The 125,344-nt window shown below is 45.5% G+C and overlaps 2 protein-coding genes, 2 long non-coding RNA genes and 1 pseudogene across 6 annotated transcripts; 4 read left to right on the forward strand and 1 right to left on the reverse strand.

The window, feature by feature from the left end:
• The first annotated feature begins 2,946 nt into the window (after nucleotides 1–2,946).
• On the forward strand, nucleotides 2,947–52,548 carry FA2H (fatty acid 2-hydroxylase). The gene is made up of 7 exons (XM_036088101.2): nucleotides 2,947–3,288; nucleotides 30,761–30,853; nucleotides 40,612–40,754; nucleotides 41,354–41,460; nucleotides 47,573–47,745; nucleotides 49,182–49,434; nucleotides 51,094–52,548. Exons 1-7 carry the CDS (start codon nucleotides 3,019–3,021, stop codon nucleotides 51,171–51,173), a joined length of 1,119 nt encoding a protein of 372 aa, XP_035943994.1. The 5' UTR covers nucleotides 2,947–3,018; the 3' UTR covers nucleotides 51,174–52,548.
• Nucleotides 52,549–53,243: 695 nt separating this feature from the next.
• Nucleotides 53,244–56,316, forward strand: LOC144380198 (uncharacterized). The gene is made up of 3 exons (XR_013444101.1): nucleotides 53,244–53,420; nucleotides 54,784–54,904; nucleotides 56,194–56,316. It is a non-coding gene; the product is annotated as an uncharacterized LOC144380198 (long non-coding RNA).
• Nucleotides 56,317–59,982: 3,666 nt separating this feature from the next.
• Nucleotides 59,983–65,178, reverse strand: LOC118533074 (uncharacterized). 3 transcript variants are annotated; one of them, XR_013444100.1, is made up of 3 exons: nucleotides 64,865–65,173; nucleotides 60,894–61,247; nucleotides 59,983–60,256 (listed from the first exon to the last, which is right to left on the reverse strand). It is a non-coding gene; the product is annotated as an uncharacterized LOC118533074 (long non-coding RNA). The 3 variants fall into 3 exon arrangements; XR_004916044.2 differs by lacking the exon at nucleotides 59,983–60,256 and having other exon boundaries at nucleotides 60,873–61,247; nucleotides 64,865–65,178; XR_004916043.2 differs by lacking the exon at nucleotides 59,983–60,256 and having other exon boundaries at nucleotides 60,873–61,549; nucleotides 64,865–65,178.
• Nucleotides 65,179–72,761: 7,583 nt separating this feature from the next.
• Nucleotides 72,762–119,592, forward strand: RFWD3 (ring finger and WD repeat domain 3). The gene is made up of 13 exons (XM_036088100.2): nucleotides 72,762–72,911; nucleotides 78,492–79,119; nucleotides 90,651–90,853; nucleotides 96,307–96,377; nucleotides 97,875–98,066; nucleotides 98,166–98,257; nucleotides 107,295–107,409; nucleotides 107,920–108,148; nucleotides 111,006–111,156; nucleotides 112,489–112,665; nucleotides 114,324–114,538; nucleotides 115,194–115,405; nucleotides 117,148–119,592. The coding sequence occupies exons 2-13, from the start codon at nucleotides 78,494–78,496 to the stop codon at nucleotides 117,289–117,291; spliced, it is 2,427 nt and encodes an 808-aa protein (XP_035943993.1). The 5' UTR covers nucleotides 72,762–72,911; nucleotides 78,492–78,493; the 3' UTR covers nucleotides 117,292–119,592.
• On the forward strand, nucleotides 87,276–89,292 carry LOC118533073 (small ribosomal subunit protein uS17 pseudogene; annotated as a pseudogene).
• Nucleotides 119,593–125,344: the final 5,752 nt, after the last annotated feature.

Here is a 125,344-nt window from a genome sequence, read left to right on the forward strand (position 1 = left end):
TTTTCTTTTTTTTCTTTTTTTTTTGCCTATATCACTATCTAGGACCCCTAACACAATGTTGAATATAAGTGATGAGAGTGGGCGTCCTTGCCTGGTTCCCAGACTAAGGACTGGGGATTTTCATACATCTTTCATGGGGATGTAAAATAGTATAGTATATAATTAGAAGTTAATTTATATTATCTCGTAAATTTGAACACTTGTGTGCCCTGTGACCCAGCAACTGCATCCGTAGGTACAGAGGCTATAGAAACTCTTACTCTATGTATAAGAATGCTCATAATAGAAAAGAAGAAAGAAAAAAAAACTCAAGTAAAGAAAATGGGTAAATAAATTAATATAGCAGAATATGACCCTGGACTGAAAAATTGGTGAACTACAGTGACCCTCAGCAACGTGGATAAATCTTAAAATGATATTGAGTCAAACATGCAAGGCCACATAAAGCAAAATACAGCATCAGGTGATTTTCATAAAACTCAAACAAAGCTAATCTAAATAACATATACGCCTATATACATAGACGTGATAAAAATATTAAAAATAAAAAGCAGGGGCACCTGGGTGGCTCAGTCGTTAAGCGTCTGCCTTCAGCTCAGGTCGTGATCCCAGGGTCCTGGGATCGAGCCCCACGTCTGGCTCCCTGCTCTGCGGGAAGCCTGCTTCTCCCTCTCCCACTCCCCCTGCTTGTGTTCCCTCTCTCGCTGTGTCTCTCTGTCAAATAAATAAATAAAATCTTTAAAAAAAATAAAAAATAAAAAAATAAAAAGCAAAGGAAGGATAAGCACAAAAGTCAGGACAGTGATATCTCTTGGGAGGAGGTAGAGAGATGGAGGTTTTGGAGTACAGAGGCAGGTGCAAGTTTTTGCAATGTCCCAGCCCTTGGGTTGCGAGGCAAATTCACTGAATTGGTTATACTGTTTTTGCTTTGAAACTTACAAAGGCTCTTTTGTTTGCATTCAAAGTATTTTAAAAGATTAAAGAATTGAAAATAGCAAAATAATTGTTAGCATACCTTACAGAGTTGTTGTTTTCCACTTATACTGTCCTGGAGATTATTTCCTGTCAGTACACCCAGATCTACCTCATTCTCCCTAATGGCTACATAACATTTCACTGTGAATGCACCATCACTTAGTTATTTAGTCAGTTCTCCCTTATGATGAACATTTGGGTTGTTTCTAGTCTATAAACAGTGTTGCAATTATTATTACACATGCATCCTTATACGACATATCTGTAAGGTCACATTTCTAGAATTGGAATTACTATGGCAAGCAATGTGTTATGATTCTGAATAGATGCCTTAAACCACTTGTTCAACTTCAGATAATAGTTTAAGGCAATGGTGAGAAATGCAAACAGGGGTTTCCCAGAAGTTATTGTCAGCAAGGAGTACCAGAGGACACCTGGAAGTGTGTGCCTGACTGCTTTTGCACGCGCAAGGTATTTGGAACAGAGAAGGTGTGGAAATGGGGTGAGGGTGACTGTGCATTCACCACTTGTGAAAAGCAACATTTGTGACCTAATGCCTCCAGGCCTGTTGGACAGGAGTTCCATCCAGATCCATAGACTCAGCCCAACTCTTGCCCACTCCCTGAAGGTGCGTCAGGAGAGGCCTAGAAGGGGGAGAAGGAAAGGACAACTATCCTGACCTTGGGCACATCTATTGTTGGGGTGGCCTCTGAGGCATCTGCACCAGGCTTTCTCACAGTGCTGGCTGGGCAGAGGTGCCCAGTCCCAGAACATAAACAAGAGTGACCCTGAAAGTAACTTTTCCTGAGAGAGACAGAGCCCAGCTGGATTCTCTGTTCTCCCCTCAGGGTCCTCCCCCCAGGGCAAGATTAGAGTTTTGCAAGCGAGGCAGGCACTCAGGGTGTGAAATTTATGCCCATGCCAAAAAACTTTATAATCAAGATAAAGAATATTTTAATGCAGTATTTTTTAATTCAAAATTAATGCAAAAAATAATCCATGATGAACACAATACCAAAATTTTAAATATTAAGGACAAGATCCAAATTTGCACTTTACGACCTTGCTTCTCCTGCCTCACTAGCCCTGGTTCCAATAACCTTTATTTACAAAAACATGATTTTAAAAAATTCTTTTTTATAGGGGCACCTGGGTGGCTTAGTTGGTTGAGCCTTCGATGGGCTCAGGTCATGATCTCAGGGTCCTGGAATTGAGCCCCAGTCAGGCCCGTGCTGGGCATGGAGTCTGCTCAGGATTTTCTCTCTCCTTCTCCCTTTGCCCCTCCCCGCTCTCTCTCTCTCTCAAAACAAACAAACAAAAACTTTATTAAATATTGTGATAACTATTATATTGTTATTGTGATAAAATATACATAATGTAAAATTTGCCATTTTAACCGTTTTTAAGTGTACGGTGGCCTTAAGTACATTCACGATTGTTGTGTAACGATAGGATTTTAAAATATTACATTAAAATATTATGTATTGTGATTATGGAGTTTGGGGGCGCCCGAGCCCAGAGCCTCACTCGTCTTACTCTAGTCCTCGCCCTGCCTCCCCCACTTCTCGCCCCCTCCTGGAGCCTGAGAATCGAAAAGTGCAAGTTTCTCCCAACAGGCAGCTGCAAGAGTTATTCCAATAGCGATCAGGCCACCGAGGATGTCCGTCCATGCAGCCACTCGCGACAGGAAGAGTTGCGCAGTGCTCCGCCTGTATCTGAGCGTCCCCTTCGCTCTCCTCTTGCGACGGGACACACCTGGCGGGCGCGCCCTCTACCTGCCTGGGGCCACCTGGCTGGCGGCCCGCTGCGGGTGGCCCGCCCAGCTCGGGTCGCCCGGGCTTCCCCTCGGCCAATGAGGAAGAGGGAGCCTCCGGGCTCGGGCAGCGTCCGGCCGAGCGGCCAATGGGAGCGCGGCATGCAAATGAGCAGGTGCGGTGGCGGACGGCCCGTCAAGGCGGCCGGGGCTCCGGGGATGTTAGAGGAGAGCTGGGCTGCCGCCGAGCAGAAGTCCGGGCTTCCAGCTGCGAGCTCCGGTCTCCCGCCATGGTCCCCGCTCCGCCCCCCGCCGTCTCCTTCTCGCCCGCCGAGGTCCAGCGGCGCCTGGCGGCCGGCGCCTGCTGGGTCCGCTGCGGGGCCCGCCTCTACGACCTCACTGGCTTCGTGCGGCACCACCCGGGGGGCGAGCAGCTGCTGCGGGCGCGGGCTGGCGAGGATGTGAGCGCCGACCTGGACGGGCCGCCGCACCGGCACTCGGCCAACGCGCGCCGCTGGCTGGAGCAGTACTACGTGGGCGAGCTGCAAGGAGACCCTCAGGTACATCCCGGCCCCGGAGTCACACGCCCCCTGACTCCCCTTCTTCCCTCCCCCACTCTCCACGCACCGGCAAGCCCAGTCCACCTGCCCTCTAGGAGGTCCCAAGGTGACAGCCTCCGCCCTCACCTTCGCTTCCCCCTTCTCTCCAGGTAACAGGTCACTACCCGCCCCCCTCACCAGGACTGGTCCTTCCTCTCCAGCATTGCTCCTGACCTGAGCCTCTTCTACCTGCTACTTCTACCACCACTTTCCAAGTTACTCCCTCCTTCCTACTTGTTCCTTCCGCAGCCTCAGCCATCTGACAATTTGGATCCCCTTTTACCAGTCCCTCACACTCCCAATCTTTCCTTCCCGTTCCCTTATCAGCCCCTCCCTCTTTGCATCTGTTCTTCATTTCTGTTGAATAAAAGCTTCCAACCTCAGCTGTCCTCCCCTCCCCATCTCACCCTACTGCTGCTTCCGAAAGTCGCAGATCAGTTACCGTTCTCAGCCAGTTTGGATTTCCTGGTACTGCCCAAGTCTGCACTAGGGCTTCCCTGGGTAGGTGGAGAGGTTGGGGCAGTGTCTTGGGTGGACTGTGTCCTCCCATCCCTCATACCTCCCTTTATTTCTTGTCTTGCATGCTGGCATGGGTGTCCAAAAGAGCGAAATGACAGGGTAAGCCACTGTTGGGGGCGGGGGGGGGCGGCGGGGATTAGCACTGTGAACCGCATGCTGTGCAGGACAGCCTCGTGTTGCTATTGAAGCCTCCAACTGATCCTGGTGTAGGTTTTGTTATCCCCATTTTAGGATGTGGAAACTGAGGCTCAGGGAGGCTCTGTAATTTGTCCAAGGTTAAAGAGCTAGTTAGTGGAAAAGCCAAATATATCTGACTCCAAAATCGATGCTATCTCCATCCCAAGGATCTTGGGATATGGGGGATTGCCCCAATCCACAGGGCTCCAGGTAGGCTGAGCCAGAGGCAAACTGACTCCTTGGGCTTCCCCGGGTTCGGCTGCCGGACTGGTGACAGTGGGACCATCATGCTTGGGTATTAAGCCAACAGTTCTTTCTTGCTTCTACCTCTTGTTCTCAGGGTGGCTCCAGGAAGTGCTTTTAGATCTTTGGATAAAAGGACTTGCCTCTCACTGCTCCTGGTGGCTCCGCACGGGGCCGTCTAGTCTAATAGGTCAGTCATTTCTTCACTCACTCACTTGGTCCTTTGATGATTGTTAGCACTGAGATAGGCACGGGGGAGGTGCCAATGGACAGAACCAATACAGTCTTCACGGAGCTAACAGGCTAATGAGGGAACATACTAATGGCACAATAATTATTTCATTATCTGGTACCATCAGAATGTGGATTTGGAGGTGAGGAGTTCAAGGAGAGCTTTCTTGAGAAAGTGACATTTGTACTGAGAGCTAACTGATGGATAGGGTGTTAGCGTGGTGAAGTGTGGTGAGACAAACGTTCCAGACAGAGGGAACAGCGTGTGTGAAGAAGGCTCTGAAGGGTAAGGACTCAGCACAGTCAAGGGACAAATAAAACCAATGTGGCCAGAGGCTGGTGGGCAAAGAGAGAGGAGGGAGGAGGCCAGAGATCAGCTACATCATGCAGGGCCTCCTAGGCTGTGGGCAGGATTTGGGACTTAATTCTAAGAACAACAGGAAACCAGGGAAGGGATTCAATCAAGCAGGGGTGTGGTGTGGTCAGATTTGCATCTTTGGAAGAACACCCTGGCTGCGGTGCCAAGAAAGAATAGAGGGAGCCCAAGTGGGTTTGAGGAGACCAGGCAGGAGGCTACCGCAGAGCCTGGGCAAGAGGTGAAGGTGGCTTGCACGATGGTGGCGGTGACCAAGGGGAGAAGGGGGTTGAATTTGGGAGATTCCATAGGTAAAATGCCAGGGCTCAGCATTCTGCTGTGGCAGCCCAGCTGACTCCTGGAAGTTGGTGTTTGGTGTCAGGTCATGCTGAAGGGGCAGAGAGGTTTAGCTGTAGATATAACTCAGGGTGAGTGCAGGAAACGAGAGGTTGGGACCAGAACACTAGAGATTTCCAGGCTTGTGAGGGCTAATGGAAGCCATCCTACAATGTAACTGTGTCCTATAAACAGGAGCCTTAGGGTCTGGCTTCTCTTCCCAGATAGCAAGGATCACCCCAGGTCAGTTGCCCTAGTTGGTTCCACTCCCCAACTCTGCTAACCACCCAACACTATGGGTTGCTTGTGCTTTGCTTCGCTTTGCTTTGCCTTACTTGACCCTCAGGGAGGACTCAGAGAATAGGGAAACCAAATTTGCTTCCTACCCCTGCACTCACCTGTTACCCCAAGAGTCCCAATGTAGCCATGTTGCAGGCATCCTTATATCTGGGCCCCAATCTGAGGATATGGGGGAAAAAAGACTAAAAACTAACAACATACTTACAAACCCATGGCTCAAACCTGACCAGTAGCCACACTTACCCAATACTCCAGTTGCCTGTCAGCTTCTGTCTACAGATTTCTCTTCTGGAAACTAGTATAGTGTTGTCTTTAAATTGAGGGAGAAAGGTAGTTGGAGGGGAAATCTGGAATGGGGTATCCTGTACAGAGAGAAGCCCTCTTCTTACAGCCTGAATGGAGACATTTCTGTCCTTCTTTCTGGCTAAGCCCTTCAAGCAACCTTCATATTACTTTCTTTACGTCCCTTCTCTCCTCCTGCTAGACCAGAGATGCTGACATCTGCAGAGCTTAGAGCCCAGCTCCTGGAATGTGAGGACCAGGAGGGGTGATGGGAAAGGGGAATGTCATGAACCAGCTCTGTTTGTTTGGAGTTCATTTCTTTTTCGTTTTTTTAAGATTTAATTCTTTATTTGAGAGAGAGAGAGACAGAGCACTAGCAGGAGACAGAGCATGAGCAGGGCAGGGAGGTGAAGAGGGAGAAGCAGGCTCCCTGCTGAGCAGGGAGCCCAATGCAGGGCTCGATCCCAGGACCCTGGGATCATGACCTGAGCAGAAGGCAGACGCTTAACTGACGGAGCCACCAGGTGCCCCTAAAGTTCATTTCTGAATGGTACTCCTCCTAGGGGTCCTTCTTCCCCAGTGTAGTCCTTGGAGGGGAGCGTCCTGGAGCTCAGCTATGAAATTTCCAGGGAGAAGGCATGGTCCCTTTGGTTTCCCCTGTTCTCCAATTTGCCACACCCCTTCACACACCCCTAGGTACTCTTACACACATTCACACTCACACAAAGGCACACACACACACTCACACACTCACACACAAAACAAGTCAAACTTGTTTGAGCCAACATACTGTCGGGATGAAACAAGGTCTGCTCTGGCCGTGGTCTTGCACTTGAGGAAGCCGAGCTGCCCACCTAGAGCGAGTGAGAGGGCTATGGCTGAGCAGAGAAGTCAAGCCTTCTTCTCATCCTGACCCTTGGGTGGGGGAGGGGGAGTCAAGCTCCTCACTCCAAGCTCAGGTAAGAGCAGTGTTCTTCCAACTGTAGCTCAAGTCGTTAGTGGGGGCGTGAGGTCCATTTATTGAGCTGCAACCAGCATTTATTAATTTATTTTAAGATTTTATTTATTTATCTGTTTTAGAGAGAGAGAAAGAGAAAGAAAGAGAGCATATTAGCAGGGGGAGAGGCAGAGGGAGAGAATCCCAAGCGGACTCCCCACTGAGCACAGAGCCCGATGTGGGGCGCCATCTCACAACCCCAAGATCACGACCCGAGCTGAAACCAAGAAGTGGACGCATAGCCAGCTGAGCCACCCAGGCGCCCCTGAGCTGCAAGCTGCATTTAAAAGGAATAAGTAGGAAAGGAAAGAACTTTGGGTTCAAATCTCCTCCCAAGGTCATAGATACTGTGTTTCCCAGACTTGGGTCATCCATGAATCACTGTCAGGTTTTTTTTTTTTTTTTTTCTGAATTGGTATACCACTTGAACTATTATACTTAATATTTATTTTTAAGTAGATTCCCTTTCTATTTTCCCACTTACTCACCCTAGGGAATAATACCAGTGACATCATAAGTTTTACATGCACTTGAAAGTAGATAGAGAGCTATTCAGATAAGAAATGCTCATCCCCTGTATCTCCTAAAATCATCTTGGGTACCATCGGTGGAGTAAATATCATACTTTGGAAAACATACAAAGCAGAGCTTCTTAAACCTGGTGTTCTATGGATCATTTTCTGGGATTGGTGAATGAGATGAAATGTGTGCATTTTTCTAGTGAGAGAGCAACTGCTATTATCATAGTCCAACCAGAATCCTCCCCTCACTCCAAACCAAGAGGCTAATAACTGTGAAAGGGTGGCTTGTACTCCCCCCACCCCCCACACCCGCGGACCTCAGGAGGTCTTCCTGTGGGCAAACATCCGACCGTGCTCTGGCTAGAAGCCCTCTGAGAAGACCCCAGAGGAAGGCAAACCTCAACTCCCCAGCCACTGCTGTTGGCATAACTCTGATGTCCAAATGACTCTGGGTGCTGGGTCCTAATCCTACAGGGTGCATCCCTCTCTGAGTGGCTGAGAAGTCCGCGGCTTCTGCCACGTGTGTTTCTGCCAGCCTTTGGGGGTCTGGCCACACAGAGCCTCAGGGCTTGAGTAATTCAATGGGGCAGGACATCTTAAGTGCAGGAAGACTCAGAGTGCCCACCCCACCCCTCTTGCCAGGGTCATCAGGACCTTTGCCTCACTGAACCCGGCCACCAGTTCACACCTTACCTCACCTGGTCTGGCAGCAACTCGACGCAGTCACCACTCCTCTTCCTTGATACACTTTCTTCACTTGGCTTCCGGAGACCGAATCCTTTAGTTTTCCACCTGCAGGAGTTTTCTATGGCTGCTGTAAGAGATCACCGTAAACTCAGATTTGACGCAAATGTATTCTGTTCTAGTTCTAGAGTTCAGAAGTCAGAAATGAGTTAGCGGGGCAGCCTTTCTTCTGAAGATTCTAGGGAAGAATCCATTTTCTTGCCTTTTCCAGCTTTTATTTGTTTGTTTGTTTATTGAAAACGATGGTTTTTCTTTCTTTCTTTTTTTTTTTAATTTTTTTTTTTAAAGATTTTATTTATTTATTTGAGAGAGAGAGAACGAGAGACAGAGAGCATGAGAAGGAGGAGGGTCAGAGGGAGAAGCAGACTCCCTGCCGAGCAGGGAGCCCGATGCGGGACCCGATCCCGGGACTCCAGGATCATGACCTGAGCCGAAGGCAGTCGCTTAACCAACTGAGCCACCCAGGCGCCCCTCTTTCTTTCTTTCTTAAGTAGACGCCACACCCAGCCTAGAGCCCAATGAGGCACTTGAACTCACAACGCTGAGATCAAGAGTCGGATGCCTAACTGACCGAGCCACCCAGGCACCCCCTTTTCCAGCTTTTAGAAGCTGCTGGTGTATTTGGCTCCCCCAGCCAGCAGTTGCATCTCTCCAACTTTTGCTCTCACGTCTCTTCTTCTGTGACCCTCCTACCTTCATAGTTCACTTCTTTTTTTTTTTTTTTTTAAGATTTTATTTATTTATTTGACAGAGACACGGCGAGAGAGGGAATACAAGCAGGGAGAGTGGGAGAGGGAGAAGCAGGCTTCCCACAGAGCCGGGAGTCCGATGCGGGGCTCGATCCCAGGACCCCGGGACCATGACCTGAGCCGAAGGCAGATGCTTAATGACTGAGCCCCCAGGCGCCCCTTCAGAGTTCACTTCTGAGGTCCCTTGTGATACACTAAGCCCACCGGGATCATTTAGGATCATTTCCCCATTTCAAGGTCCTAAACTTAATTACATCTGCAAAGTCCCTTTTGCCATGCAAAGGTAACATATTCACGGGTTCCAGGTATGGGGACATAGACTGGGGGGCAGGTGGGTGCATTACTCCACCTACCTCACCACCTGTAGCCCTGGTGATTAGTTCTCAGTCTCTTTTTTGCAAGTTTCTCTTGCTCCTCATTTCACAGAAAAGTTTGCAAAGTTTAAATGGAACCATACAACATGTACTGTGCGAGATGGTTTCTTCTACTCAATACTACGTCTAGGAGATTATCTGTGTTTTCCTTACTCTTTTTTTTTTTTTTTAATAAAGACTTTATTTATTTATTTATTTATTTGAGAGAGAGAGCAGGCGTGGGAGGGGGAGGGGCAAGAAGTAGACTCCCCACTGAGCAGGGAGCCCAACGCGGGGCTGGATCCCAGGACCCCAAGATCATGACCTGAGTCAAAGGCAGACGCCTAACTGGCTGAGCCACCCAGGCGCCCCTTCCTTACTCTTTTTTTTTTTTTTTTAATATTTTATTTATTTGTCAGAGAAAGAGAAAGAGGGAGAGCACAAGCAGGGGGAGCGGCAGGCAGAGAGAGAAGCAGGCCCCCCACTGAACAAGGAGCCTGATGCAGAACCCGATCCCAGAATCCCGGGATCATGACCCGAGCCGAAGGCAGGCATCCAACTGACTGAGCCACCCAGGCCTCCCCTTCCTTACTCTTGATAGCAACTGTCTCCACTGTCTGCTCTGTCCTAGAGAAGTCACAGACTCTAGAAAGGAAAAAACGGAGACTAACTGGAAGACAGAGTGGATGGCTTGCACAGACCACGTGCTAATTCTCATGAGCGTCCTTAGTCTTCCTTCCAGGATATCTCCCCACTACAGCCCTACTTTGGCCAGTACCCCACTAAGCTCATTCTTGCAGCAGTCTCCCGGGCAGATCTCTCCCTGCCCATACTTCCCGCACCCAAGTGCCTGAGACCTTTTCTAAAGAGAATTTTGTTATGTCACAGCAGTATTCCTAAGCCATTAGGGCCTCCCCACTGCCACACCCTTTCAGTCCTCCTCCAATGCCTACTTCTTTCATAGACATTCCCACCCTTTCCCAGCACCTGCGTTACAGAGTTCATAATGTTCTTCCTTATTTACACTGTTTTCACTGTGTCTTATCTTCTCAACTAAACTGTAAACTCTCTGAAGACTGGAATCGTCTGATTCATCTAGATTCCTCTAGGACACACTAGCACACTGGTGTATGCCAACAGGAACTAATCAATGTTTGAATCAATGAATGAATGAGCTGCTTGAAAAACTGAGACCTGAACATAATTGAAAAGGAAAGTGGTAATCTTAGCACACACAAGATACTTCAAGAATTACAAAGTTAAAAAAAAAATCTTGTTCCAGTTCCTCTTTGTTGGCTAAAAGAGCTGGGAGTTTGATGGAAAGGATGGAGGGCTATCCAGTGAGTCACTCATTTCTGCCTTTGTCCCCAGTTATTCTCAGCCAGAGAGTTGGCCAGTGTCTTCCATACCAGGCTACTCCCGTTCACGCATGCCCATGAGTCCCCTACGGACGTAGGCATGAAGTTAACCATGAAAAATGCCAGTTGAGAGCCCTCATTGCTCTCCAGGCTGTGACCAGCCCCATGTGGCTGTAAGTACCAGAAATCCAGGCAAGACGCATGATGCCTGGATTTCCAGTTCTGTTTACTCTTTCCTGTGTCTTTTCATGCAAATTTCTCTAAAGCATATGGTCTCAGAACTGCAGTTCTCAGTCTTCTCTAATCACTGCTCATCTAGGACGATATGATATATAAACTTCATACTTAAGATTTTTTGTTGTGAAGCATAATTCTCCAAATATTTTCTTTTCCTGCTTTGATAGTATATTGCAAGGTATTTAAATAGCGGTACCAGATAAGCAAATTTGGGGACCTGTGATGCATATAAATATGTAAAGTCCTGTCATAGGAAAACTAACAGCCAGAAATTCTATTGATACAAGAACAGGTGACTACACAGATAAACCATGCAATCTACAACAAACTTGGTTGATAATTACCTACGTGAAGTAGTCTTAATTTCTCCTTTAAAGGGAATAGAATTTAAAAGTAGAGTTCTAGTTCTTTACTTTCTTCTGTGCCCCATAGAACCTTCCCAACAGTGCTTAAGCTCAGATGTCCCAGTGGAAAGTGGATCTCCAGTAACAGTTTTAGTTTTATAAGTTCCAAATGTTGATGGTCCATGATAAACCACTTAGTTGCTAGCTCTAGTCTTTAAAAAAAAAAAAAATTATTTATTTATTTGATAGAGAGCTCGTGTGCACAAGCAGGCAGAGCACCCGACATGCGGCTCGATCCTAGGACCCTGGGATCATGACCTGAGCCGAAGGCAGACGCTTAACCAGCTGAGCCACCCAGGGGCCCCTAGTCCTTAGTCTTCTATAAAAACAAAACTCTCTGAAACAGGCATCATTTATCCACAAAGATGAAAAACCTCAAAGTTTTTTAAGTCAATTCAAGGCCCACACTTTGAGACTGGCTGCTATTGAGGAATAAAGAACACCTACACTGGACTGACTAAAGACAGCTTCTGTGATCCTATACACCACTCCCTGCAAGCCAGGGACAAGGGCAAACCAACCTGATTTAGTGGTTGCTTTCTCTTATCCCAGGCAAGACCCATTGGCATGCCAAGTGTAATGGCTTTTGCAGGTTGGAAATAGGGTGCCATTAAAAATTCAGTTGTTCAGGGACTCCTGGGTGGCTCAGTCAGTTAAGGGTCTGCCTTCAGCTCAGGTCATGATCCCAGGGTCCTGGGGTCGAGTCCCGCGTTGGGCTCCCTGCTCCGTGGGGAGCCTGCTTCTCCTTCTGCCTCTGCCTCTCTCTCTCTCTGTCTCTCATGAATAAATAAATAAAATCTTTAAAAAAAAAAATTCAGTTGTTCCTTGGACCTAAGTAGGAAGGTCCTTGACTCCTAGGAAAAAAGTCACTTGAAGGGAATCTACTTTAAATGAAGACTAAATTTCATAGAAAATGGGGTAGGGGTTGGGAGACGGGAACTGATTATCTTTAAAAATGAAAATGAAGGGGCGCCTGGCTGGCTCAGTTGGTAGAGTGTGAGACTTGATCTCAGGGTCATGACTTTGAGCCCCATGTTGGGCACAGAGATTACTTAAAAAAAAAAATTAAAACAAAAATGAAACCAAACATTTTTTTAGTTTATTTTAACCTGACAACCAAATTAAGATTGCAATTGTGTGCAGGTTCTTAAATTAAGCAAATAACAAATCAAGTTGTGTGGGTTTTGTGCACATGGGTGGTTTTTCTGGCAAAACTGTATGAAAGCACAATGTGGCATTCCAAACTTCACGTTGGCTTTTCACAGTATGATCATAAAGAATCTTTTTGCAAGAGTATTTAAGAGCTAGGGATCTCTCTTGATCCTTTGATAAACAGGTCATTCATTCTCTTGAAGAGCCTCATCCTTTCCTGGTCGCCTGTATTTCAGTGTTAAACAGCCCAACTTTGCCAGATCCTTATTTTGCAATGGAATTGTGAGTAAACGGTTTTCTATCAGTTTCATTGACTTCATGAAATTTTTTGTATTTTGACATTAATATTCAATTTCACTTTGTTGTGGGTTTGCATTTTGTTACATTGTATGTTGTCAGATGACAGCAACCCCAACCATCACTTTGCCCAGGTAGACCGTGGGGACTTGGGGGAGCCAGGGGTCAGTGTTTAAGCAGGAACGAAACTCGTAAATGGTCAGTTGGCTTGTGAATAGTGGCATGTTAAGGTGATTTTTGCTGTTCTTTGCAACTTGAATCTTCAGGGACTCAGATAAAGAATATTTGGATAGGGGCGCATGGGTGGCTCAGTTGTTAAGCGTCTGCCTTTGGCTCAGGTCATGGTCCCAGGGTCCTGGGATTGAGCCCCGTGTCAGGCTCCCTGCTTGGCGGGAGGTCTGCTTCTCCCTCTCCCACTCCCCCTGCTTGCGTTCCCTCTCTCACTGTGTCTCTGTCAGATAAATAAAATCTTTAAGAAAAAAAAAAAAAGAATACTTGGATAATAATGATCCCTCTAGAACTAATAGTTTGTATGGCGATTTACATTTTTCTAGGTATTTCTCATAGATTTCTATTTGAACCCTTAATGTAGGTGGGGCAGGTGCCAATTCTCCCATTTCATGGATGAGAAACGTGTAATTCTAAGAGATCCTGGAATGTGGTGGGTCTCCAGGTGCCCAGTATTTCCACTGCACACACATGGGGCAAATCTTAAGCATGTACTTAAACCAAGGGGGATCTTTTTCTTATTGATTTGTAATCACTCCTTATATATAAATGATATTAGCCCATTTTCTATCATACATTTTACTATGTGTCCTTCAGTTTTCATTTGTCTTTTGACTTGTTTTTTCTCCATTTAAACCTTTAAAATTTCCATGTTGTAAAACATATTGTTTTATCATTCTTAGAAAGACCACCTCTACTTTAAGATTTTATACATAAAAAACATTTTAGGGGCGCCTGGGTGGCTCAGTCAGCTAAGAGTCTGCCTTTGGCTCAGGTCATGATCCCAGGGTGCTCTCTGCTCAGTGGGAAGCCTGCTTCTCCCTCTCCCTCTGCCTGCCGCTCCCCTCTGCTTGTGCTCTCTCTGTCAAATACATAAATAAAATCTTTAAAAAATATATTTTAGTATCAGGGTGCCTGGGTGGCTCAGTCGGTTTAGTGTCCGACTCAGGTCATGATCTCAGGGTCGTAGGATTGAGCCTCGTGTAGGGCTCTACGCTCAGCAGGGAATCTGCTTGAGATTCTCTCCCTCCTCCTCTCCTCCTCCCCCTGCTCACAGGTGTTTGCACGTGTGTTTTCTCTCTCTCTAAAATAAATAAATAAAATCTTAAAAAATATTTTAGTATCTTGCTAATAATATTATGCTTAATGTTTTTATTATTGTTTTTTTTCTTAAATTTATTATCTACCGGAATTTTTTTTAGTATAAGGAACAAAATAGAGATTATTTCAGGTTTACATTTTTCCGAATGACCAACTGGTTATCCCAGTAGATTTATGGAATAATCACTTTTCCCACTGGTTTAAAAAACACCTTTATCACACATCAACTATTCAGAGATATATTTTGGTCCATTTTGGGGCTGTATTCTGTGCCAGTGAAATCACTCATTTTTTGTTAGGTTTCAGCCTTTAGTTAGTTGTGTTTTTGTTTGTTTGTTTTGTTTGTTTTTCTTCTTTTTCTTCTCCTTCTCCTTCTCCTTTTTCTTCTTCTTCTTCTTCCTTCTGTTCCATTCCAGCCATGATTCTGCCCCCACCTGCTCCACTAGAGAAAGCAAAGGGCAGGACAGGGGCTGAGCATCATTTATGGGCCATGTTGCTGGCCTTGAGGAAACAGTCTGACTTTCAGGAGCTGGGGCTGTTTAGCATGCCCTGGACCCTGAGGTCATGTGGCCAGAGCAGGGAGGAAGCAGCTCAAGGAAGCCCACACAAGGTGACATGCCCCAGTCACCAAGACTGGAAGGGAGGGGGGGCGTTCAAAGTGGGTGTCCATGGAATGGTAATGATTTCAGCGGGGAATGCAGGGGTGGGGAGGGGTGTGGAGAGAGTGCCTGGTAGCTGCCTTGCAGCTAGAAGTCTGGACACGGGTGGTTCTGTGTGCCTTCCCTGCATTGTGTCCACAGCCTGTAGTTAGAAGCTAGAAGAATAGTGAAGCAGCCGTGTTTGCTAACAGGGAACCTAGTGTCCTTATTGCAAAGTGCTGTAAATCTCACGCTTCTTGTCCCTCTGGCCAAGGGAACTGCATACTTATCCCTCCACCTTCCTTCATCAAAATCAAACGAGGAGCTTCTTAAAAATAGATTCGTGGGTCTTCCTGGGATGATGGAAATGTTCTACATCTTGATTTAGACATTGGCTACACGGAGGCATATAATTGTCAAAACTTATCAAACTATACACTTAAGATTGGCGATCTTTGGGGCGCCTGGGTGGCTCAGTCGGTTAGGCATCTGCCTTTGAATCGGGTCATGATCCCGGGCCCTGGGATCATGCCCCATGTCGGGCTCCCTGCTCAGTGAGGAATCTGCTTGTTCCTCTCCCTCTGCCCCTACCCCCCAGCTCGTGCTCTCGCTTGCTCTCTCTCTCAAATAAATAAAATCTTTAAAAAAAAATTGGTCATCTTTTATTGTATGAAAATTAGACCAAATTTTTTTAAAGGGAGGCAAATAAATTTAACACTTATTTAGTAATCATGTCTTTGGATATGACCTCGTGTTTACAAGAGTTAGGTGTTGATATATACAAACCTTTAAAGAGTGCTTTTAAAAAGAACCTGTAGGATGTAAATAAATGGTAGGACTTAGGTAGTGGGAATACATGTGTTCACGGTGAGTTTCTTTCAGATTGACTGCAGTTTAAAATTCTTCAATAATAAAACATTGGAGGGGCGCCTGGGTGGCTCAGACAGTTAAGTGTCTGCCTTCAGCTCAGGTCATGATCCCAGGGTCCTGGGATCGAGTCCTACATGGGGATCCCTGCTCAGTGGGGAGCCTGCTTCTCCCTCTGCTTGCCGCTCCCTCTGCTTGTGCTCTCTCTCTCTCTCAAATAAATAAATACATAAAATCTTTAGAAAAAAAAATAAAATAAAATAAAACATTGGAAAAAAACTAAGTAGTCACATTATAGACATCACAGAGAGATATATGTTCTTAAACGATGAGTGGAAAAATAAAGCAACAGCACTTGAACGGTTAAGTGCAACAAAGCATCACATTTCTAGTAATATTGGACTACTTTCCTAGAGCAGCTGTAACAAAGTACCACAAACCAGGTGGCTTAAAATGAGAGGAATTTATCATCTCAGTTCTAGAGACTGGCAGTCTGAAATCAAGGTATGGGCGGAGTTGGTTCCTTCTGGAGGTTCTGAAGGAAAATCTGTTTGCCTCTTTCCTGGTTTCTTAGCTTATAGGTACATCATTTCAATCTCTGCCTCCATCCTCACAAATGCATTTTTTCCTGTACCTCTTCATTTGCATGTCCAAATTTCCCCTCTTCCTTTAAGGACACCAGTCGTATTGGATTTACAGCCCACCTTAATCCAGTATGACCTTAAATTAACTGGATTACATGTGCAAATACCCTATTTCCAAATAAAGTCGCATTCACAGGTTCTGGGTGAACATGAATTTGGTCTGGATGGTGGTTGGGGGAGACACCATTCCACCCAGTACAGATATCATTAAACAACTCTGCCACTCAGACAACCTAGATGGAAGTGAATAGGATGCGCACCAAGAACTGTGTTAGATTTCAGGAAAATGACTCCATTGGCAACAGAAATTCGAATAGTGAAGACTTGTGTGAAAAGTTTGATGTTTCATTTGAGTGAAAAAACATACCTGTAAACTAAATCAAAGAATTAAATTAACATAATATACTATATATATTTATGTGAGTATGTATATATTATATGTATTTTTTCCTCCGGGGGCATGCCCCAAATCCATAAAATTAGTATCTCTGGAGGTGGGGCGCCTGGGTGGCTCAGTTGGTTAAGTGTCCAACTTAATTTTGGCTCAGGTCACGATCTCAGAGTGGTGGGATCGAGCCCCGTGTCGGGCTCTGTGCTCAGCAGGGAGTCTGCTTGAGATTTTCTCTCTCCCTCTCTGCCCCTCCCACCCAAATAAATAAATCTTAAAAAAAAAAAAAAGGACTCTCCAGAGGCACGACCCCGGAAATCTATATTTTGAATGAGCACGCTGTGTGGCTCAGAAGCATTGTCAACTTTGCAGCCCACTGTCCTAGAAGGGTAAGGGCAGAGGGAAAATGGGATGGAAAACCGAAGGCATGAAAGTTGCTCAGCGGACAGATCTCTCGGGATTACTAAAGAATCGGCATCCCCAAGCTCCGACTGGGGGGCTTGGCACAGAGCAGCTGTGCAGACGGGCCACCCCCTCACCCACCCATCCAGAAAGAGCAGGGTCCTGGGGTCTGCAGCCCAAGATCTGTGTCCTGGTCCAGCTGTGTGTCCCATTGGCTGTGTGACATTGTGTGAGTCGTTTAAACTCTCCCAGCCTTGGTTCCTTTATTCCCTGCACCCCGACAGGATTTGTATGGCTACAGTGAGATCACGTGAGATCCATAAGATAGAACATGTAGCTTAAACAGAATCAGGATGATTATAAGCCCCCTCAGCCCCAGCTTCTGCTAGGAAAAGGTAGATTCCTGTTGAGTGGTGAGAGATGGATGTTTTCAGAGCCTGAGATGCTATGTGCTCAGACCCTCTTGGGCAAAGCCACCCACCCCCACAGGAGTTGGAGAGTGGTGACATTCCAGTCTCTCGCTGTTGTCCCTTCCCCCAGCTAGGGCCTTGGGGGTCTGTTCCAACCTGCTGCCCTCATTCCGTCTTCACCTGGACAAGGGCAGGGCTGGACTGGGGCACTCACCCCCGTCAGGGATGGGCAGTCTCCAAAGATGAGGCTGGCAAAGCCCCAAGTGGTCCCAGGGGTGTGCAGGGCCACTGTCTTCCCCTCACATCTTCTTCCTCTATTCAAGTGCAAACGTTAGCAGATGTCTCCTCACGCTCAGACTGAGCTCGGTGCTCAGGATAAAAAGACAACTTGTAACTGCCCTCATGGAGTGTACCTGCCAGTGGAGAGAGGGAGACAAATAGGACAATTATAGGTGATTGATAAGAGCTACAACAGAATATTTTATATATATATATGTTTTTATACATGTGTATATATAATAGTCTATGTGTGTGTGTATGTATTATACAACCGAATAGATAATATATTTTAGAATGGGTTCTGTGACCCAGTGACGGTTGCAGCTCCTGATGGGAGTAGTCTAGGGTGTCTCCTCTGAAGAGCTGATATCTGTGGGTGACAAGGAGTCATCATAAAGGAGAACTGGGCAAAAAAAAAAAAAAAAAAATTCTAAGCAGAGGGAATAGCAAGTGCAAAGGTCCTGGAGTATGACAGGACTTAGTGACATTAAGAATCCAAAAGAAGGCGGGTGCCTGGGTGGCTCAGTTGGTTGGGCGACTGCCTTCGGCTCAGGTCATGATCCTGGAGTCCCGGGATCGAGTCCCGCATCGGGCTCCCTGCTCAGCAGGGAGTCTGCTTCTCCCTCTGACCCTCCCCCCTCTCATGTGCTCTCTCTCTCTCCTCTCATCCTCTCTCAAATAAATAAAATCTTTAAAAAAAAAAAGAAGACAAAGAATCCAAAAGAAGGCTCTTTAAAAAAAAAAAAGAAAAAATTTATTTATTTATTTTAGAAGGAGAGAGAGAGAATCTCAAGCAGACTCCCTGCTGAGCATGGACCCTGACATGGGGCTCCATCTCACGACCCTGAGATTGTGACCTGAGCCGAAATCAAGAGTTGGATGCTTAACCGACTGAGCCACCCGGGTGCCCCCCCAAAAGGAGGCTCTTACGCTGCTAGAGCATTGCAGGTGAGGGGGAATGTGGTGTGGGTGAAAGGCGGGGGAGCAGGAGGCTTGTCTCTGCAGAGATCAGGGACATCGTTAGGGGGTTTAGATTTTGTCCTGAGAACAATGGGCTGGAAGATTTTAAGTGGGAGACTGACAAAGTTGGTCTGTATTTTACTAGGTTGTTCTGGCTGCCATGTGGAGGGTAGGTTGAAGGGGGTCAAGGGTGGAAGCAGGAAGAGAGCTAACATTGCTACTGTTGACAGAGCTGCTGTTGAGACAAAAGGAAGTGGATAGGCATTGGAAATGTCTTGGAGGTGGAACCATTATAAGTTGCTGATGGATTAAATGCTGGGAGTAAGGGAAAGAACTGAGGATGACGCCAAGGTGACTTGAGCAACTGGGTGGTTCAATATATGGAAATGGTGATTACTGGGGTGGAGACCCAGGTTTGGGATGAGGTAATCAGAGTCCACTGGGGCCACATTAGGTTTGCAATGCCAAGGAAATACTCAGGTTGAGATTTCAAATAGTAGTTGAATATATGAGTCCAGAGCTATGCTCTCCAATATGGCAGCCGCTTACCACATGTGGCTATTTAATTTAAAATTAATTGAAATTAAATAAAATTAAAATTCAGTACTTCAGTTACATGAGCCACATTTCAAGTGCTCCATAGACATATGGGCCTAGTGGCTCCTGTATTGGACAGCACAGATCTAGAACATTTCCATCATTGCAGAAAATTCTATGGGGCAGCATTGGTCTAGAGCTGTGGCCTAGAGTTGAAAGGTATTTCTCTCTAGGATAATGACGTCCTAATCTCGTGACTCTGGTCCAGGAAGCTGGTATCCCTGTGTTGTTCACAAATAGCTCCTTCTTGCCCTTGACCACACCAGATTGTGTATTTAAGTGATGTCCCTGAGTGGTAGCTATATCAGAGAGGCACTGACCACCCAGAAGGACAACTTGCCCTGGGGTTGTTCAAGGACATCATCCCCTGGGCTAAAGCACCTTATAGTGACAAGTATAAACATAGTGTTTAATGAGCATAAAACAGGGAGTATAGGCCATCGATCACCAGGAGACACCTGTTCTAGGGCTGTAACTGGCGATTCTGCTAGTTTAAGAGATGTGCATTGGGTTTGGAATTAGGTTAAATGAGAGTGGAAAAGAAGACACAGGCTCAGAGTCCAACAGTCTTGTGTTCTAGAATTAATCCTCCCACTGGAGACAAGACAGTCAACCTCTCTGAACATAAACATCCTCAAGAAGATTCCAGGTCCAGGCGCGGGGAGAGGGAATTGTTTGAATCAGTAGGTTGGAATCCGTAAAAAGTAGCAGGTGTGAGGCAGGTCAGTTTTTGGGGTGGTTCTGTTTTGCTTACAAAACAGTTCAGTGCCTTCTCGTGTTTTTGGCAATATAATCATCTGCCATTTTGGAACCAATGATGAGAACAAGTGAGTTATCTCTCTTAAACTAATAGATTATAAAAGGAAAATTTAGGAATATTGTTTCTGGGATAGTGATATATGGAGTCATTTGTAAACAGTGGTTTTGTTTCTCCTTTTAAAAACAGCAAAATAGGGGCAACTGGGTGGCTCAGTCGGTTAAGCATCTGCCTTCGGCTTAGGTCGTGACCTCAGGGTCCTGGGATTGAGCCCCGTGTTGGGCTCCCTGCTCAGCAGGGAGTCTGCTTCTCCCTCTCCTTCTCTCTCTGCTCCTCCCACCTGCTCCTGCTCACTCTGTTTCTGTCTCTTTCAAATAAATAAATAAAATCTTTTTAAAAAATAAAATAAAAACAGCAAAATATAGTATTTTGAGGATAATCCTTACGGATTGGAGTGTTATATGATAAACCAAAATATATTTTAACATAGAAGTTGGGCCAGTGAGGGGATAATACATTTTAAATGTATTTCCCTTGTGCATAGCACATTCTATAAGCCTGCCCTGAGGTGCCTTGAGGTCTAAGTTTTGAGAGACAACAGTCTAGAAACGTCCTATCAAATCCACAAAAGGGATTCTGAGGAACTCATTTCCTGCAGGCTGCTGATGCTGCTCATCAGAGTCGAAACCCAGGTGCTGCGGCGCCGGGCAGGATTTTGTAAGGCAGGACTGAGGAGGGGAGCCTCAGAGAGCTCCTCTTGTCCACCCTGGCCAAGCCCACGTCACCCCCACCCAACCCCGGGCTCCCAGCTGCTCCAAATCCCAGAGTCAGGCTTTCATTGAAAAAAAAAAAAACCACGTGTCCACTTGACTCTTGGTGCCTTCCTAGAAATGGTGCCATAATCCGAGGTCAGAGGCTAGAGAGGAAAGGCGCCCCGTGGATGCAGATGGTCCACGGCAGGGGCTAGTAGAGAATCAACTTAACAGCCTGAAAACGTGTGTGTGTGTGTGTGTACTCTGGAGGGGTTTGAGGAGTGATTTAGTATTTTTAATCCACTGGCCTCCTTTCCTGATGTCCTGGATTGCCCACCTAGACTGGCTTCTGCTTCCCGTGACGAGGTCGCTGGTGACGTCCTCCAAGGGGGGATCAGGCCATGAGGAGAAGCGACACCAGGAGAACCGATGGCAAGGACCCAGGAGGCTGGGACTGTCCTGTCCGTACCCCGCACATCTCCTGAGCAGGAGAAGTTGGCCCCATGTCAGGCACACACTTGCTGCTCGCTTTCTCTCCTCCCGTATTCCTATCATGAACACAGGGTAGCTGCCGGCACAGCTATTCTCCTTGCAGGCATCCTGGGTGGGCGAGAAGGGGGGTGCTTCTGGAAGGCCTTGTCACTTGCCACGTATTATTCTTGTTTTTGTTTGTTTGTTTGTCTTGTACAGAAAGGCTGCGTTTGAAACATTGTAAGGACAGGCCTGGCTTCTGATTTGGACCTAGTTTGGCAGAGGGCAGCTTATTAGAAATGAAAGCGAGTAGATCCTGCTGCCTTCGTTTTTAGTCCCAAAGCTCTAGCTACTGAAAGCAGCCAGTGGTCCCCAGAGGCTCGGGGGTGGGCTTGTTAAGTAGCACAGAAGGAGGACTCTCGACGCCGCTGAGGCTCTGGCCCCGTCCTCCTGGGCCAGGCCTGCGCCTTCCTACCTGCCCAGGACCGTGTGCTGCCCAGGCACGTGGGGCGCCCGGAGCCCCTGCCCGCCTTTGGGCCTCTAGACGCTGGGGGCAGCTGGACACAGGGCCTGGGCACCGTCTCATTTCAGAGAAAGGGTTTTCAGGCCAAACCCAGGCTGCGGGATAAAAGGCCATCTGTCCATCCCTGGGTGCCCAGCCCCGGCTTTCCTGAACAACATTCCTTTATGCCAGCAGCCCCCCCCCCCCGGCCCCGCCTCCTGCGCCCCCGCCCTCCGCACACTGCGGCCTTTCACCGCCTCTGGGCCGGCTTGTTTGTTTGTCATGCAGAGTGCAGGCTTTCTGTTGTCCTTCTCTTTTCTCTCCCCCTCAGGCACTCTGCACTCAAACCCTCCCTGGGCACCGCAGGGTCTGGGGCCCTGGAGGAGGGCTGGGGGCTAAGGCAGAGTCCGGGCCAGGGGCTTGGGCCCCCCACCCCCACTCCGGGAGCCCTCCCAGGGGAGGCAGAGGAGGGGCATGAAGAACCTTTGCGGGACAGCCCTAGAAGTGGTTTCCTGTCTAGCTGTCCCAGCCATCACGTGAGACTTCTTGAAGCAGTGATTTGAGCCCTCGGTGTCCCCCCCCCCCCATCTGTGGATACCTCCTGCCTGCCTCTCAGGGAGAGTCGCGTGGATGCCAATGAGACACCAGCCACACGTGTGGGCTGCTGTTGGTGCCACCATGGGCGTGGCATGGCTGTCCCAGGGGCCGCATGCCCCAGTGGAGGGGGGAAGGGCGACGTAGGCCAAGGTTTCCAATAAGAGGGCAGCGGGTTGCTTGACCCCCTCCCTCCCGGCCCCGCTCCCAGTTCAGCCTGCCTCTGAAAACAGAATAGGGAAAACCGAGGAGTGACTTTCCAGGCCCTGGGGAAGGCGAGGAAGGGGGGTGCGACAGCAAACAGAGGGCTAGGAAGGGGGCGGTGCCTCGACTCGTGTCTCCCCCACCGAGGGCTCTCTCTGTGTGGGCTGCCCCGGCAGATCTGGTAGGAAGGCTGGGAGGATGAGGAGCCCCCTCAGCAGAGGATGAGAGGCCGACTCTTTCTCCACAGGGCCCCGGATGCCTCTCCCAGTTGTTTTCTTTCCTGGTTGAACTCCTTCTCCTCCTGCGGCCGGTCTTGATCCCGGAGGAAACTGGCTCAGGCCTGGTGTTAGCTTGTTAGGCTTGCAGAGTCCCACAGACTGGGTGGCTTAGGCAACAGTGATTGACGTTCGCAGGGTTCCAGAGGCTAGAAGTCCTAGATCATGGTGTTGGTTAGTTCCTTCTAGGGCTGAGAGGGAGAGTGGGTTCCAGGCCTCTCCCTAGCTTCTGGGGGGTTTGCGGGCAATCTCTGGTGTTTCTTGGCTTATAGATGCCTCATCTCTATCTCTGCCTTCATCTTCACTCGGTGTTCTCCCTGAGAAGGTGTCTGTCCCCAAATTTCACCCTTTTCTAGGGACACAAATCATATAGGATTAAGGCCCCCCCTAAGGACCTCATTTTAACTAATCCCATCTACAATGGCCCTACCTCAAAATAAGGTCACATTTTGAGACACTGGAGGGCCAGCAATTCAACATACGAATTTGGGTGGGGTGGGGAGGGGCAAAGTTCAACCCAGAACAGGCCTCTGTACTGGAAAGCAAGGCCCTGGAGGTAACATCCTTGGCACGTGGCCTGTGTCTCCACCGAGATTCCTTCCCCATCACAGATTTTGTCTCCTTTTCAGTCACACAAGGGGAAAGAGAACCAGAAGAAATCAGCATCTACCACCCACTTCTGCTTCCTCTTGAAGCCAATCCTCTCTGCTAGGCTGGAGGGAGGAGGAGGCTGAGGGTCACCCCTCAGTGAACCTTGCTGGGGCTCTGGCAGCCAACCCACCCAGGGCCTCGTTACGGCTGACCCTGTAGGCCTGCCCCATGTGGGGCAGCCCAGGCTCCCACCTAGACTCCCTGTTCTGGGCAGTGCACGAGAGGACAAAACCCTGGCTCCTGCCTGCCGGGGCGCGTCCTTCTCTGTGGCTGTACCATGAGGCAGGAGGGCTGCGGCCCCCCCAGACATTTCAAACGTGCAGACCAAGGGCTGCGTTTGTATTCAGACAGGTTGGTTTGGCCCACATCTTTTGTTTGTTTGCTTGTTTTAAATGCAAAGCAAATTTTAAAATCTGGAGATTTCCCATAAAAATCTGGTTTCCCAGCTTTTCTTAGAAATTGGAAGGTCGGGGCACCTGGGTGGCTCAGTCGTTAAGCATCTGCCTTCAGCTCAGGTCATGATTCCAGGGTCCTGGGATCGAGCCCCGCATCGGGCTCCCTGCTCTGCGGGGAGCCTGCTTCTCCCTCTCCCACTCCCCCCCGCTCGTGTTCCCTCTCTCGCTGTGTCTCTCTCTGTCAAATAAATAAATAAAATCTTAAAAAAAAAAAAAAGAAAGAAAGAAATTGGAAGGTCTACAACCCTGAGTTCCTACCTTACCTGACCTGGACCTAAGTCAGGGCTGCCCCCTTTAATGGGGCACGACCCCTCTGGTTCACTGCAGTCCACTCCATTCAAGATCAAGGGACAGTGACCTTTGAATACTGTTCTCAGTGCGTTTCCTTTCTTTCTTTCATCTCTAGCAAAAGGGTGCCTCATGGTTTTGTTTATTTTGTTTCGTGGTACCTCATGTTTCCAAAATGAGAGTGAGCATCTTTCCTTGTGGAGGTGAAGGATACCCTCCATGTTTATTATGCAAACAAAATGAGTCTGCATTATGAACCACATCCTGCCTGCTTCACTCACTGGTGTCACCTGCCCGACCTCTGGGGACAGAGCAGGAACTCGGGGCGCCCTGTCAGGGATAAGCAATTTCTTGTTCCGAGGGTCACATAGCAAGTTGATAATGGAGCCTGGTCTGGAACCAGGTCCCTCAGTCTAGAGGGGAACCTGCAGCATCTAGAACTAGAGGCTGGCCCCGGATTCCTCCCCCCCGCCCCAGGCTGCCCCTGAGGGCTGCCTCCTTGAGGGACACGTGTGTTGAGGGCACTGGAGGAAACTTAGGGAGCTGGCAGGAATAACTCCTGGGTCCTCTGTGAGTTTGGGGCTGAGGGTGCTAAACTCAGGGTGAGAGAGGGCAGAGGCTGGAGCCCAGGGGAAGGGGCAGTGGTGTCCACGAGAGGAGATCTGTGGCTTGGGCCGACCCGAGAGGAGATAATGCCTCACCACCGGCGAGGAACTGGCATTGCCCTGCTGCCCCACTGGCTTCTCTCCCTGCAGCTTTGCACTGGGGCTGGAGGCCCCAAGGAGAAGAGAATGCCCTCCTTGCTGCCCCCACCATGTTGCCCAGCACGTTCGGTGGTTCTCACCTCAGAATGGGCAGTGCCTGCCCACCCAGTCTCCTTGGTTGAGCACATTGGCCATTCTTGAACACGTTGACCTTCTCTCTCCAAGTACACACAGGCCTTGGAAGGTTTTGGGCAGCTCTCTGTCTCCCTGCCCTGCCCACACTTCTGTGGCCTCTCCAGGCCTGGGCCCCTAGAGCCTCAACAGGCCACCATCGACTCATTATCGTATCATTCAGTAAGCCTTGAATGCTGATCCCATGCCAGTTACTAGAGACCTAGGGGTGAGCAAGACAGCGGGATCTCTACCCACATGGAGCTACCCCATGTTCCGGCTTGGGAGACAGTCACGGGGAAATGTATGAGGAGAGCAAGATGCTTTCAGCCCCAGCGCCACCCTGCTCCACTCATCAGGCTTCTCCCCAACAGCCTTGGGCCTGATCACAAAAGTGCTTACCAAACTTTGCTTACCAGACTACTGAAAACGCGTTCGACCGAAAGGCATAACCACTTCCAGACACTGGAAAAGAACGCACGCGTTCTTCGCTTTCTGACACTTTCTTGGTTTTTAAAGATCTCTTGGGCTTGCTTCCAGGATCAGGAGAGTCTTTTAAATAATGCATTGTGGAAGTTTCCAAGAAACTTTAAAAAAAAAAAAATCTTTTAAAGCCTGAGTTATAGCCTAGTTCCCAGGAGTGACCTTTACACACTTCTGATTCATGGATGGTGTTTGCCTGTGGAATTCAAGGGTGAGCCCGGCTCAACTATAAAATAAACACTGGGGCATGGAAGGCTGGAAAATGTGGCCCAGATCGGTGTGCGCGGTGCAGTGACTCCCAGGAGGACTCATTCCTGGATCCCCCGCGCCCCGGGTCACATGGGAGCAGCCTCCAGAGTGGGAAGGGGAGCCTATCTTCAGGAGGGGCTTCGTCCTGTTTGTGTGTGGAGAAGCCTTTTAGAGCTTTTGAAATCCCACAGGAGACTCGAGAAAAAGGGTTAATGAAAGACCCGCTAGAGGACACATCCTGGTGCCTGAGTGTGTCTGCCCCTGGCCATACCAAAGTGCTGCTCGCCCTCACTCTCCTTGAAGTCTCCTCCCAGACCAGAGGTGTGGACGGCCTTGTGATTAATAACCTGGGCTTCTGCCAGGGAGGGGTGTGGTCCCGATGAGGCCACCCGGAGAGCACCTTGCTTATATATAAGGTCAGTCTGGGATGTATTTGCCAAGAGCATATCACCCACGACATTGCTACCTGGTGGCTCCCTCACTCTCAGGTTGAGATTAAGCTGGGGTGGCAGAAGGAGGGAAGAGAAGGACAGGAGGAAGCGGAGCCTGCTCCCTTCCCCACCTCCCTCTTTTCCTCCCCCTCCGCGAGCACGGGCAGTGCACCCCCGTGCCAGCCTTCGTTCGCGCGGGTCTGGCCCAGGGTTCAAGGGTCCCGTCCTGAGGGAATGTCCAGCTGCTCGGGGCTGGGGATGCAAGCCCCGTGAGCCCTGCCGTGTGGACATGGCTCTTTCCCACGTCTCTCCTTTCACCTGGAATATTTCCAGATGAGCGGAAAGAACTGTTCCAGAGTTCCATTGTTTCCATTGGAAGCCAACACCTGTCTGTGAACCTGGGTTTTTAGCAATTTTTAAGAAAACCTTAAGGGCGGGGTGCCTGGGCGGCTCAGTGGGTTGAGTGTCCCAGTCTTGGTTTCAGCCCAGGCCGTGATCTCAGGGTCGTGGGATCGAGCCCCGCATGGGGCTCCACACTCAGCATGGAGTCTGCTTGGAGATTCTCTCCATTTGCCCCTCCCCCAGCACTCTCTTTCTCCCAAATAAATAAATAAATCTAAGATAAAGAAAGAAAACCTTAGAACTGGAACAAGTGAACATTTGCTGTACTTCCTGTTCCTCGTAGTCTATAGAGCCCCACACCAGCTACTTTGAACCAAGAAAATAATTAAAAACAAAATTTTAGGTTGTAATTTTTCTGCATTAAAAAATGTTTACAAATTGGACCCTTTTTAAAAAAAAAATGTCAGTGTAAAGTTGCCAAATGTCCTTCCTTAGGAAGAACTGCCTTTTATTTTGGAAGTATGCATTTCCTACCTATTTGGTCTGGAAATTTCCTTTCATTTATGAAATGCTGCTGATGATAATTTTTAAAAATATGTTTATTTGGTAAAATAAAAGGCCAGCACTCCTGTATCAGTCTGAGCCAATTTTAGTTCTGCTTATCCCATTGTACTTGGCCAAAGGGCACCAAGGATATATGGCCCAGATTATTGCAACTTTGACCCTTGTACCTGGACACTGTCGTATCCAAAGTGGCATTTTAAGATGGTATGTTCAGTGTCCTGGGCCACCTCTCTCCTAGAAGCAGATTTGTTTTCCATTTCCAGGAAGCAGGAGCCCTGCAGAACCCCAGGGTTTTATCCTCAGCAGCCAAGGCCACCGTCCTGCAGAAGCCTCAGGGAACCCTGGCCATTTGGCAAAGGACATTGACACATGGCCCACTCAAGAAATAATGAGTAGTGGGGCACCTGGGTGGCTCAGTCGGTTAAGCGTCTGCCTTCGGCTCAGGTCGTGATCCCAGGGTCCTGGGATTGAGCCCAGCATCGAGCCCCACATCAGGCTCCCTGCTCTGCGGGGAGTCTGCTTCTCCCTCTGCCTCTGCCCCTCCCCCAATTCATGCTTGCACTCTCTCTCTCTCAAATAAATAAATAAAATCTTAAAAAAAAAAAAAGAAAGAAAGAAAGAATGAGTAGAGTATTTAGGATTTTCAGGAGCCCATCCTAGGCACGCTAAGAAAGAGGAAACGTAACCTGCCCTATTGGAATCTATAACACCATTGGACAAACAAGGTAATCACCCAAACATACAAAAAACAGCAAGGGACAGGAAATTATAAATAACCAATGGGGGCAGTGGGACACGTGGAAAGTATGATTTTTTAAACACTGGAAAATGAAGAGGTCATACAGTTGTTCATACAGTTGCTAGGATGATGACAAGCTGGGTACATAGTAAGCATTTGTGAATATTAATCTTCTTTTTCTTAAGATTTTATTTATTTATTTGACAGAGAGAGAGCGAGAGCAGGAACACAAGCAGGGGGAGTGGGAGAGGGAGAAGCAGGCTTCCCGCTGAGCAGGGAGCTGGATGCTGGGCTTGATCCCAGGACCCTGGGATCATGACCTGAGCCGAAGGCAGATGCTTAACGACTGAGCCACCCAGGCGCCCCGTGAATATTAATCTTTGTCATCATCCTGGGAAGATGACATTTGAGAAGGAAAATACTGGCTAGAGGGAAAAATTAGGGTTCATCCAAGGGTATAACAGCAGAGCAGTTTGGGAATACAGAGGAAAGATTTTAAATATAGGGAGGTCACTCATAAGCTGACTTATAGGGGATGATGCTATGTTCACTTTTAGGAAGTGGCGTCAGAGGGGACAGCGGGGCTTTGGGGTCAGACTATGACGTGGGCAGTTGGGAACATTCTCCAGAGGCCAGGAGTGGGGCCAGGGTCAGAGAGAGCGTCTTCTGGGCTGATGCTCTGGCACATCCTGGGTGCTCAAACGTGTGTCGATGGGCGAATGGAGGAAAGCCGTGTGGGAGGGAAGATCTGGGAGAAGAGGCAGGAGGCCACAGTGGTATTGCACGGAGACCATCAGCCCCAAAGAGGAAGCTGGTATGGGGCCAAGGCTTCCTGTCCCTGCAGACTTCCCGTGGCAGATCTCATTTCCAGGCTTTCTCTGTTTTCCGTTGCCTGCTACCCCCTCCCCCCCCCCCCCCCCCCCCCGCCCCATCACTGTTCTGGGCGTCCAGTCATCACACATCTTTCAGGGCTGTCCAGTGAACAGGCGTGCAGGTCCAAATCACCTCCTGGACCACATTAGCTGTGCACACGATGCCAGCAGCAGCAGCCCATACAAAAGGCTCCAGGTGGCCATAAGCTAAGCGAATGAGTGCACAGGAGGGCCGCGCAAAGGGCCGGTGGGAGCTCAGCTCCCATGACATTCCATGCCAGGGAGGCATGAGCCCTGCTGGGCTCTGTGCTGGTCCCATCACATCTGCCATGGAAGAGGAACAGCGGGCCAATCCTTATGCTTAGAGACCCTGTTGTGTCCTCAGAGGGTCTTGGGGAAAAGCCGGTGGCAGGGGATGGGCTGTGGGCTGTCCTCAAATATGTGTCAGGCTGGCAGGTGAAAAAGAAAAAGTGTGCACAGTTCTAGAGGGAAGGAACCAGGAGTGATCCCTGGAAAACCAGAGGCAGTCAGGTGGGCAGAAGGAGGACTTTTTCCAGGGACTGGAACTCTCAGAGAACAGTCCAGACTTGAGTGAGCAGAAACATGGGTTGGATAGATGGGTGCTCCGTGCCCCATGCTGTGAGGGGACGGCCCTTTCCTCTGCTTCGTCGTTGTTCAGCTGGCTGGGCCCCAAACAGATCTGTGTCTGCTATTCAGGGATGTCTGAAAAGCCTAGGATGTCTGAAAAACATTAAATGCTAATCCGTGGGATGACCACTCCCCTGCCCTGTTTGGGATGTGTGGGGATGGGGGTGGGGATGGTGCAGAGAAGGATCAGATTACCCTACTTAAGAAAGGATTTGGGGTGCCCAGGAGAAAACGACTATCCAGGAGGGAGGGAGAATCTATACCTCAGTGATTGGGGGCACTCTGGGATATTTTGAGGCTAGAACGGAACTAGAAGGGACAGGTGTATTATAGGACATTTATATTGGATACTTAGGGAGTTTCATTGTAGGATATGCTATAAAACCCACTCTTCTTCGTCCTTAAGAGGTCATCCAAGATGCCTTTTTAAAGAATTCAAGTATCAGCATGGTGGCCCAGACTAAGATACTGAGCTATCAACCCCAAGACAGAAAGCCTACTTTTACTTGGGTTAATACTGGTTTCCCCCAGAAAAATGCCAGCATCACTGTCACCACCAGGTTCTCTTGGTTCATTTGGAAGCAAAACTGTAAGGATTGTGCCAATAGAAACCCCAAAGGGCTTTCCAAACAGCCTCCCCAGTTCTTGCCATACCCTGCTTCCAAGGGCCCTGCCATGGCCACCAGCACCACGGTTCCCTTTAGTCCCAGGCAGGTCTCCCCTCGGCAAGGGCTCTCCCTGCCCCCCTTTCCTGCAGAAAGACGTGAGTTTCACCTATGCACCGGCCTGCCCTCCCCGGCCTCACCCTGTGTGACGTCAGGGCCAGCTGCAGCTATGTGACCTTCCCAGTACATTCCATTTCCTTCTGACTTGGCTTCTTTGTGACTTCAGTTTCACCTTGAGCCCATCTGGGCACCTCTCTGCCGGTTCCGCCCCACGTACGCTGCTGACCCAGGCATGGGAGTTCCTGGAGGGACCGTGTCCCTCTCTCTGCTGCCTTTCTGATGGGCAGGTGGTCCTAGATGCCCCAGCACGGGCTCTGGCATGATCTTACCAGGAAGGGAGGGAGCTGGTATAGTCATCGGCATGACACGGTGAGGCTGCCAGGTACCCAGAGTGCCACCCTGTGATTCCCTCTGCCTGACACCTGCCAGGGACCTAGAGAGAGAGACTGGCAGGAGTCCCCTTGCCCACAGCGAACCTACTGATGGCTCTCACCTCCCTACCGCCTCTCTGCCAAGCTTCTTTTCTCTCCCGTATCTTTCTCCCTCTTGTTGTGGCAGAAATTATTTTTTTAACAGGAGAAGAAAAGTACAGAGAATAACACAATCAGCGTCTACCTATTTTCAAATGCACTCAGTGTCCTTGATTTCCACCCTACCCGCCCACCCCCGCCCTGCCCCAGTGTGGGGCTCTCGCCAGGCGCCGTGGGGCGGCTCCCTGCTCTCTTCTCCCCCTGCCCCCCACCCCCACCCAGAACCGTAGGTAATCACCTGTATCTTCTCTCCCCAGGGCTCCATGGAGAATGGGACTGTGACCTCTGCAAACACTCAGAAGACAGACCCTTGGATGGAGCCAAAGCTCAAAGTGGTGGACTGGGATAAGGTAGCCGGTGCAGGGCAGGGCGGGGTGATGATCCAGGGCTCCTGGGGCCAGGACGAGAGTGTGTGGAGCCAAAGGGTGTGGTTATTCATAAAGTTTTCCCAAGAGAGATGAGGATGGGGAAGCAGGTGCTCATAGCTCGCAGGCATGATCTGGGGCAGCAAACCCCAGCTGATGGGAGTGGGTGTGGGTGTGGGGAAGCTGTGCACAGGAGGTCTGTGCAGACCCCGGCCCCGAACACCCCAAAGGGCGGTCTCCCACAAGGACCTGGAGCTAAGAAGAGCACGATGACAAGTTCAGAAGGTCCAGACATACCCGCCTTGACCAGCATGCGGGGCAGAGCTGCCCCCAGGTACACAATCACTCTCAGGAGTCACCAGCCCGTACGGGCTCGGGAGCCTGCTGAGGCCAGGGGAGGCAGGGCTGGAGCCATTTACAACATTTGTCTGCCTGGGCGTCGGGGAGGGGGGGATGCCTGGGAGATGCCTGGGAGATCAGGGGGAACCCGACTTGAGTGCCATTTCCCTCCAACCTGGGTTGTGGGACTGTCCCAATCCTGGAGTAGATCTTACTAGGCACATCCATAAACGTACCCTACCTGTGTTAGACACGGAGGACAAGAGACGAACAGGACAGGCCCCAGCCCCCAGGGAGTTCACATCCTGCTGGGAAGGACAGACCACCCTCACCCACAGTTATTACAACATGGGGACACGTGAGAAGCACACCCAGAGAACACAGGTGGCCAGAGGTGGGGAGGACTCCACAAAGCGGACTGTTTCCTGGGCCCCTTTGGCCAGGACCCCAGGAGCTCGGAGACTGTGTCTGTCCCATGGGAATTGGCACTGCTTCTGGGGGAGCCCGTCAGCCCATGGCAAAGACACTTGGGTGCTCTACTAGAGAGGTCCAGACAAGTTGTTCTGGGGCCCGTCCCCCTTGGGGAGGCATGACAACCAAAAGGGAAATGGGCCAGTAAGAGGGAAGCCTTGCCCCACAGCTTGCCCCCAGAGGGCTTACCAGAAGTGGGTGTCCTGACCTCAAGCCCTGGGTTTGGCCACAGGTGCTTGTTGCCCAGGCCAGGGTCTGAGGTTGGGAGGGTCTTGGTACAAGTAGCTGACTTCTCTGGAAGTTTTGGGGGCTTGAGCTTGTTCTGCACATGGGTAGGATGGAGAGGGAGACGGCCAGCTTGAATGGGACAAGGACCCCGGAAGCTGTGGAGTCAGCTGCGGAGGGAGATGAGGAGGAGTTGGAGAGAGGGCAGGACCAGAGAGTGAGCTGCAGGGTGTCCAGCTTAGGGCTCAGGGGCCAGTGGATGGGACCGAAAGGAGCGGTGAAGAAGGATCGTTAGGGCCAGCATCTGTGTGCCTGGCTTGGGGGTTGAGTGTTGGAAAGAAAATACTCTGAGGAGAGAGCCGACCAGGGCTGGGTGCATATGGGCAGCCCTGTGGTGCAGTGGCAAGAAAGAATCATCCTGGAAGGGACGGGGCTGTCGTTAAGAGGCTGCCTGGGGACAAGCAGATCCTGCATTGCTGGCCCTGCCTCCCCCCGCCCCCCCCCCCGCCCCGGGAAGGGTCCTCCGAGTCTCCCCAGGCTACAGGTTCTAGGCTGACCCGAGCCATGTCACTGCATGAGGCAGGGAGAGGAGAAATCAAGTCCTGTTCCGCCATTACCCCAGGCCCCCCGTCCCCACCAGAGGGGAAGAGGGGCCTCCCGCCTGCCTCCCCTCCCAGGCCCTGCTCCTGGCTTCTTGCCCGCACAACCTGACTCACCTTCCCTGCTCCTGTGTCATTCTCTTTCACACGATTTTCTCTCTTCCTCCTCCCCCTCCTCCTGTGTCTCCGCGCTGAGACACACCATGGAGACCTGCTCTGGCAAGGGCCCCCCACCCCCCAGCCCCACTGCGGGCAGTGGGGGTCAGCACAGAGAGTTGGGCTTCCCAGGGAAAGGGAACAGTGCTTTGCTAGCTTTTTCTTATTTTTGAATTCATCTACCACATGGTCAATCCCAGCCCCTTTTGGGGAGGGGAGATGCTGGGAGAGCCCCCAAGTCCCTGGTCTGATTTAAACCCTACATCTGTTTCTGCCGCAGGCCAGGGGCTTGGGTGGGTCCGTTGGGTCTGGACCTTGAGGAGCCGTGGAGAGAGGCCAAGAAGGCAGTAGCTTTGCCTCGGCCGGGCTTCCCCGGGCCGGGGGTGGACTTGCACACCATTCCTGGGGCAGAAGGACTTGCCAGAGTTAACCCTTAGTGTTTTGCATTCAACGGGAGCCCCTCTGGGTGCTGCCGAGGAAGGGAGTCTTAGCTTCCAGAACCCAGCCTCCCTAGCCCTAGAAGCTGGAGGAGGAGTAGGCTGAGCTGGAAAGAGTGAGGGGAAACACAGAAGGGGTACCAGGGCAAAGGGTGGAAAGTTCTAAAAAGGCAGCAGAAAAGGCCCGGAAGTGGTCCAGAGTGCCCCGCCCTGTTTAGAGGTGCGGTGTGGTCGGATTTTCAGGTTCCACGTGGGATTTTACTGGAACAATTTCTAAATCATTCCTTCAATCACTCAGCGGGGCAGGATCCAAGCTTCCTTGTGGGATGAGAAACTACACTGTGGCTTCTCACCCTACATTATGCCCTACTTGTCTCTCCCTCTGTTCTGGAACCCAGCCAGACTGGAGCTTGCCCGGGTACGGGTGGCCCTGGCTTCTAGGCACACCTGTCCTATTTGTCCCACTGCATCTTTTCACCACTGACCGCCCCGCCCCCACCCACGGCAGCCTCCTCCACCCTTCCCACTTTGGGGGCCAGCCTCCCAGGAACCAGATAGAACTGGTGCGGTTTGAGGGGTTTGCAGAACCCCCTGGGCAGCGGGGTTAGCACTGAATTAACGCTTCTTTTATTGAGCTCTAACCACATGCCAGACACTGGGCAGGGCAGTTTAAATATATTATCTATTATCTGATTTAATCCTTTCAGCAACAGGACAGGATAAGGATTAGAATGATCCTGATTTAACTAATGAGGAAAAGCCGAAGTCTCTGGCCCAAAGTGACTCTGCTAGTTGGCTTAGCGGCCCAGCCCGTGGTTACTGAGGAGCCCCCTCCCTTGCTGCGTATCCTGGATCCCTTCCACCCTGACAGCCGGCCCAGAAGAAGAGCCTGTGGCCTGTCCTGGGAGGGGGGCTGGCAGAAGGGAGGGAGGAGGCTGAGGTTCAGGCTTTATCCCCATCCTGCCTTCGGCGAAGCCCGAACTGTTCCAACAGACCGCTCCGGCTCCCCCCGGCTACCAGTGGGTGAGGCCCATTCTCTTCCCCTCGGAAGCAGGTAGAATCATCCAGCCAGGGGTCTTACAAAGCCATATGCAACAGTAGGCTCTCCAGCCCCAGGTCCCCTACACGCACACACAGCCCCACCCACATAATCCTTGGCATCGGGGGCCGCTCCAGGGGTCCCCAGGGCCTACGCAGATGTTGATGTGGGCTACGTGGGTTTAACCTTTCGGGACCCTCAGATAAGTCCCTGAGAACTGGGGAGAAGAGCCCCTGGATCAGAACAAGGGCCCTCTTGGCCAGCCCACATCTGGGGAAGGGTCAACCTCAACACTGCGGGTGCAGGCCTGACTCACCTCCCCACACCCTGTCCCCCGGTCACCTTGGGCCTCCTTTCTCACCTTGACCCTCCCCAGGGTAGGCGTTGAGAGAGTCCAGCTGCCCAGAGAGACCCCCAGAGACCTCCTCAAGGCTGTCCTTGTGGGGCCCAGGTCTCCCGAGTCTCTTGCCTGCTCACCGCCTTGCCCGGAGCTCCTGGCCCCTCTTCTGCAGTGCTCAGCGGTGCTTAAAAATACCTGCCCCCAGAAGGGAAACAGGCAGGTGCGCTGGGTGGTCTCTGCCCTCTGTACCCCTGCGAGGGCAGTGGATGGGGCAGGCGGGGGGTGGGGGGGTCGGGGGGACAGGACATATGCCTGGGTGGCCACACACAGCTCCAGGTCTGTTTATCTGCGAGATGGAGGAAATTATTCCCACCCCGTACGTGGGTTTATTAGGAGGATCTGGAAATGTAGGAAGGGGTATAGAAAGTGTGCTGCTGGTGAAAGACCAGCCGACCTTGCTTTGGGATGGGGGGCAGGGCAGGTGCCTCTGCTGTTCTTCAGCCCCAAGCATTGAGGTCCCACTGACTTTCTGTATGACGTGGCCATACCTTCTCTCTCTCTCTCTGGGGTCTGGCCCTTCACCCCTGCTTCCCGGCCACACTCATCTCTGAACCCTCATGGGGGGAAGCCTGAGGCTACCACTTCCCCTGGGTACAAGGAGGACGTGGGTGGACCGGAACTGCCTCTGTGGACTTGAGCTTGTCCAGCTGGGGGCCCCCGTTAGACTGTAGAGGACGGGCCTGCGGCCACCCCTTAAGGCCACTGTGGGGCCCTCAGAGCCTCTGTGCTGGGGAATTCACAGGCATGGGGGGCCTGAGCCAGCTGATAGGAGGCCTCCCGGCCCTGTGGTTGAGACCTCGGGCTCTGGAGCTGGGCTGGCTTGGGTGCAGGTCCTGTCTGCAGCATAGACCATTGAGCATCTGACCTCAGTCTCCTCATCTGTAGAATGGGGTCGTCTCAGGCTCTAGCTCTCAAAATCACAGCTCGTGTAGGATAATGGACATGAAGGCTAAGCCCAGGGGGCCTATGACAAGGACAAAGAAACAGTAGCTGGGATTCTGGTAGAGCTTCTTGTCCTCACTCTTCTCCTTAGGTCATGGCTGTGGAGGTGGGAGGAACACTGGGCCAGCGGCCCCCTTTCCTCACATGTGCCCTGTCTGGGGCAAAGCAGAGTCCCCACTCACCACTCCTGAGCTGGGGCGGCCCCTGGGAAGAGTTCTGTGCCACCTTGTCCCTGTGCTGCCTGGGAGGAGGGGGACCTGGGGGACAGAGGAGGCCCCCTTCCAACCCTGGTAGCATGCAAGCCCTCCCGTGCTCCCTCTGGGCAGCAGGCTGCCCTTTCCCCCTGCAGGCCTTGCTGCATTCCAAACATAGCCCAGGAGAGCCCTCCCCCTCCCTTGGGTCAGGGGCAGAGCTGGGTGGGGGAGGGGAGTAGGACTTGGGCCAAACTTACCCCCATTTGCATGTGTTTCCTGGGGCCCAGCCTGTTGCACAGGATTTTTGAGTTCATTAAAGGACCCCCACCCCCACCCTCAACAAGCAGTTTCTGGGTATATCTTCACCTTCATCCACACAGCTTTAACTGGGTACCCCTGAGTGAATCACTTGCTGTCTCTGAGCATCAGGCTCCACGTCTGTAAAAGGAGGATTTGCTATTGGGAAGGTAGCTATGGAAGCCCCCACTGCCTGGGAACCGGAAGTGTGGTCAGGGGTCTGTTCTCGCCTCCTTTTCCCCACTCAGCCTCATGCAGAAGCTACAGACCGTTGCCCATGTGTTCCTTGTGTCCCAGAGCCTGAGGAAGTAGGGGTAGGAAGGGTTCAGGACCAGGTGCTGGGAGGGGGAAGAAGAGAGCCATTTGTCTGGGAGGACTAAGGAGCCAAGGGATCATTAGCCAGGGTGAAGGGGAAGTGGAATTTATTTGGATTCCCATCTTCCTATCCCATCAGATTCTGAGCTGTCCTCTTTTACCATCCTCCCTTCTCAAGAGCAGTTCCCAGACAGGTGCCATGTTGGAAATGACCCAGTAAGTGAGTGAGCGGTGCTGGACGTATTAGGACCCAGCTGAGACTTTCTCTGTCAGTGATCAGGACTGGAAGAGAATTGAGAAAAGACACCTCGTCAGTGCATGTACTGTCTAAATCAAGGTTGAGCATATGGTGAATGTCCCATCCCCCAGGAGACTGTGTGGAGCGAAGACTGGCCTGGGGAGTAGGTCAGAGGCAGCCTTGCAACCAACTCTAGACAGCAAGTCTGCCATTTGTACAGTGGCCAGTGACCACTGGTCTACCCAGGAAGGAACCAAAGTCATCTCCAAAGACCAGATGGGCCACAGGACATCGAACAGGAGACCCCTGTGTTCAAGGGGGTGGGGGGCTTAGGGGGCTGGCCCTGACTACCACACCTGAAAACAACCAGCCCTCCTATCTTCTGTCCTATTGTTCTGTTCTCTGCAATAGGGTGTATGATTCAGGCTAGAATTCCGGTTTGCTGCTCACCTAGACATTCTTCCTGTGTCGCAACTGAATTAAGCTTATAAGTCCTATGCTGTTTTCTACTCACTTTATGAAATAAGGGCAAAATGGATCAATAGGTAAAAATTTGCCCAAACCACTGCTAGGCTGAGAGAGGGGCCTGCCTGGTCATACCACTGTGTTATAGCTAGAAACATTCACTGTCTAAGTTAGCTAAGTTTGAATTACATGTACAAATGAAAAAAGGCATTGAATGTTGTGTGTAACATGTGAAAATGGAACATAGAAAATCCAGGGGTTTCATTCAAGATAGATGGTGATAAGTTAAGGATGCATATTATCCTTAGAGCAGCAACTGTGGGAAAAATACAAAAGGGCATAGCTAAAAAGCCAATAGAGATTATAATATAGACTATTTCAGGGCACCTGGGTGGCTCAGTCGGTTAAGCATCTCTCATCGACTCAGGTCATGATCTCCGGGTCCTGGGATTGAACCCCACATCAGGCTTCCTGCTCAGCAGGGAGTCTGCTTCTCACTCTTTCTCTCTCCCCTCCCTATTACTCGTTTTCTCTCTCTCTCTCTCAAATAAATAAAATCTTTTTAAAAAATATTTCTAAATACTTGATTAATGCAAACAAGACAAGAAAGGAAGGCAGAGGAGACAGTAGAAAAGAAACAGCAAGATGGTAGACCTACCCCAGCATTAAATGTAAATGGACAAAACACTCCAATTAAAAGGTGGAGATTGTCTGACTAGATTAAAAAAGCAAGACCCAACTATATGCTGTCTTCAAGAGATGCACTTTAAATGTAAAGACATACGCAAGAGGAAAGTAAAAGGGTGGGAAAAGATAGACCATGCAAACACCAAGCATTAAAAAAGCCCAGTAGTGGTTCCATTAAAATCAGACAAAGTGGGCTTTGGGACAAGGAATATTACCAGGGACCAAGATGGCTATTACCCCATGATAAAGGAGCCAATTCATCAAGAAGACATAACTGGGCAACCTTGGGCAAATTATCCAGCTTCATTTCCCATCTGCAAAATAGCAATAATAACAGTACCTGCCTAGTTAGGGGTATGGTGAGGATCAAATTATTTAATCCCTTCTTTTTCTTTTTTTTTTTCCTCAAATTATTTAATTCATATAACATGTTTAGAACCTTGCTTGGCACATGACAAATGCTCTGCGAACGTTAGTTCTCAAGGTAATTGCAGTTGGAACAAAGCCTCAAGCTCTCACCATGACCCTGGCTTTGCTTCCTCTGAGGTGGGGCTCTGTGGGTTGCTGCAAGATAAGGTGTAAATACAGGCCACTAGCTGGTTCCTCCAGTCCTTTTTCTGGGTAGTGGTGGTGCTATGTGCGTGCATGTGTAGAGACATGAGGCAGAGGAATGGAGAGAATGAGACAGCCTGCACCCAGTGAATCTGTTTGCTATGAGACCCAAGGAAGAAAGTCAAGGAGGCATGGGGACTGGGGCCAGGAAGGGAGCAGGCACCAGGTGGAGTTTGGGTGATTGCCTGGTATGACTGGTGCTGAATGGGATGGCTCCAGGCTGACCTGAGTCATCTCCTAGCCTGAGAAGCAGGAAGGCAGCCACTACGTGGGAATTACCGAGTTCACATGGCAGGAACCACAAAGAACTTTGGGCCTTTCCCCCGGTCACAGGCAAGAAGAATGCCCAGTGAATCCCCTGCTTGCCCCAAGGCCCCTATGCCCCTGCTCCAAGGCAGTGACAGTGGGTCTGGTTTCACCTGTGGCAGGGCTGGGAGATCTGCTAAAGCTACGCGAGCTTTGGCAGGGAGGTCTGGGCAAGGATGACATTCCAGCCAGGGATGCGGGAAAACAGGTCTCTGAATCACTGTTGACTCCTTCTCCCAGGCTCGAGAGCTCTCCCTCCATGTACACCTCCTTTTCCTCTCCTTTACTCTCCTGACACTATCTCTCTTCTCACCCTCAGTGGCCACCTACCTCCCTTATATTGGAGATTTACTGGCACCCACCACTCACTGGGCACATCTCACCCTCTCTCCTATTGTGGGTGGTAGGTCAGAGCACACCGGCTTTATAGAGGTGAGAGCCTAGGAGCTCCAAGAGGTAAAGGCACTTGCCCACTTCTGATAAATGGCAGAGTCTGTCTTTGAAGGTGGTCCCTCACTACAAATTAATTGTTCTTTACCAGTTTTAGTTTACTGATTTTGGTCCAGATTAATCTTCTTCAATACACGGACTTTCAGAAATCTTTAAGAGCTTCCCATTGCCTAGAGCTGCAGCTTCTAAGTTTTTTTGATCTTGCATCCCTATGAGTAAAACATTTAGAGCACATTCTCCATTCTATGTCCATTTTAATTTTCTATAAATTATTTGCATGTGCTAACGTACTCTTGTATCATGTACATTAGAAAATATTCATATGTGGTTTAAAGATGAGATAAATATATCACAAATAGAAGGGGTCTCTAATATTCTCTCCCTGCATCTGTGGATCAGCCTGTGAGTACCCCTAGGATATGTATACATCCCTACCTTGGAAACAGTTGGCCTGGAGGAAAAAGTGCCAAGTCGTGGGCCTGGTACGGGGTGTTCTGCCATCTAACGCTGTCAGGAGATTTCTTTCTACTGCCCTGCGGATCAGTGTCAAGGTACCAGGTGGGCCACAGTCATTCTCAACTCCGTGTCTCCCTCTACACCCTTCCCCTCTCCTCCTTTCCGAGTCCTCCATGTTGTGTGAGCTCTAGCCCAACGCCTGGGTTTTCACAAAGTCTTTCTCTTCGACCCTGGACCCAGGCATTTGTACCAGTCATTCTGCCTCCTGATCTCAGCCTACCTGCATCACCACTAAACAATCTCGCCTGGCATGTTTCGTGTTGCCGAGCACTTTAGGCAGGTACTATTATTATTACTTCCATCTCATAGCTGGGGAAGCTGAAGCTCAGAGAGGTCAAGTAATTTGCCCAAGATCACACAGTAAGTGATGGAGCCAGGATCTGTACCTGGACCTGACTCTAGAGTCTACTCTGATTAAGCACTAAGCTAGATAAAGCAAAGATGATCATTTATATTCCTGCTTATTTTTCTCAGCAGCTTGCATAAAAATACATACACACATGAAATATCAAGCAAATTTTTGAATGAATGAATGAATGAATGAATGAATCACTCAACATCAAGAAGAAAGCCCATGGTAAAAGGGAAAAGGCCTCTCTTATTACCAGTACAGAATGTATTGGTTCCTGTACCTAAAGAGTCTTGGGAAGGACTTCAGGCTTCAGGCGTGGCTGAATCTGGGTGTGCAGGTGTCATCACCCAGATTCAGTGTCTCCAGCTCCTGGTTTGGCTATCCTCTGTGTTAACCAAGTCCTCAGGTAGGCTCTGCTAGCAACTCCAGGGTCATGCCCTGCCCATTTAGCATCTCCAGCAGGAGGAAAGAAAGGGTGACGGCTCATTGCACCAGCTCAGGTCATGGGCCTGTCTTAGATCATATTTCCATGACCAGGGGGGCTGAGATGAGGGGCTTGGTCAGTTCTGGGATCATCAAAGTGGAAGGGTGGGTCGTGCCATACAGATCCCGCGAGCTGAGGTGGAGGATGGGGATTGGGATATTGGAAGAACGAGTGTGCACAGGTGTGAATATCAAGTCCACTTGACTTTGTCTCTTGCAGGATTTGGTAGACTGGCGGAAGCCCCTACTGTGGCAGGTAGGCCACTTGGGAGAGAAGTATGATGAGTGGGTCCACCAGCCAGTGATCAGGCCCATCCGTCTCTTCCACTCTGACCTCATCGAGGCCCTCTCCAAGAGTGTCTGGTGAGCCCTGCTCTGGGCCCATGGTGGGCTGTCCCTCTCTCCTGACGCTGCCAGTCAGATACAGAAGGGGAAGGGGCAACTGGGGCCCTCCCCAGAGCCCAGAGCTGTACTATAGCTCTTGGGGGATAGTGGAACATGCCATAGACATAATCTATTCCTCTGCATGGCTTGTCCATTGAGTGAGTGGCAACCTAACATGTAGCCAAGAACCACTTTCAATGTCACCCCTGTTCTAGTCCAAACTCTTTGAGGATTTTCCAGCTTCTAAAGCCCACGGGAATTATTTTGCCTGCAATTGGCTCCTTTGCCACAAGAGGTCAGCATCTATCCAGCTGCACAAAGTCTAGCCACAGGCATGCAGTTCTTTTCTGCCAATAACTTCTCTCCGAGAGAGAAGCAGATAGACTTACAGTCTCTCTCTTCTTTTCTCCTCCCCGCCCCAAAGCAGTGTCCCTTTGGCCCTATGTCTCCATATGCTTTCTGTATAGGCTTTGGTCTCATTTATCCCTTCCTCTAGTTGAGAGATGCATCTCTGGGGAAGCTGGACGCTGTCGAGCCCCAGTGCATGTATCTCTCTTACCCTGATGGCTCTCCTGCAGGTACAGTGTCCCTATCATCTGGATGCCCCTGATGCTGTACCTCAGTTGGTCCCACTACCGAACCCTCGCTCAGGGCAACGTTCGACTCTTCGAGTCCTTCAGCACAGGTAATGTTGGTTCCTTCCCAGAGGCAGGAGATTGCAGTGCCGTCTCCAGTCCTGAGTTTCGAAGAATATAGAACCCCAAGCCACATCCCAAACATTTGTAGATGAGACCTATCTGTAGCAATAGACTTCCAAAGAACAATGTCGGACTCCCCCCACCCCAACCCCAAGTGGATAAAGGAAACAAAACAAAACAAAACCAGCAACATGTTAGCAGAAACTAAATGAAATCATTTCATAGCAGTAAAGGAGAGGGCTTCTTGCTGAGTCTAGTGCTGGAAAATGTGTGACTTGGGATGGTCAAGAAACTGAATGAAATCATTTCACTAGGTGCACAGCCGGGAGCTGGACTCACAATGCTCCGCGAACACAGCACAGATTAGAACCTGGGCGAGAAAGATGTGGGAGTATTCTACCGTGTTCCCTGGGCAAAGGCCCATGCAGCAGAACCCCTGACCACTGCTGAGCACTTACCACAGGCCAGGCCGACTGCTTTCCAGGGACCATCTCCCTTAACCCTCCCAGCCTTCCCTCGAGAGAGGTACTGTCATCATGCCCTTTTAGAGATGAGATGGTGCACCTCAGACAGGTCAAGTGAGGGATTCAGGTCACATGGCTAGGACGGGCTTGGGTGTGGCCACTTCTGCCAGCCTGCCTCCCAAGCTTACTGCCCTCCTTGTGCGCCTAGGAACAAGCCACCTGCCCAGATGGTCTCCTGCCCTAGCACAGCTGGCCTCGGGGAGGTGCCTAGCCCCCAGGGGGTGGCTCAGACCGAGGCGACGTTGGGGGACAGGCAGGAGAGGGCTGCTGGGAGTCGTTGAGGTGGGCTTTCCTCTCCTGATGGCACGTCACATTCCTGACTGTGGGCCGTCAGAGCCCCCCCCCCCCCCCCGCCTGCCAGACACGGGCTCCTTCTCCCCACACTCCAAGGCTTCATTCCTGCCCATCTCTGCTGGGAGTGGCAAGCTGAGGGCCTGAATGGCTTAGGCAAGAGGGGCCAGGAGGCCGCAGTGGTGAGAGCCTCCGTTGTCCCAGCTGGCCCAGGCTGGGGTGCGAGATGGACAAGCTGCAGGAAGCCCCCCAGTGCCCGGAACTGCTCCCGCGCACCGCGGGTTAACGCGCCCGCCCTGCAAGCCAAGGTTACCCTTTTCTGCCCACGCTGAATAGCTCAGGCACAGCACGGGGCTTGTTGCTCAGAAGGGCTGCTCACTGAATCGCCCACTGTCCACCCGGCGCTGCTCTAACAATCACCAACAGTGGCCGGGCCGCCAAGGCCGGCAGCCGGAGGGGGTGGGGGACGCCAGAGCTTTGGCCCAGGTCCCTCTGCACGATTCCTCCAGAGATGCCACTCGGTACCAGCTCCGGCCGGATGGGCCGACAGGGCTGATGCTGGGGTGAGGGGGTGGGCAGAGACTTGACCTATAGGAGGGGACTCTTCTGCGTGCAGGGAGAGTGATTTGAGGGCTGGGTCCGAAGGCAGGCCTCTGCAGAGAGCTGAACTGTGCTATCTGATAGAGGTCCAGGGTAGAGTCTGTGACTGCAAGGCCAGCAATGATTGCATGAGAGAGAGGTGTCCACAGCCCTCCCTCATCCCCTAACTCATCAAGCGAGGCACAGACCCCATGCAGAGAGGACAAGAACCACAGAAGGAGGGGAGGGGATGCTCAGCAGGATCCCAGTGCAGCTGCTGGACAGAGGGTACACGGGAATACAGGCAGACAAGTCAGGGTGCCAAGGAGCCGGAGAAGCTGAATGGAGGTACCAGTTCAATGCTGAAATTCCTAGACGCGTGTGTGAAAATGCTTGGAAAGGCAGAGGGGTTCTGCAAATTTAGGATGGCCCCCAGAGTGGTTCCTGGGAGCAGGTTAGAGTGAGGACCACGCCAGAACCATGGCCAGGCAGCACCCTTGGGTTGCAGGCCACCCCCTGGGGATGCAGGCCGCCACCGGGACTCTGTGGTGGGAGCCCGAGCAAAGGTCAAGACCAAAGTCTGTGGCCAGGGAATGTTCCTGCATGTCCAGTCCCTTCCCTGCTGCCAAGAGAGCTAAGCAGCAAGGTAGGGCTCCTGCACTGTGGGAGGGGGGAGGCAGGGGGCTGGGCTGGGAACCTCCTTCTTCAACCAGGGACCCTCCAGAACTCTACAAGGAGCATTAAGACAAGGTGGGCACAAGTTAGAACTTAGATGTATTTTGCCTCACACTTAAATTTAAATGGTCCCATTTGAAAATCACAGAGGCTACTTATTATATATGAGGAGCATATTATTATCAGTATTAACATATAATTATATATTAGTCTTACTATATAATATATATCCTCATCATATAATCAGGTATTCTGTTTCCTCCATCCTAACAACAGCCTTTCATGGTAGGTAGGATATTTTACTGTTGAGAAAACACCGAGGTGGTGCAGAGCCAGGATTTGAACCCAGGTCTGCAAATCCAAAGCCTGTGTTCAGTGTACTTCACCAGAGTGTTCTGAAGGACCCCCAGAGGTGTCAGAGCTTCCCCGGAAGGAGGGCTTTCTTTCCTACCTGAGCAGCCCCACCAAGGTCGGACGGCCTCTCACACAAAGCTGTTAGGCAAGCATCTTGTACCAAATGTGGACACAGCTTAGGTTGACATCCTGATGAACTTCCACCCGCTGAGCTCACCTCTGTGGGACAGTCATCTGCAGAGCTGCAGTTTAGGAAAAAGTGGACTGAGGAGCAAGCCAGACTTCCGGTGCCAATTGCTAGGGATTTGGCTGGAAGGCCCTGGGTGGGGGAGGGGTTGCAGAAGGCCACTGCTCCCTCCCCCAACCCCACTGAGTCAGCAGTCAGCAGTATGGTCCCATTTGAGAAGCCTTCAGGGCTCTCTTATGGTTACTGCTCACCCTTTCCCCCACCCCGCAGCTCGGCCTGGGACAAAAGGTCAGGTTCACATTGGTCCTTCATTGTTTTGTCGAATGGGGCTGGGCCTAGATTCTGTTTCAAAGAGCCAGAAGGTCACCTCCTCCCCCTGCCTTCCTGGGCTTTCTTCCTTCCCCAGCAGCCACCTGTGGTCATCCACGAGGGGCCCACTCTGCCCGTAAAATGGGGACGAAGGGTAAAACAGCCACAGTGCAGCGTGAAAAGCATGATGTGAAGGGCGGGGCAGGAGCTCCGAAACCAGCCCAGGTGGGGATCAAGGGCATCTTCGGAGGCTTCTCGAGGCAGACACCTGGGCTGAATCTCCAAGGATAAGGGGGCAGGGAGGGAAGTAAAGAAAATATGAGCAAAATTAGGCATATGGTGAGAGTGGGGAGGAAGGAGGATGAGGTACATCTAAGGAGCCACAAGGGCTCTGATTTGGCCCCAGGACAGGTGGACAGGGAAACGAGGCAGGGATGTGGCCGGCAGCACGGGTCTCGAGGGACTTTGAGTGCCCTGCTGGGGGTTTGCACTTTACCTTAAAGGTAATGAGGCACCATTGAAGAGTTTGAACAGTGCACGGACACAGGGGATTGGGATGGGAGGCAGATGCCTCACTGGGCAAGAGGTGATAAGGTGGTAGGAGATTTAAGAGCAGTGAATCGACCGGAGAGATTTTTTAAAATTGAGATGAGAATCCCATAACATAAAGTTAACCATTTTAAAGTGATCAATTCAGTGGCATTTAGTACATTTGTGACGGGGTACAGCCACCGCCTCGGCCTAGTTCCAGAACATTTTCACCACCCCAAAAGGAAACCCCGTGCCCACTGAGTAGTCGCTCCCCATCTCCCCTTCCCTCAGCCCCTGGTAACCACCAAATATACCTTCTGCCTCCATACATTTGCCAATTCTGGACATTCCATACAGGTGGAATCGTACAACATGTGGACTTTCATATCTGGCTTCTTTTACTTTGCCAAGAGATGTTAAAGAGGGAGAACCCACAGGGTCTGGTGCCTGGGTGGATGCAGGAGGGAGGGATAAGTTAAGCCAACATGTGGATGTTGGAACCTCTGGCTGAGGAAGAAACCCAAGAGGAGCAACCTAGGGTGACAGGATGGGCAGGAAGAAGTGGAGGAGGATTGGCCTCACTTCACAGCTGTTGACTTTGGGGGCCTGTGGACAGCCATCTGGAGGTGCCCAGGAGCCAGTGGCTGCCCAGGACCGGGGTGAAGGTGGAGCTCTGGGTGGGGATGGAGGCGGGGGGGGGGGGGGAAGGGTGGCCTGTGGGTGTGGCCGACTTCTAGGATCCAGTAGAGAGTGTGCGAGAGTAGAGGATCAAGGCTCTGATGCTGGGGACAGAGGCAGCATTTCCATGATGGCACCTGACAAGGGGCATCTAGAGAAGAGGAGAAAAGCCAAGCGACCCAGCAGGCGGGGAGAGGAGCTGTGTATTCTAACTATATCGGTCGTAGATCCTTCAAGAATCTGAGAAGCTGTGGACGGTCTCCCCTGAAACAGCGCACAAAAATCAGAAGATTAAATTTAGTTACGATATGACCCAGGAACTTCACTCCTAGGTTTATCCCCAGGACAACGGAAACCACGCCCACACAAAAACTTGTACTTGAATGCTCATAGCAGCATTTACCGTAATAGCCCCAAAGTAGAAACAGCCCAGATGTCCATCAACTGAGGAACGGATAAACAGAGGTGGTACATCCATACAAATGGAAAAATATTCAGCCTTGAAAAGGAATGAAGTCCAGATCCATGCTACAACATGGATGAGCCTTGAAAATAGTATATGTTAAAAAAGCCAGTCATAAAAGACCACACATGGTAGGATTCCGCTTATATGGAGTGTCCAGCATAGGCAAATCTGTAGACCTAAGGCAGGTTTGTGGTTTCCAGGGGCTGGGAAACAGCAGGAGTGCGGAGGAATGAGGAGTGACTGCTAACAGAGACAGGGTTTCTTTTTGGGGTGATAGAAATGTTCTAGAATTGACCACTGATTGGTTGCACAATACTGAATATATGAAAGAAACCACTGAATTGTACACTTTAAGGGGGTGAATTGTAGGATATGTGAATTATATTTCAAGAAGGCTGTTACTTTTCAAAAGGGAGAGGAAGCCTGGCCAAAGCAATGGCTTATGGAGGAAAGTATAACTCGGAATGAGAATAGGCGTGGAGAAAACGGTGACCGGAGCTGGTGTCCCTGTGAAGCCAAGAGTGAATGGGGACAAGAAATGAGAGCTTCCAAGACTGTCATCAGAGGGTTGGGGGTGGGGAACCTCACACTTGATGACAAGTCCATCTCTCCGGTCTTCTGGTCTCCAGGCGAATCATCTTCAGGTTTTCCACGTCTCCCTCGTATGCTATGATTTCAAGTCTTGTCTGTTGAGATTTCTGTACTTGGGTTTTTCTGTCCCTCCTGCCCCTCCCTCCCCCATCCCTTTTTGTTAAAACATCTTTCATCAATAGTCCCCTGGTCTTAGTTGGGGACCCTCCCTCTCCCCAATGCCACTAAAGCAAGGTCACCCTTCCCAGGCATGTCAGCCATTTGGACTGCTTTAACAAAACATCGCAGACTGGGTGGCTTATAAAAAACAGAAATTGATTGCTCAGAGTTCCAAAGACTGAAAGTCCAAGATCAGGATGCCAGCCTGGTCAGGTGAGGGGCCCCCTTGCAGGTCCCAAACTTCTTGTTATATCCTCACATGGCCGAAACAGGGAGGAGCTCAGTGGGGTCTCTTTTATGAGGGCACTAGTCCTGTTCGTGATGGCTCCACCCTCATGACCTAAGAGCCCCCCAAAGGCCCCACCTCCCAATACCTTCCCATTGGCAGTGAGGTTTCGGTTCACATAAGAATTTGGCGGGGAGGACACTCGGACCACAGCACCAGGGAAATTTCCAGCACTGGCAACAGCTGCTCCTCCTAGTCCCCCCAAGGAAGATCTCAGACCTCTGGCCGGCAGCACCATTGTTCCCTGAGAGGACCCCTCCCAGCCCAGGACAGATCCTCACGGCCTCCTTCCCATTTTGACCCAAGAGCCCCATCCAGTGTGGCCCGGCCCCACAGCTGCTGGACGGAGAGCAGCTACTCCCAAGGTGATGGGGCAGAGAGACAGGACGCCTGGAGCCACCAGCCATCACTGCCCCCCGGGGCCGTCTGCCCTGACTCCGGCCTCTCTCTCTCTCCTGCCGTTCTGCAGAGTACTCGGTAGCCATGCCTGAGTCTGTGTTCCCGGGCCTCTTCGTGCTGGGGATGCTCCTCTGGAGCCTGCTAGAGTACCTCATCCACCGCTTCCTGTTCCACATGAAGCCCCCCAGCGACAGCCGTTACCTCATCATGCTGCACTTCATCTTGCACGGCCAGCACCACAAGGTGAGCGGGCAGCCTCCTGCCTGGGGCCTGGCAGCTGTCCCCAGTGCAGGGGGGCCGCAGGTCTTTGTGGGGGTCAGCTGGGGAGCAAGAGGCAATCAGGGCACTCCATGTTGCTCGGAGGGGTGACTGGGTCCCCATCTGACCTGGGCGTGGGCTTCGAGAGCGTGCATGCCTGCCCACTGTCCTTACTAATGCCAGGCACGCTGCAGGTACATTTCAGAGATCATCCTCACAGCAACGAGTTCATTCATTCATTTGACAAATGTTTACCCAGTGCTCACCATGTGCGGGCACTGTTCTAGACACCGTTGGGCAAAGCAGTAAAAAGTCGTGGCCCTTGGGGAGTTTCCTTCTGAAGATGGTGCCACAGTTCTCCCCATTCCACAGAGCAGCAAACTGAGGCTTGGAGAAATTAAGAAACTGAGGAACTTGCCCAGAGTCACACCTGGCACAGCCAGGAGGTTGTGCCCCGTTCTGTGAACTCCAGAGTCCGTGTGCTCAACCCTCCACCACCCTGGGGCTCTTCGGGGACAGACAGTATGTCATCCAGAGGCTGGGAGCAGAAGCCAGGGCTGACCGAGGAGGCTGCATCCCCCTGGCTGCCTCTCAGTTCCTGCATCTCAGTTCCTGCACGGTGCTGTTCTCTGCCTCTCCCGGGGCATCCCTTCCTTCTTTTCTCCTTCCCCCCTTCCCTCCCTTCCTGCCTCCTTCTTCGAGGAGCTGGTCCTGGGGTGAGGGAGGCCCACATCAGCACATTGCTCTGTGGCTATCACCTGCTTTCTCTTACTCTTCCCCCCCCCAGCCCAGAGAGGGTCTGTCTCTTCTCAGAATACTCACCAAGGCGTCTCTGAAATCTTACCCCTATGCCTGGCCCTTGGCTTCTGAAGCTCCAGAGCCTGATGCTTGGCTCTTTTGTCTGGTTCACTGTGACTACACCCCCTTGGAACCAAGAAGGGCTCCCATTAGGATGTAGGGATGGGGAGAACGTATCCATGAACACTTCCAGTACCATTCCTCCCTGTGGGCCTGCATTAACCTCAGCTTGCTGGAGTGCTGCCCTCCCGGACAACGTCAGGCCTCAGTCTGGTGGTGGGGCTCCTCTCTAGCACTTTGCAAATTCCAGAGCCAAAGTGGCCTCATGAGCATAAAGCAGGACTCTGAGCCGTGAACATCCCGTCCACCACCATATACTTGGACAGGCTTCCAGGTCCCATCCTGGCTTGGAAATTGGGAGCAGGACAGTCTCTCGAGGGCTCTCAAGCATGGTGGCCTGCCCTCCCCAAGGCCACCAAAGGTGCCAGGCCCCCCCCATGCGTGACAGGCTGCTGCCACCTCGCTGGAATGGGCGGGCTGCTCTGCCTCTATCCTCTGCCTTTCTGAGACTACAGGCAGGCCGGCCCGGCTGTCTTCTGACATGTGAGCCTCTCCATCCACAGGCACCCTTCGATGAATCCCGCCTGGTCTTCCCCCCCGTGCCGGCTTCTCTGGGCATTGCCTTCTTCTATGTAATCCTACGGCTCCTCCTGCCCGAGGCGGTGGGGGGCACTATGTTTGCCGGGGGCCTCCTAGGCTACGTCATCTATGACATGATCCATTACTACCTGCACTTCGGCTCGCCGCACAAGGGCTCCTACCTGTACAACATGAAGGCCCACCACGCCAAGCATCACTTTGCACATCAGAAGTCAGGTGAGGCCCGCACATCCCTGCCTCCTCCATTTGCTTACTTATTTATTTGACAGCCACCACTGAGCCCCTAGCAAGGGCCAGGCACTGTTCTGGGTACCGGAGATCCACGGTAAGGCTAGTCTGGGGCTCCCACCCTGCTCACTGGGAGACAAACAGGAAATCAATAAATTAGCAAAGATAATTTTAGGCAGTGTTAAGGGCCACAGAGAAAAGAAACCAACAGGATGTGGGGGAGGGTCCAGCTCTGTCTAACAAAATATAATGCGAGTCACAGATGTGATTTTAAATTTTCTAGTAGCTACACTGACAAGTAAAATTAAACAGATAGAATTAGTTTTTTCTAATTTTTTAAAAGATTTTTATTTATTTATTTGAGAGAGAGAGAGAAGAAGCACGAGCAGGGGGAGGGGCAGAGGGAGAAGTAGGCTCCCCGCTGAGCAGAGAGCCCAATGCAGGACTTGATCCCAGGACCCCTGGGATCATGACCCGAGCCAAAGGCAGACGCCCAACCAACTGAGCCATCCAGGCACCCCAGATATAATTAGTTTTAATAATATATTAAGCCAAATACAACCAAAATATCATCATTTCAACCTGTAACCAATATAAAAAATAGCTAATGAGATATATTACATTCTTTGTCGTATATCAAGTCTTCGACATCTGGTGTGTACTTTGCACTTAGAGCACATCTCGATTCAAGTGCTAAGTTTTCATTAGAAATACTTGATCTATATTTAGAGTTTATAAAAATTGACTATAAAAAAAGCCAAAAAAGTAGATTCATATATGTGAGTTGTCATAAACGTGCTTAAAAGTTTTCCAGTAACTCAATCAGCACTGCGTTTTCAAATTGAAATTTAAGTCAATTAAAATATTTTGTTTTATTTTTTTATTTTTTTTTATTTATTTACGAGAGAGAGAATGAGAGAGAGCACGAGAGGGAGGAGGGTCAGAGGGAGAAGCAGACTCCCTGCTGAGCAGGGAGCCCGATGTGGGACTCGATCCCGGGACTCCAGGATCATGACCTGAGCGGAAGGCAGTCGCTTAACCAACTGAGCCACCCAGGCGCCCCTAAGTCAATTAAAATAAAATGAAATTAGGAATCTAGTGCCTCCATAGCTCTAGCCACGTGGTAGGTGCTCAGCAGCTACATGGGCCAGGGGCTCCCACCTCGGACAGCACAGCACTGGGTCGAGTGGTCCAGGAAGGTGTCTGTGCAGAGCTGTCTTTACTGCTGAGGCGTCACTAGGAGGAGCCAGCATCCAGTGTCTGGGGAAAGAGTATCCCAGGAGCAACAGGTGCAAAGCCTCTGTTCCAGCCTCTGAAGCAGGAATGAACTTGGCATCTCCAAAGAGAAGGAAGAGGCTGAAGTGTGAGAGAGAGAGAGGGCAAGCATCAGACGGGGGCCAGGCTCTCCCCAGAACTCAGGACGGATAAGGAACTTGGGTTTATTCTAATGGCATCCTCGGGAGACTAGAAACACAAGTACCGGGCTCTGGACTTCTGCCAGGATGGCCCTGAGAGTTGGGAAGGCCAGCGGGGACAGATGTTCAAATGTTGCCTACGCGCTGGCCCTCCCTAGGCTCCCTTCCCGAGGAAATCCCTCGCACTTCTTCACCACTGCCTCATATTCTCCCCATTTGTCTCCCTCTCTAGGATATGGCATCAGCTCTAAATTGTGGGATCACTTCTTCCACACCCTTATACCGGAAGAACCCCACCTGAAGATGCAATGACAACTCCCAGCCCCACCGTCCTGCCCTCAGCCCGGCCGTGGCCCCTGCCCCACCCCCAACCCCCATCCAGACCCTGCAAAGAAGGTTTGCTTGGCCAGGCAGGACAGGCTTTGTCAGGCCTTTGTGCCTGGTGGGGGTGCTGGGGAGACCAGGAAGACTGGGACTGACCCTGAGACGGCTGTCCTGACCCACCAAGTAGCTCTCAGGGACTAGCGCTTTCCTGGAGCATTCCAGCCTCTCCACAAGCATCCCTGCCCTGAGCCTTAGCCCACGGGACTGCTTCAGGACCTGGTCAACGGGGAGTTTTCCAAGGGGAATGAAGGAAACTGACCTCTGGGGCCAAGCCTGTGTCCCACCTGTGTCTTACATCTTGGACTCGTAGGACACCCCTCCCCCCGCATGGTGGAGCTGCAAAGAGCGGGTCTGCAGGGCCCGTGTCCTCGTCTTCCTCACCTTCCCTTCCTAGGGAGGGTTTGGTGGCTCTTGCTGTTCTCCTGATGAGTGGACAGCACTGAGGTGGATGAAGGGCTCTCACAAGAAGAGACAACATGATGCCTCCCACAGGCCACCTCCAGTTCCTTTGCCCCAGCCAATCACCAGTTGTAGCACCATATGCTTCGGGCTGCAGCTCATCCAACACCCACACGCGTGGCCCTCACCTGCCCGTGCAGATGGGCCCGGGGTCGCCGGCATGGCCTCGAAGCTGACGGGAGCCCAGGCCCCTTTCTTTAGGAACCACCAGCTTCTCTAGCCCTCCTCCCGCCTGCCTTCAGAATCACAAAGCTTTTCCCCAGGGGAGGCTAAAGAGGCCTCTCTGTGGGTGGGAGCCCCACCCCATGTCTGGCCATTCTTGACCTCCCCCTGGAATAGGTGGGCCTCTACCCCCCTCACTCAGGACCCTTCCAGCTAGTGCCTCCTTACACCAAGAAGGAGCCTTCCTGCGTGCCTTATCTCCCTCTCCTTTTGCTTCTCTGCACCACCCCCAGCAGATGAGGTTCCCGCCCCTTCTTCCTCATAACCAAAACCCTCACTGCTCATAAGAGAGTCTTATTTATAAACCATATAAATGCCCTTAGTCTGGCCCCAGACCAAGTAGCTGCTCAGACTGCCTTATCTAATCCTGTATGTCAGGCTTATGTAAAAAAATTTTGTCCTGTTCTTGTGTCCTTCTTACCCACAAACCGTTACTACTTGAAATTTTCTGAAAACTCGCCGAGTGTAAAGGCTAAAGAGCAGTGTGAGGGATCCTGTGATTTGTACTGTTTACTGTGGAGTTATTTAAAATTTTCAGAATAAATATGCAAACTACACTTGTGAAATAAAGGTGTAAATAAATTGTATATTTTGAAAAATAAAAACGCTGAAAATCAACAAAGTTTGTTGCTCTTGTTGATGGTGCCTCACCAGATGTCATGGGCTCGGGGAGGGGCGGCCGGCTGGGGGACGGCGGTGGCTGGTCCAGCGGGGAGGGAACATTTATTTTATCACTGACCAGGCTGTGTAGACTTGCGGGAGCATCGTGATGGTCAAAAGCTCACCAACTCTTACCCTCTTACTCGGTCTTATTACTGTTTTAAAATTCTCTGCAGACCACACCGCCCCTCTCTGCTGGCGCCTGGGGTGGAGGTCGGAGGGTTGTCACTCCCACCAACTGCCTGGATACACCACCGCCGAGGCGCTCCTTCTGGGGTTCATCAGACCCCAACTGACATGCCAACGGGCTTTCCTAAAGCAAAGGGGGAAGGCTGTGACAACAAATGCCCGCACTGGGAACGAGAAATTCAGGCTAGCTCAGGGCAGGTAAAAGAGTTTCTCAAGAGGTCTTCTCACCCACGTCAGTTCCCACCTGGGGAACCTGTCCTCCACACTCAGTGTCTGACTCAACCGGTCTGGCGGCGGCGGACTGGGTTTGCCCGCCCAAAGAGGCAGAACCGGAAGTGGAACGGCACCGGAAGAGGCCGGAAGCTAATGTTGGTGAGGCTCTGGCAACCCGGAAGGAGCCCCGGGGCCGGCTGCCTGGCCCTGCTCCGGACGCCACGCGGAGGCTTCATGCGTGTGGCTCGCAGCCTGGAGGTACGTGCGACCTGTCTGAGCCTCCCGTCCCGCAGACTCCTGAGTCGGGCCCGTGCAAGCGGCAGAAATCACAGCCTCCACTTCCTCGGTGGTGCTGGAGGTCTGACCACGGAGCATCACGCCCCAGGGATAGGAGGAAACAAAAAGGAGGAGCGAAGGAAGAGATTCACTAGGGTACGTGGGCAAGTCCACCGGAGAACAGTCTAAGATGAGCAAGTTTGAGCAAAAAAATTAATGGGGGGGGGGGGGGACTTATGTAAAAAGACTGAAACAACGAGTAAGAAACGCCAAAATCCAAGCGAGTTTATAGCGTGGTAATAAGATTTAGGGGGGGAAAAGTAGTGCAGCCAAGCCAATCTATTAATGAAAAGTTCTACTCAGTGAACATTGGACAGATTTCCCCAGAGCTTCTTGTTGTGCCCACTAGAACTTTCCAGGGGGTTAGGAATTTCCACAGAGCCTTCCTTTGGAAGACAGTCAGCCTCACTGTACAGAGAAGAATATAAGTGCCATGAGGCCATTAACCTCAAGCGAGTTGGCATTCATAGTGCATTCCCTACTCGGGACCATCAGGTAGAGTCCAGGGATTTTATTATCAAGTGCAAGAGACGTAAGGAAGAGTCAAAGACATGATCAAAATGCCAACACAGCTAGCATGATGGGAAAGCCTGGAACTCATGGCATGTGATTATGTTTCTTTTTTGTTCGTTTGTTTTTGTGTGTATGGCTTTTTGTTAACATTTATTTACTTTATAGAGAGAGGGAGCCCGTGGGCCCCTGGGGTGGGGGTGGGGGGTGTCAGAGGGACCGGGAAAGGAAGAGAAGCAGACTCCCCACTGAGCAGGGAGCCTGATGCAGCTCCATCTCCTGATCTCACAACTCTGAGGCCATGACCTGAGCCAAAATCAAGAGTTGGACGCTCAACTGACTGAGCCACCCAGGCGCCCCTGATTATGTTTATTTCTATAGTGAGAGAAGACTCACAAATGATCAAGAAAGTTTAATGTTTGCTCGGGCAAAGGGCCATTTAAATTCTGACTGGTGTAAACATTAGGGCTGACTGACTCTCAGGGATCCTGGAAATTTACCGTATCTTACCTCTGCCCTGGCAGAGGACAGGCCCATAGCCATTACGTTTATTTCTGGCCCTGGGCTTGTACTTACAGATATGCTGTCTCTGGGTGTTTCTTGGCTGACCTGAAGACCTGCCCCCTTAACTCCGCTCTGTTCTATTTCTCCGTTGGCTCTGGCTTCTGATCTCTGCCTTTGAACTTTGTATCATTTCTTACTGTGCCCAGCACAATGCCCAACTTGTAACAGGCCTCAATAAATGTTAGTCTTGTCTCTGTCAGATCTCTGGCAGGTTACATTGTTTGGTAGATGCTCCTCCACCTGTTCCCTGGCCTCTGCTGCCCTCTGGTGACAGCATGAGGCTCTGCCCCTTATGACTACCCTCACAGGGACTGTTTTGGAATCAGGTGTCTGTGGTTGTAAAATTCCAGCACTTTTCCACTTTACCTGTTCTCTTGACTTACAGTTTTGTCTCGTCGACTGTTTTTGAGGGAAGTCTGGAACTATGTGTATGAATTTCCCGTTCTAATTTTCCGGGAAGATAATGATGGCTGCAGAAATTCGACTGGAGCTTTCATTACAGTGAGGTAATAGCACAGTGAATAAATTTTATCTACTAAAGATGCTACAAGTTGAATGTGAAATTTGGAAAATGCCAGAACTCTCATATTCACTCCATCCCAAATACCTTATAAGCTTGTAGCAGGGAGAAAGAAGAAATGATTTAAAAAGAAGGAGGAGGAAGAGGAGGGGGAGGAGAAGGAGGGGAGAAGAAGAAAAAGAAGAAGGGGAGGAGGAGAAGGAAGGAGGAGAAAAAAGAGAAGAAGAAGAAATCTCGTTTTGGCAAAAGCATAAAGGCAGGATCCTGTTTTCATTTAGGTTGACCCTAACTACTACATGGATGTAGTTAATTTGGAAGGCGATTGCAGAAATAGTGAGAAATTGGGAAGGATTAGAAAGGGAAAGTGGGGGGCCATATAAGGATGATTATATGAGGTTCTCATGCACATCCTGCAGGGGCATCTTGAGAAACAGACAGAATACCTGCCAGGATTGTCCACCTAAAGGACAAGAGGCTGGAACATTTATCCACCAGCTTCCTCTCCTGATGGTTCAGGATTGTATTCAGGGGTGTCAACTCCCTCCTCAAATATGAGCTGTCCTGGCATGCAAGCCGACCAAATTCTCTGGCTTTGACAAAGGTCCTGTAGCAAAAGTAGAAATATGGATATGTACACTTGAAGTGGGATGCAGTTGGTATAAGTTGAGTGAGAGCTTGCTAGGAAATATCCACCAGAACTGTGGCTGAAATCAAAGATGAGACCGTGTTCAGACAGAACCTTCCACCACAAGTGAAGTGAAGACCAGAGGTAGACAGAAGGGGTATGACAGGGATCAGCATGTGTATCTGACACAGAACCCAAAGGGCTGCATTGTCAACATAAGAGTGAACCAGCATTAAGCCTACCTTCCCAGGGCATTGCCTGCATGGAGAGGAGAAAGGAGAATGTAGAACCACAGGCATAGCCCTTATGGAGGTCTGAAGCCTGAATTTATGCAAACCGTGTGGTCCCAAACACCTCAAGTCAAAAATTTAGTGTAAAGTATGCCTGGCTGGTAAAACCTCAAGGCTCTCAGAAGAAGGATTTACAAATTTCTGTGGAGAAATGCAATGTCAATCAGGCCTCAAAAAACTCCCACAGATAAAATTCCAAGTAAAACTCACAGTAAACTCACAGTAAAAACAAAACAAAACACACAAGGAAAAAAGGCAGCATGAGTAAACGCTGATAGAAACAAAATGCAACAGAAACACACAAAGACATCAAACATTGGAATTATGAGATGTGCTAGTTATTTTCCATTTGTTCTCCAGATTCACTCTGCATCTTTCCCCATCCCACTCCGTATCCTTTGTGAACTGCATTGGTGTGTTCTCTTGCTTATTGGCTGCAAATAGAGGTACCTCAAGAGATTGGCAGGATGGAGAGGAGTAGAGTCCAGGAATGAACACCTCCACCCTGTACTTTCATTTTTTTCAGCAGTGTTTTGTACTTTTCAGCGTACAAGTTTTTTCACCCACTTGGTCGTGTTTATTCCTAAATTTTTATTCTTTTGACTGCTACTGTAAGTGGAATTGTTTTCTTAATTTCCATTTTTTATTTTTCATGACTGATTTATAGAAACACAACTGATTTTTGTATTAGTCTTGTATCTTGCAACTCTGCTGAATTCATGTATTAGCTCTAGTAAAATAGATTTTATGGATTCTTTGAGTTTTCTATGTGCAAGATTATGTCATCTGTGAACAGAGATAGTTTTACATCTCCTTATCCAGTTAGGATGTCTTTATTTTTTTCGTGACTAATTGCTCTGGGTAAAACTAGTAAAATATTGAATAATGGTGGTAAGAATGAGCATCCTTATCTTGTCCCTGATCTTAGGGGGAAAGCATCCAGTCTTTCACCATTAGGTATGATGTGAGCTATGAGTTTTTCATAAATGCCCTTTATCATATTGAGGAATTTCCCTTCTATTCCTGGTCTGCTGAGTGTTTCCATCATGGCTGCTAGAGCCATGTTGAGTTTTGTCAGATGTTTTTCTTTTCTTTTTTTTTTTGAGATGATCCTGTGAATTTTTTTTCCCTTTGTTCGATTAATGTAGTGTATTCCATTGATTTTATATGTTAAACCAGCCTTGCATTTCTGGAATAAATCCCATTTGATCACAGTATATAATCCTTCAATATGTTCTGGAATTCAGTTTTCTAAATTTTGTTGAAGAGTTTTGCATCTGTATTCATCAATGATATTCGTTTGTAGTTTTCTTTCTTGTGGTGTCTTTGTCTAGCTTTGGTATCAGGGTAAGTCTGGCCTCCTAAAATGTTTTAGAAAGTATGCTCTCCCTTTCTAATTTTGGAAGAGTTTGAGAAGGATTGCTGTTAATTCATTTTTTAAAGATTTCTTTTATTTATTTGAGGGAGAGAGAGAGAAAGATAATGCAAATGGGGGAGGGGCAAAGGGAGTAGGAGAGAGAATCACAAGCAGACTCCCCGCTGAGCACAGAGCCTGATGCGGAGTTTGACCCCACGACCCTGAGATCATGACCTGAGCTGAAACCAAGAGTCAGAGGCTCAACCCACTGAGCCACCCAGGCACCCCCTGTTAATTCATTTTTGGTAGAATTCACCAGTGAAATCATCTGACATGGACTTCTCTTTGTTGAATGGGTTTTGATTACTGATTCAATCACTTAGCTTTTTGTAGGTTCAGATTTTCTTTTTTTTTTTAAGATTTTATTTATTTATTTGACAGAGAGATAGAGAGAACAAGTAGGCAGAGAGGCAGGCAGAGGGAGAGGGAGAAGCAGGCTCCCCGCTGAGCAGGGAGCCCGATGTGGGGCTTGATCCCAGAACCCTGGGATCACGACCTGAGCCGAAGGCAGCCGCTTAACTGACTGAGCCACCCAGGCGCCCCTGTTCAGATTTTCTATTTCTTCTTCAGTCCTTTAGGTAATTTGTGTGTGTCTCTCTCATCTAGGTCATCTAATTGGCTGGCATATACTTGTTTATAGTATTACAGTACTTTCATTTCTTTTTTTTTTTTTATTATTGTGGAAAGAATATTTAACATGAGATCTACCCTTTTGACAAGTTTTTTTTTTTTTTTTTTAAAGATTTTATTTATTTATTTGACAGAGAGAGAGAGACAGCGAGAGAGGGAACACAAGCAGGGCGAGTGGGAGAGGGAGAAGCAGGCTTCCCGCTGAGCGGGGAGCCCGATGCGGGGCTCGATCCCAGGATCCTGGGATCATGACCTGAGCCGAAGGCAGACGCTTAACGACTGAGCCACCCAGGCGCCCCCCCTTTTGACAAGTTTTTAAGTGTACAATGTGTTACTGTTGACTGTAGGTACACTGTTGTACAGCAATCTCTAGGGCTTATTCATCTTACTTGACTGAAAGTTTATGTCCCTTAATTAGTAACTTCCCATTTCCTCCTTACCCCAGCCCCTGGCAGCCACCATTCCACTCTCTGAGTCTGTGAATTTGACTGTTTTACATACCTCATAGAAATGTGGTCATACAGTATTTGTCTTTCTATGTTTGGCTTATTTCACTTAGCTCAAGGTTCATCCGAGTTGTTGCATATTGCAGAATTTTCATCTTTTTAAGGCCAAGTAGCATTCCATTATAAGTATATACCATATTTTCTTTATCCATTCATCTGTCAACAGACATTTAAGGTCTGTTTCTTGGCTATCATGAATAGTACTGAGATCCTGATTTCAGTTCTTTTGGACAAATACCCAGAAGTGGAGTTGCTGCATCATACGGTAGTTACACTTTTAATTTTTTGAGAAACTTCCATACTGTTTTCTGTAGTGACTGGACCATTTTACATTCCCAGCAGTATACAAAGGTTCCAATTTCTCCACATCTTTGCCAACACTTGTTGTCTTTTTTTTTTTATAACAGCCATCCTACAGGTGTGAGATAATATCTCATTGTGGTTTTGTCTTGCATTTCCCTGTGATTAGTAATGTTGAGCAGTTTTTTCCTACACCTCTTAGCCTTTTGTATGTCTTTTTTGGGGAAATGTCTATTCAAGTCCTTTTTAAAAAATCAGATTATTGGGGGGCGCCTGGGTGGCTCAGTCGTTAAAGCGTCTGCCTTCGGCTCAGGTCATGATCTCAGGGTCCTGGGATCGAGCCCCGCATCGGGCTCCCTGCTCAGCGGGAAGCCTGCTTCTCCCTCTCCCACTCCCCCTGCTTGTGTTCCCTCTCTCGCTGTGTCTCTCTCTGTCAAATAAATAAATAAAATCTTTAAAAAAAAAAAATCAGATTATTGGGGCGCCTGGGTCGCTCAGTCGTTAAGCGTCTGCCTTCAGCTCGGGTCATGATGCCAGGGTCCTGGGATTGAGCCCCGCATCGGGCTCCCTGCTCAGCCGGAAGCCTGCTTCTCCCTCTCCCGCTCCCCCTGCTTGTGTTCCCTCTCTCGCTGTCTCTCTCTCTGTTAAATAAATAAATAAAATCTTTAAAAAAAAAAAAGATTCTCTCTCTCCCTCTTCCTCTGCTCACCCACCTCCCCCCGCCTCAACGCCGCTCATGTATGCCCATGCACTCTCTTTCTCTTAAAAAAAAAAAAGAAAAAGAAAAGGATGGATTAAAGGATAGAAAGAGGCATGGATATATGGGTAAGTATGTGCTAAATATAGTACATTGCTAGTTGTAGAGTTTAGGTGATGGGCATATGGGTGTTTAGAGTATAACTGTACTAACTTTTCAGTGTATTTGAAATTTTTCATAAATAATGTTGGAGAAAAAATTAGGTACAGGGTCTTAGAAGATATTCTGTGCAAGAGAAGGACCCTGAATATTAAGTTGTATTAGTTTCACAGTGAATCCACCTCTGCCTGTGGGTCTGCCAGAGTATAAATAATAAATCTACAAGAAAGACTTTTGTTGCACTTCTACAGCAAAGACAACAAAGGCTCTTAAAGATGAAAACAGTAGTACCTGATAAGCTCTAGAAAAGAATAATTTTTTTTTTTTTTTTTAAGTAGACTCCACGCCCAGCCCAGAGCCCAACACAGGGCTTGAACTCACGACCTTGAGATCAAGACCTGAACTGAGATCAAGAGTTGGACACTTAACTGACTGAGCCACCCAGGCATCCCAAAAAGAATAATTCTGAATGTTCAACATGTCATATTTATTTTTCCCCGTTTTTATTTATAGAAAAAAATATGTTCTAGGTTTTTAAAAAATCAAGAATAAGTAAAAGGTAAAAAAAAAAAAAAAAAGAAATCAGCCATAATTTTATTCCCCAGAGATGATTACTAGAATAGAATATAAGCTCTAAATGTGTTTTGTCTGTTGTTTCTTCAGTGATTGGAACAATGCCCAGCACATTTGCTGTTGAATGAGTTGGGATGAGTCCTGGGGAAAAAAAGCAACATGTAGAGGTAAGTGTTAGTGTACCCTAGGTAAAGCATACACTATGAGCAAAAGTGTAAGAATTTCAGAACAAATGGGCCCCATGCAGGAAACATGCATCTGAGTCTGGCAGGGTTTAAAATTTGAGAGCTCCTAGGCTAACATATTGTGTTTGTCCTCTACAGCATTAAAATAATTTTTAGATGCCAACCTTTAAAAAGATGAACAATTTACAGAAAAATATGAATTTTCAGCCTTTTTTTTTTTTTTTTGGCAAAATAGAAAGCTCTGGAAACACTGGAATCTCATTCCTGTGTGATAAAAATAGGCTGGAGCAGAGTGGAGGCTGTCTCTTCACAAAGTTCATCTGTTCACTGAAGTCCCTTCCAGGCTTAACTTACTCATTTAGATCCCCCCTTAGACCCTTTAGGCAACCAGAGTTTGCAATCTCTGGTAAGAGAGCTCTGGGACTTAATAGTGGAAATCAGATTTGAGTCCGAGATATAAGGCCAACTGTATCCAAAGGAAGACTTTGTACCCATTTCTATGGGCTAGAGGAAGGATTGAACAGTGTTTGCTCAGTTACTACCCTTGCATAGCAATTCACCCCAAAACTTAGTGGTTTAAGACAACAATTTACTTAGCTCATGTTTTTGTATGTGGGCAATTTGGGCTGGTTCAGCTGTGCGGTTCTTCTGGTCTTGCCTGGACTTGCTCATGTGACTGCTGCTGGTCTGGCCGGTCCCGTATGATCTCAGCTGGGGCAGGCTATCTCTGTTCCATGTGGTCTCTCATCTTCTAGCACACTAGCCCAGCTCATTCATGGCTGAGCAGGGCTCCAAGCAAGGGACTGGAAGCTTGTAAGGCCTCTTGAAGGCTAGGCTTGGAACTGGAATACCATCATTTCTTCTACATTCTTTTGGCCAGAGGGAGTCACCATGCCAGCCCAGATTCTAGTGATGGGGAGGTTGACCCCACTTCCTCATAGGAGAAGCTGCAAAGTCACAATGCCAAGTGCGGTGGATACGTTTTGTAAAACATTTATCACAGTTACTATCAGAGGTGTAATTTTGACCATATCCTTTGGAGTGGGAGGGACTCTGTATGACCAGAATTGTTTTCTGTTCGTAACAGGGAGGTCCTGCCTCCCTGCACCCACAAATAACTCCATGCCAAAGGATATGAGACAGAAAGATGCCCAGCTTATGCCTCTTCCCAGTTTCTTGTCCAGGGACACTCCTTAGTTTCCCTTTCAAATCACAGCTTAGTAAGAGGTAGACAATTTCTTTAAGATTTCTGTGAATGAATGAACAGAAAGTTAGGCAACAGCAGAGAGCCGAGAGCCCAGGTAAAAACACAAAGACATTTCTACAATGCACAATAATGTAGAAACTGCATTCCTCTTGGTCTGCCTGGAGCCTAAACCACCATCTGCATTCATGTCTTTGTGATATGAAGTTCCTTCTTACTTGCTCAACTTTTAAAATACAACCAGCTTGTGTGAGGGGTAAACTCACATCTTGGTGTGAATTAGTCTCCAGTATTGGATTCTCTAATACCAGGAGGACCCCGGATTGTAAGGGAGCCTGGAAGAGGGAAGAAGAAGACAAAGGAGAGTCTGAAGGAAAGGAAGCAACATAGAAAACATTGTCAGCTTCTCGTCCACCCTGAAGGCTGATTCTTTGGGAAGCACCATGGAGTCAGCTCTTCCACCCTGCGGTGGCAAAGAGAAGTTCCTGATAGACGCCAGGCCATGATTTTGATTTTTCACTCCAAAAGGTGGGGATGGGGGTGAAGGGCGGGGAGGGATGAGGGATGAGCTACCTTCTGTTAGAATGGTTCCCAACGCACCACCTATCAGAAGGCCTTGAAGGACAGTCGTCGTGCCAGAGACTTCTGTAGATAGTGCCGATGTCCTTGGAGAACTGCCTCAAAAGGCTAGATACTGTCTCTTCCTTTACTTCCTCCCTCAAGGCATTCCATCCGCAATAATCAGTGTTCTCCACCTCCAGGTCTCTAAGTGCAGATACTCTCACATGTGTGCCCCAGAATGTCTGCACAAGAATGTTTAAAGGGGTATGGTTTCTAAGATCAAAGTACTGGAAGAACTAAAATGTCCATCAGTCGTGAGGTAGGTAAGTAAGGCACATGGTTATCCAATGGTCTACTCTACAGCAGTGAAAATGAATGAATTGAAACCACCACATTAGCATGGATGGATGTAGAATCATAATGCTGAGCAAATGTAGCAAGTTACAGATTATGGTATCATTTATCAAAAGTCCTCATACCTGAGAAACCAAATGATGTAGTATATCTAGGTTGTAAACCTATAAACAAATTTTTACCACCAAAGTTAGGACAGCAATTACCTTTGGAGGAAGGGAGAGGGATGTGAAAAGGAAGGGATGTGTAGGTGGTTTCTGAGTTAATGGCAATTTTCTTTCTATTCCCTAACCAAGGGGTGGATGAGTGGTGTTCTTTTACTTGGCTTTTTTAATTTTTAATTTTCATTTTTTTAAAGATTTTATTTATTTATTTGAGAGAGCGAGAGAGAGCACAAGCAGGAGGGGGGCAGAAGAGGGAGAAGCAGACTCCCCGCTGATCAGGGAGCCTGACATGGGGCTCGATCCCAAGACCCCAGGATTGTGACCTGAGCCAAAGGCAGGTGTTTAACCGACTGAGCCACCTAGGCGCCCCTGGATTTTTTTAAAAGAAATTTTACATATACATTTCATACAGTGCTGTAGTAGAATACAGATCATAATAAAGATAAGAAAAAAAATATTCTGTGACTCTATAGTAACTTCAGTGGAAACACTTCCCCAATCCAGGAATGCTCTTTTGTGTCTGGAACTCTGTGGAATGCCTGAGAGATGTGGAGCTAGGGTGGGAGAAGGAGACTTTTCCAGGGAGGGAGATGATGTAAGGGAACTACGAGTAATAACATGGTGAGATAAAAGTCTGAGTAGGGGAAATTATCCCAAGGATATTAAAAAAAGGAAGGAAAGGGCGCCTGGGTGGCTCAGATGGTTAAGCGTCTGCCTTCGGCTCAGGTCATGATCCCAGGGTCCTGGGATCAAGTCCCGCATCGGGCTCCTTGCTCAGCAGGGAGCCTGCTTCTCCCTCTCCCTCTGCCTCTCCCTCTGCTTGTTCTCTCTCCGTCTCTCTCGCAAATGAATAAATAAAAATCTTTAAAAAAAAAAAATAAATAAAAAATAAAAAAAGGAAGGAAAGAAGGAAGGAAGGGGAGGGAGGAAGAAAGAAAGAGAGAATATAGACTGGAGTAAACTAACCTGCCTTTCCAACCTACTTCAGACTAAGCAATGACCTTAGGGCAGGGTTTCTGAACTGCTATTCTAATGATATTTGGGCTGGATAATTCTTTGTCATAGGGGGCTCTCCCGTGCCTTGTGGGATGTTGAGTAGCATCTGTCTGCTAGATGCCAGTAACATGCCCGACCCTACCCTACCTCCCCTGAGTTGTGAAAACCAAAAATGTCTTTAGACATTGCCAAATGTCCCCTGAGAAGCAAAACCACCCCGGTTGCAAACTACAAAGGAAATCTTTCACAAATGTGAAATAACATGTGTGGTTCCTGCTCTTTAGACCAGAAAATTACCCCCACCATTAACAGAAGGCCGCCTGGAGGGCTCACATGCCCAACAATCATCAATGATCTCCTGCAAGTGTGAAGGGCAATCATCACCCATTGGCTCCTGGTGCTGGGCCATGGATACCAGGTGGCAAATCTTAGGATCACAGCCGGGCGTGAAAACAACAGCATGGGAGGCTTAGAAAGTTGCTCTGGTACTCAAACATCTCTCTGGGTGCTGATGGTGGGCATCAGAACTAAGGACTCTAAGTATTTAAGAAATAAGAGCTTCCAGTGATCCCACTGACCAGCTCAGGCAGTGCCCACATTGAAGAACAAAGCTCCCAGGACAGCACTAGGCACCCCTAGTTATTAGTTTTTAATGTATTTTAATATTTTATAACGTAATTTAATATTTAATATTTTAATATAAGTCACCTTTTTTTTTTTTTTAATTATTTGAGTGAGAAAGAGAGAGAACACGAGGGGGGAGTGGGGCCCCAGAAGGACGCCTGGGTGGCTCAATCCGTTAAGTGTCTGACCCATGACCTCAAAGTCATGAGTTCAAGGCCCCGTTGGGCTCCAGGCTGGGCGTGGAGCCTACTTTAAATAAATAAATAAATAAAAAGGGTCCCCGAAAAGGAAGATGGCACTCATCGTTAGGAAGTGGAACGTCTATCTTGGTAATTTCCCACTGACAACCTGGAGTTTGTCTGGGGCTGCTTCTGCCTGGACAATCCCCGCCCTCCCCCCCACCCCCAGCCGGTTCCCCAGGCTCCTCCTCCGCCGTCCCCACTCCCCGTCCCCCGTTCTGCGCCTTCCTTGGCGGGAGCTCCTCCTGCATCAGAGCGGAGGAAAGGAAACCAAGTCGGTCCCGAGTTCCAAGAAATGGGGCTGTGGGTCACCCCCACTTCCCACCCCGCGTCCTTCCCTCGCTGCGCAGGATCCGGCTGCAGCCTCCCTGCCCTGCCGCCTCCGGGGACCGCGGGCGCTCCGGGCCGACGCCGAGACTCACCCTCGTCCCTCCCGAGGGCGTCCAATCTGTCCCGTGCACAGTTCCGCTGCTCCGACCGCGGCCTCCCGGGGGGCCACTTGCGAAGATCAAGTCCCTGCACCTCCTTCCCTCGGTGCCCTGCGTTCTGCGTTCCCGCTGGTCCAGTTTCCTTGCGAAGTGAACCTGGGGGCAACACCCTGCGCCTGAACCCCACCCCTACACGCGTGGCTCCGCGCCCCGGCCAGCCTATTGGACTGTGTCCTTAGCTGGGACGTGGGCAGGGCTGTCTGACTTGCCTCCTCCGAGCTTTCCATGTTGTTCTTGCTGCCAACCACCGGGCTCACAGTGCCCTGACTGCCTAGAACCCCTTTTTGGCAGTTCTCAGCGAAGGCTCCTTCCTTCCTCCTGCCTTGTCCACACTTTCCCAAAATCACTCAGTAACTATGTATAGAGTACTCAGCAGTATCAGGCCCTCTACTGAGGGCTGGGGATTCAGAAAAGAGTAAGGTCCAGAGAACTATTATAGCCAGAATACAGTATGGGAAGGATTGGATGAGCAAAAAAAACTGTGGGAGCTGGAGAAAAATTTCTTGTGTCTGCTTTTGTGTGCTTGAAAATATGGGGGTGGGGGTGTGAGGGAAGAGACACACCTAAGAGGGGGAAATCACCTCCCCCTATTAGGTCAGTGCTCAGCTTTCTTTTACAGTGTGAGACATGTTTTATTAAAGTTAGCTGTGTTCCCAGCTAGAAAGTCTAAGTGATGTCACTCATTTACTCATTGGACGATTTTCCTCTGAAAGGACAGGATTGGATTGCAGTTTGGATTGGGAAGGCAGAGGTGGAGGATGTCTGGGGTGTTCGTTTATTCGTGTATTGTTCTTCATCTATCGTCACGTTTTCTTCTTACCTGAGGTTCCCTAGAAGCAGAATCTGAGAAAGAAGTTCAGGTACATGTGATCTATGGAAGGAAGGCTCTCAGGACAGAAGTTAAGATTGGGCAGAAGGAAAAAAGAAAGCTAAGCAAGGATGTGGTCTCAGGGGAGACTAGCTTCAGTCAGATTCCACGGGGGGTCCGGAGCAAGAGGCAGTGTCTGTTCTGCCTATGATAAATCACATGTTAGTTCAGATAAAGTCTTCACAAATTTAAGAACACTGAAATCATACCAAGTATCTCTTCTCACCACAGTGGAATGAAACTAGAAATCAATAGCAGAAGGGAAACCGGAAAATTCACAAATATGTGGAAATTAAACAACTCTAGAACAACCATTGTGTCCAAGAGAAAGCAAATCAAAAGAAAACTACAAAATACCTTGAGACAAATGAAAATGAAACACAACATACCAAAACTTATGAGACACAGCAAAAGCAGTACTAAGAGGGAAGTTCAGAGACGCCTGGGTGGCTCAGTGGGTTAAACATCTGCCTTCGGCTCAGGTCATGATTGCAGGGTCCTGGGATTGAGTCCTGCATTGGGCTCTCTGCTCAGAAGGGAGCCTGCCCTGCTTTGTGCTCTCTCTCTCTCTGTCTCTCTGACATATAAACAAATAAAATCTTTAGGGGTGTTTGGGTGGCTCAGTCGTTAAGCGTCTGCCTTCAGCTCAGGTCATGATCCCGGGGTCCTGGGATCGAGCCCCGCATCAGGCTCCCCGCTCAGCGGGAGGCCTGCTTTTCCCTCTCCCCCTGCTTGTGTTCTCTCTCTCACTGTGTCTCTCTCTGTCAAATAAATAAATAAAAATCTAAAAAAAATAAACAAATAAAATAAAACCTTTAAAAAAATAAAAGGGAAGTTCATAGTAATAAATACCTACATTAAAGAAAAAGCTCAAATAAGTAACCCAGTTTTACACCTCAAGGAACTAGAAAAAGAAGAACAAACTAAGCCCAAAGTTAGTAGACGAAAGGAAATAAATATTAGAGTAGAAAGAAATGAAATAAAAAATAAAAAAAAATAATAGAAAAAGGGGCACCTAGGTGGCTCAGTCAGTTAAGTGTCTGATTCTTGACCTCAGCTCAGGTCTTGATCTCAGGGTCATGAGTTCAAGCCCTGTGTTGGGCTCCATGCTGGGTGTGGAGCCTACATGAAAGATGAAAGAGAGAGAGAGAGAGAGAGAGAAAGGAAGGAAGGAAGAAGGAAAGAGAGAAAGAGAAGGAGAGAAAGAAAGGGAGAAAATAGAAAAAAAATCAGTGAAACCAAAAGTTGTTTTTTTAAAAAAAAGAAACAAAATTGACAAACCCTTAGACTAAGAAAAAAAGAGAAGATTCAAATAAATATAATCACAAATGAAAGACCTTATAATTGATATTACGGAAATAGAAAGGATCATAAGAAACTATGATAAACAACTACATGCCAACAACCTAGATAACCTACAAAAAATGAAAAAATTCCTAGAAACATACAACTCACCCAGACTAAATCATGAAGAAATACAAAGTCTGAACAGATCTATAACAAATATGGAGATTGACTCAGTAATCAAAAACCTCCCAACAAAGAAAAGTTCAGGGCCAGATGGCCTCAATGATGAATTCTACCAAACATTTAAAGAATTAACACCAATCCTTCTCAAACTGTTGTGAAAAATTGAATGAGAACACTTATAAACTCATTTTTTGAGGCTGCATTACCCTGAAACCAAAGCCAAAGGTACCACAAGAAAACTAGAGGCAATATCCTTGATGAATATAGATGAAAGATTCCTCAATAAAATATTAGCAAATCAAATCCAACAGCATATTAAAAGGATCATACACCATGACCAAGTGGGATTAATTCCTGGGATGCAAGAATGGTTCAACATTTGAAAATCAAATAATGTGATACACCACATTAACAGAATAAAAGATAAAAACACATGATCATCTCAATAGATGCAGAAAAAACATTTCACAAAATTCAATATTCTTTCATGATAAAAACTCTCAACAAACTAGAAATAGAAGAAATGATCTCAACTTAATAAAGACCATACATGACAAGCCCACAGCTAACATCATACTCAATGGTGAAAAACTGAAAGCTGTTCCTCCAGATCAGGAATAAAGCAAGGATGCTCATTCTCACCACTTCTGTTCAACATAATAATGGAAATTCTAGCTGGAGCAATTAGGCAAGAAAAAGAAATAAAAGGCATCCAAATGGGAAAGGAAGAAGTAAAGATGTCCCTGTTTGCAGAAGACATGATCTTATAAATAGAAAATCCTAAAGACTCCATTAAGAAAAACACTGTTAGAATAAATGAATTTAGTCAAGTCACAGGATACAAAATCAATATAGAAAAATCAATTGTGTTTCTATACACTAACAACAAAGTATCTGAAAAAGAAATTAAGAAAACAATCTAATTTACAATCACACCAAAAAGCATAAAATACTTAGGGGCGCCTGGGTGGCTCAGTCATCATTAAGCGTCTGACTTCGGCTCAGGTCATGATCCCAGAGTCCTGGGATTGAGCCCCACATCAGGCTCCCTGCTCAGCGGGAAGCCTGCTTCTCCCTCTCCCACTCCCCCTGTTTGTGTTCCCTCTCTCACTGTGTCTCTCTCTGTCAAATAAATAAAATCTTAAAAAAAAAAAAGAAAAGAATAAAATACTTAGGAATAAATTAACTAAGGAGATGAAAGACTTGTACACCAAAAACTACAAAGCACGGATGAAGGAAATATAACAAGACACAAGCAAATAGAAAAACATCCTATGTTCATGGATTGGAAAATTTAATATTGTTAAAATGTCCATACTACCCAAAGTGATCTACAGATTCAGTGCAATCCCTATCAAAACCCTAATGTCTTTTTTTTACAGAAATAGAAAAACAAGTCTAAAATTAATATGGAACCCTAAAAGACATGAATAGCCAAATTATTCTTGAAAAAGAAGAAGAACAAAACTGGAGGTATCATACTTTCTGATTTCAAAATATATTACAAATCTACAGCAATCAAAACATTATGATACTGGATAAAGGCCAACATACAGACAAATGGCACAGAACAGAGAGCCCAGAAATAAATCCACTCATATACAGTCATCTGATCTTTGACAAGGTGCCGAGAATACACAATAGGGCAAGGATAGTCTCTTCAACAAATAGTGTTGGGAAAACTGGATATCCACAGGCAAAAGGATTAAATTGGACCCTTACCTTATATCATACACAAAAATCAACTCAAAATGGATTAGACTTAAACATGAGACTTGAAACTGTAAAACTTCTGGAAGAAGAAACAGGAGAAAATCTTTGTAACATTGATCCTGGTAATGATTTCATCGATATGGCTCCAAGAACACAGGTAACAAAAACAAATAAGTAGGATTATATTAAACTAAAAAGCTTCTACATAACAAAAGAAACAACCAATAGAGTGAAAAGGCAACCAATGGAATGGGAGAAAATATTTCCAAACCATATATTTTGATAAGGGGTCTATCTGCAAAATATATAAGGAATTCCTACAACTACAATAATCTGATTTTTCCCTTTTCATTTTCTTAACAATGTCTTTTTGAACAGCAGAGTTTTAAATTTTGATGTAATATAATTTATCAATTTTGGCTTTTATGAATCATGCTTTTGGGGGTCAAATCTAAAAAATCTTTGCCTAACCCAAGGTCATGAAGATTTTCTCCTGCTCTCTTCCAGAAGTTTTATAGTTCTTGAATTTACATTTAAGCCTATGATCTCTTTATTTATTTATTTATTTTTTAAAGATTTTTATTTATTTATTCGACAGAGAGGGAGATATAGCGAGAGAGGGAACACAAGCAGGGGGAGTGGGAGAGGGAGATGCAGGCTTCCCGCCGAGCAGGGAGCCCGACGTGGGGCTCGATTCCAGGACCCTGGGATCATGACCTGAGCCGAAGGCAGACGCTTAACGACTGAGCCACCCAGGTGCCCCAAGCCTATGATCTCTTTAATACGGGAATTAGCAAAAGGATTTAAGGACCGAACACTCTTCTGGTTGTCAGCATTTGGTGGAGGAGATCATTCTTTTTCCCCAACCTGCTTTGAAGCTCTGCATCATTTTGTAGTTTCATAGATTTGCTGCACTTTAAACAAAGAGAGGTTTTCATCTGCGTCCAGGTACCTAATTTTGCCACGCAAAAAAATGAGATCCAGGGGCGCCTGTGTGGCTCAGTCGGTTAGGTGTCAGACTCTTGGTTTCATCTCAGGTCATGAACTCACGGTTGTGGGATAGAGCCCCCGACCAGCTCCAGACTCTGGTTGGAGTCTCTTGAGATTTTCCTCCTCTCCCCCTCCTCCCCTCTAAAGTGAATAAATAAAATCTTTTTTTAAAATAAAAAAAAAAAATGAGATCCAAAAATGGGCAGCACCTTGTAGATATTAGTGGTGGCTGGGGGAGGAGAGGCAGAACCCCCAGTGTCCTGAAGTCCTATCCAGTTGCATTATCTGGGCCACTACCATGCCTATCACAGCACTAACTTACTCTATTTTTTATTATGGTCATTTATGGACTATACACCATTTCTCAAACTTTTCTTTAAGGTAGTTAGGTGTCAGCTCTAATATCAGCACCTCAGAGAGTCCTTGCTTGAATCCCTCAATTGAAACTAGCTTTCCTGAGCACTTCCCACTCATATCCCTCTGTTTTACTGTTTTTATGATACTTACTACTAGAAATTACCTTATTTATTCTTGATTATTGGTTTAGGATCTGCCTCTCCTTAGGAGGATAGAAGGGTTTTTTGTTTTGTTTTTATGGCTTGTGTCTTTATTCTGTTTTTAGGGGTGAAATTCCCACCTTTTTGTTTTGTTTCTACCTCCCTATCTCCAAACATCATTTATGATGCTAATTCTTTTTCTTTTTCTTTTTCTTTTTTTTTGAGAGAGAGCACACATGGAGGGGGTGGAGCAGAGGGAGAGGGTGAGAGAGAATCTTAAGCAGGCTCCATGCCCAGCACAGAGCCTGATGCAGGGGTTCGATCTCACAACCCAGAGATCATGACCTGAGCCGAAATCAAGAGTCAGAAGCCCAACCAACTGAGCCACTTAGGTGCCCCATGGAGGATAGAAGTTCTATTAGGTCAAGGTCTTCTCTCTTTTTTTTTTTAAGATTTTATTTATTTATTTGTCAGAGAGAGAGAGCATAAGCAGGGGAATGGCAGGCAGAGGGAAAGGGAGAAGCAGGCTCCCCGCTGAGCAAGGAACCCCATGTGGGACTCCATCCAAGACCCTGGGATCATGACCTGAGCTGAAGGCAGGCGCTTAACTGACTGAGCCACCCAGGCATCCCAAGGTCTTCTCTATCTTATATACTATATCCATACCATACAGACCAGAGCCAGGATTGCAGTAGTTGTTGAATACTTGTAGACTGAATGAATGAGTGAATGCATGAATGGTACTCCTAATGGTAGAGGAAAATTAATGACTTCCCCAGAGTCTGAGGATAAGGTTTCCACAAGTATAAAACTTCCTTTGGCATCTTTTGTTTAACCTTGACCATTCTTTCAAATTTTGCATTTTGAATTATACATGCAGGTTTTAATTACTATTATGCAGTATAGAAGAACTCATTAGTCATGTCTTTTGGTGGATAAAAAGAAAAAGACATCCATCCAAACAACTTTCTATGAAGTGAGTCTTAGTGCATTTATTTTTCAGTCTTTTTACAAATGAACCAATAGACACATTGGTATTCAACTAATCACCCATAAAGGTGGGAATGTCACCCCTAAAATGGAACACAGCCAACACCTTTTCCCTCTAGCTATATATAACTTTTGGTAGTTGGAGACAAGACTATAAATTGCTGGCATGTGTCTGTATTCTGTTTCTCTCCTAGCTAGTAAACATGGCCATTAGGTGGATCATGAATGAGTATCAGAATCATTTAGAAACATTCTGTATACTTCTCACCAAGTAGCCTTAACTGTTGTCCAGTTTTTTTTACCATGTGACATTTTACCTATTTCTATTTAAATTCTTTTCAAAGAGTCACTCAGTATTTGATGATGTGCCTATGCATTCATTAACATGGAAAGGAATTCAAGATACATTTTAAAATTAAAACAAGCTATTTAGGTAGATGAAGATTTTAAGCAACGTTAATAATGACTTCTCTGGATAGACACAATTTTTCTTTTTCGCTTCTCTGCATCCTCTAATACTTCTGTACTGAACTTGCAGGATTTATATGAGTACAGACGTTTTTCATTCTATTCCTTAACATACCTGTTTGTTTACAAAAGAAAGTTTCGCTTCTCCCATTAGCCATGCTATAGCTCAGTAGCAGATCCCTTAGATGGCAGGAAAAGAAGAAAAAGTAAAAATGCTAATGCTGACTTTGGTAACAGGTTCAGAGGAGAAAATATTTGATTATCCAAGACTTTCAATTATTTATGCCATCAATTCCCCTGAGAATTGACAGCTGCGTAAATAAAATGTTGGCAATGTGCCGTCTCTGCCTGAGGTTTAGATTTTCTAGGTCTTACTCCTAGAAGTGAGATTTCGACTTTCAGTGAGATTCTTAAAAAATGTTTGCTGTCAAGTAATGTGACGATAGAGTAGCAGGCAATTTATTGCAATGGCTTGGGATTAAAGAGACGGTGTAGGCAAGTTGTTTTGCATGAGCTCTTCCACCTCAGCAGAGGATATACAGGAACGCGACTGTCCCACGCCTCAGGCTCCGGAAAGATCCGAGAGATCTTTTTCTTACAACTTTCTCCCGCCAAGAAGTTCAAATAAAGAGCGGTGAAACGCTGGTTCTGTTTTTCTCCTTGTGGGCTGGGCACGAGGTGACTGGCGAAGGTTTCCACCAATTGAACGAGGGCCCCTCGCACGTGGTCCCGCCTAGTCAGTTTACGAAATATCAGCCAATGAGAGAGCCGCTTTTTCAGTCAGCGGCGACCTAAAGAAGAAGAAGACAGGGTACTGGCCGCCGTCTAGGACTGCTGCCCAATAGGAGCAGGCCGCGCCCGCACCTCAGGCGGGCCGCTTGAGCTGCTCAGGAAGTGGCTGTTGGCCCGGGTCTGTGCGAGTTTTTCCAAAAAACGGCCGCGACCGCGGTGATTTTGCAAGCCCACGGCGTCCTCCCGGCTCTAGGTAAGGCGGGCGCTTGCGTCTGCGCAGGCCTTGGGCCTCTGGCTCCAGGATAACTTCCCGGGTTTGATCCCTGGCTGCGGGGCCTGGGGACGCCCCACGAGGGGAGTTGCGAGCGGGCACCGAACCCGGCGGCCTGGGGAGGTTCGGCCGCTCCGGGTTGCCCCAATCGTCGGGCCCGAGGCGCCCGAACCCAAGCTCTTTCGGGCTTGCTCGGGGCAGGCGCCCAAGGTGGGGGCGGGGGAGGGGGGCGCGAAGGCAGGAGCGGAGTTCGCCGCGGGCCGCTCTCCTGTTGAGCCAATCTTCCAGCTCTTCATGTGCAAATATAAGTGCTCTCCCGCTGAGCGCCCGTTTCTTGCGTTACTTTCCGGTTCACCGAGGAACCTGATGTTTGTTCTTATCCACTCTGTGACGTAAATACTCCTTTATCCCAGTTTTAGTAGTGAACAAGCTGAACAGAGAGGCTAGGAAACCCGCCGAAGGTGCCGCAGGTAGTACGCGGCAGAGTGGGGATTTGAACCGAGGTTCGCTCGCCTCGGTGCTGCAGCCCCTTATCCGGGTGATTGGCGGCCGTCGTCCCGCCCGGTGCGGACGTTGATCTGATACCAAAGTTGGAAAGATGACAAGTGGGAGGCTAGCGTTTGTTTGGCACGCCGAGGTCAAGGACAAGGCTGCTCCAGGCTTGGGGTGCCCAGCCGACAGTCTTTTTGGCTCTGATCACTCCTGGCTAGCCCAGGGCTGGAGGATATTTATTTCCCCGCACTGATCGGGAAGCTCAGCTCTAGGCCGCCGCTGTTTCATAGAACTTTCTGCCAGGATGAAAATGTTCTCTCTCTCTCTCCTAGATCTGTCTTTATCCGATGCTGTTCTTAGATGTTGGGGGGTGGTTGGTTGGTTGGTTGTTTTGGTTTCTTTTTTTAGGGGTATGGTGGATAATTCTGTAGGTATTTAAGCATCTGCTGTGTGCTTGTTGCTCTGGAGGATACCGAGATGAATCGGTTGGATTCGGCCGTCTGCCTTATTCTAATCAGAACAGACCTATGACGGGGAGAAATTTCCTTTCTAATATTTAACCATAATGAAAAGTACAGAGAATGATAAAAAAAAAAAAAGACCTGTGCACTCACCATCTAGATCTAACAATTCTTGAGCTTGACCTTTTGCTATAATTATAATTGCATCCTTTTTTTTTTTTTTTGAGAAATAAAAGTATATATATAGTTGAAGCCCCACGTGTATCTGAACTCTCCTTCTCCAGAATTCGGTATTTTTCATGCCCACGCTTGTTTCATACTGCTGTTGTATATTTGTAAGTCCAGATAGCATGGTTTTTCATGTTTTAAAGCGTCCTAAAAATGGGATTATAGCGGATTCCTTTATAACCTGCTTTTTTCTGTTTGATGTAATTTTGAAGAAAATTTACTGTGTTGGGGCTCTTAATGGGAAGAGAGCTTATGGTTCTGTCTTGAGCAGAGGTTTTGTTTTACTTTCTTCTCCACTTTCTTGAGTTCTCTTTCTGGTAGTTCAGTTAATCAAATATCCTGGCTTGACATTTTAATTTTATTATTGTCCTTTTTGACTGTCTTTTAGTCTGTTTTCTAGACGAGTTCCTCAACGTTATCTCCCAATCTTTTTTTTTTTTTTTTTAAGATTTTATTTATTTGACAGCGAGTGAGCACAAGCACGCTCCCATGCACACACACAAGCAGGGGGAGCGGCAGGCAGAGGGAGAAGCAGGCTCCCCACAGAGCAGGGAGCCCGATGTAGGGCTCAGTCCCAGGACCCTGGGATCATGACTGGAGCTGAAGGCAGACGCTTAACGGACTGCCACCCAGGCGCCTCTCTTCCAATCCTTCTATTAAATATTTTATTTTGGCTGTCATTTTTCATTTCCAAGAGCTCTTTCTTGTTTTCTGATTTGTCCTTTTCCCTCCTGGCATTCTTTTCCTATAAGTTTGAGGGAGTTTTTTGGTTTTGTTTTTTACAGTTTTTCTTGCATTGTTTTCCCTTCTTCCTTCCAAGTTTCTTCTGTTTGTCTGCTTTGGTCTCTGTCTCATGTTGGCAGCTTTGCTCAAATGTCAATTGAACCTTGGCTCTTTGTTTTAAGGAGGGCCCCCTTCTTCCCCCAGAAAGCAGATTGGAAGCTCTGTATGAGTGGCTGAACCTTATCAACCAGTAGGCTTTTACTGTTAAATAGATGGACAGAGACTCAGCCATTTTTGGGGGGGATTCACAATAGTCAGTATTTATAGATCTTTTTTCTTGAGGTGGTTTTCTGTAGTGAACAGTCCTCTAATCTCCTGCCTTGGGTAGAGAATGTGTATAAACCAGAATGTTGTGCCCTGGATTTGTGCAGGGAAAAAAGCTGGGGAAGAAGAGTTGGAAGGGTCTCACACTGTTCAGTGTGTATACTTGCACTTAACTCCTTATCTTCACTGCTGTGCTGTACCCGTTCTGGTGTTAAGCCTGTGTGGCACAAACTGCCAGTTTTCTACAGCATACGCGGAGGAGGTGTTTGTTTGCCTGGCTTTTTGTTCACTTGAGACAGGCTTTCAACCAGTCCTCTCTTTCAGCTCCGTCTTTCAACACTGTCCTCTGTGGTCCCCGGTTTCTGCAGTCCCCTCAGTGGGAGTCAGCTTGCTTCTCAGGAGCACACAATCCCCCCTCATTGCAGGCACTTGTGGGTTTGATCTTTTCAGCTCTACTAAGAAGTTACCGGTTCCAGTAAAAATTGCTTATCTCATACCCTGTTTGAATTTGTCTTGTAATTTATCTTTTCTTAAATGCCTTTGGGCGTTTGTCTCAGGTTCATTGGTTTTCAGGAATGACTAGAAAAAGAAAGATAAGTGTGCTTCATTCATCCACCATGTTTATTGAAATTCCCTTTATTTACTCAGCCCCTTCCAGTCTGGCCTCTGGGCCCATCACTTCAGGGAAACTGCTCTTTTCTAGGCTGTGTGTCATCTCCATGTTGTTAAATGTAGTGGTGATCACTCTTCTGTACTAGACTCACTTGACCATTCCATTCTTGAAACAGGCTTCCAAGAGCCCGTGCTCTCCCAGGTTTCCTCCTCCTTCATAGTCTGCTCTGGGTTCTCTTCCTGTTAGCTGTTGGCCTTTTATAATGTGTGTCTCAGGTTTGAGTTCTTGGCCCGATATTCTTCTATCTCTGTTCCATAGGTAGTTTGATCTATCTTGTGATTTTAAGTAACATGTCTATGCTTAGGGTTCTTAAAGCTGTCTACTACTTTACATCTCCTGCTACCACTCGCCCAAGCCTCTGACCACTGGTTTACACCCCCACAGGGAGGCTGTGAACTGGTTGGCTTGCTTGCAGTCTTGCTTCCCCTGCAGTCCGTTCCTAACACAGAAGAAACTCCTTACTGAAGCCTTTCGTGTTAGTGTTCTGCCTCCTCAGCCTCATCCCATACTTCCACTCTTCCTTCCTGTGCTCATTGCATCTGCCCTGTTTCTCAGTTGCACCAAACCCATGCTTATCAGGGACCTCTGTACTGCTTTCCTTCTGAAACTCTTCCTTGGCTCTTCATATGGCCACCTTCTTTTAATCCTTCACACCTGGGCTCAACTTTCACTCTTTTTGAAAGACTTTATAAAATGGTGCTCCTTGGGGCACCTGGGTGGTTCATTCGGTTAAGCGTCTGCTTTCAGCTCAGGTCATGGTCCCAGCATCCTGGGATCGAGTCCTGCAGTGGGCTCCCTGCTCAGTGGGGAGTCTGCTTCTCGCTCTTTGTGCTCTCTCTCTCTCTCAAATAAATAAATATTAAAAATAAAATAAAATATGAGCCATGTATACAAGACTAATTTCCCCAGTGAAGCTGAGTAAACTTTCCCCAAATAGCTGAGGGAAAGATTCTCACATGAATCTTCCAAATATGGGATGTGATAATATTTCTTCATATAATTGATACTGTCAATTAAAGACCATTTCTGTCACGTTAAGCCGTTAACTCAAGCAGCAGATCTCAACAATCTATCAACTATCTTTCAGGACAAAAATTGCATAATATTTAATATCCATGATAAGATGTCAGGATTTTTTTTGTTTACCAAGACCAACAAGGCTGCAAATGGCTTTATCCCCCAAGAACCTGACTTTTCCCATTTGATTATTTTTTTTATTCATTGGAGAAATAAATTTATGATAAATTTTGGACCAAATTTTAAAAACCATATCCAAATGACAACATAGGATGTAATGAAACACATTGCAGAGTTGCAACCAAAACTGAGAGAAGGGGTCCACCCACTGGGTTTCTACAGAGAAAGATTTGCCATGGGAGCATCCGAGAGAATTTTGAAAGTTTTCAGTAAGAACTTGCTTTATCATTCCTGTGTCCACGTTTGATCCAAATATTCATAACCATCTGCTGTAACTACCAAACACTTGCTACCATTTCAGTGCTCTTCTTTCCTTTAAGCTTTCTTGATTTAGCAGAAATAAAAAGTTAATAAATAAACTAAAAAAAAATAAAATGGCTCTCCTTGACTCCTACTCCCAAGACCAAGTATTACAATGTATAATTTCCACATTCATTTATTTTCCCATTTGCTAGAATGTAAAATCTGTTACACAGTTTTATCCTGTCATTACCTCTGTGGGGTATCTGACTACTTAACAGGTGCTTAATAAATATTTCTTGAATGGATAACATCATGGAATTAGAGACAAGAAACAATGAAGGGGACATGCCAGGTCCCTGGTAAATATCTGTGAAATGGGCTAACCAATAGCGTTAGAGATGGGAAACAAAAATACTGGAAAGCACAGAGCAAATAAAATTTGGTCAGCCTTTTTGGAGAAATTAGGTAAATTTCTATTTTGAGTTAGTATTGAGTTAATTTTGCAACTATAAAAACCTTTCTTTGTTTATCCTTAGTAACTTGGTGCTGTGAAAGATGAATATTGCCTATGCCAACTAAAATCAAATATAGCATATATTTTGGTAAATATCTGTATTTGGGTCACAAAGAACTGCTAGAGGTCTGGGAAATTACTTTCAGTCACAAAAGTTCAGTCCCCTTGGAGATGAACCATGAGAGACAATGGACTCTGAAAAACAAACAGGGTTCTAGAGGGGAGGGGGGTGGGAGGATGGGTTAGCCTGGTGATGGGTATTAAAGAGGGCACGTTCTGCATGGAGCACTGGGTGTTATACGCAAACAATGAATCATGGAACACTACATCAAAAACTAATGATGTAATGTATGGTGATTAACATAACATAATAAATAAATTAAAAAGGGGGAAAAAAGTTCAATCCCCTTATTTCATAGATCGTTCTGTTATAGAAGATAGTACTATGATCACCTGCCTTCATGTTTTCAAAAGGGAAACTGGAAAACTAGTTATAAGTACTTGTTATGGAGAAAAAAGTTACTGATTACCAAACACTTCTGACTTAAAGAGGAGATTTTAGTTGCTTATTTAAAAAAAAAAAAAAAGATTCTCAGTTTTGCCAAGAATGACCTTAAACAGAAGTTCTAGAAAACTTAGATATGATTATATCAGCTATACGGCATGTTTTATCTATTTTACTGATATTTTTTACAAATCTTCTCCAGAGATGGCTCAGGAAGCAATGGAATATACTCTTGACGGGCAATTAGAGCATCATGTTGCAGAACAGCCTGTTCCTGCTGAAGTGGTCAGCAGCCAAGGGGGACCACCCCTGCTCCAGCCTCTACCTACTGAAGTGGTCAGTGGCCAAGGGGGACCACCCCTGTTCCAGCCTCTACCTACTGAAGTGGTCAGCGGCCAAGGGGGACTACCCCTGCTCCAGCCTCTACCTACTGAAGTGGTCAGCGGCCAAGGGGGACCACCCCTGCCCCAGCCCGCTCCAGCTGAAGGGACCAGCAGCCAAGTGGGACTGCATGTGCTCCAGCCTGCTTCACAGGTGTCTGTTGACCTGACAGAAGAAGTGGAGCTGTTGGGAGAAGACCGTGTGGAGAACATTAATCCAGGGGCTTCAGAGGAACATAGGCAGCGATCTCGTGTTAACCGCCCCATCCCAGTGTCTTCATTGGATTCAATGAACACCTTCATCAGTGGACTGCAGAGACTTCATGGCATGCTGGAATTCCTGAGACCCCCTTCAGACCACAGTGTGGGACCAGTGAGATCGAGGAGGAGGAGGGCGTCTGCTTCACGCAGGTCAAGAACCGCAGGGTCTCAGAGGACAGATGGTACCAGGTAAAAATTTGTTAAAATCTTGGGATTAGTGCCAGGTTGGGAATTATGAACGCTGGTTACGCCCCCAGTGCTGCCGAGGCTTGACGCAATGACTTTTGGCAAGTCAGATAGTCTTTCTGAACCCCCAGTTCCTCACAAGTCAGATGAAAATAAAAGTGCTTGCCTTATTTACTTCACAGAGTCATTAGGGAATAAGTTACACTGATGTGCTTTGAAAACTAGGTGGTAGTTTGTTGGTAATGGATTCTATGGGGGCTGGCTCTTCTTTAGATCATTTGCATATCAAAAAAGTATTTCTTTTAACTTAAAACTCACAATCCAATTACCCAGTATCCATCGTTCATTGGCACCCCATGTAATGGTGCAGTAGACTTTGGAAGACAGGCAGGCTGGATTTAGAGAAGCCTTGTGAAAAGTAAACTGTGAATTAATTTAGAGCTTAATCTGACTAAGTGGGGAAACATTCCAGCCCTCCTCACCTGAGAATGTGTTGCAGAGTTGAAAATAATTTTCTTTCATAGTTTTTCATTTGAGCTTGCCTTTTGAAGAGCTTAGCTGTCAAGTCTTGACAGGGTTACTATGAAAAATAACCAATGGCTATGCCTTGCCTGTTTTTTAACTTCCTCCTGCTTTTGAAATACTTGATTTCACATTTGGCCTTCTAAATGTTTTCATAATGTTTAAAGAGATTGAATTCAACATCGTCATTTTATATATGAAGGAAACTTGGACCCTGAGAAAGTGTTTTGTTCGGGGTCTCATAGCTACAACAGGGGACAAGGTTGAGTTGGTATTGGAACCTGGATCTGACTCATTTTCTATCCAAGCAGATAGAGGAAGCTTCGGTCATATCCATTTGTTTTCTTAACATTATGAAAATAATGAGATGATACTAAAAAGTAGCTAGGCCATCTGTTGACTGTGTTTTACAAATGAGGAAGCTGATGGAATAATTTGTGTTCTAACTAGGGTAACTCTGGAATTGGGATTGTGCCTTCTGATCCTGGACTCAGCATCCTTTTCCGTGGATTCCGCTGATTACTGTGGGGTGAAGGGGAGGGTCCTGCTGTTCCTGTGGATCTAGTCTCTAGCCTAGTCATTCCTGGATGTGACCCGTCAGGGATGATGTGCTTAGTTTTGTGTTGACAAGAGTTTCAGATGCATGTTACTATTATTTTAAGGTGTCATTCCCTCTGATTATGAAGGCAGAATAAGATTTCATATGTTTGCGTCGTAGGTGAAGGCAGCTTGTAGTGCAGTTTGGGACCCTTTCAGAGTCTGTGGGCTGAGAGTTGCAAGTGAAGTCCCCAGGAACTGGCTGACTGCCAAGAGATGTCACAGTATTCCGCAGCCTTGGTTGTTCATATATTCATTCGGGGGAGGGGAGCAGGGGCAGATTTGATTGCTTTTTGGTGGGAGACTCTTGTGTTAACCCAACTCACAGGAGAGTGACACTTAAAAACCAGATGCCAGTTTACAGAGAGAAATAGAAATGCCAGAGAGACCAGAGTCTCTTGCTGGCACAGTCAGCACGATTCTCCCAAAAGAAATTTACACACAGAAGCTAAGCTCTAATCAGAAAATTGCTTGACATATATAAGAACTGTGCTCAGGGACTGTGAAAGGATATCAGTTAAGCTCTTTGACGATTGTGTTTGTTTCTACAAAAGGAATAAACCTAAAGGGCCAGGGATTGTGCAGCTTAGTGGAGAAAACATGGATTCTGGAGCCAAATAAATGTGGTATTAAAACTTTTTTTCCCTAAATACTGTGTTGGAAGCAAATGCCACACTAAATTCACATAAAAATAGGAGCTTTTCTAGGATTGATTGCTTATTATACCATCTGAATTTCTTAACATGAATTTCTTATTATGGTGTTTGGCATTTACTCACCTGACAGACTATCTCTGGGTCAGGTGTTAAGAGCCTGGGCGAGGGTGAGCAGCTTTTGCCTCAGACTCCACTGAGAAGCCAAAGTTGGGGGAAGCTGAGTAATGAGGTATTTTTCCCAACAGGCTTCTCAGCCAAGGTCACAAACTCCTTTCCTGTTTCTTTGTTTGAGGCTGCTTGATTCTGGCTGTCAGCGTCATCACTCATTCATCAAATATTTCTAATACTCCACTATGTGAGAGACTGAACTTTGCCTTGGAGTTACATTCAGGGGAGGGGAGTTACATTCAGGGGAGGACAGATCAGGGTACCTGTTCTCATGGAGCTCATGGAATCTAGGACTACAGAGGGTAAGCAAGGGGCAAGAACTTATACTGTTATTTAATTCAGAGATGGTAAGCGCAGGGAAAGAGGAGGATTTCTTGGGTTTCAAGATTGTACTCCCAGAGAAACCCTAGCACTGCTTCCTGATGACGTAGCTCCCCTTTCCTTTGTCCTCAATCAGACCTTGGAAATGCCTTTTGCTATATTAAAGCAATGTTAATGAGTGGGGTTTTTTTTTTTTTTTTGATCGCTTAATTTCTTACCAGTTTCTATGCAGAATTCTCAGTATGCATGTCAGTAGCCTATTAGCCTAACTTTAGTGTGGATTTCATTTGATTAAAATGATCTTAGGAGATACCATTCTCATGGTGGCTGTAGCTCCTGTTAGCACACAATTGCCAAAATTAGTTGATAAACTTGCTTATTAGCATTTTTAAAAAAGAAAACCTGAGTAACATCAAAAATGGCGGAGTAAGGACCTCCAAAACACTGGCAAAATTTATCAGAATCAATTTTCAGGACTGTGGAAATTAAGCAGATGCTTAAAGCAATTCAGGGAGTGAGTATTAAAAAAAAAAAAAAAAAAACAGCTGAATATCAGAACAGTAAGCTTCATGGCATTCCCTGTTCCATATCCCTCTTCAGCTCGATGGTAGTGGTGCAAACCAAGTGCCTGCAAGGACAGTGAAAACCAGCAGCCTGACAGCCACTAGAGGGAATAGATTGGGATTGGAGCTCCTTCAAAGCTTCATTCCCGGAGAATTCTCTTTTTTTTGTCCTGTTTGCTGGTTTCCTGGAAGATCCCACTTGCAGGGCTATTTCTGACTTACCACTATGCCCAGTCTAAAAAGCTGAAAGCCTTTTCCCCAGAGGCTGCCTGAGGAGGTGCATACAATGGGGGCAAACTAAACTAAAAAGCTTAAAAGGAAAAGCTGAGGAATGAGATCTTCATAGGGGTTTTGAAAAGCTCTGACATATTCTTGGAAATCTAGAAGGCCACAGACATGACATGCCTAGGGCTGTGTACGGTTGTGCTCATGCCCAGGAAAGACCTAAGAAGGCACTAATTTTTCAATTCTGGCTGACCCTGAGGCTCTGCACAATCAAGAAGAAGCATTGTCACCTGCCTGGCTGATTCCTGAACGTGTGTCCCAACATAAACACACAGTCACATACTCGGCAAAGACTAGGAGACTTACTCGTCCTGGGTGTTTGAGCATATCTCTGTCCAGGCATGAACTAACACCTAAGCTAACCACATAGATTTAATGGCCACATGCAACAAAGAATGCAAATCTTACAGAATCACTTCAGAAAAGTCACTAAACAAAAAGTAACAAGTATAAGAAATAGCAATAACAACAAAGCCTGAAAAGGGGAAGAATCTGATTTCCAGAGTTACTACATTATAGTATTTGAAATGTCCAGTTTTCAAGAAGAAATTACAAGACACGGAAAGAAAGTATGGCCCACACATAGGAAAAAAATAAAAAATAAAAAATACGTAAAGAAGCCAAGATGTTGGACTTACCAGACAGACTTTATTTTTTTTTTTTAAGATTTTATTTATTTATTTGAGAGAGAGAATGAGAGAGAGAGAGCATGAGAGGGGGGGAGGGTCAGAGCTCAGAGAAGCAGACTCCCTGCCGAGCAGGGAGCCTGATGTGGGACTCGATCCCGGGACTCCAGGATCATGACCTGAGCCGAAGGCAGTCGCTTAACCAACTGAGCCTCCCAGGCGCCCCAGACAGACTTTAAATCTGCTTTTTAAATATATTCAGAGAACTAAAGCAAAGTATAAAATAGTGTGTCACCATATAGACAATTTCAATAAAGAGATTGAAGTTATAAAAATATACAAAATAGAAATGGTGGAGTTGACAAGTACAATAAATTTAAAAAATCACTAGAGGGCTCAGCAAGTTTGAATAGATAAAAGAAAGAATTGACTTTGAAGAGTCAAGAAACAAAATTGAAGATAGGTGAATTGAGGTTATCTGGCCTAGATAACAGGGGGGAAAATGAAGAATAATGAACCGAGCCTCAGAGACCTGTAGAACATCATCAAGTATATGCCAACATATGCATAATGGAAGTCCTTGTAGGGGAGGAGAGAGAGAAAGGGACAGAAAGAATATTTGAAGAAATGACAAAAACTTGCCAAATTTGATGAAAAACATTAATCTACTAGAAGCTTAACAGACTCTAAACAGAATAAATTTCAAAGAGATCCACACCTACATAGATCACAATCAAACTCTTAGCGCCAAAGAAAAAGAGAATCTTGAAATCAGCAATGAAGAAGTGACTGACTCATCATGTACAAAGGATATTCAATAAAGTTGACAGCTGATATATCATCACAAACAATGGAGGTCAGAATGCAGTTGAATGACCTGTTCAGAGGTTTGGTTGGGTATTTTTTAGAGAGAGTGCACGTGCAAACAGGGATGGGGAGGGGCAGAGGGAGAGAGAGAATCTTAAGTAGGCTCCACGCCTAGCATGGAGCCAGATGCAGGGCTTGAGATCATGACCTTAGCCAAAATCAAGAGTCAGATGCTTAACTGACTGAGCCACTGAGGCACTCCTGACCTGTTCAGAGTATTAAAAGAAAAAAAACTCAACTAAGAATTCCATGTCAAGCAGAACTATCCCTCAGAAATGAGGGAACAATGAGGCATTCTAGGATTTAAAAAAACAAAACAAAACAAACAGAAAGCCTGTCCTACAAGAATTACTAAAGAGAGTCCTTCAGGCTGAAATTAAAGAATCCCCCCACCCCCCCAAAAAAACCCACCAGACATAAATAAATTGAATCCACAAGGAGGAATAAAGAGCACTAGCAAAGATAACTACATAAGTAAATACAATAGATAATACACATGTATTTCTTATTTATAATTCTTTTTTCTTTCGATTTAGAACAAACAGCATAAAGAAATGACTATAAATCTGTGTTGATGGACATAAAATCATCAAAAGTGGGGAGTGAATAGAATTATAACTCTAAATGTGGTAAAAGAAATGAGAGAATTAAAATGGTGCACTTGAAAATAATTCAAAAGAAGGCAATAATGGAGAAATAAACATTTTTTTAAAGATTTTTTTTTTAAGATTTTATTCATTTGAGACACAGAGATAGAGGATGAGCAAGGGGGGAGGCAGAGGGAGAGGGGGAAGCAGGCCCCCTGCTGAGCCAGGAGCCCGACACAGGGCTCGATCCCAGGACCCCAGAATCATGACCTGAGCCGAAGGCAGACGCTTAACCATCTGAGCCACCCAGGTGTCCTAAAGATTTTTTTTTTTTAAGTAATCTCTACACCCAATCTGAGGCTCCAGTGCATAACCCCAAGATCCATAGTCACATGCTCCACTGACTGAGCCAGACTGAGCCCTAAACATTTCTTTTATGAGCATTTGGAATAGATATTCCTATATGAACAAAAAAAGACACAGGATTATAGAAAATAGAAAAATGGTAGATATAAATCCTGCTTTAAATTAAATGCAAATGGTTTAAACACTCTAGTCAAAAGGCATAGATCAGCAGCACAGATTTTTTTTTTAAAATCCAACTATATACTCTCTGCAAGATACACAGTTTAGATTCAAAGGCATTAATAGGGGGGCGCCTGGGTGGCTCAGTTGGTTAAGCGACTGCCTTCGGCTCAGGTCATGATCCTGGAGTCCCGGGATCGAGTCCCGCATCGGGCTCCCTGCTCGGCAGGGAGTCTGCTTCTCCCTCTGACCCTCCTCCCTCTCATGCTCTCTGTCTCTCATTCTCTCTCTCAAATAAATAAATAAAATCTTTAAAAAAAAAAAAAAAAAAACAAAGGCATTAATAGGTTGAAAGTACAAGGATGGAATAAAATATGCCATGCAAACAGTAACCACAAGAGAGCAGGAGTTGCTATACTAATATCAGACAAAATAGACTTTGAGACAAAGATTGTTAAAAGAGTCAAAGAAGGACATTTTATAATGATAAAGAAAGAACATGGATTAACCCTTTTATCATTATATCCAGAAGATATAATAATTATAAACCTGTGTATATCTGCAACAGTGCCCCCAAATACATGAAGCAAAAACTGTCATAATTGATGGGAGAAATAGACAATTCACCAGTAATAGTGAGAGGTAGCAGTACCCCATTTTCAACAATGAGGATAACTAGACAGAAGGTCAACCAGGAACCAGAAAGCTTGAAAAACACTTTAAATCTACTGGACCTAATAAACATCTGTAGGACATTCCACTCGACAGCAGAACATACCTATTTCTCAAGTGCACATGGAATATTTTCCAGGACAGATCATTGTTAGGGCTAACATATGGGTATAAAACAAGACTCAATAAATTTAAAGTATTGAAATCATACAAAGTATGTCTGGACATAAGTAACAGAAAGAATTTGGAGAAATTCACAAGTATGTAGAAATTACATAACTCCTAAATAACCAATAGATCGAAGAAGAAATCCCAAGAAAAATTAAAAAATACTTTGAGATTAATGAAAAGGAACACATACCAGAACTTATAGGATGCAGCTAAAGCAGTGCTTAGAGGGAAATTTATAGTTGTTAGACGCCCACACTAAAAAAGAAAGTAGGGGCACCTGGCTGTCTCAGTCGGTAGAGCATCTGATTCTTGATCTCGGAGTCATGAGGTCAAGGCCCACACTGGGTGTAGAGATCGCATAAATAAATAAAACTTTTAGGGTAAATACCCAGTAGTGCAATTGCTGGGTCATAGGGTAGCTCTATTTTTAACTTTTTGAGGAACCTCCACACTGTTTTCCAAAATGTCTGTACCAACTTGCATTCCCACCAACAGTGTAAGATGGTTCCCCTTTCTCCACAACGTCTCCAACATTTGTTGTTTCTTGTCTTGTCAATTTTTGCCATTCTAACTGGGGTAAGGTGGTATATCAATGTGGTTTTGATTTGAATTTCCCCGATGGCTAATGATGTTGAACATTTTTTCATATGTCTGTTAGCCATTTGTAGGTCTTCTACCTAAAAGACACAGATGTAGTGAAAAGAAGGGCCATATGCACCCCAATGTTCATAGCAGCAATGTCGACAACAGCCAAACTGTGGGAGGAGCTGAGATGCCCTTCAACAGATGAATGGATAAAGAAGATGTGGTCCATATATACAATGGAATATTATTCAGCCATCAGAAAGGATGAATACCCAACATTTGCATCAACATGGATGGAACTGGAGGAGATTATGCTGAGTGAAATAAGTCAAACAGAGAAAGACAGTTGTCATATGGTTTCACTTATTTGTGGAACATAGGCAGTAGCATGGCGGACATTAGGAGAAGGAAGGAGAAAATGAAGGGGGGGAGTCAGAGGGGGGAGACAAACCATGACAGACTGTGGACTCTGGGAATCAAACTAAGGGTTTTAGAGGGGGGCAGGGGATGGATGAGCACAGTGATGGGTATTAAGGAGGGCACGAATTGCATGGAGCACTGGGTGTTAACATGCAAACAATGAATCATGGAACACTACATCAAAAACTAATGATGTACTGTATGGTGACTAACAACATAATAAAAAAATTATAATAATTAAAAAATAAATCTTTTAAAAAGAAGAAGGTACTCAAATCAATAACCTAACGTAAGGAACTAGAAAAAGAAAGGAAAAAAATCCAAAATTCAAAGCAAGTGGAAGGAAAGAAAGAATGACCATTAGAGCAGAAATAAATGAAATAGAACCTAGAAAAGCAAGAGAGAAAACCAACTAATCCAGAAGTTGGTTTTTCTGAAAAATCAACAAAATTGATGAATTGCTAAGTAGACTGACCAAGATACAGAGAGAAGACTCGAAGTAATAAAATCCGGAATGAAAGAACATTACTGTCAGTCTTACAGAAGAAAGCAATATTATAAGGAAATACTGTGAACAGCTTTATACAAGAAATTAGATAGCCTAGGTGAAATTGACAAATTTCTTTTTTTTTTTTTTTAAGATTTATTTATTTGAGAGAGAGAGAGAGCACGAGCTGGGGGAGAAGCAGGCTCTCTGCTAAGTGGGGACCCCAGTGCGGGTCTTGATCATGACTTGAGCTGAAGGCAGACACTCACCTGATTGAGCCACCCAGGCGCCCCTAAATTGACAAATTTCTAAGAAGACATTAGTTATCAGTATTCTTTCAAGAAGAGAACGAAAATCCAGATAGATGATTAACAAATACAGAGATTGAATTAGTAAAAGAACAAAAAACGAACTTCTCACACAGAAGAGCCCAGAACTAGATGGCTTCCCTGGTGAATTCTACCAAATGTTTAAAGATGAAATAAATAGGGGACGCCTGGGTGGCTCAATCGGTTAAGTGTCTGCCTTTGGCTCAATTCATGATCCCAGGGTTCTAGGATTGAGGGTCCTGGGATTGAGTCCCACATCAGGCTCCTTGCACAGTGGGGGAGCCTGCTTCTCCCTCTACCGCTGCTCTCCCTGCTTGTGCTCTCTTTCTCTCTCTGACAAATAAATAAAATCTTAAAAAAAAAAAAAAAGATGAAATAGGCAGTGGATAAGGAAACCCAGATGGCTTCGGTACTTTCCTTTTTTCAGGCAGCCAGAAAGATGGTGGACATTCAGACTGAGCATGCCTGCCAAAAGCAGCCAACCATCTTTCAAAATAAGAAGAGGGTTCTCCTTCAGGAAACTGGCAAGGGGAAGCTCCCGCAATACTACAAAAACATTGGTCTGGGCTTTAAGAAACCCAAGGAAGCATTGAGGGCACCTATATTGATAAATGCCCCTTTACTGGTAATGTCTCCATCCAAGGGTGGATTCTGTCTGGTGTGGTGACCAAGATGAAGACTCAGAGGACCATTGTCATCTGCCACAACTACCTCCACTACATCCGAAAGTACACCACTTTGAGAACTCCTCAAGAACACGTCCATGCACCTGTCCCCCTGCTTCAGGGATATCCAGATCAGTGACATTGTCACAGTGGGTGAGTGCCGGCCATCGAACAAGACTGTGTGCTTCAACATGCCCGAAGTCACAAAGGCCACTGGTACCAAAAAGCAATTCCAGAAGTTCTGAGACTAGACATCTCCCCACATGCCTGAAGAAAATAAAGTTATTTTCCCAGTCAAAAAAAAAAAGATAAGTAACACTAGTACTTCATAAACTTTTACAAAAAATGGAAGCAGGGGGAATACTTCCTGATTCTGTAAGGCCAGTATTACTCTGATACCAAAACCATATAAAGACATCACAAGAAAACTATAGGCCAGTATCATCTATGAATATAGATAAAAGAATTCTCAACAAAGTACTAGCAAACTGAATCCAACAACATATGAGAAGGATTATACACTATAACCAAATAGGATTTGTTCTAGGAAAGCAAGGCCGATTTCAATATATAAAAAACGGTCAATGAGATATACCATATTAATACAATAAAGGGGAAAAAACATGAACATCTCAGTAGATGGAGAAGGAGCGTTTGAGGGGCACCTGGGTGGCTCAGTCGGTTAAGCGTCTGCTTTCGACTCAGGTCTTGATGTCCGGGTCCTGGGATCGAGCCCCGAATCGGGCTCCCTGCTCAGTGGGGAGTCTCCTTCTCTTTCCCTCCGCCCCTCCCCACTACTCATTCTCTCTCTCTCTCAAATAAATAAATAAAAATCTTTAAAAAAAAAAAAAAGGCAGCATTTGACAAAACCCTTTCATGATAAAAAACACTCAACAAACTAGGAATGGAAGGGAACTTCCTCAACCTGATAAAGACCATCAATGAAAAACCCTCGACTAACATACTAAATGAGCAAAGACTGAAAGCTTTACCCCTAAGATCAAGAACAAGACAAAGATGTCTGTTTTTGCCAGTTTTGTTCACCACTGTACTAAGGTTCTAGCCAGAGCAATTAGGCCCCTCCAAAAAAGGAGGGTAATTCCAGTTAGGATGAAATAAAACTATAGCTATTCAGAGATGACATGGTCCTTGTATATATCATGAAGTTCTGAAAGGGGTCAGACCCAAAAGACTATGCTATATGATTGCATTCATATGAAATGTCCAGAATAGTCCATAGAGACTGAAAGTAAAATAGTGGTTGCTAGAGGTTGGGGAAAGGGGAAAAGAAGGAAAGACTGCCTATATGGGTATGGGGTTCCTTTTACGTGTGGTAAAAATGTTTTGGAATAATACAGTGGTGATGGTTGCATAACCGTGGTTATGCTAAAAAACACTAAATTGTACACTTAAATTGTGAATCAAAATGGATTCACAATTGCTACTTCTCATTTCAATTTATTCACATTTCTCTCTCTCTCTTTTTTTTTTTTACAAAGGTGAATCTTCTGTTGAATTGGATACCAAATAACATTTATTTTGTTCTGTCATCATTTTTTGTTGTTGTTGTTCTGTCATCATTTTTTAATAGAAAGCCCTGGTTTGCCGTAAATTGCAGCCAAACTACGAGAAATCAAATTTTTTTCTGTATGAGCAGTCTCCAACGATGTTTCTGGGGAATAATATATCTTAATGTTATAAAGACAGTTATTAAAACTTAAAAGTAGGTCACCTTTCAGTAATACTTCGTAATTAGTAGCTAGGTAGTATGCTCTAAAGTACAGAACACCTTTTTGGTTTTTAATATTGAAGGTCATTCTGTGCAGGAAGTAGGGTGTGGTTTGTTAGCTTGGATGTGAGGGTAACTGCAAACTGTAGTGGGTGTGGTTAAAACTCCGCCAGCCTGAAGAGATGGAAGTGTTACTAAATCTGCTACTGGCTCTTCTCATCCTGAGTTATTTTTTGATATCATGCTATGTTTTTAACCTTAACGTGACATTATTTAAACTTAAAAAGAAAAATAATGTTTTAAAGCAAGAGGTAAAGCAATGGTGACTGAAGCCAGACTTCATTTTTACCCTGAAAGACTGTGGTGTGCGTTGTTGCAGCAGCAGAATCCTGTGAGGCTGTATTTGGTCAACAGAGCCGTTTTTCTTCTTGTCCACTCTCTTTCAGCCCTCTAATATTAATAGACAGATTGCCGCATTGTGTCCTTTAGAAGATACTGACACATGGCCAAAAGCCAATAAAGTAGAATTTGCTTTTAGCTAGAGTCAACCTCCAGTGTGGCGAATGTAATAATTGAGTGGAAAAGAGAATATCCAGGCCAGCCAACATCTGCCTAAAACTGCTGTTTCTGCTTCAGTGTTCAAAGGTAGCATTTAACGGCCTGGAGATGGGTTGAAATGACTAGGATTTACCTTCCGATCACTGTGCATTTTTCTTGTGATGATGGTCCATTGTACTGTAATGTTCTATATATACATAGGTCGAGAGCACCATTGGATGCTTACTTTCAAGTGAGCCGGACCCAGCCTCATTTGCCAAGCACCTCTCACAATTCAGAGACCAGGAATCCTGTCTCTGAAGACTTGCAGGTCTCAAGTAGTTCCGATTCTGACAGTGATAGCTCTACAGAGCCCGAAGAAGTTGTTGTCCAGGCGGAGGAAACCAGAGCTGTTGTTTTAGAAGGTGAGTATTTTATTCAGTTTTGGATTCGCAAGGCTAACACCCAGGAAGCTTAGCCTCCAGGACTTGTGTTTTGATACTTTACCTTTTCCCCAGATGTCATCAATTCCTCCTTCATATAGTGCAGAGCTTTCACTGGCCATAAGCCTATGTAGAGGATTTGATCTAACTTGAAGTGTAATGTGATTTGTGACCCAGTAAGTTGGTCACTTTGTCGTGGCATTTTATATCCTCTTTCATTTTCTTTGACATCCGAGAGGGAAGTAGCTTCTTTATTTAAAAGAAAAGCTTTGTAAATTCGGTACCCTGTCTAGTCTGCCACTCTTGAAGTCCTAGTATAATGTTACGCATTGTGCAAGTAGGACTTTGTTTAGCAGTAGTGGGCAGAGACCCCTTGAGCATATGTCCTGCTTACTCTCTGATACCCCAGATTGTGGTGTTTTCCCACTTAAAGGAACCAGGGCTTCTTGGAGAAATGATTTTCCAAGTCTGGGATAGAAGATACACAAGGTGAGCCTAGGGCATTTAATTGTGCTAGGAAGCAAGGAAGCCATCTCTCATGGAGTTATCGTGTCCATAGACATGGGAGCAACCTTAAAAGGGCTCCTCGTGGCTTAAGATGGGACATTTTAAACATCAAAATGAATAATGAATGTATTCTTGGATTATGGATTGAAATGTAGGTTAAAATACATCAAATCTGTTAAAAATATAAATTCCTAATTATGTACTTTTTAAAACCTCATTTATCAGCATCCTAAGTTATTAGAGCCCTGACTCATTACTCTGAAAACTGGTAAATTAAAGGATTAAGCATTTATCCTGTTTTTTCTCTGTCAACTTTATTCAGGAAAACCAAATAGTTGATGAAGGAGGTTTGCTTTTGTTAAGACTTTTTTTTTTCTTTAGAGTAGTTTAAGGTTCACAACAAAATTGAGAAGGCTCAGAGATTTCCCATGTGCATGTCTCCACACATGCATTGCCTCCTCATTATCAGCAACTCACCAGAATGGTGATTTGTTACACAGCATAATCACTCGAAGTCCATAGTTTACCTTAGGGTTCACCTTTGGGTTATACATGTTACAGATTTGGACAAATGTATAATGACATATCCATCATTATATAGAAATTTTCAGTGCCCTAAAAATTCTCTTTGCTTTGGCTATTCATTCCTTCCACCTATTACTAGGGAAGTTTTTCTAAATGAAAAATTCCAGCTAATATTCGAGCAGGAATGATAGGAAAAAGTCATAATTTCCTGACTCCTAATAAAATTATGTATCTAGGCAAAGATCAGCAGTTGATCCTAAAACCATTAGGTTGAAAGGCTAATGGGATTCCTTTTAATAGAGGGACCAGGCTGGCACCACCAGACCTTAAGGCCTTTTGATGTGTTGCAATCAGAAATATCCAGGGGGGCACCTGACTGGCTCAGTCAGTGGAGCATGCAACTCCTGATCTTGGTGTTGTAAGTTCGAGCCCCACGTTGGATGTAGAGATTACTTCAAAATAAAATTAAAAAAAAAAGAAAAATATCCATAGCACTTAGGAAGTACTGTTGCTGCCCCCCAAAAACCCTGAATCTACTTAAGACTCTAGATAAAATAACCAGGTTGCACAGTGTATGGGAAGTAGAGGAACAAGGTAAATAATACTTGAAAGATGCAACCATTCAAATCTAAAATGTGGGACATTCTACAAATGGAACATCTAGAAAAAGATCTAAATGTATATGAAAATGTAGTATAGGGATGCCTAGGTGGGTCAGTCAGTTAAGCATCTGCTTTTTTTTATTTTATTTTATTTTTTTAATTTTATTATGTTAGTCACCATATAATACATCATTGGTTTTTTTTTTTTTTTTAAGATTTTATTCATTTATTCATGAGAGAGAGAGAAGCAGAGGGAGAAGCAGGCTCCCAAGGAGCAGGGAGCCCGATGTGGGACTAGATCCCAGGACCCTGGGACCATGACCTGAGCCAAAGGCAGACGCTTAACCATCTGAGCCACCGAGGCACCCACATCATTGGTTTTTGATGTGGTGATCCACGATCCATTGTTAAGCATCTACTTTTGGCTCAGGTCATGATCCCAGGGTTCCAGGGATCGAGCCCCACGTCTGGCTCCCTGCTTATCGGGAAGTCTGCTTCTCCCTTTGCCCCTCACCCCACTCATGCATTCACTCTCTCTCTCTCAAATAAATAAAATCTTAGGGAAAAAAAAAAAGAGGGGTGCCTGGGTGGCTCAGTCGTTAAGCGTCTGCCTTCGGCTCAGGTCATGATCCCAGTGTCCTGGGATCGAGCCCCGCATCGGGCTCCCTGCTCCGCGGGAAGCCTGCTTCTCCCTCTCCCACTCCCCCTGCTTGTGTTCCCTCTCTCACTGTGTCTCTCTCTGTCAAATAAATAAATAAAATCTTAAAAAAAAAAAAAAAAAAAAGAAAATTTACTATATTCTAAAGGGACCATCTCAAATCAGTGGGGAAAAGATAGACTTTTAAATTAGTCCTATTGTAAAAACTGGATTGCTAACTGGAAAACAGTAAAACTAGATTCATGGCTCATACTAGAAAATAAGATATAGTGGATCAGGGACCTAGTGTAAAACAAGAAACCATCCTAGTATTAGGAGGAATATATACGTGATAAAACCCAGAAGTAAGGAGTACTTTGAAATTTAGAGGCAGTACAAGAAAATTGCATTAAAAAATTCTTTTTTAGTTTATGACAGTGAACCAGCATAGATACTTTATGATACCACTTACATAAAATGTCTAGGAAAGGCAAGTCTATAGAGAAAAAGTAGATTAGTGATTACCTGTGGCTGCTGGTGCAGATGGGAAATGATTCTAAGTTGGCATGAGAAATCTTCAGGGGATGATAGAAATGTTTTAAAATTGGATTGTGGTGATGCTTGTACAGCTCTTTAAATTTACTATAAATAAAAGTTAATATCATGAGGAAGCAATCGGTCAAATCCAGGATATAGACATTTTTCAGGACAAATGATCAGATTTCTCAAACAAATCAAGGACAAATGAGGTGAATTTTAATTTAGAACTTAGGTTCATCAACAGACATCATTAGGAGAGTGAAATGGGAACCCATTGACTGGAGAAGACATTCATAATACATATATCAGAAAAAGGGCTTATATCTAGGGTGTATAACTTTTGCAGCCTAACAGAAAAATGGGCAAAAGATTTTAAAAGGTACTTCCAAAGGAGGGTAGCCAAATGGCCACTATATATATAAAAAGACTTCATTAGTCATCAGGGAAATACAAATTAAAACCACAGTGCAGTAACTAATATGCATCCACCACTACAGCTAAAATTTAAGACTGACAATATCAAGTATTGGAAAGAATATAAATCGTCCAGACCTCTCATACACTGCTGGTGGGAGTGTAAATTGGTACAGACATTCAGGTAGTATCTTTACAAACTCATCTGTACATATAAAACCTGTGGCTAAGCAATTCTGCTTCTAGGTATGTAACCAAAGAAAGGAGTACATGTGTTCAATAGAAACGTACAAGAATGTAACAGTGTTGTTTGTAATGGGAAAAAACTGAAAACTACCCAAATACCCATCAGCAATAGAACAGATAAATGTGATATACTTAACACAATAAAACACGATACAGTGGTGAAAATAAATGAACCACAACTCCACATGTTAGTATGGAAGAATCTTACGAACAGTGTAGAGTAAAATTAGCAGACAAAAAAGTTGGATAACTCTGAAATGCTGTTTATATACAAAAGCAGGCAAAAGTCAATAGACGTTCCTAGAATTTAGTAAGGTGGTAACCTTTGGTGGGGGCAAATCATCTCCCCTCTACCCCCAAGAAATAAGGAGGACATAAGGTATAAAAGGCACTCTTGTGGTTTTTGGTGATGTTCTGGTATATAGTTCAGTTTGTGAGAATTCACTGAATGGAATACTGAGGATACACTTTTCTGTATATATATTCCACTTCAATAAAAGTTTGTGGGGTTTTTTGGTGTTGGGGTTTTTGTTTTTTGGTTCTAGGAGCCAGTTTAAAGGGGCTCCCACAGGTCTATGATGAGATCATTTGAGCCTCAAAAGCAAAAGGACTAAAAATTTAAAATCACCTCCTTGACCATTAATGGAGGTTTTGAAAGGTTGACGAGGAACCTGATAACCTAGGGATCAGACTGGTACCACCCAAACCCAGTATGCGCCTCCTTATGTGCTACAATCAGAAGCAAACAGTAAAAGATGTATTCTTGCTGCCCCTTTTCTTGCCAAAGAAGAAAATTGAATCTACCGAAAGCTCTAGATTTAACTGCCAGTTTTTAGGAAATATAGGTGATAGAGCAAATAAGTAAGCAGTACCTCAAGGAAGCAGTCAGTCAAATGTGGGCGGTAGGGTATTTCATAAGACAAATGACCAGATATCCTCCAACAAATCAGTGACAGGAAAGGGGTAAAAATGAGTAAAGGAGGGACGCCTGGGTGTCTCAGTCGGTTAAGCGTCCGCCTTCGGCTCAGGTCATGATGATCCCAGGGTCCTGGAATCGAGTCCTGCATCGGGCTCCTTGCTCAGCGGGGAGCCTGCTGCTCCCTCTGCCTGCCGCTCCCCCTGCTTGTGCGCGCACTCTCTCTCTCTCTGACAAATAAATAAAATCTTTTTAAAAAAATGAATGAAGGAGAATTGTTAGAGTGAAAAAAAACAGATAAAACAATCAAGCTCGTGGAGGCCTTGCTTAGATTCTGATTGCAATAAATGTGCTGTAAAGAGCAACTTGAAAACAACTGGGAAATTCTGAGTATGAACTGCGTGGATATTAGACAGTATTAAGGGATTATTGTTACTTTCCTTAGGTATGATAATAATAGTATGTGTAAAATCCTTATCAGTATTACAAAAAAAATTTTTTTTTTTTTAAGATTTAATTTTTTGACAGAGAGAGACACAGTGAGAGAGGGAACACAAGCAGGGGGAGTGGGAGAGGGAGAAGCAGGCTTCCCGCTGAGCAGGAGCCCGATGCGGGGCTCGATCCCAGGACCCTGGGATCATGACCTGAGCCGAAGGCAGACGCTTAATGACTGAGCCACCCAGGCGCCCCTACAAAATTTTTATAAGTGAAGTAACATTTTAGAGTTTGTTACTAAGCATTACAAAAGAAAATAATGGGAATGGGGGCTTAGAACGAGATTGGCAAAATACTGATTTGTTTTGAAATTGGGTGATGAGTACTTGTGTGTTACTTACACTATTCTGTCTACTTTTTATGTATATTTGAAAGTATCCAAAATAAGTTAAAAAATAAATTCACTATTACTACTTGGGGAAATTTACAGCATTATTACCAATGAGAAATGAAAAGCTGTGGTGAGCTAGGCTCTCCTGCTAGCCTCTCATACCTGACTTCTGTCTTCTTTTATGCATTACCTACCTTACTGTTCCTGGAAATGACTTGGCAGAACAAGTAGGAGGTACCTCAGCAGAGCAAGAAGTTACATGTATTGGTGGAGGAGAGACCCACCCCAAACAGGTAATATGAACATCCTTTTAAATGAAATGTTTGGATTTGCATTTAAAGAAGAGGCTGAGGGCTAAAGTGGAAAGCTTGCAGACTCTGTAGGCAGGAGGTCAGGGTGTGAGTCCAGTCTATCTTACTCAGTTATGTGACTGCTTCCTCATAGGTTTAGAAAAGCAGGGATAGAGGTAAGGATAACTTGTCTTGCCTACCTAACAAAGTTAAGTTTTGATTAAAATAGTGGATATGAATACAGTTTATGAAATATCTGGTAGAATATGATTGCTATGTGTTAAACAATTTTTGTTTACAAAGATAACACATAGTCCTTAATATGAGTTATTTACATCAGCCGTGGACTCTGCCAATCTCAAAACATCCTTGACCTACTTTTTGCATGTTTCTATATGGCCTCCATGTTTTTATTTTTTTCTTCTAGAAAAATTTTGTGTGCATGTAAATTTATTTGTGTACGTAGATGTTCTATTTTTTTAATTTACACAAAAGGGAATCTCATTCTTACTAATCACTGCATAGTGTTCAATCATAAAGAAATTTTTAGTTAACTCTTATTTTGTCGTGTACACTATAGTTCCCGTTTCTTCCTCCCTCTCTCCCTCTTTCCTCCTCCTCCCTCCCTCTTCCTTCCTTCCTTCCTTCCTTCCTTCCTTCTTTCCTTCCTTCCTTCCTTCCTTCCTTCCTTCCTCTGGTACAAATCATGCTGGACTAAGCATTTTTGTACAGTTGTCTTGCAGGTATTTGTGACTATTCATGGATGTATTTCTAGCAGAGAGATTGTCTGTGAAAGGAGAGATAGATGTGTTCAGGTTTGATAGATGAAATGCCCGATGGCCCTCTGGAAAGTCTGTGTCACTTTCTACCTGCAGCAACAGTATGGAAGTGCACCTGTCTCTTCCTTAGCCCTCAGCATTGCTTGGTGTCATCACACATCAGTTTATACCACCTAATAAATGAAAAAATGGTTTCTTACCTTAATTTGCATTTTTTAGTTATAAATGAACACTTATGAACCATTTGTATTCTTTTTGTAAGCTGTTTCTATCCTTTCTTTGTTTTTCTGGGTTTCTTTTACGTATTTTCTATTCAAGTATTTTATAACTATTTGAGTTGATTATGAACCTAATTTTGAATGTTTAACAGCCTACTCTTCTGTGTTGTTGGTTATTCAGGTAACTGCTAGATTTGTTTTGTTTTTTTAATGTCTTTGTAAAGATAGCTCCTTTTCTTCATTTGAATGGAAAAAAAAAAAACCCCAAGAATTTCATAAGATCAAAGGGAAGTAATATTTTCATGGCTTCTATGAAACATTTGACCAGATTGCACTTTACAAAGAATGACAAGTGATTCAGAGGTGTTGCAGTTTTTCAGCAGCGTTTTCAGTTGGGTTTGTATTGTCTTTGTGTGGTTTTGTTGATTTGATAGAGTTGCACATCCTCTTCAAGACTGATTTTGTATTTTCTCTAATTTGAATATATTCTGGTTTCCATCTAGTCTCCCCAGAAGACCAACCCTCTTCTACCTTCTGTTTCTGTGGATGATGAAGAAGGGGACACTTGCACAATATGTTTTGAACATTGGACCAATGCTGGGGATCACCGACTCTCAGCATTACGCTGTGGACACCTCTTTGGGTATAAGTGCATTTCTAAGTGGCTCAAGGGCCAGGCAAGAAAATGTCCCCAGGTAAGAACCATAGATAAGGACTGAGCCTGTGCACAGTCAACATGTTAAGTCAGGAGGATTCCTAGAACCACACTAATTTTATCTTGTTGGGCTCTTTAGTGCAACAAGAAAGCCAAGCACAGTGACATCGTTGTTCTTTATGCCCGAACCCTGAGAGCTCTGGACACTAGTGAACATGAGCGCATGAAAAGGTAGGTGGCAAGAATCTACCTACTTGGCAAATCTGAAAAAGGAGGAATGAGTCACTCTTAATGTGGTTGTAAGGCTTTACTTGCATTGTGACGGGGGAGTCTCTGGGGGATCACTGGCAGTCTGTCTCACATTGTGATTTATAATACATGTCTGATATCTTCTGAAGGAGGTCTGCATGGTTTGCTGTCCATACAGCATTAAAAATGAGGTTTTGGAGTAACAACTAATTGTGACTTCAGCTAGCTCAATGAATGTGGGCCCCAGGCTTATTGAATGTGTACCTTCTCAGCCATAGAATGGGGAAGCCTACCTAACAATGAAGTTGATGCACAGAAAGCAGAGCTGGGAAGTGGAGAAAGACAGATTCATGGCCCTTGATTCAGCCATGCCTAAAGTTAGACTCCAATGGATTTCTCAGTTATCTAAGTCAATACGTTGGTTTTCAGTTTTAGTTTGCCAGCTTAAATAAAGTTTCCATCATATAATCTAGGGAGTATTGACCAATGTTTCATCACATAACATTTTCATTCTGGGAAAACTGACACCTGGGTCATGAAAAACTCATTCCTTGAAAGAAGGGGAAGAGTGCTCGCTTTGGCAGCACATATACGGAAGAAGGATAACAGGTGGTAACTGTGCCACTTAACTTCTGTACCTCGTGTAAGCCTCCGCTTTCAGAGCCTGAGTGCTGTGTGCTGATTGGAACAGGTAGATTCAGAAGGAATAGAGCAGCTGTTCCTTCTGCAGGAGCACTTAGCTATCCCCAAAAACTTAGAATCAGCTCTAATGCTTAAGCTGGCAGTAACGTGACCCGGGAAAGCCAAGACCGGGGTGTCTTAAGCCCTCCCCCAGTCAAAAGTCATAGAGAAACCTGCAGCCCTCCAGTAATACCTCACACCTGGTGTGGGCAGCAGACCCAAGCAGAAAGGTTCCGTGGAATTTTTGTAGCTTATTCAGATTCTTCTCTAGGGTTTACATTTCCTGCCTGCCTGTCCTTCTAAATACCATGAACATTTAATCAGGGATTCCTTGTCTTACTCTTTGTAGACAATTTATAACCACTTGGAATATTTTCCAAGTCTTAGTTTCCTCTTCCCTACAGTAGGCTTAATGATACCTTAAACAAAACAACAACAAAAAAGAGAATCTGGCGCATTATTTAAGTGTTGCCATATTTTGCTGCTCATGTCCCTAAGCCCTCCTACAACAGCACTCTATACAGAAAATACATGAGTGAGGCTTTGCACATATAGTGCAATGTAAGAAATTATCAGGATTTTGGAAGCCCAAGAACAGTTGCTAATAACACTGCTTAAAATAAACTTTAAGAACATTAAAAAAATAAAAATACCCACCGAGAGAGTGCAGGGACAGGGGTTTTCTCACAGTGCTGCTGTTAAGAATGTACACCGACACAACTATTTAGAGAGACCCTTGACCCTGTGCTTCAAAAGCATTTAAAACTAATTCTACTTTAGACATTTATTCTAAAGGAACGATTTGTGAAGAAGTGTGTGCAAAGATTTACTAATGGGGGGCACCTGGCTAGCTCAATTGGTGGAGTGCAACTCTTGATCTCAGGATTATAAGTTCAAGCCCCATATTGGGTGTAGTGATTATTTAAAAGTAAAATCCTTAGGGGCACATGGATGGTGGCTCAGTCAGTTAGACGACTGACTCTTTGTTTCAGCTCAGGTCGTGATCCCGTGGGTCGAGAGATCAAGCCCCACGTCACTCTGCACTCAGTGGGGAGTCTGCTTGAGATTCTCTCCCTCTGCCCCTTCGCCCACTCTTGTGAGCTCGCTCTCTCTCTCTCTCTCTCTCAAATGAATAAATCTTTTTAAAAATAAATAGGGGTGGTGCCTGGGTGGCTCAGTTGGTTAAGCATCTGCCTTTGGCTCAGGTCATGATCCCAGAGTCCTGGGATAGAGCCTCGAGTCGGGCTCCCTGCTCAGCAGGGTGTCTGCTTCTCCCTCTGCCCCTCCCCCTGCTCATGCTCTCTTTCGTCTCAAATTAATAAATAAAAAAATAAAATCTTTAGAAGTAAATAAATAAATCATTTTTTAACAAAACAAAAAGATTCACTTCATGAGACTTTCCATTTAAGCATTGTTAATCCAAACCGAGAGAATTAATTGGTTGAGTAAGCTGGCATATCCAGTGATGGAATACGACACATTTATTTAAACTGATGTTAAAGTGTATGTAATATTTTGTCATGTGAAAGCACATTATGGTGATTATATTTTTGCGAAATAGAAAAAATACTACAGGTAGTCACTGAGTAGTGGAATTACAGATGATTTTAATTTTCTTCTTTATTTTTTCTCGTTTGGTCCAACAAATACTTACTTGGTCCAATAAATATTTAGTGTTTTTACATGGCAGCCTTGTGAAGAGGGTAATTTTGTTGAAAAAGCTAACTTTGTAGGCACGGTTGTTAAGATATGAGTATATTTAAAACTTTGCTCATTACTCAAAGAACTCCCAAGAAACAGAAGTCCAGGACCAGGTGGCTTTACAGGTGAATTCTACCAAACATTTAAAGAAGAGTTAATATCTATTCTTTTTTTAAGGATTTATTTATTTATTTTAGTGGGGTGGGGCAGAGGGAGAGAGAGAATTCTGAAGCAGACTCCCCGCTGAGTGTGGAGCCCTACACAGGGCTTGACCCCAGGACCCCAGGATCATGACCTGAGCCCTAATCAAGACTCGGCCGCTTAACCGACTAAGCTACCCAGGCGCCCCAATACCTAATTCTTTTCAAACTTTTTCAAAAAATAGAAGAGGAAGGAAAACTTCCAAATGCATTTTATGAGTCAGTGTCACCCTGATACCAATACCAGATAAAGACACCACAAAAAAAAAGAGAACTACAGGCCAATATCTCTGATGAATATAGGTGCAGAAGTCCTCAACAAAGTATTAGCAAACCAAATCCAACAATACATTAAAAAAAAAAAATCATTCACCATGATCAAGTGGGATTTATTCCCAGGATGCAAGGGTGGTTCATTATTCACAAATTAATGTGATACAGCATCTCAATAAGAGAAAGGATAAAAACCAAATAATCATTTCAATAGATGCAAAAAAAACATTTGACAAAATACAACATCCATTCATGATAAAACTCTCAACAAAGTAGGTGTAGAGGGAACAGACTTCAACATAATAAAGGCCTTATATGAAAAGCCCCACAGCTACATCATCCTTAATGGGGGGAAAAGTGGGATCTTTTCTCTTAAGGTCAGGAACAAGACAAGGATATCCACTCTCACCACAGCGATCAGATAAAATAAATAAAATAAAAGACATCCAAATTGGTAAGGAAGAAATAAAACTTCACTGTTTGCTGATGATATGGTACTGTACGTAGAGAACCCAAAGACTCCACCAAAAAACTGCCAGAACTGATAAATGAATTCAGTAAATTTGCAGAAAGAAAAATCAATGTACAGAAAACCGTTCCATTTCTATACACTAATAATGAAGCAGCAGAAAGAGAAGTTAAGAAAATAATCCCATTTATAATTGTACCAAAAATAATGAAATACCTAGGAATAAACTTAACTAAAGAGAAAGACCTATACTCTGAAAACTATAAAACATTGATGAAAGAAATTGAAGATGGCACAAATGGAAAGACATTCCATGCTCATGGATTGGAAGAACAAATATTGTTAAAATGTCTATGCTACCCAAAGTAATCTACACAGTTAATGTAATCCCTATCAAAATACCAACAGCATTTTTCACAGAACTGGAACAAACAATCCTAAAATTTGTATGGAATCCTAAAAGAAAAAACTGGAGGTATCACAATTCCAGAGTTCAAGTTATATTACAAAGCTGTAGTAGTCAAAACAGTATGGTATTGGCACAAAAACAGTCACATAGTTTAATGGAACAGAATAGAAAACCCAGAAATGAATCCACAATTACATGATCAATTACTCTTTGATATAGCAGGAAAGAATATGCAATGGGGAAAGAGACAGTCTCTTCAACAAATGGTGTTGGGAAAGCTGGACAGCAACATGCAAAAGAATGAAACTGGACCACTTTCTTATACCATACACAAGAATAAACTCAAAATGGATTGAGGACCTAAATGTGAGACCTGAAACCATAATAAAGCCTAAAAAAGAGCATAATTACACTGACATCAGCAGTAGCAACATCTTTCTAGCTAGGTCTCCTGAAGCAAGGGAAACAAAAGCAAAAATAAACTACTGGGACTGCATCAAAATAAAAAGCTGCACAGCAAAGGAAACACCAACAAAAAACAACCTACTGAATGGGAGAAGATAATTTGGAAATGACCTATCTGATAAAGGGTTAGTATCCAAAATATATAAAGAACTTCTATAACTCACCACTCTAAAAACAAATAATCCAATTTTTTAAAAAATGGGCAGACAATATGAACACACATTTCTCCAAAGAAGACATCCAGATGGCCAACAGACACATGAAAAGATGCTCAATATCACTCATCATTGGGGAAATGCAAATCAAAAGTATAATGAGATATCCCCTCATACCTGTCAGAATGGCTAAAAATCAAAAACAGAAGAAACAACAGGTGTTGGCGAGGATGTGGAGAAAAAAGAACCCTCTTGCACTGTTGGTAGGAATGCACACTGGAGCAGCCACTGTGGAGACAGTATGGAGGTTCCTCAAAAAGTTTAAAATAGAAATACCATATGATCCAGTAATCACACTGCTGTTTAACCATAGAATACAAAAACACTAATTCAAAGGGATGTATGCATTATTTTACAATAGCCGAAGTATGGAGGCAGCCCAAGTGGAGATGAATGGATAAAGAAGAGGTGGTATACACACACACACACACACGAATATTATTCAGCCACAAAAAAGAATGAAATCTTGCCTTATGCAACAACATGGATGGAGCTGGAGAGTGTAATACTAAATGAAATAAGCCAGTCAGAGAAAGACAAATACCGTATAATTTCATGCATATGTGGAATTTAAGAAATAAAACAAATGAGCAAAGGGGGGAAAAAAAACCAGACTTTTTAAAGATATTATTTATTTGACAGAGAGAGAGAGACACAGCAAAAGAGGGAACACAAGCAGGGGCAGAGGAAGAGGGAGAAGCAGGCTTCCCGCAGAGCAGGGAGCCCAATGCGGGACACGATCTCAGGACCCCGGGATTATGACCTGAGCCGAAGGCAGACACTTAACGACTGAGCCACCCAGGCACCCCAAAAAAGACTCTTAACTATAGAGAACAAACAGATGGTTACCAGAGGAGAGGTGGGTGGGGGATGGGTGAAATAGGTGAAGGGGATTACGAGTACACTTACCTTGATGAGCACTGAGTAATATATGGAATTGTTGAATCACTGTATTGTACACCTGAAACTAATATAACACTATGTTAACTACGCTGGAGTTAAAAATAAACTTCTGGTTACTATAATCAATCAGTATGCTCCCTATCCTCTTTAGAAAATGAGAACATTTTGAAAATGCCAGTAAATACAGAAACTTAATAAAATGAACACCCTTGTACTGGATTTTATCAGATCTTAACAAATTGCCATATTTGTTTTAGGCCTTAAAAAAATAAATCATTATAGGTAAAGCAAAAGCTTCCTTGTGAATTTCATTGTCCTTAATACCATCTCTTTCCCCAGAGGATCTATAATCATAAATCATATATAGTATGATTTAGAGTTTTTACACTTTATGCAAATGTTATTAGATTATAATTTTCCTCTGTAATTTGTTTTTTTGTTTGTTTTTTTAAAATTTTATTTATTTAGGGGCGCCTGGGTGGCTCAGTCGTTAAGTGTCTGCCTTCAGCTCAGCTCATGATCCCAGAGTTCTGGGATCAAGCCCCACATCGGGCTCCCTGCTCCGCGGGAAGCCTGCTTCTCCCTCTCCCACTGCCCCCTGTTTGTGTTCCCTCTCTCGCTGTGTTTCTCTGTCAATTAAATAAATAAATAAAATCTTTAAAAAAAATTTTTTTTTGTTTATTTATTTGAGAGAGAAAGAGAGAGCATGAGAGCAGGGTGCGGGGCAGAGGAAGAAGTAGACTCCCCGCTGAGCAGGGAGTCTGATGTGGGGCTTGATCCCAGGAGCCTGGGATCATGACCTGAGCTGAAGGCAGATGCTTAACCAACTGAGCCACCCAGGAGCCCTGTTTTTTTGTTTAGAATTATGTTTGGGGTACATATCCTAGTTGGGATAGCTCTAGCTTATTCATTCTAACTCCTGTAGAGTGTTCTAGTTCTCTAATTTAGAATTTCTCTATATGTGTTTTGTATTGGTGGACAGTTAAGGTGGTTTCCAGTTTTTGTTACTATAAGCCATTGTGCGAAGAGATGGGCAAAAGTCTCCTTATGTCTAGAAATGGAATTACTTTATCGTAGGTCACATGCAATTTCAACTTCACTAGATACTGTCAAATTGTTCTTCCAAGAAGCTGTTTCCAATTTGCACTCCCACCAGCAAAAGTAAGATTTCTCATTTTTTTCATACCCTTGTCCGCTTTGTGTTACCAGACTTAGTTTTGACAGTCTCATGGAGTCAAGTAGTATTTATTTAATTTGTATATCCTCAGTTATTAATGAAATTGGACATACTCATCTGTGAATTTTGTTTTTTATCTTTTGTTCATTTGTATTGAGCAAAATATATTGCTTATTTCTTACTGATGTACAGTTCATTGTGTTTTCCTTATACAGTTGACCCGGGGACTAGAGGCACCAACCCCTCACACAGTCAAAAATCCACATATAACTTCTTTAACTCCCCAAAACCTTAACCTGAATAGCCTACTGTTGACTAGAAACCTTACTGGTAACATATATTGATTAACATATATTTTATATGTTATATGTATTATGTACTGTATCCTTACAATAATACCTAACTTTTTCTTAATTTTTTCCACATTTCTAGGCTACACGGCTACACATTTCTAGGTTTATCTATGAGTTTTTTCAAATTGTTGCAAATCTCCAAAAAAATTTTCCAGTGTATTTATTGAAAAAAAATCCACTGTAAGTGGACCAGCACAGTTCAAACCCATGTTGTTCGGGGTCACCTATACTGATTCTTTGCTGGTTGTGTATATTGCAAATAGCATCTCCCATTCTGTGGCTTGTCTCTTTAACTTGTTTATGTTTTCTTTTGTTGAACATGAGTTTTTAATTTTAATGCAGTCAAATTTTATCTCTTGTTTTTTGTTTCTTTGTCCACTGCTTCAAGGTCATAAAGACATAACGTCTTCTAAAGGTTCTTCAAAAATTTTGCTTTTTATGTAGGTTTTAAATATTTTTTAAATATAGTTTTATGGATAACCAGGTGTTGTAGCATAATTATTAAGTAATATGTTCTTCCTGTATAAGTTTTCATTGCTGCCTTTATCCTAGATTAAGTTTTTGTATATGAATGGACTACTTTTAGGTTCCATGGTCTCTTTGTTAATTCTTGCCCCAGTATTCCGAAGTTATAATTTAGTGTAGTTTTAAAATACCTCCTCCCACCTTGTTCTTGAAATTGACTTTGGTATTCTTGGCATTTTGCTCTTAATTTTAAAATTAGTTTCCTAAGTTCCATTTAATGCAATTTCAATCAGGATTTCAAAGGGAAAAGTTCCCTTTGAAATCCTGATTGAAATTGCATTAAATTTTTTGAGTAACTTGAGAAGTTCTGTCTTGATGATTTTGAGTCGTTCCAGCTGTGAACATTATATAATATCCTTCCTTCCACTTATTCACTGTCTTCTTGTGCCTTTTACAAGTGTACTTAGCTTCATAAAGCTCTTGCATGCTCTTTAACTTTATTCCTAGGTTGCTATTTTTAGAATTGCTCTTGCGAATGATTTTTTTTCTGTTACATTTACTAATCAGTTATCTGGCATATGGGAAATGCTGTTGATCTAAATTTTTTGTTTTAGTTCATTTATTGTTTTAGTTCATTTATTTTTTCAGTATTCTGTATACCCACCGGGGGGCTTGAGCTCAATGACTCTGAGATCAAGAATCACGCATTTCTCTGACTGAGCCAGCTAGGCACCCCAATCTAATTTCTTGATCTTAATGCCAGCACATAGTTTGTGGGTTCTCTTAAACTTTCCATGAAGATAAATAGGGCAGCTTTATCCCTTCCTTTCCAGTTTTCATCTTTTTTCTATCCTATCTTACTGAGTGTAAATTTTTTTTTTTTTTGCATATTTGGAAGTGTGTTTAGGTACATGCAAATTTATAACTTTTATTCTTGGTGAATGTATGTTTTTCATTATGCGTTATTCCTCTTTATGCCTATTCATGTTTTTTGTTTGTTTTAAGATTTTATTTATTTATTTGACAGAGAGAGACACAGCGAGAGAGGGAACACAAGCAGGGGGAATGGGAAAGGGAGAAATAGGCTTCCCGCGGAGCAGCGAGCCCTATGTGGGGCTCGGTCCCAGGACCCTGGGATCATGACCTGAGCCGAAGGCAGACGCTTAACGACTGAGCCAACTAGGCGCCCCTATTCATGCTTTTCGATTCTAACTGGTCTTAGCATTTTCCCCAGTATATACCTTCTATCTTTTTAACTTCAGCCTCATTTTTGTAGTGTTATTTAATTTCAGTATCTGATGAACAACTGGTAACTTATTGTTTTCTTTTAATCCAACAGATGACCTTGGTCTTTTAACATTGTCATTTTACTCTTAAAATTTGGCCCTAACTCGAGCAGTGGGTTTGCCTCTGTTCCCTCATTTGGCACTTTTGCATTTTTGGTCTCATTTCCTAGTAAGCGCCAGATTCCTGGTCATCACTGCCTGCATTAATGCTGAATCCCAGTGACCCCTGAGTTCAGCCCTACATGCTCCTTTTCTGTAGTGTTTCTGGATGTGAGGGATTTTTTCTTTTGTTATATTTTCTTCACCATCGTGATGTATTTACAGCAAAGCGTGTGTATCTAGCATGAACTTAATCTGACATCTTGTTGGGAAGTCTTCTGTGGCCTTCCTAATCTTCACCTGTTGCTGGCTTCCCTTTCTAGTTCCTTACTGAAGGAGCAGATGCTGAGGAAGCAGGCTGAGTTAGAATCAGCACAGTGCCGGCTCCAACTTCAAGTCCTCACTGATGAATGCAGTAAGCTTCATAGTCGTGTCCAGGTAGGTTGCCCATCCTAATCTAGAGAACTTTGGGGATAGGAATGGAAAAGGAATCTAGATGGAACTTTGGTTCATCTTAGATACAAATAAGGATTTACCAAGTTTTTCAGGAAGTAAACAAGACCAACTCTTTATTCTGTTTTTGATTAGAGCATTTGTTGGAATTGTACACTCTTGAGGACGAATTCTGCAATTTGAACTTGGAACAAATTAAACAGTCGGCTGTTAATTCAAATTTTAAGTAATTTTACTTCCCTGAATCTACCAATAAAATGAGGGGTTTAGCCAAGATGACCATTGAAGACTTTCAGCCCTCCTGTTTTCTGATCTGTGCTCTTGTTGGCTCAGTTTCTTTTTGAAATACTGGGAGAACGGCAGCGGGGCTCTGGGACTCATGTCAGCATTTCCATATAACAGAGAAGAAACGTTCCCATGTGAAATGAAGGAATTGTGCATGAGAGGAATATCAGACAAAAAGGCTTCACATTTACAACATTGTTTTCATTTTAGGACTTGCAGAAGCTTATTGTGCAGCATCGGGATCAGATTTCACAGTCCCCCGGGGGCTCCCAAGCACGTTTCCTGAACTGCCTGCCCTCCAGCCAGAACCAGCACAAGTACCATTTCCAGAAGACCTTCACAGTGTCTCAGACAGGAAACTGCCGCATCATGGCATACTGCGATGCTCTGAGCTGCCTGGCAGTGTCACAGCCTTCTCCTCAGGCCTCCTTCCTGCCAGGTGAACAGTCCAGCACCTCAGCTTTCATGTTCATTATTCGACTTCATTTATTTCTCTCCTCTCTTTTTGGTAGAATCCAGGACTCGCTAGTGGGTGAACGCTGACCACAGCCCACCAAATCACCTTTCCTAGTCTGTTAATGCAGATACTCTAAGGTGCTGCAAAGATATCTGTCCATTGACTTCATTCTGTACATGTTATTCACCAAAGGCCCAGGAATGCTAATTAATAACTGTGATAAAGTAAGAGAAGATAGGGTACTTGGAAGCATGGGTTACTCATATAGTCCAAGGAAAAGGACAGCACTCCCTGTCTGTCCCATTAAAGTCACACGTTCATGGGGGCACCTGACTGGCTCGGTCAGTAGAGTATGAGACTTGAATTTGAGCCCCATGTTGGGTGTAGAGATTACTTAGAAAAAATTTTGTTTAATAAAAATTAAATAAATAAGGTCACAGATTCATTTTAGACTAGAGATTTTTTTTTAAGATTTTATATTTTTTAAAGTAATCTCAAAAAACAAAAACAAAAAAACCCCCACAAAAACTAAAAAAGTAATCTCTACACCCAACGTGGGGCTCAAACTTAGAACCCCAACATCAAGAGTCACATGCCCTCCCGACTCACCCAGACAGGTGCCCCTAGACTGGAAATATTTTTAAAAATGCTATCCCAGGGGCGCCTGGGTGGCTCATTTGGTATATCATCCCACTCTTGATTTTGGCTCGGGTCGTAATCTCAGGGTCATGGGATTGAGCCCCGCGTTGGCCTCCGTGCTCAGTGGGGAATCTGCTTGGGATTCTCTCCCTCTCCCTCTGCCCTACCCCTTGCCCGTTCGTGCTCTCACTCACTTGCTCTCTGTCTCTCTAAAATAAATAAATAAATCTTAAAAAAACAAAAAATACTATCCCAAGGGCTCGTTCAAGTTGAAACAAGATTGAATACTTATTTTCAGTAGTATTCAAATTCACAAATTCTGAATAAAAGAATTTGGAAATACATTGATTAATTATTGATAATAGTATAGTAAATACTAAATTTTCTCATATTTTGTGCTTTTTAAAAGGCTTAATTTTAGGTTGTCTTAATGTTGAAAACCCTCACATGCTTAATGTTGAAATCTCCTCACATGCCCAGTTAAATCATTCCTGATTGTAGTAGATGTTTCTTTCCACAGTCTTCAGCATATGATTTCTCCCAGCTGTCAGGTCGTTTTGCTTCAGCCTGATTTCCTGTTTACCCACTTAGAAGTTCCATTCAAACACTTCAAAACTGTATCCCCCTAAACTTAGGTATATATAGAATTAGAAGTAGAATTCCTAGATTATTGTATATTTTTCTATTCACTGATAGCTGGGAGTTGAGAGAAGCTCTAGTTAAGGGGAACATAAAAGAATTGTTTATAATGTTTCTATGTCCCATCCACATCTTTTTTTTTTTTTTATCTGAGAGAGAGAATGGGAGACAGAGAGCATGAGAGGGGGAGGATCAGAGGGAGAAGCAGACTCCCCGCTGAGCAGGGAGTCCGATGCGGGACTCGATCCCGAGACTCCAGGATCATGCCCTGAGCCGAAGGCAGTTGCTTAACCAACTGAGCCACCCAGGCGCCCCCATCCACATCTTTAATAAAAGATTTATCATAAAACCCTTCCCTACAAACTGGGAAAATACTTATTTCTTTGAATTGTTCCCCCAATTGGGTGTGATCTATTCCTTTTTCCTTAATGCATCTATTCCACACAGCACAGCCAGGTCTTGATAGCTTGTTGGCACTAATTTCTCTTTGTTTCCCTTGATCATTAACTAGTCCAGTGTTCGTGCTCCCTGTTGATTTAAAGCCCATTATTTCCCTGTTTGTCTTTCTGGCTCGCCTAATTCTGTTTCAGGAGAAAACAAACTTTTCCCACTTGGTTCCCCAGGAAGCTGACATGTGACTCAAGGCTATCCTAAATCTAGGATTTGACAAATTCTGTTTGTGGATAACTTGGATAATAATAGATACTTAGTAAAAATAAATACATTATCAGAGCCTAGGAAGAGAACAGAGTAACAAATAAAAAGGACAAGTTTGGGGGGATTTTTTCCCCTCTGGAATGATGCAAATTGATTAGAATACTTGAAGTGTCATCTGTTTTTATTCCATTCAGACAAATGTAGCATATCTTGACCACCTGACATAGAAATCGCCTATCTCCATTCTTTCTTGTTCACTCCCTCTGCATCTTCACTGTGGATCTCTATATTAATAGCTTTATTGAAATTTGACTGACATACAATAAATTGCACATATTGAAAGTATAGTTGGATGAATTTTGATATATGTATACACCCCTGAAACCATCCCCACAATCAAGATAATGAACATCTATTGCCCCAGAGTTTTCTCATGCCCTTTATAATCTATCTCCCATCTGCCCCTCCCTCCTCTCTTCATCCCCAGGCAGCCACTGATCTACTTTCTGTCACTACACATCAGTTTGCATATTCTAGAATTTTACATAATCGTAATCATACAGTATTACCTTTTTTGTCTGGCTTCTTTCAGCATAAAGTTTTGGAGATTTGTCCATATTATTGTGTATATCAGTAGTTCATTTCCTTGTATTGCTGGGTAGTATTCTATTCTATGTATATGTACATATAGTGGTTTATCCATTCACCTGTTGTTGGACATTTGGAGTGGAATATACTTTTTAAAATAATTATAACCCTGGGGAATTTTTATTTTCTTTGTTTGACCAGCTGTTTTCCAGGGATTTATATGCCAGGAAAGCTGAACAAAGGAGCTACTTGAAAAGGTAGTTTGCTTTGCCTTAAATTGACTTTCAGTGATTTCATGCTCTCTTGTCTTTGGCAGGCTTTGGTGTTAAGATGTTGAGTACCGCCAACATGAAAAGCAGTCAGTACATTGCCATGCATGGCAAACAGATCCGCGGACTGGCTTTCAGCAGTCGGTCCAAAGGCTTACTGCTCTCGGCTTCCCTAGACAACACTGTTAAACTGACCAGGTGAGTGCTTCGGAGAGGAAGTTGGAGCCTGGGCTGTTTAGTGTTGAACAGACTGGAAATTAGTATCCATGTTAGGATGGCCTTAGCTCGCCTTTTTTCTTTTTTTTTTTTTTTTTTTTTGGTCTGAGGCATTGTCTCCTGAGATCCAGGTTCATTGAATTTCAAATGTATTCCTTTTCAAAGTAGATACAACAGGCTACACAACCCTGTTTCTTTAAAAATTATTTGTGTTACAAAATACATCTTAAGAGGCGCCTGGGTGGCTCATTCGTTAAGCGTCTGCCTTCGGCTCAGGTCATGATCCCAGCGTACTGGGATCGAGCCCCGCATTGGGCTCCCTGCCGGGCAGAAGCCTGCTTCCCCCTCTCCGACTCCCCCTGCTTGTGTTCCCTCTCTCTCTGTCAAATAAATAAATAAAATCTTTAAAAACAAACAAACAAAAAACAAAATACATCTTAAGCCAGGCAGATGAGAGGAACACCTTAGAGATGGTTGAATGACATTATGGAGGGAGCCTTGGTACCGGGCACCATGGGATTACCATACCAGCTTGGACCTGCTTATTCCTGGTCCGTTACCGGGATCACCCGGCCGAACAAAAATGCTTTCCGGGAGCTCATTCTCCTGGGGTGCCCTGACTTGTCTCGTCAGTAACCCTTGGTTACTGCATTTTATCCATGTGCCCTGCGACTGCTATGAACCAGATCTGAACGCACTCAGTGCCTTCGTCTTAGAAAGTAGTTCTGATCGACATCTGATAGTTGGTTTCCTGTCCCACAGTTAAATCTGAGGGACATCATGATATTGCTATCAGGCCTGATAAGCCTTTTGATTTTTCAAGAATGCTTTGGCTTAATTAGCCCCAAAACTCAACGTAGCATTATGTTTTATACATATGTATAAAAGGATTTTTTTTTTTCCTAGTAGTGTTAAAAAAATAGGTGAGAAAAGGGCAGGTTAAAGACTAAAGTGTTATTAATGACTATCTCTGGGTGGTTGGATTGTTAGTTTTTATTTTTCTCATAGGTATATTCTAATTTTTCAGCATTGAATATTGATTACCTGTATAATAGATAATTATGGAGAATTATTTATTTAACTTATTCTTTTATTTTTCTTGTATTTCAAGAGGAAAGCCTGTGTCCCCCAAAACAAATATTTTGGAATCGAAAGGAGTTACCTGGGCAGTCCCTACAGGAAATTGGGAATCCCAAATCGTTTGGGTGTGTGGGTGTGTTCTTAAAAGATTATCACTGAAATGATAATCTTTACATCTTTGTTATATATTTGATTTCCTTAATGCATAGTTGTGAAAGTCTTATATCTCCACAGCCTAGAGACAAATACAGTGGTCCAGACTTACAATGCTGGTCGCCCTGTCTGGAGCTGCTGCTGGTGTCTTGATGAAAGCAATCACATCTATGCTGGACTGGTCAACGGTTCGATCCTGGTGTATGACCTTCGAAACACGAGCTGTCATATCCAGGAGTTAGTACCCCAGAAAGCCAGGTAGGGAACCACTTAGTTTTTCCCAGTAGTTAGCAGCTTTCTCTTGGACCATCATATGAATCCTTTCTTTGGAGAGTATTTCCCATTTAGTCAGAATTCCTCACAGAGGGCAGTTCTCTGCGTGCAGTAATGTGTTCTCGCTTTGGGCTCAGTAAGATCCTTTCCATGTGTTCATGATATTTCTACATGGTAGAAAGCCCTAGTGCCAAGTATAGCCAGGTTCAGTACAGTCATTCATCACCCAGCATGGCAAAATGAAGTCAGATCTGTGTTCCAAACCCGGCTCCACTGCATAGGAGCTGTGTGACCTTGGTCACGGTTCTTGGCCTGTTACAGAGACTTGCTTTAATAGCCACATGTCTAACGCACAGGAAGAGATCGATAAAGGATAGGCCTATGCAAAATGATTTAAAATCTCCAGCTAAACCAGCTTGGTCTAAAGATGCCATGTTACTATGATGGATCATCTATAATCCAGTTAGAGTTGGGAAGTTTATAAAGTCAGCCCAGAATCTGAGGGTGGGTGGCCACCAGCACCACTGTGACTCTTCAGAATGTGTTGAGTAGCATTTGGGCGTAATACTCTCCTGAAGGCATAAAGTTCTCAAAAGGAAAAGTGGAATCTGACGTAGGCCAAAATGAGAAGTATCTTAAAAGAGAATTTCCATTTCCAATGTGAATATATATTAAAAAGGGGGCATGGGGATCTAAAGGTAAAGATATCACTATAGTAATGATATAGTAATGGTTACTAAACCTAGGCTCAACGCTCTGGGGTCTTCTCATTTGAGTGGGGTAGACTCATGCTTCATTTATGTGGTCTGGGGGCCTGAAGAGGACGGATGTGAACTCCCAGCAAACATGGGGACTGCCATTGATGTTGACGGATTCAGGCAGAGCAGGCAATAAAATAGAGCAAACAGCCAGGAAAGACAGGGCAATGAAAGAAAGCAGGCAAAGTGACCGTTTTGACGAGTCCAGCAGAAACAAAGTTCATAGGAACAGATTCGGCAGGCTGATAGTTCTGAGAGAATTCTTGGCATACAGTTCTGGTCATATGCTTGCAGAAGGAGATTTAGAAAATTTCTAAAGAAACAATCTTGTTTCTGAATTAAAATGTAGTTGCTTCAGGGCCTGGCTCAGTCGGAAGAGCATGTGACTCTTGATCTCAGGTCATGAGTTGGAACTCCACGTTGGGTGTAAAGAGTATTTAAATTAAAAAATGCAGTTGCTTCCGGCTATATGTTAATTGAAGGGTCTGTCAATTACGGCTTGGAAGCTTTATTAGATGTGTAAACTGCATTTCCTTTCTGACTTTCCTTGTGTATGTGGCTAGCCCCATTACTAGAAACTTCACACCAGTCAATCTTCCTTGTATTTATGATCTTGTACTATTAAATTTCTAGTCCTTTTTTTTTTTTTTTAACTGTTTTCAAACATGTGATATCTCCTCTGAAATTGGATGCAGAGATTATAGGTATACTCTTTTGTTTCTACAGAGTGGGTTGGTAGTTTTTATCAAATGTCAAAAGAGAGTGACCCAAAGAAGGTCTTTACCCTCTTCTGTAGAGGTAGGACTATGCTCGGGCTCCTGGCAGTGGGGTCTGGAGCAGTACAAGTATTGGAATGTGAAACATGGTCTCCTTTCTTCTCTTCAGATGCCCGCTGGTATCCCTATCATACATACCCAGAGCTGCCTCAGCTGCATTTCCATATGGTGGGGTATTGGCTGGAACCTTGGAGAACGCTTCCTTCTGGGAGCTCAAAATGGGCTTTTCTCATTGGCCTCATGTGCTGCCCGTGGAGCCAGGGGGCTGCATAGACTTTCAGACAGAGAGCAGCACCCGGCACTGTCTTGTGACCTACAGGCCTGGTGAGTGTTGGGATGTCCTTGTGGGACCTCCTGTGGGTTGTCTGCAAGCAGATCGGTTCAGGGGAAGAAAGGAGAGCTTGCCCTACCCTTCAGGTGGCGCTGGGAAGCCCCCCACAGACTAATGGCTCTTGCTCCTACATGGAAGATGGTGGCCCCACCTTCCTCCCTAGAGCCTGCCTCTGCTTCTCACTTGTCTGAGGATTCTGCCAGGTACTCCTTGGAGTGAGTCAGCCACTTGAGGAGCCCCTGTGATTTAGAACAGTAATGGGATGAGGAGGCCTGGAATTGAGGCCAGTGAGTCGCCCTCAGTGCAGTTTCGTGTCTTCTGCGTACCCCTAAGGAATATAAAAACCTGAGCCGGGGTCTGGCAGAATACAGTGATTTTACTAAGAAGGATAGCTTATGCTCAGAATTGATTCCCTCATAGGCAAAAATATCTTGTAGATAACTTGCTTTATCTTAGCCTGGGGTTCTGAATTTCATTTATGCTGTATCATTTTGTTCTTATTATTACGGTTGCTTTGTAGCTATTCTTAATGGCTTAGTAAATTGTGGCTCTTGCACTCAGGTAGTTGGTTAGCATCTGAGGTTCGGGTACTTCATTAATTTCTTTGGATCATCCCCATGGAGCAACATTGATTTCTTTGTCCCGTAGATAAAAATCACAACACTTTACGAAGTGTGCTGATGGAGATGTCCTATAAGCTGGATGGTGCTGGAGAGCCAGTCTGTTCCTGCCATCCTGTACAAACGTTCCTTGGGGGACCCACTTGCAAACTACTGACCAAAAGTGCCATTTTCCAAAACCCAGAGAATGATGGCAGCATCCTGGTGTGTACCGGGGATGAAGCATCAAATTCTGCCCTGGTGAGTCTGTTACTTTTTATACTGAAGTGTATAGAGCAAAAAGCCAAAGTTCTCCATAATTGTACATATCTGTGTATGTGTGTATGTAGGGTTGTTTATTTTTACCCAAGTTACACTTTACATACTGCCCTGTAATTTGCTCTTCTCCCATTTAACTTCCTAGCTTGGATATCTTTCCATTTCAATATCTGTAGATTCACCTCATTCTTTTTTATGTGAGCTATAGTGTCCTGTGGGTCATCTTGTGAATCTTTAAAAAAAAAAAAACTACTGAAACCCCTATAAAATAATTGATTCAGGGGTGCCTGGGTGGCTCAGTCGTTAAGCGTCTGCCTTCGGCTCAGGTCATGGTCTCAGGGTCCTGGGATCGAGCCCCATATCGGGCTCTCTGCTCAGCGGGAAGCCTGCTTCTCCCTCTCCCTCTGCCCCTCCCCCTGCTTGTGCTGTTTCTCTCTGTCAAATGAATAGAATAAAGTCTTTTAAAATAGATAGATCAATAGATAGATAAAATAATTTATTCATGTAACAGTTTCATGAGTTCAGGGTGAAACCGACAAATGAATGGTTGATGGGGAATTGTACAGTGCAGGGATAAGTCTGTCATGACCTGGACACATGGATCAACCTTAATATCACTGTAAGTGGGTTAACAAGAAATAATTTGCCTCTTAATGTAAGACAATATGCAGCACACCGCACCTTCTGTGAGATGCCCTTGAGTCTAAATCTAATCAAGCTTTGGAGTGTTGCTGACCAGTGCAGTTGCACTAACCACATAAGGACTTGAAATGTGATTAGTATGAATGAAGAACTTAATTTTTAAATTTTTATTTAATTTTAATTTAAATAGCCTTACGTGGCTAGTGGTCACCATATTGGGTAGCACCACTATAGCATAAGGGTAAAATGACAGGAAGTAAAAAGAAACAAACCAAAATAGCATCAGTAAAGCAGATATGGTAAAAAGCTTAAAATCTGGGTGATGGGCAGTTCATTGTACTACCCTACTTTTTATTATGAAAATTTTTTTCATAATAAAAAGTTTGTGAAAAGGAAAAGAAAGCACTAGTTAGAAGATTTCATGAGGGCAGAGACAGGGACTTTTTGTCTTGTTGACTCTTCTGTCCCTCGCTGGAAGGGCTTGATGGAAGGGCTGAATGCTAGCTTGGTTTATAGATCCACTCACAGGTAGACTAACTGCTTATCGCACTGCAGAGGCCAGAGCTAAACCGTGTTATGTATCCTGGCTTTGTGAAGGTTAGGGACAATCTGTTTTACTCCCCCAGCGGTGCTCTCTCTCTCTGCAGCTCTTTCAAAGTTGTCTGATGGCGTTAAGGAGTGCGCTTGTGATGAGCACCCGGTGTTGTATGGAACTGTTGAATCACTTCATTGTACACCAGAAACTAATATTACAGTGTATGTTAACTAACTGGAATTTAAATAAAAATTTAACAAAAGGGCGCCTGGTGGCTCAGTCAGTTAAGCGTCTGCCTTCGGCTCAGGTCATGATCCCAGGGTCCTGGGATCGATCGAGCCCTGCGTCGGGCTCCCTGCTCTGCGGGGAGTCTGCTTCTCTCTCTTACTTAACTCTCTCTGTATTCTTCCTCCCTCTCTCTCTCTCTCTCTCAAATAAATAAAATCTTAAGAAAACCCCACAAAGTTGTCTGATGATCAAGCAAGCAGGACCCCCAGCTCCCCAGCTCAACTGAATGACCCCTGACCCTTCTCTCTGTCTTCTGTAGCTGTGGGACGTCGGCAGAGGCTCGTTGCTGCAGGAACTGCAGGCCGATCAGCCTGTCTTGGACATCTGCCCATTTGAGGTGAACCACAACAGCTACTTGGCTACCTTAACCGAGAAGATGGTCCACATCTATAGGTGGGAGTGACTGCGTCTGGAACTTGTCAGGCCTGCTGCTGGTTTACGTTAAATGTTGTTTGCTAGCAGCTAGCAGCCCTGAGCAAGATCCCTGCTTATTGTCTGTGGCCTAGAACTTCTGGGATCATGATTCCTTTAGGTTGATGTGACTCAAAGACTCCGGGTCACTGAAACACTACAGATTGTGTATTTGCAGTGTCCATGAGTAAGGGACCGGTACTCCCATCTATGTATTCATGTCTTGGGTTAAAATCCTTCATGAATCTGCTGAGAATCTATTTCTGATCAGACATTCTGCTGGGCCTCAGAGAATATCCTCCAAGCAGTCATGTAGGATATGAGCGTACACCAAGCATTTTCTGAAGATGTGACCCCGCCTAAGTGGTCTTGTCACTTGAGCTCTATGACTTGGGGATGAATGCTTATATTCCAGAAGGGGCCAACCGTCTTCATGGTGCGTGGATGCCACGTGGATGCAGAAGAGTCTTCAGCTGAACACAAGAGGGCACTATACAACCTGTTGAAGGATTTGATCTACTTCTGACGTTGTTGTTGACAACCTTTTAGTAACTTGGTCTCATCCGCACGGAAGTGTGTGGTAGAGCACATCTGGTCTGCTTTGTGGCAGCAACAGAACATTCCAGGTGTGCAGTGCTGGGATCTTGGCAAGCCCAGTGATGGAGGCGGCTAATGAGCTGTAGACCTTTTCCTGATGCTGAGTACATTAAGTTCATCACATTGTGGGAGCCAAGGAAAGAGACCAGTTGTTGGAGCAGTGGGGAAGCCTCATTTTTTCTAGCTAGCTTGGGATCTCAGGCTTGGTTTTATCTAAGCATTGCTCTGAAAACCACTCCTTTTCCCTCACACTAGGAAAAGATGAGTGTATGTGAAAGCTCTTACTTAAGTCTCTCCTAGTAAAAGAGATCAAGAGCAAGGGGCTAACCAAGAGAGGCCTACAAAAGAGAAGCTCCTCCAACTACTTCTGAAAACAGGAGAAAGGCTTGTCTCTTCCATTTTGAAAGAGTTCCTATCTGAATAAAGCTGAGCTCTCAGAGTGAGGGGGCTGTTCTTAAGCGTGTTTAGAGTTCCCAGGTAAAGCCTTCCTCATGTGAAACGGATGTTTGGCTCCGATAGGCCTCCCTTCCTAACCTTTTTAAAAAGTTGTTAGAAAAATAGTTACTCTCAGGAAGATAAAGTGGTTGGAGACCTGTGTGGATTGCAGGGAGAAGCCCACGAGCTTTCGTTCCGACTGTGGATTGTCCAACATTGCGAGCTGCACTTCCCTCCGGGAGAGGGTTCAGTTTATGTGTGTTTGCTTTGCCGAGGGCTGCCCTGCTAAAGCACTGTCCAGTCAGAATGTGCCTCAGGCGTGGTGGCCCGTGCCTGTTCTTAGAAGCAGGATGGCCAACACTGTGACTTTCTTAAATGATTGTTCTGGAAGTGTTTTTATTTTAAAACAGTTCTGGCCTGACAGGTCCTGAGCTGTTTCCAGCATTTCTTACCAGCAAGGGTTATTGCAGTCGATTTCCCCAGAGTTCCAGGTTCTAGTTGTGCCTTTTAAAGAGTGGCCTCCTTCTCTTTTAGTACATCTTTCAAAAAGCCAGTTTCCAGAGCCTTGGAAAGAGCCCCCTTTTCTCAGAGGAGATACTCCTTTCACTATGTTGATGATTCAGAATGACTGCCTGGGCCTAGAGCATCAGTGGCAGGAAGGGATTTGCACTGAAAAGCAGAACTCATCTGGTTTCAGCAGATTGCCAGAGAGGATGCAGTTGGGCAGGCCCTGGCTGCCTTTGTCTTTGGCAGGGACAAAACCTGGAGCGGGGTTAGGATTTGACTAGGGCTGGAAGTACACTCAGCTGATGCTGATTGATCCCCCCAAGCACAGGAACCATGGGCCTTATTACCACGGAGGTTGGGTGAATCTCAAGTCTTGCTAATTCTTGCGTTCCTCCAGTAAATTTGAATGCTTCAGAAACAAATTTATGTAACTTCAACTGATTTCTCCCAAGGAAAAGACTTTGCCCCCAGCCCCTCTACCCCTGCCCCCCTCAGCCCGCAGGAGATTCCATCTGTAGACCCAGGCTCCGGGCTCTCATGCAGCACTAGGCTTTGCCCCGACGTGTCCCCTCACCCGTCTCTAAGGTGGTTCTCCCTTTGGAGGGTTTGGAGTTAAACAGACTCAAAATATTTTGTCAATGTAGATATCCTTGTACCTGCTTTGACAGGGCAGTGGGATCTCTGTTCATATTCTGTGTTTTAATGTTTGTGTTAATGTTAATATGAAAATAAAGCATTTGCCGTGTGTACCAGCTCCTGGTGTCTTTTGTCTCTTTGACTGCCAGAGGCGAAAGCATGTCTGCCTCTTGGGAAAGTGGAACAATCTCAGCCTGGTGGATTTCTTCATTTCATGCAGTACTGGATCTGAATTACGCAGGATGGTCTCTGGCTCTGAAGCAAACATCTTATTTAAATTGATGAGGTGGTTTAACTGGCAATTCTTTTCTACTGTTACTTAATGGGAAGCTGTGTGTTTGCTTCTTAGGAACTTGCCCACACTGGTGATTTGTTTGCTCTCAGATCCAAGGGGCTTGAATCTTGGAAACTACACTTCCCAGACTCCCTTTGCCCACTGGCTTCCTTGGTGTTTTCTTTGAATCCAGAAAACCGTAATGTGGGAGGAGGGGAGTGGAAGAGAGGACTTACCCTTTTATTTCTTTTAGTCTTCGGCAGCTCTGGGCAAGCAGGGACTCTGGGTTCCTGCTCAGCACAGTTCTGGCCTCTTGCCTCAGTGTCTTTGTTCTGTTTAGTTCCAGAATTTCTGTTGCCGTAAATCATGGTTCTGGGATTAGATTGGAAAGGCTGAAAATGTTTTCCAGCTGAACAGCAAATGGAGTATACTAGACTCTAGCAGGACCGGATCCATAGGTAGAGGCTTGCTATTGTCATGGAGCCTGGTGCTCCAACAATACATGACAAAGGTCCTGGGGTGGAAGGAACCCCTGCATTACTAAGAAACCCAACGCCATTTTTTTTCTCTTCCACAGTACTTGGTTCCCATCTCTGATTGGCTGTCAAGTGAAATTCTGGAAACAGACATTTGAGTGTCCTTGTCTTTTAATGGGTCAACTTCGGTATATTGGTAACAATTGCTTTTATTTATCCCTTTAGAGTTTACAAAGTCCCCTCCTAATCTATTGATTAATTTTTAAAATATGTTATGGAATAAGTAGTTATTCCAATTTACAGGGAAAGAAGCAGTTGAAAATCCTATTAAAGGAAAGTGACATTAGATAGCGTTGAACTAAATTTTACTTCTCCTCATGTTGACATCCTATACTTTCCATTACTGACAGCTAAGCACGAGTTGGGGAACGGGGGGAAGCTCACTTTGACTCTTGACGTCTCCATCTCCAGAACAGCCCAGGCTGATTCCCCACAACTCATTTCTCCTATATTTAAAATGAAAATAAAGCAGACAGTCGTGAATATTATCGTGATGCTTTTACACCCTCGCGGGTGCCGAGGCTGCAAACACCGCTGCCCAGTACAAGAGTCACATGGCTAGAACCGCTCTGTTGGCTCTAGAAAGCAGGGTGCAGGGCCAGCTGAATAAGGAGACTGCTGTAGGAATGGCATGTGCGGAGGGATGCCATGAACCCTCACTCGCCCCTAAAAAGTACCGAAAGCTTTATCCAAAAACGGCTACGCTAAACAGAAGGGCTCACCTAGAAGCCGGACATGGGCTGAAACTTAACAATACCTGGATTTGGTTAAAAGGAAGTGTTACCCATTGAGAGGAAAACAAAGGAAGTTCAGAACTTAACAGATGATTGGGTAAAAAGACGTGGAGGTTTGGTTATGTAAGCTAAGCTCTGGGTGAGTTCCCAGCGGTTGGATGGACTGTGGGCTAATGAAAGTGGGGGCTTGGCAGACCACTTGTTCCTGGAATGAAGGAGGGAATATCTGCCCCTGGATAAAGACCCTGCCATCTGATTAAAATACCACCACTAGGGGGAAAATATACAATAAAATAAAATGCCACCACTAGGTTAAAACAGTGCTTCCAGAAAGGTCCTGGTAAATTCCTAGGCTTGAGCTATGGTAGGGGTGTTGGATGTTAATGTGGCTCAATTGTTTCTCTTAAACGTGGTGTAGAAAATTGATGGTTAATCAAGAGGTCCCTGGTTCATATCTGGGTGCCCCATGCCCCCTCAAAAAAGAAAAAAAAAAAGATTGTTAGATTAGCCAGCAACAGATAGGAAGGAATGAGGGTCTAACCTAAGAACGGGTGTTGAGGTCAGGAGAGGAGAAGTTGTTCTGGAAGCTTAAGCCCTTTGAAGTGCTGAAACCGGACTTGGACCCCAGTGGAAGCTCTAGAATTGGCCCTGACACCACGTCCCCTCATGAGGATGGTATCCCGACTGTTGAGACAGTGACAATACTGCACTGGGCAGCCGGTGTGCCCCTTCCCTCAGCTCACAGGAGTCCCTTGCTACCTGAGTCAAGGAAAGGGGAGCTACGTTATCAGAGTCTAACATTTATGTCTCTGATTAAGACCCCCCTTCCCCCCAAAAAAAGCATGAAATTCCTTTACAGTAGGGACCACATGTTGTGCAACGTGGCAAGTTGTCCTAAGGGAGGTGGGCCATCCAGGCTCTAAAATGCCGTGCTCCTCTCTGGGTCTTAGATTCTCGGCCTAGATAATCACTGACGTTTCTGTGATGGACATGTTCAGGTCCCTTAGCTGCATAATTTGGGGGTGCCTGGAAGCACGTTAGTACATTGTTCATCCCGTAAGTCCTAATGGTGTGGTACACCTTTTATATGAAAGGAATGCTCAGAAGTTACAGAATTTGCCCAGGTGTGGTGGCCATGAAAATGAGTCCCTCAGAACCCCAACAGTGGGGAGCATAACTGACTGCTAAGCCCTGACAATCCATTGGTGCCCCCGCAGCAAGACCGCCCTTCCCGAGGGTTGCTCCAGCCAGTGACCGAGGACAGCAGGGATACTGAGGCAGGCCCATTTCTAGGGGAGGCTGAACTCCCGACAGGCAACTTTAGCTTGAGGAGTCTCCCATGTCCTTAGCCAACCCCTTTTTTTTTTTTTATTTGAGAGAGCACGCATGTGTGTGCAAGAGAGAGAGCACTCCCGCGTGCAAGAGAGCACAAGTGGGGGGGGCAAGGGAGAGGGAGAGGGAGAGAGAAGCAGACTCCCTACTGAATGCAGAGCCTACACAGGGCTCGATCCCATGACCCTGAGATCATGACCTGAGCCGAAATCAAGAGTCAAGACGCTTAACCGACTGAACCCCCAGGTGCCACCTTAGCCAAACCTTAAGAGTTGAAATGCAGTCTAAGTTCAGTCTAAGCTGTTTCCACCCATCCATCCTTCCCTCCCTTTCTATTTCACACAGGGTCAGACCTGCGTCATGTTTAATGGCTCTTTAACTCACCAATTTTTCCCACAGGTGTTGCCCCCTAATAAATTTTTTGCATGGCTAACTCCCCTTCCTTTTTTGCCGATTTTTTTAATTGTGGTAAAATGCACACTTATTTATTTATTTATTTATTTAAAGTAAACTCTACGCCCAACATGGAGCTTGAACTCATGACCCCGAGATCAAGAGTTGCATGCTCTACTGACTCGAGCCAGCGAGGCGTCCCACCCTCTTAGACATTTTTAAGTACAATTCAGTATATTTAGTACATAGTGGTTTAAGTACAGTTCCGTGTTTTAAATTCATATTGTTGTACATCCATGTTCATAATTTTTCATCTTGTAAAACCGAAACTCTATACCCATTAGGTAATAACACCTCATTCTTCCCTCCTCCCAGCCCCCTGGCAACCACCATTCTACTTTGTGTCTCTGTGTATTTGCTCTCATCACGTCATGTAAGTGGAATCATATAGTATTTGTCTTTTGGTGACTGGCTTATTTCACTTAGTGCAATTTCCTCAAGATTCACCCATGGAGTAGGATGTGTCAGATTTTACTTTCTAAGACTGAATGATATTTTATTGTATAAGTAGACCACCTTTTGCATATCCATTCATCTGTCAGTGAATACTTGGGCTGCTTCCCCATTTTAGCTACTGGGAGTAATGTTGCTATGAACATGGGTGTACAAATACCTCTTTGAGATCCTGTTTTCAGTTTTCTTCACCCAGAAGTGGAATTGTTGGATTACGGTAATTCTGTTTTTAATTTTTTGAGAAACTGCCATGCTGTTTTTCTATAGCTGCTGTACCATTTTACGTTTCCACCATCAGTGCACAAGGGTTTCAGTTTCTCTCCCCCGCTTTTTTTGTTATTTTCTGTTTTTTTTTTTTTTAAGTTTGTTTTTTATTTAATCTCTCCACCCAGCATGGAGCTCAACCCACAACCCCGAGATCAAGAGATGCAGCTCTTCCGACTGAGCCAGCCAGGCTCCCCTATTTTCTGGGGTTTTTTATATGGTAGCCATCCTACTGGGTATGAGGTGGTATCTGATTGTAGTGTTGATTTGCATTTTCCTTGTGATTATTAATGTTAAGCATCTTTTCATGTGCTTATTGAATGTGTATCTTCTTTGGAGAAATATTTATTCAAGTCCTTTGCCCATTTTTTTAATTGGATTGTTTATTTTTTTTGTTGATGGCTAATTCCCTTTTATTGTCTGCTTCCTGGCAAACCTAGAGTAATAGAAGTAGTGCTGGGAGTGTTCCAGAAAACAGGTAATAAGATGGGGATGATGGGACCCCAGAATAATAAAGACTGGGTGGCAGTACTTAACTGCCAGAAGCCAGGAGAAAACAATTATCATTATTCCCGGCAAGACTGAAGAGGCAACCAAGGGGCCAATCAGCAGGGAGTTGTGGAAAGGGCTAATAAAAGATAGCATCCCGGGGCGCCTGGGTGGCTCAGTCGTTAAGCGGCTGCCTTCGGCTCAGGTCATGATCCCAGGGTCCTGGGATCGAGCCCCGCATCAGGCTCCCTGCTCCGCGGGAAGCCTGCTTCTCCCTCTCCCACTCCCCCTGCTTGTGTTCCCTCTCTCGCTGTGTTTCTCTCTGTCAAATAAATAAATAAAAAATCTTTAAAAAAAAAAAAAAAAAAAAAAGATAGCATCCCTAGGGGCAAAATAGACTCAGTCAACAAGGGTGATTTTTCACATCCATAACCAAAAAAAACCCCAGAAGACTGGAGGGGCAGGAGGCTAAGGGTGGCCATCCCCAGTAAGTCATGCTCCCATGCTCAGTTTCTAGACCTGAGCCAATTTTCAGATCCAGAACCCACTGATGAACAAGGAGCCGGGAGCCTAGGAACAGAGACTCTGCAACACCATGGCAGATATATACCCCAACAATGATTCCCTCTGTCCTTCCCCCAAAGAGATTCATGGCCATCTACTTGGGTGACCATACACTGGCAAAAGGGAAATAACCAAATATGTTGAGGACCGTCGTACACTTGGTCTGAGTTGACACTGACACTCAGAGACCAAAAGCATCATCAGCCCTCCTGCCTCTGGGGGCCAATAGCAAATGGAGTCCTGGCTAAGATATGGCTCATAGTGGCCCCACTGGATAGGTGGGCATATCTGGTGATCATTTCCTCAGGCCCCAAATATATAACTGGAAATCTAGAATAATACCACATTGTGTTTCTGGCCTATGTAAGAATGGTAAGAATGGTAACAGGAGAGGCTAAATGTGAACCTTGGAAACTGCCCTCATCACTGGCCAGAATAGTAAATTAAAAGCAATGTCTTATTGGGGGATGGAGGATGGTGGAGATTCGTGCCACCATTAAAGACAGGAAGGATGCAAGCATGACCCTGAAACAGGCAGGGTGAAAGATACTCCTAAGGAGAGGAACTGCAAGCCTTGCCCTTGGCTTTTCACTTTGTATGGAAGGACAAGTGGTCTAAGGTGAGACGATATACAGGTTCCTGGGCAGGGTTCAATGGCCTCGTGGTTGTGGATGAATTATATGGAAGAAGGCATAACACGTAATTTTTATCAGATGACAACGCCCACCAGAAAGCCTCCTCCATGGAAGAGGCACTGAACAATCAAGCAGG

Source organism: Halichoerus grypus, chromosome 15, assembly GCF_964656455.1.
Source record: "Halichoerus grypus chromosome 15, mHalGry1.hap1.1, whole genome shotgun sequence".
Classification (NCBI taxonomy): Eukaryota; Metazoa; Chordata; class Mammalia; order Carnivora; family Phocidae; genus Halichoerus; species Halichoerus grypus.

What these genes read in the sequence shown, in the direction of transcription:
- FA2H (XM_036088101.2), top strand. Translation starts at nt 3,019, where the DNA reads ATGGTCCCCGCTCCGCCCCCCGCCGTCTCCTTCTCGCCCGCCGAGGTC. An exon ending in GCCCTCTCCAAGAGTGTCTG is followed by an intron (nt 40,755 to 41,353) that starts GTGAGCCCTGCT and finishes GCTCTCCTGCAG; the next exon opens with GTACAGTGTCCCTATCATCT. An exon ending in CTTCGAGTCCTTCAGCACAG is followed by an intron (nt 41,461 to 47,572) that starts GTAATGTTGGTT and finishes GCCGTTCTGCAG; the next exon opens with AGTACTCGGTAGCCATGCCT.
- RFWD3 (XM_036088100.2), top strand. Translation starts at nt 78,494, where the DNA reads ATGGCTCAGGAAGCAATGGAATATACTCTTGACGGGCAATTAGAGCAT. An exon ending in AACACTGTTAAACTGACCAG is followed by an intron (nt 111,157 to 112,488) that starts GTGAGTGCTTCG and finishes ATATCTCCACAG; the next exon opens with CCTAGAGACAAATACAGTGG. An exon ending in TTAGTACCCCAGAAAGCCAG is followed by an intron (nt 112,666 to 114,323) that starts GTAGGGAACCAC and finishes TCTTCTCTTCAG; the next exon opens with ATGCCCGCTGGTATCCCTAT.